Below are 130762 nucleotides of genomic sequence, written 5' to 3' on the forward strand. Positions count from 1 at the left end.
CGTACATCGCAGAGGTTCAAAGGCAAAAAAAAATCCTCCAAATTTACTCACGCTTAGGCTCTTATTTGCATAGAATTGCTTCCTATCACAACAGGTACCATCCAACATCACCTTAATTATAGCAATCAAACCTAATCGTACACAGGGAGTGTTAGCAGACAAATCCTCCGATGCGCCAAGTAACTGTATCCACAGCGTTCTTCTACAGCAACAAAAAGGCTGATGCAGATACCGCAGCAAAAGTTTGATTATATTAATTATAGAGTAGCACAGCAAAAAAAAAAAAAGTCGGATGAAAACAGGAGAGTGGCTGGTAGTAACAGCGCATGGTGCGTTCTGCTGATTTAAGGTTGTGAGAACCCACAGACATGGAGCAAATCCTGTTTTCCCTCCACCAGGACCGTGATGTTTGTCTGCCAGCCCATTGCACCGGTCGCGGGAATTTGGGGTGGTTACGGAAACCCGCTGCAGCTATGGCTGGTGCTCGGCTTCGGGCCGTGCCGCACCGCCCTCCCTGGGCGCAGCACCCTCCGGCACGGCATGGGTGATGCTGGCACTTGGCACTCCCCAAAATTGCATCCCTGGAAACCTGATCCTGCAGGATTTGACACCAGCTTTAAAAGTTAGAAGCGCGCTCTGAAGCCGATGGGAGCTGAGAGCATCGAGCTGTTAGCATCGGATGTTCGCTAGCTTTTAGCTGGCAAACCAACACCCTGCCAAACACACTCCTTTATCAAGGGGAGGCATTAACTGCATTAAATGCGTAAAGCGCTCCGATGACCCATGTGGACTTTGTTAGGATGGTACCAATAACTCAGCGCATCCATGGAAAGAAAGGCAGTGGGAGAACGCGTGGCACGCATCGCCCCTGTCCTACTTTCCCGGTAGTGTGACAGTGCAGAAGACAGTGCATTTGCAACGTGTTTTTTAACAACTGAAGTCTTTGTCTTGAGGATTTGACTCTAGACAGGTTTCTGCGGAAGATACTAGAATTTTTCAAAAACATCTCTGTTTCCAGGGGCGGCTGAGAACCGGCTGACACCAGCCCTCGGTGGATCACAGAAGCTGTTAATTAGATGAGAATTAACACCCGGGGAATCACTTGGTTCCTAACAAGGGCACCATCTCTGTTTCACCAGCATTACCACCAGCTGGGCTTCTCAAGCTGAATAGCATCCTCGGGTGCAGATATCGGCTTTTCCCCCCACCTGCTTCTCCTAGGGCTTTGGCATTGACAGGGCTGAGGGCTTTACTAGTGCTTGCAAACCTCCTATTTCCTTTTTGTAGAGGAGTTGAGGCTTTTAAGGGGAAATCTGGTGGAGAAAACCTTAGCTTAAGGATATAGTTGCAACCAATGATCCTGTATAAGCTATTTAAGGTTATTGGTGTTCCTACAGCTATGGGCTCAGCCTGGGCAGTGGGGTGGGAGGAGACCAGGAGAAGACTGAAGAACAGTGTCTGGGAGACTGTAAGATTTTCTCGGTGAGTATTGCCTTTCCTAGGTCTTTACTGTGCAGAACAAGAAAATGACAGTATTTTAAAACCTGCTGGCAAAAAATGGCAGATGATGGCTGGGCTTAGGAAGGAGCCTTATGGGGAGCCCAGGAACCCTCAGGAGGGTTTAGGCCCTCCGCTCTGCTATGCTGGGTGGGTCTGCCAGGCTGCTCTGAGCCCCCTTTGGGCTCCCTTCTCCCTCTTGCAGGAGGCAGGTTTACTTTGCAGCAGGAGGAATTTTTACTAGAATCACCAAAATGGTTTTCCTCCAGCAAAATACTCCCCCACCGGTGATAGCTCTGTTCTGTCTTTGCTTCTCATTAGATTTATATGTTAAATTTCTCTGACATTTGGGGTCCCAGCAGCAGCCAAAGGTAGTAATCATCTCTCTTCCCGCTCCAAACCACTTAGGCGAGGCTCAGTGCCTGATGCCGGGAACTACGGTGATGCCAAACCCAGCTGCTCGGGGCCGCGCGGCCTCTCGAGAGCACGCAGCAGCTTTGCAAAGCAGGCGAGGGTGCAGCGGGGGCCGAGCCCCACGGGCCGCGTGCGGGGCCAGCGCTGCGTCCGAGCCGAGCGCTTCCCTTCCTGCAAAAATGCCACCGGACGCTGCAGCAGAAGAAAATCCCAGATTGCTCCAAGGTCATTTTTTTTTCTTGCCTGGTATCACTCTTGGGCAAAGCGCTGACAGCGCGCTAGCAAACGGAGCAGCCTACTTCACTTTGCAATTAAATATTCACTTCTGCTGCAACAGCCTGCCTCTAGGATGCACGGAAAAGCAATCAAGCACTTAACGGGAGTGGGCTTTAACGGTGAGTTGGTACCAGCTCCATTTTAGAGCATCGCTTGGACGAAGTTTGGACGCATGCTGGGCTCTGCGTGTCGGTTATGACCGCTCGCCCCGCGAGCTCCCCACGAGCAGTAACCCAGTTCTGGGGAAGCAGAGATGACCCAGAACTTCGACATTTTCCCTAACAGACCATCAGTTACGCAGAGTCCATGAAATTTTAACTAAGCGCCGTGGTTCGCCAAGGCTCGTTCCTTTTAAGCAGCAAAGAGGAGGGCAGGATGGATGGGCAACTGATGAGACAAATGAGGGAGCAGATTTAGGTTGACATGTAATAGGAGGCTGAGATGAGCTAATTATTTCACTAACAAATGCTCTTAGAGGAACAAGGGTCCTGTATTTTGTTTTATTGTATTTTATTTTTGCTCTTTGGTAGTTCCCCCCCATACACAGACTCTCTTCCCTCAAAGACGTCACTGCGAGCAAGTACATGTGTTAGCTCCAATGATTTATTCAGAAGCCACATCAGCTCTGCCTTCCACTCTGACGGTCTCCGGATCTCAATATTTTATATGGAAATCTCTCGCTATCTGCCCCTGTTTCTGCTTGCAGCTGCTTGGCTGGTGCCCTGCTCTCCGGAGTGCCGAGATGGAGTAGGTGCATCGCATCTCTGCAGCAGCTTCTGCGCTGCTGCGGGGCCTCGCCAGGGAGAGGAGGTTTCTCCAAGTTTCTGGATGCTTTTGAACCTCTCTCGCCAGTCTGGCAGGTGCGTGATGAATGCAAGGTGGCACAGTGTCCCTTGCCGGTGCCACCATCTCCCCTCCATGCTGCAACTCAGCCACGAGCCCCTGCTCCAGGAGAGGACAGTGGTGCGGCAGCAACCACGCTGATTTCAGTTTGTGGCCAGCACTAATTGTGTTTTACTTTGCAGCAAGTGCCCTTGCGCTTCAGCCTGGGCTTTGGTGCAGGAAAAGCCCTTATTTTCCAGGAGATGAACAAATGTCCCTTTATGGGGTGGGTGAACACAGGAGCAAGCAGGCTCTGGCCAAGCCCAGCAGCTCGTATCCAGCCTCTGGAGGACGCGGGGGCCCGGCTGGCGGGCTCGGCCGAGGCTCTGGCACCTGGCCCAGCAGATCCTCTAGCAAAGACCTCATTCAACCCATGCAAAGTCCTCATCTGACCCGTGCAAAAATGCGTGGGAGCTGGTGCTTGGCCTCAAATTAGCTCCCTTGCCTGTTCCTCTCACCAGCTCTGCCACATAAAGGCTTTAATCATTGCATTAATCTGCCAGGAGCCCAGTCACCGCCGTCTCCCGCTCCGGAGCCCCTTTCCTCCGTGACTGCCTCTTGCTCGGGGGAGTGTGAGCACCTGTGACGATAGATCCAGTTGTCCGTGTCTGGCTGAGAGCAAAACGCGTGCGGCAGCGTTACGGCCCCGGACGGCCGTGCACAGCTCTGCACGCCGCGGGCTGATTTATGGTGCACGGCGACAACGCACGCGACCCATCTCCCTTGCTGACCGTGCCGGGCTCAACTTCAGCGCTGCACCGTTAGGCCTTTAGCCTGGATTTATGTCTGATGCATGATACTTAAATTATTGCGTTGCTGGGAAATTCGAAGCAGCATCTTGCACGGGCTTGAAAAAGGGAACCGCAGAGCAAGGGGTGGGGGCAATGGGCTGGAAGGAGGGGAGGGCACCGGGAGGTGATGCCCGTTACCAGTTCAGGGCACGTCTGCAGAGGCAGCGACCGAGCAGCTAAGAGCGGACACATCCATCGTGCAGTTAATTTGCTGGCTCAATCTCTGCAGGCAGACGGCAGTACCACAGTCGCACCCATCGTTAGCGTTAATCAGTGCTCCCCTTGGCTGCTTCAGCAGCAGATCTGCATAGGTCCCTTCTGCTTTAATGCTCCGGGGTTTTCCGATCTGTTTTGTGGCAGCTTCCCGGAGAACAGGGCCAGGGGATGGTCCCAGGCAGCGCCAGGAGGTGATGGGATCCCGCAGGGGCTAAAAAGAGCCACCCCCTCTTCCTCGCCCGCCAAGACGGCACCCGGCAAGCCGACCTTCCCCTGGGATTGAGACCTGCTGGGATGACCAAGACACAGAAGCGTGTACAGCCTAATTTCTCAGAGCGAGAGGGTAGCAGTGCTCATTTATATTATTCTCCATGAATGGTTTTAATCGGGCCGTGCAGCATCGCTTTGGCAGCGGTGCTCAGGATCGCGCTGCCAGCAGCGAGCGGGGGGAACTTGGCTAAAACTCCTCAGAGGAGGGGCGAGACGGGTATTTTAATGAAGTCTGGTGTGATGGGCTGCTTTTTCCAGCTGAAAAATGGCACCGAAGTCCTGTCCCAAAGTAAAACACAAATCCCCAGGGAGGGCAGCGACCGACGGCTGCCGCGCTGGGGGGATCCTCGGAGCTGACCCTTCCCAGGGCGCTGCTCCTCCCGGGGCAGACCTGCTCCGAGGTCTGGCTGCGAGACTGTTGGGGGGGTTGCTGGGGGGTTTTTTTCTTTTCTTTAAAGGCTGCATTTGTCAAAAAAACAAGAAAAACACACACGTTGCAAATGCAATCACAAAGCCATCGTCGGAGCCCTGGGAAGGACCCCGGGGGCAGATTGCAGCCAGCCCTCTGCTTTCGGCTCCCGGCGCTGCCCTGTACTTGCTGCAATTGAGTTTGGGCTGTTCCCAGAATAGCTGGGGTGCAAACGGGTTCCCCATCACCTGATTAAAAACCAGTGGGAAAACGCTATCCCGGGGATGATCTGGGCTGGCAGGGGGGACGCGGGCACGTGTCGGGTGCCATCAGGGAGCAGCCGCTGCCCGGGGCAAGCGGCTTCATTCTGCTCCGTGTTTGCGTGCCGCTGCATCCCGCGGCATCCATATGGAGCAGGCCAGCCGCCCGGGGAGGCAGCGGCAGCCGGGAAGTTACGGTTCAATTGGACAGAAAAAAGGAAACAACCGAGATAAATCAATTTCAAGAGGGGGAAAAAATTCATATCTTTTTACTGCTCTCCCAACAAAAACATAAAACACAAACAAATCAAAGGGCTGCGAGTGCTTCCAGCGCGGGACATGACCTGACTGAGCAAGCGGCTTTAATGTGGAGAGAGCTCCCACGAGGATTAAACCACTGATAATAAATTATTTAGAAATATTAGGCAGAGAATAGGCCTGACGCCAGATTGATTCACAGCAACGTTCACAGAGAACGAATGCAAAAACGCAGCAGCCCGGGAAGGAGAGCGAAGCAGCGGCCAGAGCATCAGCTTTGAGGCAAGAAAACAGGGCGCCCTGGGTTCGCCCTGGCTCAGGCCGAGAAATGGGTAAAAACACGGTTCCCGGGCAGCCGCCGGCGGAGAGGCGACCCTGCCGGGACACTTGCTTTCCCACACCATGCAGGGAGCAGAAGAGAGGAATTTAATTTCTTTTTTTTTTTGTTAATGCTATTAATCACCATAGGCACACGTCGGGCGCCTTATGCATATTTAAACCGGGCCAGGAGCCAGCAGTTTCTCGTGCGCAATTTCCTAATGTTAATAACGTTTCCATTAGCCATATTCAGGAAATCTGCCATTTTTGGTCCCCTTCTGGCCTATACTTTTTACTTTTAATTACGACCCCGTGTCAGCCATTGAATAGGTTGACGCATTTGAAGCATCTGCAGAGATTTCTTTTTAATAATGCAATTTCTCGGCTGTAATAGGCCTGTAACGTGAGTAATTAATGAACCGGGCAGCAGCGTGCTTCCAGACGCTGCCGCTCATCCGCAGCGGGAAGAGGCGCCGGGAGCTGCGGCAGCGGCGTCATCGGAGCTCCGCGGCCCCGGCACCAGGCAGGCAGCGATGGGGCCGCTTCCCCGGCCAGCGCAGCTGCATAACATTTGGGCTTGCAATAAATAAATGCATAAATAGCCACCCCGAGCAGGTGGGGGCTGTGAAGGCATCCTCCGTGCTGTGGGGCTTTTCAGCCCATTGCTGTCGGCTGAGGTTTTGCAGCACCCCCGGGAGCGAGGGTGCCCGAGGAGCCGGCGCGGGTCTGGTTTGCAATCGGCCCGGTTAGCGCAGCCGTCGCTTCCCGCCGGCGGTGCCTCTGCAGCCCCATGGTGGGGAAGCAGGAGGATTCGCGTCCCACCAGGGACCGGGGTTTCGGCAGTTCCTCCCTGCCCGGAGGCAGAGGGAGCCCGGGCAGGCGGCAGCGCTCGGGCAGGGTGTCAGAGCAGCGCTCGGCCCTGCAGCCCGGTGAAGGCAAATGTCAGCATTTGCATCCCCCTGCTCTGCCCTGCTGCGCTTCCCCTGCGGTCACCTTTGCCGTGGCCCCAAATGGCCCGTTTTGGGCTCCAGGTTCGCTGTGCAAGGCGCTGCACAAACCCAGCACGTGCTGCGTTGGGTTGAAGGATCTTCCACCAGCATCTGCTGAGACTGAGGTGGGATTCGATGATCACGGCAGTCCCCCCGCTGTTACGTGCCGTGGTCTGGGGCTTCAGGGAACTATCCCCCAGGAGCTGCCGGCAGTGTTTAATCCATGCACCCATCCCAGCTGCCTGATTGCGTTGCTTTGCATTACAGTGATGCTTCTGTCCTTGCTGAGATTTTGGGGGGGATTCAGGTTTTGGCAGCCCGGGAGCCTCCAAGCGCGGCCGCCCGCGGTGCAGCTCCCTCCCGTGCAGGGTTGCGTCGCCCCGACCGGCGCATGAGAGGAACAGAGCAAAGAAAAACCCGCTGCTGAACATATTGATCCGTACTTTTCTTTGCATCCAAACAGGCAGCTGCTGGCCGCATCCGCCATGCCGTGGGCTGCCAGTGAGGAGGAGGAGGAGGAAGAGGAGAAGAGCGGCTCCGGCAGAAACAGCAGCGGGCGAGGGAGACTGGGAGGCTGCGACACGGTGCCGCGAGCTGCGCCCAGCTGCGGGGCAGCCACTGAGACGCGATGGGGAGGCAGAAGCGGGGCTGCGGTTTCCTCCGCGTGCCCCTGCTCGGGAGCAATCCCCTCCAACAGCTGAAATCTTACATCCCCTATCGTAGATGCATTCCTTGAAAAACTACTGTAGAGAATTAGCCCCGCTCCTGTTTGGTCTTTTCTTCCCCTTTCGGCTAAGCCAGCCAGTTTCTGTCCCTCTGCCCCGGTGCCCGGCGGCCTCGTCTTTGCCTCCCATCCGTTGTGTCCCAAAAAGCGCCGCTGCGGGATCCGGCACGCGGGACAGCATGCAACGCGGCTCTGCCGCTGAGAGCTGGCAGCGAGCAGGGGCTTTGCAGCGACGAGCTGAGCCGGGAATCACTGCCCTGCTCGGGGCTATTTGCGTGGCACCTGCGGAGGAGAGGATCGGAGTAGTGATAAAAGGCGATGCACGCCGCGTCCTTCGTCCAGGAGAAGGGAACCAGCCTGAAAAGCTGCGGCTGGGGAAAGGGGCCACATCCCGGCTCCGTGCCGGCTCCCGCACAACGCGGCACCGCTTATTAGATGAGTGCGTTGGGGCAGCAGCAAAGCGACGGCGTGCTTAAGGCGCTGCCGACTCTAATAACCTGATTAATTCCAATTTCTCCAGCAGACGACTCCTCGCCCTTCTGGGAGCACCGCTCTGCCCTGGGTTTGTGCTTTTTACCTCCTGCCGCGCTGCTTCACTTCGCTTTGCGCTGGGTCTCCTCCTCCTCCTCCTCCTCCTCCTCCTCCTCCTCCTCCTCCTCCTCCTCCTCCTCCTCCTCCTCGGGCCACGCCGTGGCGGCAGCACCGGGCACGTGGGACCACGCTCGAAGCACCGCTGCCCCCGGCCCCGGTGGGGACCGGCAGCATCCGCACGGATCGGACAGGTTTCCCAGCCAGGCGGGATGGAGGGGTCGCTCCGGGCCGGCGCGGGTCCGTGTGTCCCACAGTGCGTGCCGGGGAGGAGGCTCACTTGCCTAATTTTTTTTTTTAGGTAAGGTGCTCTGCTCTGTTTAGGGAAATGCTTTGGGAAAAACGCTTTCTGGAAACACAGAAACAACCTCATCCTCTCCCGGCGTCCGGGAAGCGCCAGGCAGCATTTGAGAAGCTGCGCCGCAGGAGGGGAAAATCCCGGCTCGGCAGAGCATCTGGCTCTGCTTATCCCCGGTATTGAAGAGGCATCGAGCAGGGAAAGGGAGGGAGCCCCGCAAAGCCCCGAAGGTAATTAAGGTAAAACTCATTAATGTTTCAAGCTGGTGCCGTGCCTATCAGAGCAAAAGGCCGGCGGAGGAGACGACGAAGCGCTCATCGTCCCGTACGGTGCGAGACCAGAGCGAGGAAACGCAGAAAGCTGCCGAAAGCCCGGCAGGACCGGGGGGCCGGCGCCTCTGCAAAACCTCGCAGAGCCCAAGATAAAGCAGCTGCCAGCTCCTGTGAGATGTGAATAATCAGGGAGAAAAATCCCCCCGATAATCACGGGGCGCCCCGCGACGCGGCGTTTGCTTTCGCTGGGCCCTTCTCCGGCAAGGCGAGCGCTGGGGGAGAGCGTGGGGCCGCTCCAGAAGCGGCCGTATATCTTTTTTTAATTTGAAGAGTGAACAGTTTCCAGGAACTGCTCCGAAGTTAGAAACAATATGAGTCTGCTAGTGAATAAGTCATGAGGGCTGGAGCCTGAATCTACATATTGATGTGCATGCTCCCTCCTCCACGGCATGATTTATATAATTTATACCAGGGAGAATATTTAGATTCCAGCCCACAGCCGTTGACGCTGCTCCGGAGCCCCCGGAGCGTCCCGCAGCCCGGCTCTGCCCCATGCAAACCGAGTCCATGCCTGGGGAGGGCAGGGACCCCGGCTCGTCCCCGCCGCGATGATCGTTCTCACGTGCTTGCATAACAACGATGATTATTTTTTCCCCACTTCTCCCTTTTTTTAGTTATTGAAAGTTTGTGCTTCAAGAAGCTCTTCCATTCTCAGTGAAAAAACTGAAAAGAGCCTTTTGCTAGTCTCTGCTGTTTAACGCGTGGCAGACCCGTGCGGTTATCCTCGGGAAAGCTGCCGTCGAGCACGCTGCCGTATTTTTACACTCCCTTGTATTTTTAGCCACAGCAGAAAGCCCCTCGCCTTCGGGGTTTGCCTGCCACGCGCCCCAGTATGAAAGAAAACAAACCTAATTAAATCGCAGAATTGCAGCTGGCGCTTTTCCTTTGTTTTTTTTCCCTCTTTCTACTTAGCACTTGACTATGCCATTAATTACCACCCTCAAGTATTTGTCATTTCAAGGCTCACGGGCTGCTTTGGAAAAACTCTTTTGCTTCAGCCAAGGGGGAGATGGAGAAGGGCAGGAGAGGGCAGGGAAAGGGGCTCTGCCCGGTGCCTGAGCCTGGCCCGGCCACTGGCTCCAGGCACCCAGGGCCCATGCTGGAGCCCCGCGGGGTGCTGAGCCCCGAGCCGAGTGCAGCAGGATCCCAGAGGCCGGCGGTTCCCGGCACGGAGATGCGTGGGAAAATCCGGGGCTTGAGCACCGGGAGCAGCTGGCGCCAGCTCCCCTAATGCAGCTGCTCTCTGCAAACGGGGCTGACGCCGTCGGTGCCCTGGGGAAGCATCTGCACCGGGTATCGGTGGCTGCTTCTCCCCCGAAACCTGTCCGTGCTGCCGCTACCCCGCTGCTGCAGCCCTGCAGGCGGGCAGCTGGCAGCTGCTCAGCGCCGGTGCATGCGATTCCTGTGAAATACGGGGAATTAAAAGGGGAAAAAAGGCCGTGCGAGGAGAGGAGAGGAGGGTTGGGTGCATTTATGCTGCTCCTGGTAATAAATCACTCGCATCAAGTGGAAAGGGAACGATGAAGGATTAGCGCAGGCATGGAAATTAAGAGTCAGAAGTAATTAAAAGAGCCTGGATGTCTGCTTAGCCCCAGAGGAACCCCGATAACGGTGTGGGTGCTCATTAAAGCGACGTAATTAGGAATCTGAAACCGCCGATGAGCCGCTCTAAATCCCCAGCACCGCGTTGCCGGCGCAGGCAACGCGGCTCCGCCGTCGCTTCCCGGGAGGCCCGGAGCAGCCACGGCGCCCGGCGCAGCAGCCACGGCGCGGGCGAGCCACCGCGGCCGGACACCCGAGCAGCCCCGTCGCAGGCCATGGGGACCCCAGAGCATCACGGGCCACCTCCTCCCTGCGCCTCTAACAGCAGCCGGCCCGGGGGGAGCCACCGGCCCACGCATTACCCACGTGCGTGTTTTGTTTTTTGCAATGATTTCCCTTTTTTTTGCAATAAAGTGCAAATGCAAGTGCGCACACAAGGGCCTCGCTTTGCTTTGCCTGGCCGTAGCTAGTGGGAGAGCAGTGATTCATGAATTGCTCCTCGGTGTGCGTTTTTTGCTGGGGACCTCGTGCAGGAGGAGGGTAAGGGAGAGGCCCTAGGGCTCCTGTCCCCCACGTTTTACGCGTTCGGCTTTGAGATGCTCTGATGAGGCTCTCATCAGAGCTGACCCTGGGGGCCGGCACGAGCCCGCCAGGGCCGGCAACACGTGCCGGGAGTAATTGAGCAGGCCCCCGCTCGCAGCCCAGCTGGACGTGACCCTTCGGCTGCCGAAAACTGAAAATGCAAAGATGCAGCGAGTTGTTTGAACGCATGATGAAAACCCTTGCGTGAGCTTGAACTCAATGGGGTGTTGTGAGGCTTAATTAATTTATGTCCAAAAGCACTTTGAGGGCAGCAGAGGGAAGAGGTTATTACAGAAGTGCAAAGAGAGCCTTTATTCCCCAAGATGGAAGCAGAAACAGCCCTGGCCACACTCCCTCTTCAAAGAGCACAGGCTATTAGCACAAAGCGCCGCGATGAATAGGGGGTATTTTTTTATGTTATGGAAATGATCCTGCAGTTTCTGGTGATGACACATAATCCTGGCACAAGAGGCCATGGAGGGGGAGAAGCTCCCGGTGAAAAACAGAGCGCTAATTATTTCCTCGCAAAACCCGGCGCCGAGCAAATGCCAGCGTTTGCACCGAAATGCCCCTCGCCCGCCGTGCCGCTTCCCGGGGCTTTCGGCCCTTGGGGGAGCAGGGGGCTCTCTGGCTGGCGGGGCAGGATCAGGCCCTCGCGCATCCTACTTTGGTGGCCACAGCTCACGGGAATGGCACCGCACAGGGCAGGCTTCTGCCCAGCCACCCTCTGAAACCCCCCGGGAATTAAAAAACACCGGATGCCGCGGCTGGAGTCCAGGCTTGGCCCATCCATCCCGGCGTGGGGCCGCCAGCGGCGGGAGCGGCGCAGGTCTGTGTTACGCCGCTGTTCCCACGGGGACACGTTTAATTGCAGCTTCACGGAGCAGATAATTTGCAGGTATGGATGTCGTCCCGGTGGGCGTCCGTTTGAGTTGGCCGTTTCTCTGAACGGGACGAGCTTCCTTGCCCGCGATCCGGAGGTTGTCACCTCCTGGCCGCCGAGACGCAGCCGCGAAGGCACGGGGCGAGCTGGGAACGGCTCTTCCCGGGAGATGCTGCATCCTTGCCCGCCCGCTGCCAGCCCGGAGGAGACCCCGTGGTGGGGATCAGCCCCAGCTTCTCCGGTCCCTGCTGGGAGAGCCGCTCTCCATCGCGGCACCAGCAGCTCCCTCCCGCAGGACTGGGAAGCCCTCGCTGCTGACCCCGGTGGCGTGGGCTGTCTCCGCTCCGTTATTTCCAAGCTAGCAAGATTTCCGAGCGGGATCTGCAGGGAACCTTATGCATCTGTTGTGTCGGTGGGAAAAGTCCTCAGGAGGGCAGGTCTGTCTAATGCACCAGCTGAGACGTCCATATGTGAGGGACAGGCACGTCAGCGCGGGGGAGATCCTCCGCATGAACGTGCGGAGCCCTCGGCCGCTCCTGCCTCATCCTCACCCCTGCAGAGCACGTGGCTGTCGATGGAGCGTCCACAGGGACGCAGTTGCCATGGAAGAAAAAGAAAAACCCTCACCAAGATTCAGCCGAAGGTAGTGAAATAATTAACAAGTAACGAAAACAAAAGAGGAGGTTTGTTGTGGTGCTTCTGCTCCCTTGCCCTGTTTCCAGAGAGGGCAAATTGTGCAGAGGAACTGAGCACAAAAGCAAAGCAACGACCAACGCAGGGAAGTACATCTGGCCTAAGTCTGACCCAGATCATGTTCTTGTCGGTAGCAGAAATGATAACGCCAGGAGAAACCGTCTCCACGCAGTACAGGAAAACGGCAGTGCAGCCCTCTTCTGACCCAGGCTTGTAGTGCAGACGGTGGAGAAGCTGGGCTGGAGACCTGGGAAGTTCTCACTTCCCCGGCAGCATGGACAGACCCATGGTCCAGAGGCTCCACGTGGCTCCGTGGACCTTCCCAGCCCTGAGACTCTTCCCGGAGCATCGCAGGGCACCTGGCGTGTTCGGTGCAGCGGGAGTCCGGAGAGGAGGGGACACCGGGAAGACACCTCAGCTATGTTCGAGGAGACTGGGCAGCGTCCAGAAAGGACCGATTTTTAGAAGCGATGAACATCCTGAATGCAAAAGCCATCAATCAGGATGCAAGTGCTCAGGGCCTCTGCTGACTCAGGCCCGGTTTTAAGGCGGACGCTGGCAGGATACACCCTGTTCTCCATCAGCCGAAGCCGCCTTTCCTCCCTGCTAGGAAACACAGCATCGGCTCTCTCTCTGCACCAATTTACGCAGCGTTGCAATGTGCTCCTTCATCTACTCTAGACACCATTTGGCAGATCTGTGCTGTGAATGTCACGGCAGTCTTTCCTAAGAACTTCTCCCACTAGCCCGTCGGGTGCGGCGCGGCCTGCGTACCATCTGCCGGAAGCCTTTGCTCCATGGGCAGAGCTGCATCCCGCCCTCGCCAGAAACCCCCAAACCCTTTCTGGGGCCCACTCGGTCCGCCTCGGCGGGGGCAGCCCCCGCTTCTCTAGGCTTTGCACTGCTCCGGAGGTGACCAGGTCTGGGGCACGCACTGCAAAACCCTCAGCATCAAGCAAAGTCTCTTCTTCAGCACTCAGCCCTGACATCGTCTCGCAGGGCAAACCGTCAGCGGGATCTCCTCCGCCTGCAAGCCTCCTTCCCGCAAACAAGGAGGCAGCAGCGCTTCAAGCCGTCACAGATAAAAAACGCTGTAATCTGATTTTCGCAGGCAGGAGCGTGTCATTTGCGAGGGGAGAAAGATCTGCCCAGCTCTGCTGAGCCGGGTGCTCTGCTCCAGAGCACAGACTGAGCAACCTGCAAGAAGGGACGTTAAAACCTGGGGCTGCCCCGCGCGCGGCGTTCGGCTCCCGACCGCTGGCCAGGGCTCGCCGGGCCGGCAGCAGCACGGACATCGAGGAGCCGAGGAGATTGCACCTGCGGGTCAGGCGCCCGGGGACCGAAGCCGAAACAGCCGTGGGCAGAGCTGCTCGAGCACCCGGCCGCACCGTGGAGATGCCTGGCCTGTCCCTGGGCCACCTCCCCGATGGATGTGACGTCCCAAGCACGGGACAAGGGGGGACGCTGCAGGCAGACCCGCCGAGCCGAGCCGAGCAGCACAGCAGCCCTCCGGGCCCCCCCAGCCCAGAGCACACGGCTCAAGTGAACCCCAGCAGGCATCGTTTCTCGAGGCACGCAAGACAGATCTGCAAGAGCGCCCGGTCCATAATGCGAATTACGGCCCGAGGCCCCCCCCAGCCCTCGGCTCTTCCATCCCGTATTGCTCATTTGAGCCCTTTTAATGGCAGCACAATTAATTTCTTCCTCACTTAGCCCAAGATAGCTTCACCGTGAAGGATTTAACAGAAGCTATGGGCAAACCATGAACGCTGCAGACGTCAAGCTTAGCTGTCAGCTGCAAAACGCTTAAGCACCAGCCTGATCCTGCTGCCATTTTTGTCCCCCCAGAAAGAGAAGATAAGGGAAAAGGGTTGAACTTGCAGCTGCTCGGATTTTATTCCAGCTTTGGAAGACAGTTTGCACGGAGAGCAGCGAGCAGAGCAGCCGCAGCCGCAAGACGCGTTCCTCGCAGAAAGCACCTGGACGAAGCCGCGGCTCGTCCCAGCAGCAGGGGAAATCGCCGGGGCGGCCTCGTTCCCTTTGGTCTGTAAAGAGTGACGACGACAAGGTGATTTGTAGTTGTATTCTCACCGGCTGGAGGTGGGAAGAATCCGAGCTGGAAAGGCAATTAATGCAGGAGAGAAAAACCTCAGGGCAGTTTAACACGATTTTGTTGTTGATGTTGTTGCATTCGCTGCGCGCTGGGAAAGGCAAACATGGTCCTCGCCACTGAGGAACTCACCATTTCAGCAGTGTGGATAATGAGAAAAGGTGTTTTCTGAGGGAAAATAAGTGAAATGCTTTTTCTTGTGAAGGACTCACTTCCTTTAAAGTGTTTGCAACATTTTTCAGAATTAAAGTACGTCTATAACACCATCCAATGCTTTCTGATACTTTCTCTCTCTAAAAGCATGATTTGGATCAATGAAAATGTCCTAGAAGCTTACGGTAACAATCCTGCTCAGCACTTTTTCACTTGAAAGAAGCCCAAGGGAAAGAAAGATTCACGTTTTTGCGAGAATTACTTTCCAAAGGGGCTATTTTCCACCCCGGAACAAAATGGCCCCAGGAAAACCTGCACCAGCCTTGCTTTTGGGGACGAGGGGGTGAGCAGGGCTAGAGCAGGGCTGGCAAGGCGCGCGGGGCAGCTCGGCTGGGCAGGACAGGCCACGGCGGTGGCTCCAGCGAGGGCTGGGCACGTCCATGGCCAGGAAGGACCCGACGGGTGGAAACGTCCGGCTGGTTCAGTTCTCCACCACGATGCTGGGCATCTGCCAGGGTTGGAAGCGAGCAGTTAGGGCCGTGCAAGCCAAGTTCCCTACCCGGACCCGAAAGCCCAGACCCCTTCTTTAAGCATAGGGCAGGCACCACCTGAGGGGTGAGGAGCACCCTCGTGCCCTCTGCCACGCGCCCCGGCTGCCTGGTGGGAAGGGGAAATAGGGAGAAAAACTCGAGTGTGGGCTTTGCTGCTTAGCCTGCTCTAAATGCTGTACCACAGAGACATAAATGCATATATGTATATCTATCTCCCTAAGTCAGAAGCTTCAAATCGGGAGGTGTGACTCCTTCCACCGCATGACAAGTCGTGAGCAGGGGAGTGATGGGAACATCCGTGCCCGGCGGCGCCGGGGGCTCCAGGTGCCGGCAAGCCGGATTGGGGCTGCCCCATCGCGAGGATGAGGGAGGTGGTGGGTTACGAGCGTCCTCCCCCCGCGGGAGCCTGGGACCTGGGTGAGCCAGCGGCTCCCGGCACTGGCACAGTGCTAGGAGCAGTGGTGATAGCTGTTAGGCTCGATTCTGCCTTGAAAACATGCTTTAATCAAACCTTATCGGATTATCATTGAAACCTGAGCATTGCGGGAACAGAAAGCTGCCGCTTCTCCGCCGTGAAATCTTCCCCGGCTTTTCTGTTCGGTCTGTTTTAAATATTCCTCCCACCCAGCAGCAACTGTGCTCAGAACTGAATAATTCGGCAAAGGGGCTTCAGTGCCAAAGCAAAAAAAAAAAAAAAAAAAAACACCCAAACCTGCGAAGATTTAGCCTCGGACTCCAGTGCACTTGGCAACACCGTTATTTTTTTTTTTTCCCTCTCAACAAAATGTCAAAAATGTACTTAATGAGAAGTTCTCCTCTTACAAATGAAGCAGTAATCTGTCAGAAGGGAAAATCTGCTGTAAACTTAGGCAGCGCTCATCCCTTGACTCCTCGCCAGCATGCATTAAAGTTCATTAGCCCGCTCCTCCGCGCGGGCTCTCGGCGGGCTCTTGCACGGTGCCGCCGGCGAGGCTCGAGTGCCATCTGCAGCGGTGGGGACGAACCGGGAGACGCTGGGGCTGCTCCGCGCTCTCCTCCCGCAGCGAGCGAGGTGCCTCCCTGCCCTTTCCGCCGGGGCCGGCGCGCGCTGGAGGCAGGTTCACCGGCCTCGCCGATGGAGGGTAAGGGCTGGCTGGTCTAGGTTTTTTTTTTTTTTTTCTTGGAAAAGGTAAGTGGGTTGCAAAAATAAGCCATTTTGCAAGCTCCAGGAATTATTGCAGGGATGTGCAGGTCCCTAATGCCACCGCTAAGGAGGTGCATGTCAACCAGCTGCCCACCAAAAATGTCCTGGCCTTTAATAAGGGTTCGCTTTGCAGCCTGCACTAACCCACACTCTCACCGGAGACTTCGGCACTGGTGGAAAACGAGCCAGCGTCCCGGCTGCGGGGCAGGGACAGTCTCACGTGTGGCTTCGTCCGTGTGGGACGAGGCAGGGCGTGGGGCTGCGCTCCGCATTCGGCACGGCAAAATACCCGGGGGAGCTGAAGGTGGGGGAGCAGGAAACCCAGCCCGGAGTCACGCTATAGCATTTACCAGAAAGATCTGCATGCGAACATATGGCGTGTTTAAAAATGTACCCATAACATTTATTTAAAATACAGGCGCTAAAGCTTGCCAGCAAAGCTTAATCAGAGGAAACCTTCCCTTACGCTGGAACGTCTCCTATTCTTCCACCCAAATCATTAGGCTTGTATTTATTTGTTTTTAGCCTAAACAAATAGGGAGTGTTGCAGTGAGAAATTTGCCTGGGATCCTTCTCCAAGGTCCCCAATCCAATCTGATCGGCTCACAGACGACTTTCCTCAGCTGCTCCTCCTGCCAGGGGCTGACAAACCCAGCTGCGCTCACTCCGCCTGATGCCCCGGCTATAAATCCCCTGCTAAAAGGTTTTGCTCGTTGCTGGGTGCCAGCCCTGGTGCAGCAGTGTGCCTGTGCTGGCAGCTCCTGCCTGTATGAGTGACGACGCGGGGATGAGGAGCCTGGCTGCCTTTGGGTGAGTAGCTGGTGTTTTATGGCAGTTGCACCATCTAGAGGCGCGATGGAGAGGAGAAGTGGCCCCTGCTCTGGGACCAGTGCGCAGGTGTGGGCAGGGGGGACAGCAGAGCAGCCTGGCTATGGGCAAGGTTAAGCCCTTCAGCGGGTGTGAACACGTTCAGGGCCTCGTAGATGGGTCCAGATGGCCTGTTTCTGTGGTGTGAGCACATGGGGAACGGGACCCAAGGGGGCTGCACTGACTGCCCCATGCGGGTGACTGTAATCTCTGCTGGCTGCAAGGAAGGGGGCAAGGGAAAGCAGCTGAAATGCTGCTGCATGGAAAAATAACTTAAAAAAAAAAAAAACAGGCTGCAGTCAAGCTGGCCACACACCCCTGAGCCTGGAGCTGGCAGCCCTGACAGCAATGTTATTGCTCAGCTGCACTTGCACTATGGCTGTCTCCGAACAGATGTGCCAGGGACACTCACGTGCATTACCATAGTGGAGATGTGAGTAATTAAAAGGACCCCTCCTCCTGCTCTGGCAGCAGCATCGCTCCTCTCTTTGCCCCCAGCCCCTCTTTCTGCAGGGGACAAGGCTGCTGCCAAGCAGATGAGCTTGCATGGGAAAATGGGTGTGGGACTTCTCCTTCCCTCCTGCACCATAAGGGGATGTAGGAGCTCCATTCCCACTGACTGCATACAGACCAGGCCCCTGCAGATTGTGTAAGTCACAAGGAAATATTGGTCATATCCCAAAAACAGCCGCTAACATGTCTCAGCTCTCAATCTGCCTCATTTGCTGACACCCAGTTTTTTTCCTCCCACTCCCTGAGCTCCTCGCAGCCGGCTCCTTCCTCCCGGTCCACGGTGCGTATGTCTGCAAGCTGTTCAGGCTCTCCCATCCCACGCACGTCTGGGTGCAGCGCTGACCTGTGAGGCCCCTCAGGGCCGGTCCCTCTCCGCGGGATGCCGAGCACAAGCAAGCTGCGCCAAGGATGTCTTGGCCGAATGTCCCCTCCTCTGGCACGGTGGAGGATGAGGAGAGAAGTGAGCCAGCCAGCAAAATGCAAAGTGCCTCAGGTAAAGGCAAGGGACAGCTTCATCTTTGGTTCTCCCAGGCCAGCTGGGGCAGTGCTGGGTTGGGTATCGCTGCAGCACTGGACCCTCTGTGGGAACTGAATTTTGGGTGAAGGATTGCAGCCCTGCACTGCTGTCTCAGCTCAGCAGTTGCCCCAGCTTCTTGGCGCTGCAAAGCTGCCCACCCTAGAGGGGTGTCAAATGGGCTAGAGAAGGTTTTGGTCATTTTTCAGAGGGTTCAGACCATGGTCAAAGGATTCAACATCAGAACATGAACATTTAAACGGGCTGGCCACTACTGCTGCGAGCACTACCCCCATCCAGGAGAAAGGATGCTAACGGCTCCGACTGCTCCGGCCCCTCTGCCTCCTAGCCGGTACTGAACGTCGGGAAGAGACTTTGGCCCATGCTGGTGAGAGCAGAATGAGGCCTGGGGAAAAATAAATGGGTGAATAACTACAAGCGTGTTTGCTGCCAGCCCGAACATGCTCCTGTGGGATTCCTTCTGCCTGCGGAGCGGCAGAGACCCTCTCAGCCTGGCTGCTCTGCTGAGGGTGACTTGCTCGGTGCTAGTTTGCTGGAGGAGAAGCAACTCAGAGCCCTTCCTTGTCTCCCTCTGGCCCAGCATTATTTTTTGTTTGAAAATTCAGGGTAGTGACTTTTTTTTTGCTCGATCCAGAACTCATTAAAAGTGCTTTGACCGCTGAGCCAAACAGCAGTTGTTTGCAAATCCTGAACGAAAGCCTGCTCACAAGAAGTGCACTTGGTACTTGCAAAGCCACCTGTAAATGAGACCCGCTGGGCACCAAAGCGCTGGCCTCCGCCTCCCCGATGAGCATCCCGCCGCAGCCCGGAAGGCAGGATCCACCGCGGTGCCTGGCTGCCGACTCAGCCCTGCTGCGCGGAGACCTCGGGAGAGCTCGCTTTGTGCTGCGCTTCAATCGGGAACACAGAAGACCTGCCAGTTTCCCTGGTGTGAATTCACCGCGGAGAGGTTTCACTTGTTTGCAGTCAAGAGAGTCCACAAATGCTAAAAATAGAGTATTCCTTGAAGGTGATCTGAAAAGCTTCCCTACATGTAAAGGCTCCTTTTAAAATTACTAGCTTAGAGAGCTAATGGGGGACCAGACTCTGCTCTGCTGGGATTTGGAGTTACTCCATGGAAAGCAGAGGATTTGCCTTAGTGTGTGATTGATGGGAGCCTCATTCAGCTCCCACTCCTAAAGCCAGTTTTGGGCACTCTTGGTGCCAGTGGCCAGGAAAGCCCCGAATGCAGCAGCAGTAAAGACACACGAAGGCTTCAAAGGGGACCAGTCTCTGGCTCCCAGCAGCTCCATGCCCATGGAGCTCCAGTGCATCAGTGCCTGATGTTTTAGCTGCATGCTTGCCATAAAAACAGGCCCTGCTCTGCAGAGCCAAAGCCCAGACCACTGAGGGATTTAAGCAATTGCTGCCCATTGGATTCAAGGTGATGGACAGCTACAGGCTCTGCCTGTCTTTATTTTTTGTGGCCAGCTCTGCCCTTTTCCCGTGGGAGCTGACTGTACCCCAAGCAAGGGAGCAGGGAGGGAAGGGAGAAAAATTGCTCCTTGGGAAGCCACTGGCTGTGCCTCCATGCATGGAGGAGGGAGATGCACAGGACTTGGATGCAGACGCAGCCAGGGAGCAGAGGAGATGTGTTTCCAAAGGCTTTTTTGGAAGGGTGTTCATGTACCACTCGGCATCAAACCTGGGCAATGCGATCTCAAGCATCGCGTGGACACCGCTCTGCCTTGTGATGGCCCTGACCCAGAGCCCCAAGACCCCATAGCTCACACGCGTGGGGCTGTGAGTTTGGGGAAGCGTCGGAGGGAGCCCTCAATGTGTCATCCCTTCCTCCCCCCGGCTCCCTGGAAAAGCTCTCAGCAATTGTAGCACAAAGTCAAAGCAGAGCCACTTCCTTTTGAAATGTACGGCAACCACAGCATCTTGGTTTTGTTACAGCTTTTCTTTCTGTAGGGGTTGAGGTATCTATCCCACTGTGCGTCTTTGATCTTTACCTTTAAATAGGCCATTTTGGAGCACCCGGCCCCCTTTTTGTCACCTTCCGCTCTGGCTTGGTGGCACCTAATGCCTGTGTTTATATCCTGGCTTGTGGCCGAAATCAAAGTGCTGCTGTGGGAAACTCTCCAACGAGAGACAAATGGTTCGTTAAAAAAAGAAAGGGGGGAGGGAAGGGATTGACTTCCAGTCCCCGAGTGAATCCCTGGGCGTTCTTCAGTGCTTGGTGGCCTGGGGACAGCTGAGCTGCTGGCCACCACTCTTGGCTTTAAGCGCTCATCCCCAGCGGGATGGTGGAAGAGGCCCCTCGGGCAAGAGGAGACCCCACAAGGCACAGCAGGCTCAAGAGCAGGAGGAAGGTGCTATTGCAAGCGTGCAGATCTGACCTGAGGACTGCAATTATTAAGGATCTAACATATAAGCTGCAGCACGGCCCCCCATGCGGGGAGCTTGTCACATCCGCTGCCGGTCTCCGGCGTCCCAGAAAGCGGAGGCAGCCCGTGCCGGTCACAGCGTGACACCTAACGGGCGCAAGCAGAACTGTGACAAGAGCTGAAGCAGGCCAGAAATGTCCTTACGGAAGAGAAACATAGATAGCATTGCCCCAGAGTAAAGCCCACAGAGCTGGACAAAAATGGAAGAGGTTTTTTAAAAAAAAAAAAAACAAAAAAAAAAAACAAAAACACTCTTAAAGAGCACACAGCACATTTCTTTGTTTTTTAAGCATTCTATAAAATGAATAGCAGGAAAAGATGGTAATTTAACCTAGATAACAATGGGAATGAGTCCTATGAAAACTACTAAAAGGTTCTGGTTACAGAATGTGATAGAGAGGAATCATCATCTCCTTTGAAATTTTACAGGTCTATGCAGTATGAGAGCAAGAAAAGGGTTGCAATCAAATCCCTTGGCATTAAACTGTGTTTCTTAGGTTGTACTGTTATGCCAGATATGCAGGGAGATCCTACTGGAAAGGGACTGCTGCAAAACCAGGAGGCTGTGTCCCATGAAGATCTTCAGCTGTGTTTTGTGTAATGGACAGTAATGGGAAGTTTGCCTGTTGGACTCAAAAAGGTGAGATGTGATCATGTTTCTGGGCTACACTTTCCTTCGCGTGTGTTTAATATAGCCGGGGGGTGTGTGGTTGTGGGTTTTTTTCTGAAACTTGGCATCCGAGGACAATGTACCACAGCGGAGCCCTCTGATGCAAGACACGGTGGAGCTTCCCAGGAGCGAACGTGTCCCTGGGCAGCTATGCTGCTCCCACCAGCCAAGAGCTGGCCGGTGGCCCTTTTCCTCCCCTAGATGCGTGGGGTTTTTCTTTTCCCCCCCCTGGCTGGCATACAGCCCTGCTGATAAGGAAGCTCACACCATTTCTGCTCCTTTCAGAGGGTAAATAGAAATGTTCAATATCCAGAGCTGTTTGCTGGCAGCTTTCACAGATGTGTCTTTTTTTTTTTTCTAAATTAGATCTTTCTATTATAACTTCAAGTCCTCATGAATCTCCCTGGCATTTATTAAATAACAAGTAAACTCTTCAATTTGCCATGTTGCTACATGATCCAGTCGTCCTCCATCTAGCGCGCTGCCTGCAATGAGTCTGAAGGAACTGAACAACGCAGACGGTGCGGGAGGACGCGGGAGCCAGGGTCCAGCTCTGACCCACCAAACCATCGCTCCTGGCAGCTCTGCAGGAGTCGTGGAGCTCTGCCGTCAGCCAGGATGTGTTACGTGCTCGCTGCAGCTCGTAGCACAAGGAAATTCATGCAAGAGGGAAGCAAGTGCCCAAGCCTGAGCCCTGTTTCCAACCAAAGGTAAGCAGCCTGCTCCGTTTGCTTAAAGCCAATACTAGCACCAGTTTTGCTGGAAAAGTTTTGAGCCACGTGGAGTTTGGTAGAGCCACACAACATTCGGACCCCAAATACTGACGGAGCTCGAGGTTCAGACTGGACTCCATCCCGGTCTTTTTCCCTGCCTTGCTTCCACCAAAAACTCAATGGCTGCAGCTGGATTTGATGTTTGTGGTTTGCTTTCTCCCCAGAACTCAAAGATGTGTTTGGGGAATGCAAAACTGCCACCAGCAGAAGAAAAAGGGTTGCAAACCCTGAAACTATTGGTTTCCCCAGCGTCCTAGACACGGCTGGACCCCTGTGTTGGATAGGACCCCGGTTCTCAGTGAAACAGCAGCACAGCAGAAACGCCTGGTGTTTTAACACAGCTCAGTGTGAGAACTGCAAGTGGCCATGGAGACGCAGGTTATCTGACACCAGGAGAATCTGCAAGGTAAGTCCTTTAATTCTTATTGTTTCTAGTTGTGTCCTTTTTCTTGCCAAAGAGAAAACAAACATCTGAGCTCCATATGCAACCAACAGCAGCTTTTGCTTCTAATTTGTCTAGACCCCCCCATGACGAGAGCCTGCTCCTACCCCCTGCAACACGCTGCAAAGGGGATGAGCAGCTCCTGAGGCTGGGGAGGGTGTAACAGCAGAGCCTTCAGCCAAGAGCCAACCCCGTCCCTTCCAAGCAATAGCATGTGCGCAAGAACATTTATCAGGCTTCTGGCCACAGCTTTGACTTTAATTTTATTTTTAAAGTGCATTCACATGCAAATTGAGTTGGCCTGGGAGGAAACATGAATACAAGGGCCCTTTCTTTCCTCTGGAGTAGCATGAGGAGGAACATCATGAAACGAGCAGTTTCCTCACCTCTGTGCTGCTATTTGGCAGTTAGGGAAAAGCAAGTTTGTTGTTTCTTTCTGCAGGCAGGCCGGCTGTGCTGTTTTCAGCAATCTTGTTCAAGCAAGCCATTTCAGCGTGTTAAAGGACACTATGTATCTTGGGGAAAAGAACATAGAGGAATGTCTTATCAGCTCTGTTTGCTTTATTGTAAAAGCAGGAGATAAATTAAAGCAAGCGACTATAGCCATATGTGACAGTTGGAAAGAGTCTGGTCTCACATCCCCAAATAAGCAGGGTCAGACCTCATTTGGTAGGTAGGGGACTCCTGGAAAAAATAAAAATAAAAAGTGAGGTTGGAGTCCTGGAAATGGCATGTTTCCCTCTGCACCAGTGCTGAAATATGCCTGCTCCCAAAACTAGCATCCCTGGGGTGAAATCGGAGCTGGAAATCTGTTCCACAGCATTCAGCTTACATGAGCCCTGCACCTTGTGAAAACCCATGCATTGCTGCAGGGTGAGGGGAAGAAGTCAGAAAAGATGCGCAGCTTTGAGTGATAGGATCCTGCAACCACCCTGCATGGATAGCAGGGACAAAGCGGAGTCGATTGGCATTCCCAGTCCAGCAGCACCTTCTCCTTCCATGAGGGCAGAATGGATCTGTTTCTGAGCCTAAATGCTTGCTGGTTTATAGTACTGCCTCGGGAAACCTCTCCCTAATCCAAGTTAGGGAATACCAGCGGGTGCTGGTTTCATCACCTGCCTCTGCAGCATGGCAGATGTTCAAGCATCCTTAAGAAACACACTGGCAAAGCAAACACAGGCAGCCCTTGGGTTAAGGCACTAGTTTTTCATCTGCCAAAAAGTAAGAGTGGAAATGCTTGTGAAGGTTGAGTCCTGACCAATTGTGTGTCCTCTCTGACCAAGGAGCGGGTGGAGCGGGCAGCCCACGAGGAAGGATGCTGGAGCTCTGCCACCTGCAACCCCGGACACGCGTACGTGGCTTCGCAGCACGCGAGCAGGTCAGGACGGGCCCGATTCCTGCGCTCCTCAGCAAAGTGCTGCGTCTGGGAGGTACGTGGCCAGCAGCGAGGCCTGAGTGTGCTTAAAAAGCATTTAACCCTCCATTTTCCCCGTCCCAACCTGGGTCTAGACCAGTGATCAGAAACTAAAATTTTGCGGTGCCACTCGTGGCTTGGAGCACGAACAGGGAAGGTCATAGTGGCACCTACTACCACCCTGTCCCACCCAGTCCAGTTCAGTGCACCCCTCGGGGAGGCACGGCACAAAACGGTGCCGGTTGCTGAAAAAGGGGCCTAGGCCGTTAACCGCTAATCCCGACCTTCGCACCGGAGCGATGCGCGTCGCCGGTGCCGGGCGCTCTGCAGCTCCAGGGAAGGGCGAGCTGCTCCCGCCCGGCGCGGGGCCCCTCTTGGCCCTCTCCGGAGAGGGCTGGGGAGCGCGGGCACGCCAGGCCCCGGCTCTGAGAATTTCGGGCTGTGTGGATGCTCCCCCTTCTCCCCCAGCAAAATTCCCGTCATAAATTACAAAAAAAGAGTATTTGTAAAGATGGTTTTTTTCCCGCGAGGCGGGTGACGGGGCTCCCCTCGGGGGCGGCCCGGCCCGGCCCCCTCGGCGGGCCGCGGCTGCCCGGGGCCGGGCCGCCGCCCCCGCCTCCCTGCGGCGCATGCCTCCCGCGCCCGGCGGCAGCGAAGGCGGCGCCGCCCGCCCCTGCACCAGCGCGGCGGGCGGGCAGCGGCCGGAGCGGCGCGGAGCGGCCGGGCGAGCCCGCGGGGCCGGGCGCCGCCGCCACCACCGCCACCTTCCTCCTCGTCCTCCTCCTCCTGCTTCCCCTCGTCTCGGCCTCCCCCGCGGCGGCGGCAGGTGAGCGCCGCGGCCCCCCGGGCGCTGCTGGGGGGCGGGCGGAGCGCGGCGCGGCCCGGCGGTGCCCGGCGGCGGCGCCCAGGCCGCGGCGCGGCCGGCGGCGGCGGAAGGCGGGAAGCGGGAGCCATGGCGGCGGCCGGGCCTGCCGCGGCGGCGGGCGGGGCGTGGGGGGACGGGGCGCCCGGCGGCGGGGGGGGCCCTGGAGGGGTCCGGGAGGGTGGGGGGCCCCTCACAGAGGGCCTGGGGGTGCCCCGGGGGGGTTGGTGTCCCCTGGTGCACAGCCCGGGTGTCCCTGGAGCTGGGTGTCCCCTCGCGGTGGCCCTGGGGGTGTCCCCGGTGGTGGGTGTCCCCTCAGCCGGCCCTGAGGGTGTCCCTAGGGCTGGGTGTCCCCTCACAGCCAGCCCTGGGGGTTGATGACACCCTCAGGGACATCTGAGGGGACCCCAGGGTTGGGTGTCCCCTGACAGCTAGTCCTGGGGATCCATGTCCCCTCAGCCATCCCTGAGGGTGTCCCTGGAGCTGGGTGTCCCCTCACAGCATCCCTGAGGGTGCCCCAGGGGTAGGTGGCTCCATGGGTGTCCCATCACGTTTTTGTGGCTCCCACCCAGTATGTGTGACCCCCCCATCAGGACTGCGGTGCGGGTGCCATCCTCCGACATGCGCATCCCCCTGTCCCCCTCGGGGGGTCCCGTCCCTTCCCCTCCGCGTCGGGCGGTGGGGCGCAGGCATCTCCCACCCCAAACGACCCCCGCTAGCAAACGTCTCGCCCCTTCGTTGCTTTGTGAGCCGCGGAGGGGACACCTGGCCTGCCCCCCTCCCCCCCCCCCCGCAGAAGGGGGACACTGAGGCTCGCAGCGGGGTGGCTGCCCCAGCCCAGCTGACCCAAAAGCGGGTTTTCTCCCCGTCGGAGCAGCCGGGTTGTCTCCCCTCAGCCCTCACCCGCTGGGGTGCTGCCGTCCTTGCGTTCAGCACCAAGACGCGTTACCTGCTACCTTAGCAGCCGCTGTGTCTCTTTTCCCCAAACGCGTTTGTATTTCAGCAGCCAGTGAAGTACCAGCTGTGTGCATCAGCAATAAAATCTTCCGGGATCCTTCAGCAGTAAAGATGCTAAATAAATACAAGTGCTGTTATTACCTGTCGCCTGTCGCTTCGATTTACTAGCGCGCAGTTAAGTTTCAGCAACTCTCGTTAGGGAGTTGAGCATGGCCGCTGGAGTTAGGAAGGAGTAGCGCGACATGGAAGTTAATCCCAATCCCTTGTAATTTTTTACTGTGACAGCAATCATGGTGTTGGATAACGAAGACATCTGCCCCTTTTCTGGGAACTATGGAAATAGGTTAATAGGAAACAAGTATTTTTTTTAATGAAGCTAGGAGCTTAAGTGTATTAATTGCATTTCTTCGGGATAATTAGGTATTCTAATTTCTGTCTTTCTGATCCTTAGCTGCTTATTACAAGTAAGACCATTTTTAATTTACCATTGCCCCAGTGAATGTGTTGGAAACTATTTTAGAAATTGTGTATTCATTCACGTTTTTGGTAACAGTGTAGGTTCTGACCTGTATCATAGTAAGCTTCTAAGCTGTTTCTGTGAGACAGCTCCCAAATTAGTTTGTGGCTTAAAACATGAAAGGTGTAGAGTGCTTGTGTTTTATTGGCATGTATAGAGGAGAAATAAATCTGAACCATCTTCAGTCAACTAAAAGGTTGAAATTATAACAGCATGTGTCAGATTGCTCCAAGTATCAACCAACAAGGAAGGATGTTCTCGATCAATACACTTAAAATTTTAGCTCTACAAGAATTATGTTTTAAAATTAATTTCCACTGAGGAAGAGAAAATCAGAAATAGATTTCCGGAGGCAAAGGCTTAGTTTAAGATGTTATGCTAAGGTGCTCTGCAATAGAGAACCAGAGAATGAAACGGCAAAAGTATCTTCAATTGTTTCTTCGGAGTTAAGAGCTCTGTGGAAATCATGTAAGGCATGTCCAGGGTGACTGCCTGGGTGACTCAAGAATAGTCTGATCTTCTAATAAGATGGCAATAAAACTGATCCCTGAGCATAGGTTCCAGAATACTTTTGACAGAAATATTTATCATGTTACACTACATTCTTTGCTGGAGCACCATGCTCTTTCTAGAAGTGGTAAAGCATTGTTATCCCTGGTTTTCTATTATCTCTTCCTCAGTAGCAAAAAAATACACTTTTAAGGTTTTTTTTAAATTTAGAATCATAGTAATTCCTTAACAAAAGCTTATAGGATAGTAATTCTTTAAACTACTGCTAAATATTATTTAATTATTTAAACTCTGTAAGGTGTCTGTTGCCACTGATTAATTTGATGCCAAACTGGAGAATAATTGACGAGAGCAAGGTTGGAAAGAACTTAAAGGTAAAAGGGTGTCAGGTTTGTAGTGTACAGTGCCATGCTGTGATTGAGACTTGCTGCGTTTGTGTGAGACAACATCTCGGAAGTGTAGAAATGGCCCTCCCGCGGTGGTCTTTGGGTGGTGTGTGCCTTGAGACAGCCAGGTGATGTTTTGATTTTGCCAGATGATGCTGCAGGCGAAACCTTCTGCCCTTGTGGAAGTTGCGAGCTCTTTGGCGTATCGTCAGTCTTCTCTGGATGGTTTTTTTTCATTACCCCACACAACAGGGCTTCGTTCTGTGCGGGGCTTGTGCTGTCACATGAAGAATAATTCATCATCTTCTTACTGCTTTTGCAAACTCTTGAAGGTTTGCATTTACCAAAAGCTTTGATCCTGCAGTTAGGTCAAAATGGTTGTTGTCTCGGGGTTATTGCTGGATGGTATGTTTCAGAAAGAAACAAGTTCCCTTTCCTCTTTTTTGAGCTTCCCCCAAATCCCTTTATGTGTGTGTTTAATGCCAAGCTAGAACTAGCAGAAACTGTCTTGGGATAGTGTGTGATTTCAGGCTTGGCATCATGCTAATGCAATCACTCTGCCCTTTGAATAAGAGCTGATTTGTGTTCCACCATCCCAGATCACGGGCAGCCTTGATTCACATCCGCCCATTATATACCATGTGGACATAGCCAACATTGTTTTTGTTGTCAGGCTAAACAGCTGAGCTATGCATGGCGGGATTTATTTAAAACAGGCACTTATGCCAAAGGAAACATAGGGAGGAGAATATTTTGCAGGAGTCTTCTCTCCCACCAGTTCCACTTCATTATGAAAGCTTCCCTTAAAATTGCTCTTTCTCTTTTGCCACAAAGCTCATTGCAGAAGTATTAAAATCATGTTAGTGCAGAAGGGGGTCTTACCCACCTGTATGTTGAAATATAGTCAAAGTGAATCTGTGTGTGTCTTGATGGTATGTGGTTTCTTAGGCACATACTCAAAAGAGAGTGCTATCCTCAGTGAAAAGTGCAGGAAGAATTTAAGAAGTGAAGGTAATTACCTGAATCAATTATAGCTGTACCAGAAAATACTGAAAACCACAAATGAGTGTTTTATCTTGTCCCTAATGGCAGTAGTCGCTGATTTACTGATTAAAAAGATGTTGAGGGGTAACTTCTGTGATTATCCGGCACAGTAAGTCTGAGCAGTAATAATTTACAGTTTGTCTACCGAGTATTATTGCATGGAGCTTTCAAAAGTCAGATACATTATGAAAAGTATTTTTCGCTCTTTTATTGTAGGATGGAAAAGGGACCAGTCTGAAAATCTGTTTGCTGTTGCCTGCTAGAATGTTCCTTATGAATGCTTCTCCTTTGGTAGCTCTACAAACAAAATGGGAGCCCTTTGGACCGTCGAGGAGTTGTAGATACCCGGTTTGCTTCTCTGGATCTGAAGGGGACGTCACTAGAACTTCTGTAAGTGCAAAAGTTCAGATGATCATAAACAACCTGCAAAGTCAAGAGTCTCCCCTGGGTATGAACAATGAGTATGACTGTTTTACACAGAAGAAACAAAAGGGAGAAAAGAGCACTAGCAACAGAGTTGCATCGAGCACGGTGCTGCTGCGGAAACACCCAAAATATAACAGGCAGAGTTGCCCTGCTGATTCCGACGGCACTGAAGTGGAAGAGAATGTGGAGTTTGGGCCTCTGCTGCTGGATTCTGACAGTGACGATTCTGTTGACCGAGATATAGAGGAGGCCATTCAAGAGTACTTGAAAGCAAAAAGCAAGAGTGACCAGTCACTGCAAAGGGACGCAGAGTGTTCTGAAAACATAGGCAGAGACAAAAGGTTTAAAAGAGAATTCTCCGAGAACAAAATGGCTAATAATCTTCTCCCTGTGAAATTTAAAGCTGAGATGCTCTCTGAAGACTATCTTTCTGACCACTTGGGAATTGGTAAAAGGCTACAGCCTGCTTCTCCTCAGAGCATCAGTAGCGATGACTCTTTTGAACAGAGCATACAAGCTGAAATAGTGCAGTTCTTGAATGAGAAGAAGCAGCAAGAAATTAGTAAGTGTGTAATTGGGGAGGATAAAAAAGATTCACATGTGAGATCTGTTCTAAAATGTAACAGAGAAACTACTAACAAAACAAATTGTGGTGCTATAAAGCAAGGGTGTGAAGCGCTTCTCTTAAGACATCATCCCAAGCTGAGGAAAACCAGCACACAGTCCAAGTGTTTGAAGTCTAAAGTCCGAGAAGAGCCTAGCGATTTCAGCCAAGTGAGCCAAGCATATCTGGAAGTGGCCACTGCCAGCCGACCCTGGTTAGTGGAGCAAAATGAAGAAAGTGGAGCTAATTTCTGGGAAACAAGGGGAGAACTTATCAATGAGAGCATGCACGTATCTGACTCGAGCAGTGATGATGGCATTGAAGAAGCCATTCAGCTTTATCAGCTGGAGAAGGTCAGGCAAGAGGCAGGTCCTTCAACAGACTATGCCCCTTTGCAAAACGAACAATTTGAAACAAAAGGTATAGCAGACATTTCTGCAAGCCTGACAATTAGCTCAGCAAGAAGTGCCTCACCAGAAGTCCATAAAAGCCCTACAGGCCACAAGAGAAAAGAAATCACTTCAAAGTCAACAGAATTAGAAAGCACAAGCAATGAGTTTAACAAGCTGTTCAAGCCACTGAAAAAAGCTGGACATTTTGCACCTCCAGAAAACAAGATTTCTGCTTGTGAGCTGACATTGCAGGCCTCTTGCAGAGCAGACACATCTGCAGAACTCATGTGTGCAGAAGCTATTCTTGATATTTCCAAAACAATCATGCCATCCCAAATGGGAAGTGACAACAAATCACTTACTGCAGACTCTTTCTTTTCTCCCCAGCTTCTCTCATCATCTCATTGTGAAAGTGACAGCAGCCTTGTGGACAGTGACGACAGTATAGAGCAAGAAATCAGGGCTTTTCTGGCTCTCAAAGCACAGTCGGAAAGCCCTGTAACGAAGCCTCCCAGTCTGTCACACTCGATCCAGGTGCCTTTGCCTTCTGGTCAGAACAACCTCACTGGTACCTTTGAGCCTTCTCTTCCCAAAACACTGAAGCTATCACTGAGCCGTAAAAGGAGACTCAAAGGGGAAGGTAGAACAGTGAAACAAGGTGCATCAAAAACACCTGAACAGTTTGAGACCCGATTTTTCCAGCCAGATTACTGTTCAAAATTGCCTGTGCTCCAAGAGGGCTGCGCTCTGAGCGGCCCTAGAGAACTCTGTGATGCTCAAGGGCTCAGTAGCAAAGAGGCTCGGCAGCAGCAGCCGATGTCTTCCGAACTGTCTGGATCTGTCGGCAAGTGTGTGGCCTTGGACTCTGCAAACCCTTTTATGCAGGTTCAGAGTAGCACAAGAAAGCTTATTAAAAATACAGTCCCAACTCGAGAGAGGGATGGTTCAGATGATGAGAGCAGTTCTCTGGATAGTGATGAGGATCTTGATAGTGCTATCAAGGACCTTTTACGATCTAAAAGAAAACTAAAGAAGAAGTCTAAAGACCAGAAAACTCAGTGCAAGAAGAGAGTCAGATTCAGCGAGACAGAAACTCAGCTACTAGATGAATTTAGTAACCTCGAGGAAAATGAGTGGAAATGTAAAAGTCCTGTGCTACTGAAAAGCTGCCTCTCAAAATCTGGGAAAGCTATGAAAGAGAATGCGGTCAGAAATTCTTCAGACAACATAAATGTCAAGCTTCCAAATGAAAGACCAGAAACCATGAAGAGCTTAGAGTTTAATTTACAGTTTAAAAAAGGATGTAAACGTAAACCAGTCTCAAACCAGAATAACCTGCAGACAGCTAAAAATAAAAAATGTCCTTTCACAGCTGCATCAGCCACTGATGATAGCAGTTCAGTGGACAGTGATGACAGCATTGAACAAGAAATTCGGAAATTTTTGGCAGAAAAGGCCAAAGACTCTTCAAGCAATTCAGAGATGCAAAAAGATGATGCAACTCTTGACTTATGGAGAGTGGCCAAACAAAGTGCTAATAAAGGAAAAGCAAAGCAGCAGCCAGTTGAAAATGAGATTGACCTCTTGCTGGCTCAGAGTAAAAAGACTAAGGTATCTCAGCAAACTGATGAGTTGAAGAGCTCTCAGAGAACAGAAGGGAAAAGTGCAATGTTACATGGCAGTGAAAAAATTGCTTCCTGTGCAGAGAATGTATGTCTTCATACTACTGGTCAGTCAAAAGCTAAACAAGGAACGGTAGGGGTTAAAGGTATTGCTGCTGGTGAGTTACCTGCAAAAGGAAATGTGACATGTAAAAAGGATATCTCTAGTATAGAGCCTGTGCAGAAAATGCTTCCACCTAAAACCAGCAAAAATGATGGTCGTAAAGTACAAAAACTTTTTAAAGCAAAGCCTAGATCTAAAAGAAAGAATACCTTTCACCTAAAAATTTCAAGTAAATTTATAGCAGGTCTAAAATACGCTCGGGACAGGAAGAAATCCATGCTTTTGAACAAAAGGCAGAAAGCAGAAGGGTTGCTTACCCAGGGCAGTGCGTTAGGAGCAGAGGTTGCTTCCCAGGATACAGACACACTTAAACAGGGAAAAGAAGCCCTCTTGCCAGAAGGCGAATTTAGTGGAGAGAATAAGACAGCAATAAAAGAATCCAATTTTTCTCAAAAGCTCACTGTGCAAGTGTCAAGTCCCCATGTAACAGAGACCTGTGAAAGACTGGAGGCTGCTCCTTTGTATATCAAAGAGGAAGCAGAGGTTTATAAAAAGGATAATGCTTTGGGAGACCAGGCAGATTCAAGTTCGAGTCTCCCCTTGCAGGAACAGAGTGTGGCGGCAGTAGAAGTAGGTAAGATTAGCAGAGGAACATCTGAATCTGAGGACATTCAGAAGTGCATTGAGGAAGGAGGTGCTCACAGAGACAGGTGGGCAGATTCAAATTCAGGTCCCCGACTGCCAGAACCCAGTATGGCAGTGGTAAAAGCGGATAAAGTTAGTGGAGAGGCATCTCAGCAGAGTATACACGTGTGCAGTGAGGGAGAGCCTAACCAACAGTACAGAAGGCCAGATCCGAGTTTAGGTTGCCCACTGCAAGGACTAAATGTGACGGCAGTAATGCTGCGTAAAACGAGGGGAGGAACATGCATGGATAGGAGTATACACGTGTGCGTTGAGAAAGAAGATAGAGCTGTCCACCAGGACAGTGACAGGCAGGAAGAAATTCAGGTATGCAGCTCCAGTTCGGAAGGAGAAATACCTGTCCTCCAAGATAGGGAAACCGATTGTGAAGTGGACCAAGGGCAGGAAGCTTTAGACAAAAATTGTGCAAAATTTACTGATGTACCTGCAGATTCCCTCTTGAAAAGAAAGGTATCAAATATGTAAGTACACTTTTTTTTACAGTAACAGTCTTTTTAGAAAATAACTATCACTGTAATTATCTTGACAAGGCAAAAGGAGAGAAAGTGGGAGATACTGATAAATGTATACACACTAATGTGAAAAATGCTTCTATTTAACAGCATACATAGTTTTTGTAGAATTTTGTAAATTATTTAAAGTGCTCTCTAAGGAAATATTTTTTATAATGATTTTTAGGTCTTGCATTACTACAGGATGCTGTAGTTATGGTAGATAAGAAGCTACCACAGCTAATTGTGCTTTAAATTATGAGGCCTCTAATCATATATTAGAAGGAAACCTGTTTTTGTGCCTAATATATTTGGCAATCTGTTAAGAGATCCTGGAAAAACGCAGCGTTTGACAGCAACGCTATGCTTTTGAGGCAAAGCGTCTGACAGTTGTTGGCATTGGAGCTGCCTTAGGACAATTCTATGTAGTCGTTTTATTCTTGGGTCTCGGTTCTCCAATTCGGAGAAGTGTTGGATGGGTTCGCCAGGCAGAACGCCCGGGAAGGTGTGGAGATCCATCCTTGTAGAGCCAAATGCAAATTCAAGTAAGTAAAGTGGGTCAGCCTGTCGTAGACTCGCGTCCTGTGTAAAGTGATCTCAGCGGCTGCTGAAGGTACCTTTTGAATACCGAAAACCTGTTTGCAGATGATTCAAAGCACAATTGCAGTTCGAGTCAAGAGAATGGGCATGTAGAAGGAGCGTGTCCATTCAAACAATGTTATGTCTGTGGATTTCACTGGATTTACATGCTTTTGGGCCTGCAAGGCTGAAACAATTTTTGTTATTCTCAAATCTGATAGTGATGCCCTGCAGTTGCCCAGTGGTGGCATTTGTTTTTTTGAATGGACTTCCTTGCATTGAGTGCCCTCTCTTTCCTTTTTCAGAAGTGGTTTCTAAAATTTTACATTTCTGTGAACTTTTATCTTCATTTACTATATTTGTGCAATAGAGCGAAGCTAGGTTTGCTGTAGGAGGTCCCTAAAGTAAATGCCAAGGATACTCAGCTCTCTTCATTTTTACTGATAGAGCTTTCTCTGCCTCTGTTTCCAGTAGCCAGAATAAAACAGTTTTTCACTACTACGTTTTAATCTGTGCTAATTTTAAATGACATTGAAGTCGTGCATTCATATCAGAGTAAGTGTCCCCACACAGATTTCACTGGAAAATCCAAAAGGTGTGAATTTAAGGTGTTGACTAGTTATTTCATTTTCATTTGTGTGTAGTGAAATCCTTGGATTAGCTTGTTCTTACCTCTTGTCCCTGTGAATTGATTTAGTATTTGCTGTATCTGGTCCTTTTTACAGAACTTATCTCAGCCAAACTACCATTTAGTATCACTCTGTTTCTTAATCACTTCAGCAGTCTTCCTAGACGCTGGCCTTAATTTTGCAAAACAGAGCAAAAGCAGTCAAAAATGGATCCAGTATTGCATAGTATCTCCTGATATGATGCATTTGCAGCATATTGGCAAACTACAGCGTAGAGTAGAACAAGTAACTGTGGCATGTAGAGAAATCAGTAACATCCTTTGTGTGTTTATACTGTTGTGCAGTTACATTTTAAACATTTTAATCGTGGTCACTTGATATATCTTACTGTCTGGCCACATTTTTATAGTCCTTGGGTTGGTTTGTTTGTTTAAGAGATCAGTATGTTAGATCCTTTCGTTTTAGTGGTAGAATACCTGGGAAAAGTGTTTTTTACTTAGCCCACATGCCTGCAGTCAGTCTACACGGGCATATATTTTTGTCTGCCTTGATTCGGTTGCAGGATTTGGGCCTTTTTGGCATTGGTAAATAGACTGGTATTTTAAAATAGAAGTTTTCAGAGTACCTTGCTTTAAAAGGATTAAACTATAATTAATTTTAATAGAGATGATGGAAGCAGTATGTACTGTTTGTATAAAATAAGCTGAATGTTTTGTCCTCCAAATTTTCAGTAAATCAACATGAAGAGTTAAAAGGTGTCTTGTGCCCTGTCAATGTGTCTGTGTTCTCAGTACTCCTCTTGAACTGATTCACTTTCAGTTAAGATGCAATTCTGATTACCTTGTGCTTTAAATAAAATCTAATTTCAAACAGCACTTTTTTTAATTGATAAACTTGATTTGTATATAGGAAATGGTGTACATTGATAAGTTTATAATGTTTAATAAATTGGGTTCTCACCATGAACCATGAAACCAGAGAGTGCTCCTATGGTTTGTGTCATCATCTTCAGTGAATAGTCCTTTTTGGTATCTGGGTTTTTTTTTCCCTCATGAATGTAGTCCAAAGATGTCATTAGCTGGTGCCAGTAACATTTGTGAGTGAGGGATGTTGCTCTCTAAGATGGTCCCAAAACTTCCATTAGCCTGACTGGGAACAGGATCACAAGTCACCTGCTGCTCTTGCTTCTTGCTGCTTCTTCCCTTTGGCCACCAGCTACCTGCGACCCGACTCCTCTGCTTGACAGCGGATCGTGACTCCATGGCACGAAGAAGCAGAATCCAGATCTTAAAAGATCCGCCTGTTAAACATGTTCTGAATAACACAAAGTGGAGGAGAAGAACCTACCAAGCACACAGGTTTACAAGCTATGAGGGTACTCGGGGAGGTGAGAATGGTGTTTGTAACTCTAGCAAACCCATAACAGCAGTTTTCCCCTGAGTTTGTGGGCAAGAAATGGAGCCTTCCCTTGTGCTTGCCCCTCTCCTCTAGCAGCATCCCAGGAGCACTTCCCGAGTGTTTTCAGGGTTTCCTCCCGTTGGAGCAGAGTTTGGCAGGTGAGCATTCAGGTTCAGCTGGAGAGCACTTGCTCTGGCTCCACGTGGCAGCCTTCGCAGCTCGGCTCCTGCAGCCTCCAAACTGGCACGTGGTCCTTTCTGCCCTGCAGCTGAAAACTGGAGGTTTCAAGTCCCAGAGGCCAAGGGGGTGGGGGGATTGGATGAACGTGCTTTCTGGTGCACAGCGGGGAGATTGCAACACCCAGCGCTGAGTTCTCCTCAAAAGCAAGGAGACTCTGTGGCGTTGACGTCGCAGCCATATGGGGAGTGGTGCAGCGTGATTGTTCTGGGCACCGTTCTCATCAGTCATTCAGAAAAGAGGCATCTGGTGTGTTTGAACAGTAAGAAGTCACTGTTACACATTACAGGTTAAGGGTCGAGCAACTGAGTTGTAGAAAAATTATACTGGGTGAGTGAATATAAATTTAGGAGCAAGAGTCGCATCCAGCGCCGAGTTGGGTGCAGTACAAATCACTGGAGTCTTGATAGCTGCCGTACCAAAATGGACCCGCTTTCATTTTCCTCCTGCTGATGCTGGTCATAACAGCCTGCCAGCAGTGGACTAGATACCCCTCTTGACCCTATTTTTGGTAACTCCAGTGATAGCAGAAGAGGCACTGGTTGAGTGCCCAGAACAAAGTTCCTCTTTCCATGATTTCAGACCTCCCTAGGCATTAATTCGATCCTGTATCTATTGCAATAGAAATACGGGACCATGAACTTGGATCTACTCAAGTAAGTAAAGAAGTAAATTATTTTTTTAAATGGCTGCTGGTCTATATTTAAAAAACTATCTTTTTTCATTGTGGGCACAAATCTTGCTAATTTGGGTGTTAAGTTATTAAACTACTCGGTATATTTTATTATGGCTACTGGTAAGTTACAGCATCCTGCCTGCAGTGTCGGAGTTTTCAGATTAAGCTGGGCTTGCTAAAGACTGGAAACTTGCACAGGTGCTTCACCTGCACAGTGGAAGATTGCATGGAGTTACTAGTATCAACAAAGTTCTCAGCAGTGGGCATTTCTTGTATGTATTTGACTGTGATATATATGCCATTTTTGTATCATAGTCCTCTGTATCATATTGTGTTTATAGACCATGTAACTTAGAGAGTATCAGGATAATGAAGACTTTTTCTCTGAAGTTGCTGTCTTAAATCCAGCTCAGCCAAGCTTTGAATTTATCTGTAATTGTTGACTAACTAGTGACCAGTGTGAGCTGCCCACTTTTCAAGTACTTGGAAGCCCTCGTTATTAATGGCATTAGTTCCTGGCTGAATCCAGAGATGTTTTTGATGAAACTAGGGAGATCATCAGGTCTCTGCTGCCCCTGTACATGGGGCACGAAGTGCTGTGTGTGAGCACCAACACTCCATACAGCTAAAATTGCAGCAGTTAAATACTGGCTATATTTCAAGCTCCTATTTAACAATGATTGGCTTGCTAAAATTAAGATTTGTAATTAATAATGCTTTCTCATAACAAGGAAGATAGAGTTGTCTTACAACATTTAGAGAACATTTCTATTCTTCTCTTATTTTATTGCTAAAAGTCCTGTATAGTTTTATATTATTACCTTTTGGTTTAATCACACTGAGAAATGTTTAGCACCCAAAACCAGCTGCTTAAGGTTGATGTTTTGGATTTGGATAGGTATCTCTTTAAAAAAAAAAAAATGCAGAAAAACATGCAGAAAAGATGAAAAGGAAGTGCAAATTTTTGTAGCCTTGAGCAAATCAACGTGCGAAGGCAAATCTGTCATGGCTGATTCTGCGGCTGAAGCTTGCATGTTGCTCCTGTCTGAGCAGACCTCAGTGAAAACAAACTGGGTACCCGTCCTCCAACATACGTCAGGATTCAGTCTGTATTAGAGTGGTGTGAGGTGCACTGTCATGCAAAACTGTTCAGAGAAACTGGTTTCAAATAAAAAAAATAAATAATGGTAAAGAAGAAGGGACATGGGTGTTTTCCAATGAAGCATGCAAAGAGGTGGAAAATACATAATAAAGGCCACTAAATTGATATTTTTCAGAGGCAGTCTCATCCCTAAATTCATCCCATCAACAAAAAAAATCTGTGGATAAAACAGAAGATGTGTAAAGTTGTCACAACTGTTTTGTATTTATTTTGTGCTTTATGTTGCCTTTCATTTCAGGAGAAGAAAGGGAAGTGATGAGAAACTCAAGGTATTACCTGGAGTCTAATGGAAGAGAAGCAGTGAATGATGGAGGGTTGCTTGTTTATTTTCATGAGTTAAATATTTAAAAAGTTAACTCTTCAGGACGATGTCTGTGCTTAGTATGTTTACTTGTTCAAATGTATTGATGTGTTTTCAGCAAAGGTGAATTTAACCAGTTTGGATATTTGAGATAACCAGCTGCATTGCAGAGCAAAACGGGAATCCTCTGATGGGCATAATTTGAATCTTACTGGTAGGTCTGGGAACATTTAGCTATACTGCGTTTTGAATGTTTAGTAAAAGCACAACTACAGGCTTGAACTGTTCAGTTTTGGACTTCGGATTTTTACCTAGTGATTTTATTAACAGAATACCTTTACCTCGCAAGTATGTTTATACATACTAGAACATACTATTACACGGTTGGGTTTTTTTAGCTAACAGCTGGAATAATAGTATTACACTTATTTTTAATATACATTATCACTGTGTTATGCCTGTAAAGTAGGATTATTTCTCACCTATAAATAGGCTGAGTTCTTCAAGACTAATTTTTAGGAAAAATGTGATATGGTGTTCCTTTCAGTGAAGTTATTGTATAAATGATGCAGTTTCCTTGGTTGTGTAACTACAGTTGTTTAAATAAAATGTGAGAAAATATTTTTTCCTTTGGATTAGTTGCCTTTATTTGAATAATTTTTAAGACATCGTAGTTCTGAGAGGTGTATTTAAAATGCTACCCCCTCCCAGGTTAACTTTCTGGCCGTAACTAGTTAGGAGTCCTGTTTTTTAAAAAAAAAAAGTTGGGGGGGTCATTGTTGTGTTTCTTGTTGTCTTTTTTTAATGAATATACTGTTACTTTTAATTGGTTAATTTTGCAGCTATTTCATCACATTGTTACAGGAACTGTCACATCACCAAGCTGGATGATTTTTTTTCCTGCGTTCAGGAGAAAAATTCATATTAAACCTTGATTTACACTGTTAATGTTGTGAACTGTTTGTTAATCTGTTGCTGACTACTGTGCTATATGAATTGTTTTCCTGACAGTCTGCCTGTACAGTTTTACTCTGCTCAGCGATATCAAGCAAAATTTTCAGTATTGCTTAAGTACTATAGATTTCTTGTGGCAGATACAATGCTGATGCCACAGAAGCCGTTGTTGCAGCTAGTACTAATTGGCCTTTCCCAGCGCATCTTAATAGAGAATCAGTATTGCGTGAGCAATAAAACCACACTGGCTCATCCAAAAATAATAGTTGCATGTTGTTCCTTGAGCATTCACAGAGCAGCATGGCACGGGCTGCCTGCGAGCTGTCCATTTTCGCTTTAGCAGTCACAGTATTCCTGTGTACTTAAAGGCCTTTTGAAAGAATCCATTATTTCCCTGGATGTGTTTCTTTATTAAGACAAGAGCTCCGAAACAATATTTCAAGTTTAGGCCTCCCACCAATACGGTTTTCATACCACCTCGCTTACCCACTCAATTCTCAGCTCGCTCGTGACATCCCACGGCTGCTCTCAGAAGACATGGGCTTAGCAGCAGATGCAGGATAAGGTTAGTGCTGGTGCTTGTTTGCCTGGGGTTGGGGTTGGTTTTGCTCGCTTGCTTTTTGTTTTACCTAGGGAACCAAGGGTAAACTGAAGGGGCTTCACACACCCTGGGCACTGCCGCGCATCTCCTAGCAGTGCGACGGCCCGCTGGGGTTGTAACTGGGGTGGAAGTCGAGGCGGTCGGAGGAGGTGATGAAGTTGTCGGGGCCGGTGACGTGGCTCTTCTCGAGGGAGGTGTTGAGCCCGTTATCCTGGTACATGCCGCACGGTCCCAGGGTGTCTGAGAAAGCGTGTGAGGTGACACGGTAGCAGGTCTGTGCAAAGGAGAAAAAGGGAGAAAGGAGATGTTTTAAATGCACCTGCAATTTACAGAAGTTAGGATAAAATGGTAAGGGTACTTTGTCTTCAGGCACTTTGAGGAATTCATTGTCACAGGATGTTGCCGAGGCCAGAAACGGGCTCAGGATGGTTCAGAACCGCTGTATTAGGGCTGAGCTATGCTCTGAAAGGGGAAGAGGAGTTTTGTCTTCCTCTGCCTTGACCACTGCCTTCGAATGAAAGCAAAACCCTCAGACCCACCAGGCTTTAGAGTCCAAAACTGTTCTCCCAATTGCTTTTCCTCTGCAGAATAAATGTGGAGGAATTTACCTATAAATACTTTGTACTTTCAGTAATAGCATTCAGCAGCAACAGTCACACAAGGAACAGTTCTCTGGGTTTTTATGTGGAAGAAAAGACATTTTTGTCCTGTTAAACGTAATCCCTTTACTTCATCGCATGCCAGGATGAGACCTAGGTGATAGAAACTGTACTGATAGCCGATTTTTTCTCATCTGTCTTACCTCATGTGAAACCTGCTTAGAGACACTGGAGCATCTGCTAAGCCCATACCTTTTTCCTCCAGCATGCTTATGCCAAAAGCAAGAAATAACTTTGCACAGAAGGGTAACTGCATACCCTGCATGTATACATAGAATTTGCAACTCTTACAGCAAATGGAGATTTAGTGTTACCGGGATGGTGAAAGAGGAGCAATCATTGCTGAAAATTTTTAGAACGCTCAAACTGCAGCAGCAACTAAAATGTCAAAGAAAAGGCCGAAAGATGCTGTTATTAGTCCCGGGTGCGTATGTACCGGCATCTCGTGCACCGTCGGCGCTTTGCTCCCGTAGGCCTGGTTGCTGGTCCTGTACAGGGGGTGAGGCTCCTTCTTCCTAGGGGAGAGAACATGAAGCTGCTCCGCGGGAACATTTCCAGGCAGAGCATGTGCCGGTGAAGGGGATGCAGGAGCCCCGGCGTGGGGATCGGCCCCTCCTCACCGGTAGCCCTGGAAGCACGTCGGGTGGTTGAACCTGGCCGGCAGCTGGTCGCTAACGCGGTAGAAGTCGCTGGTGCGGGGGTCCCGGGGGGGCTGGGGCGCTGGGGCCGGCCCCTCGGGGCTGCCCGCGGGCAGGCAGGGCTGGGACATGTGGCAGGGGCCGAGGCTGGGATCTGGGCTGCGGGTCGGGGTCCCAGTGGGGGGGTCCTGGGCTGAGGGCCAGGTACAGTCTGGGTTTGGAGCCGGGATCTGAGTCAGGCCCGGGGTTGGGGTTTGCGTTTGGGGTCTGGGTCTGGATTGGGGTTTGGGAGCAGGGTTGGGGTCCAGGTTGGGACTGGGATTTGAGTCAGGGGTCAGGGTCTGAGTCTGGATTGGGGTTTGGGTGTGGAGTCAGGCTCTGGATCGGGACTGGGATTCAAGTCTGGGGTCAGGGTCTGGGTCGGGACTGGGATTTGGGTGTGGAGTTGGGGTCCAGGTTGGAACTAGGTTTTGGGCACTGGGTCCAGGGTCTGGGTCAGGACTGGGAATCAAATCTGAGGTCAGAGTCTGGGTCTGGACTGGGGTTCAAGTCTGGGGTTGGGGTCACGGTCTGGATTAGGGTTTAGGTCTGGGGTCAGGGTCCAGGTCGGGACTAGGTTTTGGGCGCTGCGTCCAAGTCTGGACTGGGGTTTGGGTGCAGGATCCGGGTCCAGGTCTGGCCTGGGGTTCAGGTCCAGGTCGGGGTGCGGGTCGGGGCTGGAGTCCAGGCTTTGAGCCGGGGCTCGGCGCTGCCGTCCGGGTCGGGGTCCGGCTCCGAGCTGGCTCCGAGCAGCGGCGCGTCCCGTCCCGTCGCCCGGCGACCGCTCTTCCCTGCGCCGTGCGGGCGGCCCGGGCCGCTCGGTGCTGCTGCAGCGCCGGGCACCGGCGGGGGGGGGCAGCAGCCCGCCCGGCCCCGCTGCGGCCGGAGGCGGTGGAGCCGCGCAGGAAGCGGAAGGCGCCGCCTGACCTTCCTCCTCCTCCTCCTCCTCCTCCTCCTCCTGCTCGCCCCGCGCCGCCGGGCACGGAGCATGGCGGTGCCCAGGCTCCTGCGGGCCGGTGAGCGGGCCGGGCCGGGCGGTACCGGGCGGTACCGAGCCGGCCCGGCCCGTGTGACCCGCTGTGCTTCCCCCCCGCAGCAGCCCCGCGCCTCTACAGCACCGTGGTGGCCCCGGCGCCGGCCCGGCAGCCCGGCGGTGAGTGCCCGGGGGGGCTGCACCGGGAGGGGGGGCCCCGGGCCGGAGCCAGGGCCCTGCCTGGCACCCAGCAGCATTGCACGGCTGCCACCCTGCACCCCGTGGCATCGCCTGGCTGCACCCCATGGCATCGCCCAGCTGCCACCTTGCACCCGCTGGCATTGCCTGGCTGCCGCGCTGCAGCCCACGGCTTTGCCCCGTTGCCACCCTGCACCCCGTGGTGTCACCGGCACGCACCCCACGGCGTTGCTCAGCTGCCACCCTACGCTGCGTGGCACTGCCTGGCTGCTGCCCAGCACCCCGTGGCATCGCCCGGCTGCACCCCACAGCGTTGCCACCCTGCACCCCCTGGCATTGCCCGCCTGCAGCCCCCACCCTGCGGCATTGCCTGGCTGCACGCCGTGGCCAGGAGACGAGCAGCGTCGTTGCTGGCATCGCCGGGCCCTGGCGAGCCGGCCCTCGTTGCACGCACCCGGCCATGGGTGCACCGGGGACTGGGGTGTGCGTGCTCACGGGGTGCCACGGGTGGCAAAGGGCCCCTTCTCCGGTCCCCTGCAGACACCGGGAGGGAGCAGTCATTTTTTCCCCTCCTCCCCGCAGGTGCGGACGACAGGCTGCTCACGGAGCCTCTGGGCCACCCCGACTTCTTCAACGTGCAGGAGCTCTTCTCCCTGAAAGATCTCTTCGACGCCCGGGTGCACCTGGGGCACAAAAAGGGCTGCCGGCATAGGTGAGCGACCCCGTTTCGGGACCCGGCACTTGTTGAAATCAGGAGCGTTTCCCTAGACCTCTTTGGAGGCCGCCCTGGATCGCGCCGGGGCCGGCGCTGTCTGGATAGACCCGCGTTCTCGCCTGGGCCCAGTTACTGCCCCACAAAAACGCCGGTTCCCCGGTGCGGCGCAGGCGTTGCAAGACCTGCAGCCCCTCTGCGACAGTCAGGGCAGGCACCGTGTACCGAGGGCTCCGGCCTCTGTCAGAGTGTTTCCCCGTGCTGGTTGGAGAGGTGGGAAGGTCTCCGGGGTCTCTAATGCTGCTCGAAGCCTGTAGCCCCCCGTCCCCGCGTCCCCTTCTGTCGCTGCCCCCGCAGGTTCATGGAGCCCTACATCTTCGGCTGCCGCCTGGGGCAGGACATCATCGACTTGGATCAGACCATGCAGCACCTCCAGCTGGCTCTCAACTTCACGGCGCACGTCGCCTACCGCAAAGGCATCATCCTCTTCGTCAGCCGCAACCGCCAGTTCGGCCACCTGGTAGAGAGCACGGCGCGGGAGTGCGGCGAGTACGCCCACACCCGCTACTGGCAGGGCGGCCTGCTCACCAACGCCCACATCCAGTTCGGGCCCGGCGTCCGCCTGCCCGACCTCCTCGTCTTCATCAACAGCCTCAACAACGTCTTCGAGCCCCACGTGGCCATCCGGGATGCTGCCAAAATGAACATCCCCACGGTGGGTGTGGTGGACACGAACTGCAACCCCTGCCTGATCACCTACCCCGTCCCCGGGAACGACGACAGCCCCGCCGCCGTGGAGCTCTACTGCAAGCTCTTCAAGATGACCATCATCCGTGCCAAGGACAAGAGGAAGCAGAAGGAGGTCTTCTACGAGCTGCAGAGCAAAGCGAAGGGCGCTTAGAGCCGCTTTGCGCTCACGCTGGCCTAGGGACAGAAGCGACCGTGCCCAGCAGCTTGACACGTCCTCCGTGCTGACGAGGGGCATGAGGAGATGGGCGTCCCACAATCCTGCACTCCGAGTGTTGCCGCTGGCTTTTGGCAGAGCTGGGCTGGTTGCCAGAAGGGACCCCGCAGCTCTGTCGCTGTGCAGAGATCCCGCAGCAGAGACCGCTGCAGAGGAGGGGACTGAAGGGACGTGAAGGGACTTCCCTGCTCCGCTCTCCGCCCTGGATAAAAGCTGGCCAGAGCCACCCCAGGGAGACGGAGCAGGGCCCGTCCCTGTTCCTCTCCTTGCGTTTGTCCCTGGTGCAAGGAGACGCTTCTGTCCTGTGGCCTTCCTATTTCTGAGCTTATGATCTTGTATGGAACCACATTTCTTCTTGACGTGGCAAATAAAGTGGTCTTTCATCCTCTTTCTTTCTTCCTTTGGGGAAGGATGGGAAATCTCGCAAACACGATGTTGGATGGGTCGAGGTGGAGGGTGCTTGCAGCTGGGAACCCCTCAGAGCGTGGCAGGCCCAGGGCTGGCGGCTGCGAAGGGCTGGTGTGTCGCACCCCGGGCTGGGGACCCTCTTGCGTCCTGGGGTGTGTCGAGGGTCTGCTGGGGCGGGGGCTTGGGGTCCCCAAGGTGGAGCCAGGGAAAAGGACATTCAGCCCCTAACGTGCCTCGTATCTACGGCAGGGCTTGGCCAGTCCTGCCACATTGGGGGTCGGGCCCAGCATGGGGAAGAGCTCCTGACCATGGGTCCCTGCCCACCCGGCCTAGTTCCCTTTCCGTGTTCCCTGTCCCCTTCCCATGGCTGGGTCCCCATTTCTGGCTGCTTCCCGCGGCTGCGTCCCCATCGCCATCTGCTTCCCCTGGCCATGTCTCTGTTTCTGGCTCCTTCCCATGGCCATATCTCCTTCCCCGGTGTCTCCCCGTGGCCGCGTCCCCATCCCTGTCCCCTTTCCCTGGCCGCGTCCCCATCCCTGTCCCCGTTCCCTGGCCGTGTCCCGGCCCCACTGTCTAGGCTGCTCCCTGCTCTCCACCCTCCCGCCCAGCAGGGAGCGCTCGCGGAAAGCGAAGGCGCAGCGCGAATTGTCCCCTCCGCCCTCCCGTCCAGCCGCACTATATAAGCGGAAGGCGGGAGCGGCGCTGCCCTTTCGGCGGGACGCGCGGCGGGAGAGGGGCGGCCGCGGCGGGCAGGACCGCGCTGTGGCGGTGGGGGGCGGTCCTGGCGGCGGCTGCTGCTGCTGCTGCTGCCGCCGCCGCCGCCGCCCCCGGCGGGCAGGTCTGTTCCTCGTTCCCGCTTCGCCTCGACGGGGTGAAGGGAGGGTCTCCCGCGCCCTCGGGCGAGGAGGCCGCAGGTGGCCCGGGGGGTTGGGGGGTCTCGGCCCCTCAGAGGGAGAGGCCTGGGGGGGGGGTCTTGGTCCCTTGGCGGGGGTTGAAGGGGGTCTCGGCCCCTCAGAGGGAGAGGCCGAGGAGGAGAGGGTCTCAGCCCCTTGAAGGGGGGGGAAGGGGGTCTCGGCCCCTCGGAGAGGCTGGGGGGGGGGTCTCGGTCCCTCAGGGAGGGAGGAGGCGTGTATCGGCCACGCAGGGGGTCTGCTGTGCCCTCAGGCAGGTTTATGCCTCACCGCCTGCCCCGTGTCCTTCGCTCAGGTGCCCCTTCCTGCGTCATGTCGCTGCGAGGTTCCTGCTGCAAGACGGGCTCTGGCCGCTGGCAGCCCCTGTTGCTTCTCTGGGGCGTGAGGACGTGGCTGCAGCCAAGGCATGACCCCTGTGCATGGAGAGGAAAAGGAGGAAGGCCTGAGCGGAGCTGCAGGTGTGCCCTGTGCCCACACAGGTGGGTTGGCCACGTGTGGAGGGGATGGGTGGCCTTACAGGGTTGCTCAGGGTGACTCCTAGCAAAGTCAGACTCTCAATCCCTTACTTTCCCCACTTACCATGATGTTGGGGACTTGGCCTGGAAGCAGTGTGTCCTGTCCAGCCACGTGGCTGGAGACAGCTAGAAGGAGAACAGTAGATCCCCTGGTCCCTCTGCAGTGCTCCCTTTGCTCCAGGCACTGGGATGTTCAGTGTAGAGCAGAAAGAATGATGCTAAAGTGTGTAGGGTCAGTGAAGAGTGATAAGGTGAGGAAGGTGCTGGGAGAATGGCAGTTGTGTGGCAACAGTTTGGGTAGCTTTGTTGGTATTGTTTCAGTAAACCAGATCATTTTCTGAGGCAACTTTTAAAGCTATTTAGGTAGATAGATAAAGCTGCTGAAAAGAAGAGTTTACTTTCAAGAATCTTCTTAACTTCCTTTCTTAAAGTTTTCTGGCTGTTGCACCTTTCCTTTCGTATTCTTTTTTTCTGATTAATAGGCTGTGTAAGTTCAGCATATGCATTGCCCTACAGGAAAACTTTAGGGGAAGGATTCTGCCCCTCTCCCCCAGTCAGGCATATTAGAAACTGATGTGTAAGAAGGCATTAGGATTGATGTGAATAAGGCAAGGAATATGCTTCTAGTGAAGAAGCATAGAAAATTCCAGGCTGCCATCATTTTGGATTTTAAGGAAAATATTTTTAAAGATTTGAGTGATTAAACTGAATCTGTTTATGAACTTTTTTAAATGACTTTTCTTAATGCTTTAGTCTTCTAGTTCTCTGAGATGGTGTTAAGTGATATAGTTCAAAAAGATGATCAAGTAGATTAAGCATTCGTTCATTAGCAAATGCATTCTTTCTGCTTTTTATGTTTCTGCCTAACAGAAGAGACAGAAGTTGAAGGTGAAAAAGATTTTCCCTCTTGACAAATCAAGGGTAAGTGGATTTGAGCTTAACACAAAGGTTATCAAAGTCTGATGCTTTAAAAAAAATCACTAGTGATTCAGGAAAGTAAGTACAGGGATCTCATCAACTCTAAGTGGTGCATTACATTTTCTGTCTACAGATAGACCAAATACATTTGTGATACTACTTTACTGAATAGGTGACATAATCTTGATCTTAGAGGCACCTGTAAACATGATGCTTTTCAGTCTTAGTGGTTTTTCTACACAGCGGAATGACTTAAAGTACTTCAGTAGGCCTAAGAGGAGTGCTTGACTTGCTTAAGAATCAGGTTTTATAAGTACATGCGAGTATGGTGTTGAGCTTGCTGAGTGAAATAGTTCAAACTGGGCTGCTTGGTATATCAGATTCATTAATGGCTAATGGGAGCTAATGACCTATCTGGCCTTAATCTTGCACTCCATAACCAGTTTTGGAAGTGTTCACTGAGGATAAGCAGCAGAAATGTCTTGCACATAGTGTAAGAGATTATTTTAAGTTCACTCTTTTTTGTTTTAAACTGGTGTAAATGCAATGAAATGCTTTTTGTTTGTTGATGCATTGTAATCCTCAGTGTAATTTTTCATATAACTTCCACTTTATAGATAATACATGGATACTATATGGATTATATTGAACTGGTTCCTGCCCCTACAGGCGTTGCAAAGGTGGCTGCTGTGACATCTTTGTGTCATTAGGTGGCAGAGAGAAACAGGCTATGTTCTACGCTCGTTTGTTCTGAAACCTGTGAGCATTCAGAGTGATTGATAGCCTGACAGTGTTCATAAATAGGCTGGGTTTTTTAGGAGGCTCTTGAAAAACTAAAACTTTCCTTCTTTTTTCTTTCTCTTTTTTTATTGTTCTGGTTTAAATGTGAGGTCTGTATGCAGCAGAAATGAGTGCTATCCTATATGTACTGTAGCAGATGTGTAGCAGAAAGGCTGTAGGGCTTTCTTAATATTTAATCTTGAAAACTGTAGGCACGATTGGCATGTAGATTTGTACTTGTATTACAGATGGAAGAATGCGAGTTGAAGTGATCTAAAGCCACGTGGCAAGTTGGCGACATCACTGGGAGCAGATGCTGGGAGTTGTATGCCTGCAGCCCTGGCTCCCTTCCTCTTCTGAAGGTAAAAATATGCCTTCTCTGTGTGCTTACATTTCTTTAGCTTGCCTTTTGGATTGGCCTTCTGAAACTTGTCAGCAGTGAAACAGTAGCCATGTTACCAGGCTTTGAGGTGTGTCTAAATAGATACTGTAAGTGCTTTATATGCCTATCTTTTTTTTTTTCTTTCTCAGAGAAAGGCATGTGAACGTGGCAGACCCAGGAGGTTTTCTCCAAGACCTGAGGTGAGCAGTAGTTCATGCAAGTTTATGTTGATTAGCTCCATGCCCCAGCTCGTGTTGCAAATGTGGCTGTTGTGTCACGTTTGTGTCATTAGGTGGCAGAGAGGAAAAGGCTGTGTCTTTGCTAGTGCTCCAAAATCTGTGAGTGCTCAGAGATGCTCCACAGCCTGACAATTGCTTCTTGCTTTACCTTTTTTCTTAAATATTAAATCATGAAAGATGGAGGATTCACAGCTGTGGAGGGGTAGGGTACAGAAATTAGCCTTGTCTTTTGGTGTGAAGGACATTCATTCCTTTAATGAAGGACAGGAGATACAACTGAGTTTTCTGCCATCAAACATCAGTAGTCTTGTGCACTCAGTATGCTGAGCAGCACACTTGAAAATTGTTGATGTAACTTTTCTGATGTCTTCCTCTACTCAGGAGTCTTCTATGGGAATACAGGACTGCACAGTGTTTTTTACCTTGTGGTTTTGCAGTCCGTGCTCTTCCCTGCTTCATCCTCTCAGAAAAGAAAAGAATATGCAGCTGAGGCTGAATTTGAAATCAGCTACTGCTTCCTTAAATCTCTGAAAAATCCTTCTAAATTGTGGCTCACATCTATTTTTCTTGCTCTTAATTCATTTTGATATCTGTGTTTTTTAGATAGAAGACACTGGAGGCAGATGTCCAAGACAACGTTTTCACAGAATAAAGGTGAGGGTTTTTTTGAACCTATATGATACAAGGCATGGGAGTTGTGGCTTTGTCTGGAGTTGGTGTTGAAACTTTTGTGCTTTGCTAGCATCTTAATAGTTTCTTCATAAAGCTGCTTGTTAAACTTGTGTTGAACTCAGTCTCGCCCTATGCTTACCTCCTAACTCTTGCTTTCAAATGCCAGTCTAGGTGTAACATAGATGTAGCCTAAAACAATTTTGCAGGTATAAATTTCAAAATTCTCACACATGCACGCTTGTTGCAAACTGCAGAGGAAGAGGAGGGAAGCCATAAGAACTTGTCTCAAACTCACTTGTTAGGTATGCATCTGATACCATTATGGAGGAATGGCTAACTTCAGTATTCTTTATGGTAATAGTCCCGAGTCCTCAGAATTTTTGCTGTTGTGGCCTGTTAATGTCATTAAGGGGGCGGAGATGAAGGGGCTTCCTGTGCCTGAAACTTGCAATGCTCAGACATTAGTAGCTTAACGTGATTTCCATGCACACCTCTCTCTCCAGAGAATCAGCGGAAGATGGAGCAAATTTCCTTTAAAGGCAGTTAAAAGGATGCCAGTTTTAAATGCATCAGGAGATGGTCCTTTCCTTTTTTGCAAGGACAAATAGAAGTGATGGTTCTATTCTTGAGCTCTTTAATCCTATTTTTGCTGTCCTTTGTGGCCTGCAAGACATCCCTGTTTGCTGCCTGTTCTGTCTGTGGAATGGGGATAACATGCCTCTTGAATTTTGCAGGGATTAACATTACGTAGATAACAAGAATTACACCTGGGTGTGGATGAGGCAAGGGAAACAGACGCCTAAATTTGTTGTTTTGAAGGTACTGGAGTGAGGTAGAAGCAGTTGGGTGTGGATTTAGCATATGAAGAAAATAGTACCCTGCTTCTAAGATTTATGCAACTACTCTGTCAACAACATCTTGACTCTCAAAAGTGCTAAGTAAGTTTGACCAGAAGGTGCAATCAACAATTCAATCACTTTATGAATACATTGTGTTAAATCAGAGTGAATCTTATGAAGTATGTCTTAAAAATCGTGCTTGCTTTTGGAAGAAAAAAAGATCTTTTTCCTACTTACAGTTACACTTGACAATAGGAATGAGTTCTTCTGGAACTTGCTTCAAGTGTTGAAGGTAGGCATTATGTCATTTCTTGGAAACCTACCCAAAGCCTAATGTGTTACCAAAATAGAGTTAGGGGACAAGTCCTTGGGCTGACACACCTTGTCCCTCTGACTACTTAAGAGACTTGGACAAATTAAATACTTGCTGCTGGTGACATCTTAAATGCGTAACTGAAAACAACTTAAAATTCAATATTCTGTCATCTTTTTGCTCACAAATGTCTACTTTAGGAGGAATGTTTTCAGGTTCATCCATTCAGATACTGCAGCAATTTTTAGTTTATTTTCAAAAAACACTATGATCTTTAAAATATTTGTAAGCAGTCTTAAACACTTTTCTGATGAATTTCTTCATGCCTCATTTGTGAAGTGCATTTTATTTCTCAGCTCCCAAAGCGCATCCTTTTAAGGGCAACTGTTAGTGAGTCAGAACTCCTGTATTCTGACAGATAAGTAACGAAGACTGGATTTTGTTTTGTAAATTGTAGTTTTGTATAAAGGATAAAAGCTTGTGCAAATGGACTTGGAACATCATCAGTTCCACGTTCTGAGAATGAGAGCAGCTGTCTTGGCAAGCCATTGAGCAAGCTGCATGTTAGTGCTTCCTGCAACTTTTGGGCCAGACACTTGATCACTCAGTTAAGTTCAGCTGCTGTTTTAGCTCTGTTGCCCAAGCCAGGCAGTGATGAGACTTATCTGTTAATTGTTGCCCTGTTGAGACATAAATATAACAGCAGTGTTGTATTTATGTCAGGGTGATGCAGAAAGGATGCGTAGGCTACTTTGTAGTTAATGTTCTTAAAGAATGGATGTAAATGCATTTATAGCAGCTAAACAAAACAGCAAAAGTGTATGAGAGCTAGTTGGAAGGGAAAGAAGTATTTTTATTTTAGGAACTCTTAGATGTTACAGGTTACAAACCAAAAGTTAATTAAAAGAAAATCACTCAAGTCATTGGCACATGGAAGAACTAGTCCATTTCAAATTAAATTGATGTTAACAAATGATACAACAGGCCTGATGCTAAGTTACTGAAGCATAGCATTTCTCTCAGTTGTCTCCACAGTGAAATCCTGTTTTAATCAAGTACACACCTTTGCTGAGAGCCTACACTTTTACGTGATGTAAAGTGCCTGAGCTGTTTATCAGAAGAGGTCTCATATTACCACAGTGTGACACAGAATGCTACTGAAAGTGTGTGTTCTGTCACAAATTCAGAATATAATGAGAGATGGTGTCTTAGGCATACTGAAGAAAGAAACAAGGGAAAAGATTGATATCAGTAATCCAAGCAAAAAAAGATATGCAAAAACCTGTAGTCTTTTTAAAACAGTAGAGTTAACCTTCAGTAAATGCAAAAGTGGAATGCTTACAGCTCTTCTTGAGAAACAGGGCAATCTTCCTGATGGATCCAAATTCTAGCTGGTAACACAGCAGACAAAGCAAAAATAGAATCTGGCACAGTGTTGTTTCTTTAATTGATTTCTGCTATGTTGATGTGCTAGCATGCTGGCAAGGAAACTTGACCTCCAAGGCAGTGAGCCATTAGGGAGCAAAGGTATCAATGTGTTGTAGTAATTCTGTGTGTCACTCTCCTTTTTTGGGTAGTGTGGTACACGTGGGCCTCTGCTAGGCTGGCGTTACTGAAACAAGTGATGAGAGAGGAAAGCTATGGCTTCACGAGCCTTCTGAAACTCTGGAAGGCTTTGCACTGAGTACTAGCCTGACAAAATCTGGCAGTGCTAAATGGTGGAAAATGTCCTCATTAAATGGGCATTATGAAGGCTAAAGGTGCCATTAACCAAGCTGGTAGTTGCTGGCTGCAAAATGAGCCATTTAATTGGGAAAAGCCACTGCCTAACAGCAGTGGTTTTAGAAAAGAATGCTAATAAGGTTGTTGGGGATATGGTTATGCAAAGAGGCATGCATTAAGATGCAACTGTTCCATTTAAATTTCTTAGCTTCTTTTAACCCTGAAATATATATTCGATTTTTTCATCAGCCTTTTCTCAAATCAAAGGTCCTGTAGGGGCAGTGAGTGCCTAATGAGGCTCTTTAAAACTTTGGTATGTTAGGCATAGCATATTTATTAAAATCTTCCAATTAGCCTTTGCTGCTAACCATCTTCCCAAGACCGAGCAACAATCCCAGGCTATAAATATTACTTCACTGAAAGAATTACCTGGCTTTCAGCTGTAGAAAAGATGAATTTCTTGAAGTAGAAGTGGTCTTCAGAGAAAGAAGGAAAAAAAAATCTTTGTGCACATTAACTCAACCCTCTACAGTTTAGAACTGTTTTGTTATAGCTTCGAACAATGAAATAAACAGTTTTTCTTCCCTTGTACTTGATTTGCCAACACAAAAATGTACCTTGAAAAGCACTAGTTCAAAACTCCTGTGGTGAGATTTTACTTTGAGAAGTTTTTTCCTGTAAGTGAAAGCATTGTGTGGAGCAGTATTTTGCAGCAGACTCTAAAGTGGTTTATTACCCAGTAAGTCAAACAAAACAGTTACAGAAATGCAAAGAATAAATATCTACGTTCAGTCTCAAGATACAAAGGAAAACTTAAATGGTTGTTTTGGGTAACACTGACATTAAAATAGTGGCCTGATTCTTTTTAACTAATGGGTAAGGAGAAATTCAAAGGTGTGAAGCTACACGTTGAAGCTACAAAACCCTCGTTGTTGAGATTTAGTGTCCTAGGGCTTGAGCATAATGAAATAAGTTCAAGATGAGCAAAATATGATGAGCTCTTCTAGTGGCCGGCAGTCTACAAAATGCTGTCGTCCCTATGGCTTGCACAAAAGTCTTATGTAACCTTTCCATTACTTGATGAGACCTCTTTTGGTATGGAATTTACAGGGATGGAATAAGATGCTGCAGGAAGGTGCAGATTGAGGCTCTGATAGGTGTTGACATATATCTGCAAATTTCATATTAATTTAGTATCCATTTCAGATTGTGCATTGGGGATTTTTTTTTAGGGATAAGGCCATAAAAGCCTTTACCTCTTTGTTTCTTATTAGAGTTCTTTAGAAGCTGTTATATCACTGCTTATTTTAAGCTGTGGATTCCAAGAAAGTCTCCTGTACATGAAAACAGGAGTACAATGAAAGATTTGGAGTGCACCCTAGAAATAAGTGTTGCAAAGACTCATCTATAACACAGCTTAGGAAATTTAAATGCTTTGGAATTGGAGAAGATTGCTGGCTATTGAAGTTATTTTCTAACATCCTGGGGCTTTTTTTATTTGCAGATCATGCCACGAGTTTTAGAATTTCTAGCAAACCTGGCTACAGCGAAAGAGATGGTTAGCAGTGTCTGCATTTGAAGATTCCTAAAGCTTCATCTTTTCTCATACCTGAGTTCAGATAAACTCCAACACTACAGTCAGTGAAAGTGCATGTGATGCTGCTTGTGATTCAGAGTATTTGCTGCAACCTGTGTAGTCAAATGTCAGTTTAAAAAAATTATAGCCGTTCTGCTCCAAGTGTCCTTTCTACTTTTGCTGTGCTCCTGCTGAATACACCTTAAAAGTTGTAATCTTCCCTTCTCCCAGGAATCTCAGCTCATATGCTGTTTTCACAGCCAGATTCTAGAGTACTTTTGTGTCATTTGGTGTTTTCTCCACATGGCTAAGGAGGGGTTTTAAAAAACAGAAATGAAATAAAGATGCCAACTACAAGTTTGAAATGATTGTGCTTGTATTTTTATAGCACCCTGAGTAATACTCATTTTTAACCTTTCTAGGATTTAGGACTTTTCTTTGTGTGTATGAGAACTGTTTGTGTTTTTGCCTTAAACACTGGAAGGCAGAAGTTCTGCTTCTTACCTTGTCCCTTTTTAATGCTCCTGAAATGTGTTAAACTATTAAAGCAACAGCTACTCTGAAAATGAGCTTGGCAGTCCTGGTGTTCTGACTCTTCCTCTTTTTTCCCCCTCTAATGTGGGAAGTCTGGAGAAGGCATGAGTATAAAATAGCTTTACCTTTAGTCATTTTTCTCCTGTATTGTAGGGTAGCTTGTAAATCATAAATATGTGTTCAGAAACACTTGTGCTTTTTATTAGTGAGGGACAAAACTCAGTTTTGTTTTCCAAACGCGAAGCCAAGATGTGTGAGTCACTAGTCTGATTCCTGAGAGTGTCAGTCCAATGCTGCTATTAGGGTGTTCAGATTAATGACATGGAGGGAAATGTGACAAGCTTTTGTCAAAAGTGTCTTTATTTGAATAAAGCTGTCTTAACTAGGTCTGTTTAGTACATTGTCTCTCTCCTTGAACTTCATGTTTTTATCCTAGATGCTTAAAGAGATCCTGGTGTTTAGGATTATGTGGATAAGCAAGGAACATGTTCGTTTTTCCTCCATCTTTCTGGCTGCTTACCTGCTGCTTGATTTAATCATATTGCTTTTGGGGTGGGGAAGTACTGGAGGAAATTAAATGTAGAGGGAGTGCCCTTTATCTGGGAAAGTCCACAATAAGATTTCAAACATAGAGATTGGAGGACTGAAAATAACTTTCTGGAAAACTGGAACGGAGGGTATGGACTGCTTAAGTTCTGTTTTCTAATAGCAGAAGAAAATTAATTTGCCAGTAGAGCTAGTTGCCATGGGAATAGAGGACAATAGAATAAAAGCGAGGGTAGCTACATGTATCATTAAAAATCCCAGTGTTCACCCTCCCCCTTCACCCAGCAGTCCCTTTGCCAACTGGCAGATGACCTGATAGCTGCATGTATCAGTCCAGCACCCGCAGGTGGAGTCTGCACTGACTCTCTCTGCAGTGTTAATATCGAATTAAAGGTGAGTCAGATGGTGTTGCCATCCTTCAAAACAAACCCTAAAGATGCTCAACCTTGCTGTAGAGGAATTATGTTGGAAAGCTGACTGCTCGGTGGCAAGCAAGCTGCAATGGTTCTGTGTTAGATTTAGAGCACTGTTGACACTAAAACATTTCCTCCATAAATAACCGTGAGAGGTCATGATGATCCTATAGAACTAATAGGAGGGAATACTGATATCTCTCCTCCGAAGGGCTCATAAGTTTGCAGCCGTGACATTAAAGATTGCCTTCAGAGGCTATATTTCTTGTCAGACATAATTTTTTTTTTCCCCTCAGTGGTTGTATGTCAGATAGGTGCTCCACTTCAGTAAGCAATTGGCAAGAGCACCGGCATATGGTCCATCAGCAGGGATACAATTGTGCTGGGAACAGACAGCAAGCTCGTGGTTTACATAAACTCTTCCTCTCTACCCATTGTTTTAAAAGATTGAAGAATTGAACATTTAGAGGAAACAGACTGTAGTTAGAGACCTGCTAGTATTTATACAGGCAAAGGAGGAAATGTCTTGGAATCTGTTGAAAGGTTGCCTGGAAACTTGTTTTAATAATGGGAGAAGCAATGGATTGTTCTGGTATTAATCTTTAACCTCTGCAGTGAAAGCCTAGCTTAATTTTAAGAGAATTAAATTAAGAGGTTGACTTATCCCTGAATGGCCGACTTAGTATCGTGCGAAGTAACATGGAGCATATATGGTAACCTGTCAGAATTGTTTCTGTTGTAGACCTTAGCTTTCCTGTAGCTGTTCTTGCCTTAGATGCTTTCAAAACTGCCATGTGAAATGGAATGGCTTATACTGTCTGGCAGACAATTTCATGCTACAAGCAGAAGCAGCTGGGTGGGGAGCCTCCTTTAAACCATCGCATCACTGCCATGGGGTCAGGCACTTAGGGAATGAAACAATTGCCAGGATTCTCTGTGTGGAAAAGTCAGCTTATTTGCTTCCGAAGTTACAGCTGGATCTTATGGTGAATGACTCAGACACTTTTAAGTAGATACTTTGGGGTAGGGTAATCTACCTTGAAAGCTGGTATTTAAAAGGCTGCTGTTTTGCTATTGATGTACTGGTGTGATTGACGAAAAAGCTGTTTATTTACATCGGAGATGTTCATCAAAATAAGATGTGACAAGTACAGCATGAATGATTCATTCTCATCTTTCTGCACTGCTTTCCTGTTAATCAAGAAACAGTTAGATGCATCCATCTGGGCTCTGGTTCCTTATCTCTTCCTGTGTCATCTTCTTCCCCCAAGCCTATTCAGCCAGGCTCTTGATACTCCTGCTCTGCAGCACGCTCTTGCAGACCAAAAATGCTGTTTCAATGATTCTGCTGGGTGGTAAAAGTCATGATGTTTTGCTTTTCATGAAGGAGAAGAGGCTGCAACTATGCTGAACTCCCTGTGTAGGGTGTTTTCCTGTGGGGGAGAGGATGGAGAAGTACGCCTTGACCCTTGGCTGGACTTTACCCGAGGACTTTAGATTCTAAACTCCAGGATTGTGCTTCTCCCATTAGGAATATTTGGTGTTTGAAATCTTCTTCCAAAGCAAGGTCTTGAGGTTGTTCAACACGAGGGAGTGATGCACTTCCATCTGGCTAGCCAAGCCACTGAGGGTCATACAAGTTCGGAGCTGCTTCTGCAGCTCTTCTTTCAAATCCGGTGGTGCTCCGTACAGCAAGTAGTCCTGCAGCAGCCCACAGACTTTAGCCAGGTTGGGCTGCACCATGTCGCTTTTGCACTGCTTCATGAGTTTGTCGCAAGTCGCCATACAGTCCTTCCCATAGGTGCAGTCCACGTTCTGCTCACAGTGGCGTCCCTTGAGGAAACCTCTGATTGTCATCTCTGTTGCCACCTTCCTCAGATTGACCATTTTGAAGTCGTATTTGTCATTGTAGCCCACGTTCTTAAAGCTGGTTTCACAGATGTAGAAGTTCCCGTATGTCCCGTGGAATATCTCCTCCACGAACTCCAGAAGGCCAATGGCGATTTTTGCCCGCCTGGGCCACGCTGGTGCAAACCACTGGTGGATGAGTTGCTGGATGACTGAAGGCAGTAGTGACTGGAGGAAGCGGGGGACATCTGCGCCGTAGAGGGAGTTGTGGGGGATCTTCTCTGTGATGTAGAGGTCCCCGCAGTGCCCGAGGAGTTTGGAAGTGTGTTCTTTCTCGTGCAAGGAGAGCATGAGAAGAAATTCATTGAGCTGAAGTAGTGCCCAGATGGATTTAGCCTCTGCTAAAGACACTTTCCCATCTCTATTCACATCTGCCATGGTGATGATCTGGCTCACCAAGGCTGCCAGAGAAGTCTGATCTCCTAGGTTGGACTGCAAACAATAAGAAATGGCATCAGACCCTTTAAAGCTTTCTGTGTTAAGGCTGAATATTGTGAAAATGAATTGGGGAGGCAAAGAAGTGAGTGCTTGGCTTGGAAGAAGACAGAATAGCCACAGTGGTAAAGCAAATTTCGTGTTGTCACAGCTGGATGGGTGTTGCTCCAGCATAATTGTAGCAGCCTAGGGGCTGCTCTAAACTCGGATGGGAAAAAACCTTGTAGAGCACGTGCTGGCCAGGACATACCCTGGCAGGTACAGCTGGCACGAGACGGGGCTGAATTTGGCTCTGCACAAACTCTGAAGCGTGAGACCACTGTTTGCAGGGACGCAGCACCGGCCGGCCGTGCTGTCGGCCGCGAGAGCCTGGGCTCCTGGCACCGCTCGTGGTCTGGCCTCTTCAGAGATCACTCACTTTTCTTACAATGGAGGGTTTGTCTTGCTCTCAGCCCTGTCGAGGGGGAGAAACCTTATTTTTGCCACCCTCTTGTTCCTTGTGTCACCTGCGTTATAACGTGTCACTGTGGCCTTTGGAGCTCTGAACGTGTTTTGTACAAGGAGTAACCTGCCATTGCTCTTGAACAGGACTGTCTCTGCCAGGGCCCCCGTGGTTTTGGCACTAAACTGCTGTGCACGGACGTCACTCACGGCCACAGGACAGCAGCTTCCAGGGCTGCTGACGACAGAAACCTTGCAGATCAGCGTTCCTGTGCAAGAACAAAGTTTCTTCACACCTAATCAGGTACTTGCTCTGCAATATGTGTCTTAAGGAGCCATATCCTGCATCAGCCCAGTGCTGATCAGAGACCTCTGGCCTTAAGAGCTCTTAAATAAATGGAAGGCAAGACAGGTTTAGCTTAGGCTCTTTACTACTAGTAAGTATCATTCCAGGCCTTTAAGGCTCCTGGAGGGATTTGCCACACTGACCTTCAGGAAGTTCAGGAGCATTTCTTTGAACTCATCCATCGATGTCCCCCGTGTCGGTTTGTCGAAGAGAACCACATCCCTCCTGGGCGCAGACTCCGGGTTGCTCTCTGCCTTTAGGGCCTCTTCAATTCCGCATTTGATGATCACCTCTCTCTCCTTCCAGAGCCCACTGTAAACCTACGGCAAAGGGGAGGGAAACGGTAAAGACGGGGAAAAACAACAGCAAATGCTGCGAGCGTTTCTCCCATCTGATACACAGAAGCAGGGCAAAGAAAGGTGCTGCAGCCCAGGAGGGCTTTGGGAAGAGCCCGCTCCAGCTTTTCCAGGCAAAACACCTGGGTGATACGGGATGAGGAACAGAAGTGGGAGTAGGCAGAACTTGGCAGGCACCGTTCTTTTGGCGATGGCACCCTTCTCCGGTTGCTCTCCCGAGAGACGGAGAGACGGATCTACCGCGGGCCGGCGGGGTGACCCACCTGCTGCGTGGGAGAGGAGGAGAGGCAGCGCTGGAAGCGGAGGGTGTGCTCCTCACACAGGTCTTTGCACGTCGAGCCAGAGATGATGCCTTTCTTGTACTGGTCGCACTGGGGAGAGGAAGGCAGAGAGAGGAATTCACGGTGGTGCAAGATGAAAGGGGGCGATCCAAGATGCACAGCCTCCGTCCCACAGTTTTGAGCTTTCTCACCGCTTAAAGAAGTTCTGTTGTGCCGCGGAGCTGCGCTAAATGAGTAAACGCAGCAGCTTTTCTTAGCACACAAGCTGCCCAAACCCTGGAAAGTGGTGCAGGCCTTGGGACAGCTCATGAGGGAATAAACACCAACTAGTTCTAGGTGCACTTAAAAACCATCTTGCAGGCTGCTCCAGGGAGACGGGTGACTTCTGGAAGTACATTTGCCTGAATTACTTATTACCAGTGTCAGAAATTAACAGTTAAGATGGCAATCAGTGGGCGGTTACACAAACTGACACATTTCCCTTGTTGTTCCTCAATTTACTTTATATATTTGACAGCATTTTTTTCCTCCTCAGTGTCACTGCATCCCTGGTGAGCCTGTTTCCTTTGGTTTCGTGCAAGGCTTCCATACAGGAGACAAACACCTTTTAAAACAGGCGCATCCGATTGCAAAGCCACAGAGGCTGTTTGGAGGCAAGAGCAATATCTGCAACTGCCAAAAAGTTACTTTGTTCTGGGGATTTTGAGGCTCTCTAGGACAGGGAGGCTGCACGTGGCACCACCGCAACTTCACTCCTTTTCTGCTAGGGGTTTTTGGGGGGAGAGACCTTCTGCGGATGCCTTGAGCAAGCAGAGTCTCCTTTCTATAGGCCAATGTGATACTGCTGCTACGGAGCGCAGGGAAGGCACCGCATCCCGCGCTGCTGGAGGGATGGGGAGGGCTTCGCTCCCGCCCGCAGGTGCTGCAACCCGGCGGGTGCCAGCGGAGCTGCCCGGCGGCAGAGCAGGGCTGGGGCCGGCTGTGCGGGGGGACCCTCTGCCTCCCCACTCGCAGTGGGTCAGTGCTGTTGTCCCGCGCGTGCATCCCGCCGTTGTTGCCTGCACATTGCAACTTCACGCGTGAAGGAGCCGAGCGAAGCCCGCGGCGCTGCGCGGTCACTCACGATGATGGCGCGGCAGACGTGGCCGCGGCAGAGCTCGGAGTAGGACGCGTAGTGCATGTAGGCCACCCAGCTGCCCACGAAGATGCCCAGCCACGCCAGCAGCAGGTACTTCACCTTGATGCCGGGCAGGCGGCCCTGCAAGGGAAGGGACACGCGCGTGAGGGCCGGGGCTCTGCGCGAGGCGACCGCCGCCGAGGCCACCGTGTCCCCGGTCCCCACCGAGCCGAGCGCTGGGGGAAGCGCGAGTCCCCACGATGATTCCAACCCCCCCAAAACCAATTTGAGCACTGGTGGAAATTGCAACATATATATATACTTATTCACCAGTCTCTTATGCAACTCCTGCTGCAAGTAGGTCACTTAAAATTCCCTAAAAGCCCGGGAGATGACGGTGCCGGGTTCAGAGTTGGGTGCAGGGAGGAAAAGCACCATCCTCCCTGTGCCCCCCCTGCGGCCCCAGCGCGGTTCAAGGTGCTCGTAGCACTGCAGCCTGGGTGCTTTGCAGCGGCCCCGGGCCGGCCCGTCCGTCCGTCCGCCCGCCCCGAGCGGCCCAGCGCAGCCAGGACAAACGGATTTCCCCGCTAATCGGCAGCCGCATGCGAAAGCGTTTCGGTTCGAGTTGTGATCGCGACACCTTGCACGTTAATTGGAAACGCCGCAGCGCGACTCGGCCCTCGATGCCCGGCGTTAGCCTGCCGTGTTGCCCGGTCAAGCAAACGCGCCGCTAATTAATTCCTGCCCAAAGAGAGACTAATTGCAGTGAGGACTTGTCGAATGCCAAAGACGCGTGGCCGAACCTCTACGGCCGCGTTGCACCGAGGAGCTAACAGAGCTGCCCGAGCCAGCAAAGCCGGCACAGGTCACCGCGCGCGCGGTCCTCGCTGTGCCGTGCCGTCCGGCATGAGACCCCTGCCGTCGCTGCGGGAGCCGCTGCCCTGCGGTGCCCCGTGGGCATGGACACCTCGGCTGGCAGCTCACCGAAGCCCGCGATCCCGGGTAAGGGGCCCGTTCGGTGGCAGAGACGCGTCCTGCGGGTGGTAAAATCCCGGCAGGGCTGAAATGGCCCGTTTTTTGCTTGTTCAAGCCAGGAATCCATCCCGGAGGGGCTCGGGAACACGACCAGAGCACGGCACGGGCTGCACTGCTTCTTTCTCAGGTAAACGGTGGCAACCAAACCCGGAGGCCGGGCAGCGCGGCAGCACCGGGGATGGTGGCAGCGGCTCGGCTCTGCAGCGGTCGCTGCGGTTTGCCCCGGGGAAGGAGCGCAGCCCGGCTCCTCCAGCGCAGGCAACGGCCCGGGGCTGTTCCTGCCCACCGCCGGCAGCAGGGCACGCGCCAGGACGGCTCCTCGCTTCCTTGTTTGACTTGACATGTTTAGCTTTAGGGCTAATCCAGGAGAAGCAAAAGCGACTTCACGGTGCTCAAACGCTGCTTTTCTTCTGCCTGCTGTTTTCTCTCCCCCCATAGCTGCTGCAGCCGGCGTCGGGGCCCCAGCGCATGCAGCGCCCCGAGTTCTCCCCACCCCGGGCGATGGGGATCCAGCTCCTCGGCCCCGCTCGTGCCAACGTGCAGCGGCTTCCCCAGCCCCTCCGGGCCAGGCCCTGCTCCCCATCCCGCCGGGCCCTGCCGCTGTGGGATGGCCCGTTGCAGCGGGGCTCTCCCGGGAGACCCCCTGGCCCGGGACCTTGGCCGGAGCCGGGATTTCTCATCCCCTCGCTGCAGAGGAAACACCCAGGCCGGCAACCCCCGGCCAGCGCTCGCAGCATCCCAGCAGCCTTCCACCCCCCGCAGCCCCCCGCTCCGCACGGCCCCGCCGCCAGCGCCAGGGAAAGGAGGGGGAAAGGAAGAAGCCAAGCGGGAGAGCGAGGGGATCGCTGCGGCTGCTGCACTGCTGCAGGGGCGGCTGCATCCACCCGCGCAGGGCCGACGCCGGACCCGCCGCTTCCCTCCCGCACCGCGGCCGCCCGCGGCTTATGCAACCGCGCATCCGCGCTGGGGCCCCCCCGGCCCCCCCCGGCCCCCCCCGGCCCCCCCCGTACCTGCAGGCCCGGGGAGAGGGGGCAGAACAGCACCAGGTGCAGCAGCCGCCGCAGCCTCCGCATGCTGCGAGCGCCCCGCCGCCGCCGCCGGCCTCAGGCGCCGCCACGCATGGCCGCGGCCCCCGCCTCGCCCCCGCCGCCCGGTGCTGCTCGGCCCGGTGCAGCTCGGCCCGGTGCAGCTCGGCTCGGTGCAGCTCGGCTCGGCGCACGCAGCACAGCCGCAGTCGGGGGGGGGAGGCGGCAGCGGCGCTGCCGGCGGCGGCAGCGCGGCTCGGAGGGCAGCGGGGGGGCCCGGCCGCTCCCCGCCCGCCCCCGGCCCCGCTCCCGCCCCGGCCCCGCCCGCGGCTCCCTCCCCCGCCGCCCGCCCGGGGATCCCGCCCGCACCCCGCCTCGCCTCTGCATCCCGGCTGGGCTCCCGCCCCCCCCCGCCGCCTCCCCCCCCGCGGTGGGGGTGATCCCACCCGGGGTCCCGCCGACCGGGATCCTACCGCTCTCGGAGGCTCCCACCCGGGATCCTCCATCCCCCGGGGATGCCCAGCGGGATCCCACCCCGGCCGCACTGCTCCCCGCCACCCCGGGGTCCTGCCGGGGTCCAGCGCAGGGGACCTGCCGTGGCCTCGGCCGGGCCGCGGGGGGCCTGCAGGGAAGGGGGGGCCGCGGGGGCGCAGGTGCCGCGGGCGCAAGGAGCTCAGAGAGCTGCGGGTTTGCTCAGAGCCGCTTCGGGGTGCAGCCTGCGAGAGCCCAGCCGCGCACAGCCGCCGGGTCGGCGGCCTCCAGCCGAGATCCGTCGTCTCCCTTTCTTTCCTTCTCCCTTCTGGATCTTAAAGCCGAGCAGCAGCAGCGATTTCTGCCCTCGCTGTTTGCCTTGCGCTTGGGCGAGGAAACGTGGAGGCGAGACAGGCACCGCTTTGTGCTCGGCACCGAGCGAGCGGCCGCGGCGACGGCCTCCGGGCCACGGGGCTACGGTCGACATAGGCGAGACGGAGCAAGGGGAAGACGGGACATGGCCCGGGAAGGTCACTCGTAAGGCTGTTATTAAGATAATTCCCTGTTTGGCTGTTATTAGCACTTCAGATGATCTATTTACTCCTTGTCCATGGTTCACATTGCTCGCTCCCGTTTGGATTTGGCGGTTGGCTGAGCTCTCTGCAGCTCCCTTCGTGCAGGGTTTTGTTCTGCTGGTGATCCTCCGGCGTTCGCACGTCTTATTTTTAGTTTTAATGAGCCCAGTAAAAGAGAGAGCCCCAGTGATTTGTTTTTATGGTGTTTTGGTTGGTTCGGGAAGGCAGCGGGGACAAGCAGGCGCATCGCGGGGCGCCTGGGTGGAAATGCCGAGCGCAGGTGGGAGAGGGGGGACGCGGCTGCGGCGTGCTGCTTTCCATCGCCCCGGGGGCGAAATAGCCCCGTTTTCCTTTTTTCCCTCCACGTTTCCTTTGCGCTATCGCAGCCCTCGGCCGGGATCTGCCGCCCACCAAACTCAGGGCCGTCTCTGGAGGCCCCGCACCGCCGTGCCGACCCCGCCGGCCCCTCCGGCAGCTCGGGGAGGGATGCGAAACGGCACGTGCAGCAAAAGCTCGGAGAGGCTCGAAACGCCGCGGTCTGCGCGACGCCACGGGGCTCTGCAACGTTCAGGGGCGGATTGGCCGGAGAATCTAATTAGGAACGAGCAGACCTTCCCGAGCTGTAATGCGCCAAGTAATTAAGTGATTAGTATTGATTGTTGGAATGCCTAATGAGCAGTTATCACGGAATGATTAATTAAACCAATCAAAAGAGTAATAAAAATTCTGCAGGTGTGATTATATCTTATATTCCGTGAGCTGGGGCAGCGGGTTCCCTCCCCACGGTGCCTGTCACCCGTCTCTCCGTGCGCGTGGTGGACCTGGCGCCGAGGGCGGCCGGAGACGTGTGCTTTGCTGCTCTTGCCCTTCCCGAAAATCCCCGTGGCGCTGCCTCCGGAGCGGCTCGGTGCGGCACGGAGGGGAGGGAAGGCCATCGCCCGCGGCCCGGCAGCATCCTTGCTGCCAATAGCTCTTTATGTCCTCTGCGGTGGGAATCTTTGCTGGCACCCTTGATTAACAGGTTTAAGTTTCTCCTGGGTCTCTTAGCCCACAAAAAGCCCAGATAATCTCTGATAAATCGGCTCCCCGGAGCACGCCGGCCCGTGCTCGCTCCCCCGCCGCGCGGAGCCTTGCCGCGCTGCTCCCTGGAAGCGGTTTCGCAGGACTCGGCACTCGCGGGGGGTCGGCAGACGCTCACCCGCCCAGACGTCACCCCAGATGGGCGCCCCGGGTGCGTGCGGGGCGGCACGGAGGGCTTGGGGAGCGCCTGGAGTCCAAAGACCTTCTGCAACCATGCTGAGATAGCGGTCTCTAGCTTGCCCATCGTATTGACTCCAGTATATTATAATGTTATTTGCTATTGAATGAATTATCCTGCAAGGCTGCGCTAACAACCGAGCACAGAGCAGCCCTCTCTCAAGGACGAGGACCTCCACCCATCCCTCCACCCATCCCTCCATCCTGTGCCACGCGGACCATCTTTGCCCTGTGCCTTCCTCTAGGTGAGGACGTCAGCAGCGCCCGACAGCCCGGCCGGCGGCTCCCCGGGAGATGCCACGGCAGACGGTGGCCCCGAGCGGCAGCTTCGGAGGGAGGTGGGTGAGCCCGTGCCCATCCCGGCGTGGAGGTGGCGCAGCGGGGGTCACGGAGCCGGGGCTGGCCCAGGGCTGGGAGCCATCCAGGCCTGGCTGTGCGGAAGGTTCAGTTGCAATATTGGTTGGCGAGATGCTCACAGACCCTGAGAGCGGCAGTTTAAGGCTAACTAGTTTACTGTGACGTTACAGAATAATAATAAAGGAGCAAATATTAGCAGGACTCCAGTCAAAACAGCAGGAAACCCAGGTATCCAGTAATACTGAGCTAGGGTTAATATCTAGGCATGCAATTAATACAAAACCACAGATACCAGGCAAGCTTGCAGCAACCAGAGCATGGTTGCTTTGGGTGAGCGACTTGGACCAGCCGATGGGTTCGGGGAATCCAAATTCCCTGGTTGGATCAGTCCCTTTCATTCGCTGGGTTGGAGAAGCACTGCCTGGGCTCATCAGCCCGTGACCACCTTGCTACATCCTTTTGGGGCATTTTCCCCTTTCCAGCCTTTTGCAGCTCTTTGCGCATATGGTGCTTTGTCACATTTGGGTTATCCGGAGTGTGCGCATCTGGTTTTTTGCAGGTGCTGGACATGTGGTTACAGCATGAGGCAACATGAGCCTAGAGCTGCTTTACACTGGCCTATGCAGGGGACCAGATCAGCGCCCAGGACTCTCTCGTTGAAGCCTTCCCGGTCCTGCTGGGACCCTGCCGAGGGGCGGCGGACCCGTCCCGTCGCCACCTGCGAGCGGGAGGGCTGAGGCCCCCCTCCACGGAGCACGCGGGGGGCAGAGCCGCCCGGCAGGGATCTCCCGGCTCTCGCCGCACTTTGCTAGACCGGCTGCCAGGCCTGCCGGACAAATGCTTTGCGCTGATCCTGTACAAACACCTCGGGTTTGCTTGCGGCCAGCGCGGCCACGGGACAGGCTCCGAGCGGGAGGACCGTGCGGGGAGTAAGCATCCCCGGAGAACGTGATCCCCAGCACCAGACCCCGGCCCAGCTCCCAGACCGGACTGATTTCTGCCCCTGGGTGCTGCGATCCCCCCCGCCAGGGGCTCAGCCTTCCCAGGGCCCTGGCACAGAGCGGGAGATGACAGATCCGGGCTCTAATGCCCTTTTCTGTGCAGCCTGTAAGGATTTGAGGCCGATCATCCGCGCTTCCGGCATCGCATGCACAGCTGGCGCTGCACAATGCCATCAGCTGCCGCTGCCTGCTTGACGGCCCTGGGGCTGAGCGCAGCAGTTATAATTAGAAATGCTAATCAGCGCTTGTGTTGCTGGCTTGACAGCCCTGCCACCCCCAGCACAAGCTCCCCTCCGATCCGTCCCGCGCTCGCCCCCTCCGCTTCCTCCCCAACCGCCTGCACAGTGCCGCTGAGCGCTGCGCAACGAGGGGGTTGCTAAAGGCTGAGTGCTGGGGGGTGTTTAGAGCAGGCAAATAAAGCTGCCCCCACCCCGTGGCCCTGGACTGAGCAGGTTATCCTGCGGGAACGCCAGGCCGGCGATATGGGGCCTCCGACCAGCGTGCACGACCTCGTCCGCTCCCGCGGCCGTGCCGAGTCCCCGTCCCGGGGCGAAGCCTCCGAGGGGCTGAGGCCGGTGCGGTTTCCCTCTCTGGTTTCCAGCGTTTCTGCCCCTCGCGTTCCCGCGGAGATCCCCGGCACCCGAAACATGGCGGGAGGAAGAGCAGCATCCCACGGGCTCCGCTGCGGGCGGCAGCAGGGCTGCAGGCAGAGGGTGGCCGCGGCGGGTGCTGCGGGCGGCTCTGCCGGCCTGGCGCTCCGGAGGGGAGCTGCCTCCATTGGGATTTCTGTCACGCGCCAAGCACGGGCTCTTCCCAGCCGAGGAGAAAAGCGAGCTTGCAAAGCAGCGTGGAGCAGGGGGCCGAGCAAGCAGCTCCCCAAATGGGCTTGTTAGGGAGCTATTCATCGTCACGGCTCGCGGCAGCATCGCTACGGCGAAGCTGCACCGACAGGAGCAGGCAGGGAATTTCATACCGAGTCCCAGCTCTGAGCCCGCCTAAGCCGTGAAATACCGCGGCACCTCTGAGCGGTGCTATGCCAGGAGGAAAAGCACACGGCTCTCAGGTTTGTGACAGTCAGTCTTCACCTTCCAAGTGCTCTTTGTTTATTAACTTAGCACATCTGCAGGGGAGAGGCTCCGGTTTGGAGGCTTGCTGTGCAAAAGGGCAAGGGTTTTCAAGCAGGCAGTGGCTGCCAGGGTAAAGGAGACCTCCTTCAGCTCCTCTGCCCATGGCCAGCCTGACGGTCTCAGAGGAGAGCACGAACATCTCTCCACCGTGCCAGCACCAGGCTCTGGACATCTGCCTCTGCCAGCCACCCTCCACCCTTGCAGTCACTCACAGGCACTGGGGAAGGAGCAGAGGGCTTCCTCCCTCCTCCCCGCACAGGGGGTCCAAGCACCACAATCTCTAGAGAAAGAGAAACAGGAGAAACAAGGAGGTGTCACAAAAATGGTGCTTGAAGGACCACATGGCACAGGCCATGGCTGGCAAGTCTCGAGCGTCTCTGACACATGGGCTGAGCTGCAGTGTCTGCAGCACGGAAAGCTCACGGCCCAAGGCTGGGGCAAACTCCTCGGGGACATGGAGTATCTCCCGGCTTTCTGAACGCCCCCAGGCCTGCGGACCCGAGCGGGATCTCAGGCCACCTTGAGCCTGGACTGGGGATGCCCGTCCCCATCGCTGTCTGCACCACAGCAATTCGCCCTCCAGCCTCTCGGATCCCGGCTTTAGCCCCATCCCAGCAGCTCCTCCATGTCCCAGCTCCTCGGGTGGCTCAGAGCCGAGCTCCTGTCAACCAAAGCAGTCTCAGCTGCAAACAGCCCTCCTTCAGCCCTGCAGCTGGACTTGATTCCCAGCGTTACAGGGGGTAATGGACTGGTGACAGCAGTGAAAAGGCCTCGGCAGTGCAGGCAGCCGACTGGGAAACCTCTGGGGACAAGTCAGTTTGGATTTGTTGTAAGTAATTGAATCTCTCTGGTGTGGTGGCACAGGTTTCACGTGCTGTGTGAGCGGGGTCCCAAGCACCCAGGAGTTAATGAGGGGCTGACCCTGCCTGTGCAGCCGCTGGAGTTTTTCCAATGCAGTCAGCTGGCTTAAGAGGCCCCTTTATTCTTTACATATCACATCAATCGGGATAGTTATAATCTAGTCCTTGTGAAAGCTTGGAGCAAGCTTTGCTGCCTGGCTAGTGCAAGCAAGCAAGAGCGAGAGGTCATGATGAACTATTGATTGAGCAGATGGTGGTGCTGCTCCCAGAGACGGCTTTTGCAGAGGACTCGCCTGGGACAGTTTGCCTCTATATCTCTTGCTAATGCAGCTCCATTGATCTTCCCTGACAGGCAGCAACGGCAAGATTTTTCTTAGCTGGAATCATTAAAAGGAATTAATCAATAACAGGGGAAACAGAGAGAAAGAAACTGTTTGTTTCATGGAGACATATTCCCCATGTGGGTTTTCAGCACACGTGTTTCATTGCCAACAGCCAGGGAGGCCTGCCAGGAAAAGAATTCACCTTGTCCTGGACTCCGGCACTTGGAGAAGGTCCTAAGCCCATTGCACCACCCTGGCAGCTCCAACCAGGTGGTGCAATGAGAGGGATCAAGCGTGGGGGGGTTGTGGAGCCTGATCTCAGGTAGCCCAGCCTCCTACCAAGTACCCCAGGTCTCCCAGACCTTCTTTTCCCACACGGGTACCTAAAGAAGAGCTGCCATTTCCAAGGTCCTTCAGCAGCAACTGGCTTTGTTACAACTTCTCCGGCCATATTTTTAGACTGGGCTCAATTTTCTAGCTGTGGACTGAGAATGCTCACCATGTCTTTGGCTGATTACCAGGAGCTGAGCTTCTCTGACACCTCCAAAGTGCTGGGTACTAATTTCATATCATGCTCCTGCTAAATCCAGTTCCTCCCTGGCTGTGTGCAATGCAGCCTGGCAGCCGGCCCGGCGAGCCACCCCTGTGGTTGAGCTCAAACCCTGCCCCGTGGCTCAGCTCAGGGTGCTCCTGGTCTGGGATCATTCGTGTGGCAAGACAGGAGTTATGTGCAAGAGAAACAGTCTTTGTGCTCCAAGTGCCTCCGCGCGTGCTGGTTCCTGCCTCACCTCCGCCCCTCCCTGCCGCGCGGTGTCTGTACATTTCCATCGCTCTGCCGTCGAAACAACCGTTCTTCTAAGCAGCTCCTGCGTCCAGCCCAGCAACGTCTGTGCAGGTGCTGGTGCCCACTTTCCCTCGGAGACCTAGATAAGGGGGCTAGAGAAATGCAGCCGGAGCCACCCAGGAGCAGGAGGAGGCCAGGACGGCCTTCGAAGGTGACCGCAAAGAGCGGCCGTGGTACCAGCCGCCTTGTGCTCTCCCGGCCAGGAGCAGGAGCAGCCGCAGGGCGTCTGATGCCCCCGTCTCACCGGGCTGTCCGGGGAGCTGCCCGGAGCAGACACCCTCCTGGGGCGGCTGCAAGGCCTGGTGAGAGCTGGATGAAACCAGGGGGGCGGCTGCAGGCCCGGGAGATGCTGGAGGGCTGCAAGAGGTGCGCGACGTCAGAGCGGAGCAGCCACAGACCCCAGGGCAAGCTCAGGCTGTAGATGGTGCCCCAGGCTCTCACACGGGTTGGGTTCAGCCTGTGGAACAACCCCCTCGACTCGGAAGCTGAGCAGATGTTTAAACAACTTGCGGATCGGGACAAAGGTCCTTTAGTATCTTGCAGAATCAAGTCTAAACAAGGAGCAAGTGACTCAGTAGGTAAAAGGTGGGGAAGGGACTGTGACCCCATCTCATGTCGCTGGGGAGGGCTAAGCCTCCCCTCGGAGCCAGCACACGCCGGGGCACCGCGCCAGCAGGGCTGGGAGCCCGGGACTGCCACGCACGGCATGGCACTGGCTGCCTAAAGACCAGCAGCGGAGAGAGCCGTGCTGCTAACCGGGCCTGCGCTAAGCAGGTACAAAGTTGTGCCTCGGAGTAAGGGAAAAGCCCTTTTGGAGGAGGGGATGGAGATCCCGATGGAGATCAGCCTTTTCTCTCTGGTGCACATCTCACTTCAGCTCCCACAGCCCCAGTCACCCCCTGCTCCAGCGCCCGCAGCCCACTGCGCAACGGTAACGATTGCAGCTGTCTTGGGCAACCAGGCCTTCATCCTCGCTGTAATTCCAGTTACCTGTCCTCAGCGAAGGGATCAGAGGGAGCAGGAGAAGAGGGACTGACACGGCTGCAGCCTCCGAAGCAGAGCACACAGCATACGCGCCCAGAGGCACACGCTAACTGTAAGCACACAACGAGGTCCCAAACGCACAGCTTCATCCCCTCCGGACAGGGTAATCCCAGCCGCTCTGATGAGCCGTGGCTGGGCAGAAAGGCAGGGCCGCTGCCAGGTTTGTATAGGAACCAGGCAGTTCCTTTCCCTTGTTTCCCTTTTCCATTCCCATCATTTTGGGAGAACTGCCTGGAGGCTCGTTCAGCTCCATCATCTGAACCTGGCCCAGACGGGTGGCAAGTCCTACTGCTGCTGTCTGGTGGCTCCTGTGGTTGTCTGACGTGAGAGACACAGCAAACCCCTCACTCCCCGTTGCCACCAGGAAAAGCCTTTGCTAATGGCTTTGCTTTTCTTGATTAGTCCCTCAGTCTCCAGGTCAACCACCCAGTCCCTTCTACCTGCACAAAATCCATTAGAAATGGTCGATTTGATTTCCTATATTTACACATGACATTTGGGAAAAAGCCAAATCCTATTGCAGCTGGGGGGAAAAAAAGTAATATCCAGTTTTACAGCCTCGGGCCAGGAGAAGCTCGAGCGCTGCAGCCAGATGAGATTCTGTGTCCAAGACTGCCTTGTGCCTGGTGTGTTCTCATTTTACGCCGAACCTCGTCTGGTGTGGATGGTGTGATGTCTTCCAGAACATCAAGCCCAGGGAGATTTCCAGTCTTGGTAGGCAAATGCAACAGAAAGATCTTGTAGCTTCACATTATTGCTGGCTCCTGTTCCTGGTATAGTTTACCGGGAGAAAAAACTGAAAAAGTGTTGGGGGAAAGGGTGGAGCGTAAGTCCCAGCAGTAATCCTTGACTAACGGTGCATTGATCCTGCACTGATCTCCAGACTTACTGACTGTCATGTGAGCAGAGCCATGGAGCTTAATCAGACCGCTTGTGTGGCGTTAATCACATGCATAAGCATCTCCCCAAATCAGCCTTGCACCTAATGTGGATTTAAATAATTTGGCTGACTTTTTCAAGGCAGAGGTAAGACAAGCTCAGAGAAACCAGCATGCAGAACCAGAGCTTTAGAAAGAATGACTGAAAAATGTTTTTAGGTTTCCAAGGACTAGATGGGACACTGTGATCAGCAGGAAAATGCTGATGACTGCTGGGATAGCAGATGACAGAGGCAGCAGGGTGGGACAGGCAGGTACAGGCAGAACGTAATGCTGCAGGGACATTTTCTGCGGAGCTGCCAGAGGCCGCGGTGGAGCATGTTGCATGAACTGTGCAAAGTGCTTGGGTTCCCTAGTGAAAGGGACTAAAAAAACACAGCTGGCTGTAGTTAGCATCCTAGCAGATAAAGGATTTACTTTCCTAACAGTTATCTGTAGGTGGGTAAAGGTTACAGGAAAGGAAGGCTCTGAGTTACACGATACACTTTTGCAATATTTTTCTCTCTTAATTGCTTGTTCCCAGAGCCAGACTCCCTCAGGCTCTTTCTAGGGAGCACTAAAGGCTGCACATCCAAAACTCCAATGCCAGAGCAGTTTAGCAATCTTGGGCTCCTAGTTTTTTGTGCAGCCTGGTTGCTGTGTGGTTCTGCGGGTAACTGCAGCGCTCACAGTTGAACCGCACTGAGTCAGTGCCCCAACTGCTCCTCAAGTGTTTGTTCTGTTGTCATGAGAGCGCTGACATGTTATTATTTAAATGCACAACAAATAACGTGACTTCTGGGCACCGGGAGCCAATGCAGCTGCTGGGGATCAGTCTGAAGCTCGGCCCTGCTGGCTGGGAGAGCCAGGCCCGGTGGCAGTGCCGGTGCGGGATCAACGGAGGGGCCATCCGGGGAAGCGCCACGTCACAGCACCCACGTGAGGAGGGGCAGGAGGGACACGCCACCGAGGCAGTGTTGCTCTTTAAGCTGAAACAAGTGAGGAGGAAACAGGATAAACCCACATCCTTCGTTTGACAGGAAACAAAGCGTTCTTCTTTGCCTTGCAGAGCAGCAGGCTGAGATGCCCTGAGATGGCCCAGGTTACCAGTCAAAACCCATGCGTACATGGGAGTAAGCTATAGAGTACAACTACATCCGCATCACGATGCTGTGCTGTTTCATGTACCCCATCTGCTCTTGCAGAGGTAAGACCAAAGAAACACCGGGCTCTGAGACTTCTCTCACAGTCAAGTGCTGAGAGAGGAAGTAAAAGAAGTAACTGCATCAACAGACTGACAGGGGTCTGGAAGAAGTTAGATCACAGGCATGGGTCATCTTACCCTTCCCACATCTCTGACAGCTGAGGCTGCTTTGCATCACTCAGCAGTAGGGGATTGCTGTCTAGGCTGGAGCCTAGGCTTGAGCTCAGGGGATTGCTAGCCAGCGCCGCGCTGCCCGCGCTATCAGCCCTTCCTGTGAGTGCTGGACGGCCAAGGTCACCAGCGCACACGGGTGCCCTGACACAGCGGAGAGAGGAGCTTGGCTGGTCACTTCCTGCTCCTCCTGCTTTTAATATCACCAAAGGCAGCTGCTGCTTTCAACACAGTTCCCTTGGCAGGAGGTAGAGAAAAACAGGCCGCGGGGCCAGAGTTGCCAAAGACACTGTGGGAAGTCAAGGGCAGAGGCTTGGTGAACCAGCGTGGAGCATGACGCTGGGCTGGAAATAGCAGCAGCCCTGCTTCCACGAGCCACAGCCTCAGCGGGCTCCTTGCCGAATCCCTGGCCCTCCGTGGCAGGAGCCCCCGGCTGCTCTCTGGCTAGCTCAGCGCTACAGGGTTAGGCCACGTGAGAGACAGGTTTCTCCTTTCTTTCTACCCACTAAGTGCTTTTCCTCTCTTCCCTTCTCCACTCATCTTCTCCCTGTATATGTGGGAGATGTTCTCTCTTGTTGGATCTCTTTCTTCTCCACGCAGGAGCTAGTCATTAAAAGTGTGGTCGCATCTTGCATTTTCCTTGCATGTCATTTCCATAGGAAGCAAAAAAATTAGCGCAATAAAAGATGAAGGACACAGCCAGGCTACTACCAGAGATCAGACAACCAGGGCCAAAAGCAATGGGAATTACCTTGGTTTTATGGCTTTTCACATGCCCAGCCGCAGAAATCCCAACATCAGTAATGTTGCATGGACCCTTCTGCTCACAGAGCTGGAACCTGTGTGCCAGGACCGCGCTTTGCTGCTGTTACTCCTTCTATCTGAGGCAGCTTTTAGAGGCCTCTGTCAAGCCTGCTCTAAGGCACAGGGCACCGCGCACATGACAGAATAAGGCAGTGCCTGTCACTGCCAATTTAGTCTGTTCAGTGCTGGCTGAATATTGGTTTCTGCCAGTGTTTCTGGACTCTGCTCAGCTAGACTACCTGCAGGGTATACTTGCAGTGCATCTAAACAATTCAGCCAGTGGTTTAACTATGCAAAACACGCAGTGCAATCTAGTAAGTTTTAATTTTTTAAGAATTTGGAACTGCTTAGTTCTGGCTGCCGAATCTTGCTCAAAAGGAGAGGGCAGGGCACTGCTTTCGCCTCTGACTTGCGCCTCTCCCTAGAAGTGGCCGCCTTTCAGGGAGGATGGCGTGGTCACTGCTGCATTATGCAGTGTGCTCTGAAACTCACGGGTTGTGTTCCGTGAGACACTTTGCTGTGATAATATTAATACACAAGCTGCCAGCATCTGGCAGCAACTGCAGAGCCATTTTCCTTAAGAAATCACTCAACATGACAGCTCCGCTTCCTAACATGCAGGCCCATGTCTGACTTCTTATCTGGCATAGAAATTACTCCCCTCCCTTGAGCTACAGACTAATATTAAATGTTTCGTTTGCATCATTCCAGGTAATGTATTAGAGAGCTTGGGGCGAAGGGCATTACAGCCAAAACTCCTCTAGCAGCACATAGGTGAAACAAATGAGTAACTAATATCCCCTCCACGCTGTGTTTGCTAATAGCATTTGCTGTCGGCACCGCATCCATGCTGGAATTCGCATTTAAGTTTTCTAACGTTAACCAGCATATGTGAATGAGGCTGATTGCCTTGTACGAGCCCCAAGTGATAGACTGCTAGTGACTTTCATCTCAAGTCAACAAAAGCGAAAGTCACGAGGATAACGCAAAAATGCTCTAGGCCAGCCTATGTTCAGCTGAGGAGGACTCGCAGCCCTCCCAAGCGTATGCTGAACGGCACAGTGCTGGAGCAAGGCTAACTGAGCAGCCTCTACGACGCAGGCCGCAGGGATTAATCTAATACTGTGTCTAGATGCTAATACAATAATGGTTCTTTGTGGCATTAGCAGGAATCATGAGACCAGCTCTGAGATGTCATTGCCTGGCAGTTGTAGGGAGGGCTGGCCTTGATCTCTTGAATAAAGAGAAATAACTTGTCTCTCGGTTTAAGCATTGAAGCTGCTGAAGGACAGTGAAAGTACAGCAAACCGGACCCTTGTTTTGGTGAGAGCTCATCCGGGAACAGTCTGTCACCTCCGTTGTTGAGTCTAGGGAGTTATCTGGAAAAGGATAATCGTTTTTCCTCTAGTTTTCCAGGAGTTGTACAGTGTGATGCCCCAGTGCCAACAGGAGATAGGACACTCAGGTCTACAACACCAAGGCTGTAAATCCACATTTCCAGGGCCACAGCTTACCCTGGTGAAGTCCCCATCATCAGTGGGACTGGGATTTTACTATAGTCACTGCAAGATCTGCTGAAGCCAGTGAAATGATTCATATTGGTTTCAGCAGACTTGTTTTCCTCTCCCTTGCCAGGTTGACACCCACAAAGCTGTTGCGCCTGATCCTGACCTAACCCCAGTGCCAGAGGGGGAAACTCCCTTTCACTCAGCACATCTGTGCCCGTAAAAAACAACATCAGGCAAAAGCGGAGCCAAGCGGAGCAAGTTTACCCCCAGGAATCAGCACTTTGCCAGCTTACTAGCGCCTGTGGGTTGGGGTCCCAGGTGAATTAGTTGTAGCAAGGGTTTTGTCTGCTGTTCCTGCAGATAGGACACCCTAACAGGGCGAGGCAGGACTCTCCCCCTACAAGCAGTCTGGAGATGCCAGGTGTCCTCTCCACGACTCCAACGCTTGGGATGGTCTTGGGTGAGGACCACGACCCGTCCTGCCTTCTCCCCACGCCCGGGCTGTGCACCGCACTGGCACCGCACGCCCCAGGGCCCTCTGCTGCTCTGCATCCCTCCCCGGCCCCGGGTACCACCGGAGGACAACGTGGGCATGACAAGGAGAAGGGGAGGGAGACATGGAGAGCGGGCATGACAAGGAGAAGGGGAGGGAGACGTGGAGAGCGGCTCTCTGCCAGGGCCCGAGGTGCACCCCCACCCCCCCCGGCATGGTGGCTCAAGAGACCTCACCGGAGCGGGCTGCGAGGCAGTGCCAGGCCGGGGCCCATGTGGCATCAGGAGGGGACCCACGGGCACTGCGCCACGTGGAGATCCCAACCCCCTCCTCACTGCGCCATGAGGGGACACAAAGCGCCGCACGCCGCACCATGAGGACACACCAAAGCCACTGACACTGTGCTACAAGGGGACCCCAGAGGTCCCCCACACCACACCACGAGGGGACCCCAGAGGCCCCCAAGTGACCCAAGGGCCCCCACACCGTGCCATGAGGGGACCCAAAGACCGAGGGGACCCCAGGGATCCCCCACATCATGCCACGAGGGGACCCAAAGACCGAGGGGACCCCAGAGATCCCCCACACCACACCATGAGGGGACCCAAAGACCAAAGGGACCCCAGAGATGCCCCACGCCATGACATGAGGGGACACACGAGGGGATGCCACACCAAGAGGGGACCCAAAGACCGAGGGGACCCCAGAGATCCCCCACACCACACCACGAGGGGACCCCAGAGGCCCCCAAGTGACCCAGGGGCCCCCACACCGCGCCACGAAGGGACACACGAGGGGACCCCACACCATGAGGGGACCCAAAGACCGAGGGCGCCCCGGGGCCCCCCCGCACCGCGCCGTGACGGCTCCCGGCCGCCTCCCCTGTCCCCCCCCTCCCCGAGGCGGCGGCGGGGAGGGCCGGAGGAGGCCGCGCCGGGCCGGGCCGCGCCGCCCACATAAGGCGGGGGCAGCGCACGCCGCTCCCGCGCGGCGGCGGCGGCGGCGGCTCGGGCGGCGGCGGCAGGGCCCGGGCTGCGCGGGCGGCGGCGGCGGCGGGGGGGGCCGCAGCAGCATGGCGCTGGGCTGGCTGCTGTGGGGCGCGGCGCTGCTGCTGGGGCTCCACGTCCTCATGGAGCTCAGCCCCGCCGTCAACTTCGTGGTGCGCGTCGGCTTCTACTACCTGCTCTGCATCGTGGGCTCGGTGCTCACGGCGCCCGTCTGCGTCCTCGTCAACGGCGGCCGCACCGTGAAGAACATGAGGCGAGTGCCGGAGCCCTCCGCGGGGAGGTCCCGCTCCCCCTTCCCCAGCCCCGCACCGGCGGGGAGGCCCCCCGGAGCCGGCGGCGGGGTTGGGAGCGGCCTGGGGGGAGCCAGGGTGGCCCCTGCCCTGCGGGGAGCCGTGTCCCCCCTCCGTCCGTGGGGCGAGAGGAGCCTTAATGGTGGGGTGTTGCTGTGCTGGGGTGGTGGGTGGCCGGGCGGAGGGACCGGGCCCCGCTGGAGGGCTGGAGCAGGAGGAGCTGTGCCCACCGCTGTCCCCAGGTCCCACCAGCGATGCTGGTCCCTCCACCAAGGGACGTCCCTCATGGAGGTGCCTCGGCCTCCAGCAGCCCCGCTGTGCTGGGCCGAGGCGTTTTGGAGGCACACGGCTTCTCCAGAAGCTCCTAATTTCCCTGGTAGGAGAAGGAAAGAAATCTCACTGCGCGGGGTTTGACCTCCCGTCGCTGGAGCATCTGGCGGTGCTCGCGGGGAGACCTGGGCAGCGCCTCTCCTGGCCTGTGGCACCGGGAAGCTTCCGAACCCGAAACGGATACGAGGGGGGAAGTAATGAAAGATTCAGTGCCTGAGGCGAGCGAAACACAGACTCGGTAGATCGGTTTTCCTGGCCTCTGCGTGGCCATCACGGGTGTACCGGATGCCGGGAGGCCTCCTGCCTGGAGAGGTGGCCAAGAGCCTCCTTATCCTTGTGTCGGGAATGGCAGGGCCTCGGGTGGCCGTCGCCGTGGCTGCCGCGTTGCCCCTCGGACAGGAGGTATGCAGTGGGGATCGTCTCCAGCCACTGCTGTGTCCTCCGGGCTTAAGGAGCCCCAGGTAAAGGTGAAGCCCCTTTGGAGCAAGAGGGACGTAAAAGGTGCCTGGCGATGCTGGGCCACAAGTGCAGCGCAGATTTGGGAGAAGCTACGTGGTTGTGTGTTTTCTCTAGAAGCAGAGGTTGTGCCAGGAGAGCTGCCTGGTGACGGGCCGTGTTTACCACGCGTGCCTGGGTGTGGAGTGGCTGCGTCTACCTGGAGACTTGAGGGCTCTTGTAGGCAACACCCGGCAGCCAAGGAGCTGCCTGGGCCCTGCCGATCGCTGTGCAGGCTTGCTGCCTGGCACCCTTGGAAGGCTGAGAGGCCTCCAGGCTGGTGGCTGAGAGGCACTTGGAGAAGAGCAGCTCCTGTATTGCGTGAAGGCAAAGGAGTGTGTTTAGAGTAGGTCTAGCACTTCTGCTGCAGGTGGCTTTGGAGGACTTGGGCTCCCGGTGGCTACAGGCCCCGCTGTCAGCCTTGCTTGATTGTTTTTTACCTACTGTAAGAGTTTATGACCAAACTAAATTATGTTAGGAGGAATCTCCTAGGGAAAAGAGGGAGCCTTAGTACATCCTTTTAATCCAAAGATTGGGCTGAGGCTCACCAGTGGAGCTAGACTTTGATCGTTTCAGCAGTATGACGCAGCTTTGGCATATGGGTTCCTGGGTGGAGCAAGTGCTGTGCTGGAGAGGAAGTGCGGTGCAGAGCACAGACCGTGCATCTGCGTGGGTTTCTGTCCTGTCCTCAGGAGCCGATGGTCTGAGGTCTGCTCTGGTAGTGTGTCTGCAGGCACTAGAAGTAGTGGTTTGCTCTGGCATCCCTCATCTAGCTCTGCCTTGATCCCCTTGAGCTGCTCAGGAGCAGCTTTCCAATACAAGTGCTCCTCCCAGAAGTCCACAACCAGCTTTGCAACCAAGAAAGTCTGCGGTGTCAGTTATGCAGGCACTCTTTTTTTTCTTCCCCAGACTTTCCAAGTCTTCTGTAAACTTAGAAATGAATGCTTTGGGAACAAGAGCTCCTTGCAGTGAATAATTCTCATGTTGAAACTCGGAGCTGAATTTTGGCCAGAACCACCATTTTCCTGTAACTTAAACACATCGTTTCCATGTGCTGGCAGTAGCTGACGATCACTGTCATGTATCCCAGCTCCTGGGAGGTCTGTGACTGAGGTGCTCTAATGAGCTCCTTTTTCCTACCACATCCCAGCCTGTTTGTCCGGGCTCAGGGAAGGGGCTGGAGCAGAGCACGCGCTGGTGGACAGACAGCGGTAACAGCTTCGCTGACCAGTCCAGAACACCCTGTCCTTGCTGTGTTCGTGACTGCCAAGCTGGTGTGACTCGGAAGAGGTTGCCCTCAGTGTCTGACAGATCTGTTTATCGAGTGGCAAAACCTCTTGTGAGAGTTGCCAATCGGGTAAGCAGCCCGCATTAACCCTTAAATCAGAGTAACCTGAAGGCTTCTGTCACAGCCTGGAGCAGAGCGTATGAAACGGGCTGCTGGATTGCAGATTAGTTATTACAGATGCACTGAAAAGGCACCTTCCCTCTGCTCTCCACTCGCTCCTCGTGTCTGGTGATAAGGTCATCAGATTTAAAGCTCTCTATGGCTGTGAGTCAGGATCGCTCCTATTAGCAGTGAAGCTGCTTGGCAGCTGGAGGAGTAGAGTCCAACTGCTTAACCCTGTGGACAGATAACGTGGCCAGCTCCCGTAGCGAGCTAGTAACCCTGTCCCTCCCTTGCCCTCCTGGACAGCCCTGGAGAGCACGTCTCGTGATGCAGGAGCAGCCTTTGCTGGCTCGGGCACCTGGCAAGGCCTTGCTGGGACAGAGGCACCAGAGGAGGCTGAGAACGGCCAGCCTGGACATCACCTCCGTGTCCTTGCGCTGGAGCGGGAGTCCAGCAGCTGCCGTATAGGACCTTTTTTCCAGGACTAGTTCATCCCTCTTCCCACCTTCGTGGCTGCCCAGCTTCTTCAGAAACCTCTTCTCTGGGATTCTGCCATGTATATAGGCTTTGAAAAGTTCTCTACTACTTAGTTTATACTGTTGTTGCATAGTGACTGTATGCTGGCTGCATAGTTGGTTGTAGTATTTTTACTGCCTAGCTACAGCATACGGGCTGTCTCGTTCCGGTGTAGTTAGCTCAGCAGGCTGCCGGTTGCTCAGTTCTTGCTCACTTGTGAGCTCTGCCCCTTTGCCTGTCAGCTGCTCAGACCACATCTTGTGCAAGGAAACGCTCACTCCTTACTGGCAGGGGGAAGTTGGATGTTTTGCTCTTGAGTAATGTGTAACCAGCCTCTCCCAGCAGCTTCAGAGCAGCGCAGCTTCCAGAGCAGTGACCTCTTTTTTGGTTGGCAGTCAGAAGGGAGGAGAAGTGGGATTTAGGTCGGTCTGGCATGGCATCCACCGTGACCTCACCAATTCATGTCATCATGGCTTTTTTTAACCTCTGTCCCCTCACTTCTCTACCTGGTTGGACTCCCGTAGCCCCTGCTCCAGCCTGCAGTGCTGGGGAGCGCGGCAGCGTGTGCACGTCCCCGTGTCCTTTCCCCGGGCGTGGCTGCAGGCTTTGCAGCAGCTCTCAGTGCCGAGGGGCTGATAGCAGCGGTGTCGCTCAGCTGTGTTATCTGCGGGCGCTGGCCTGGCCTGAACTCCGGTGTCAAAGCCAGAGCCCAGGCGGTCTGGGCGGAGGGGACAGCACCCAGTGAAGTGAACCTCGCTGTGGGTAGGAGTGAGCCGGGGCAAGTCGCCTTGGCAGAAGTGGTTGAGGAACTGCTGGCAGGGACGGGGATACTTGGCACAGGTCCCCAGAAAGGGGTGTCTACCAAGCAGGCCAGCAAAGAGCGTTCCCCAGAAACCCCTCAGGTGTGTAGCTGTGTCCCTGGTTCTGGCAGGCACAGACCCCTGGGACACAGCCCCTTCTCTGCTTCTCTCAGCTCCCTTGGAGCAGTAAGCACGGGGGTCAAAAGCCTGCTCTGACGTTGCTGAGTCTCCTGCCTTCCCTTCCTCCCCTTGCAGCAGGGAGGAGAGCTGCCCCCAGGGATGCTGCAGGGCAGATTGCCCCACGGATGTTTCTGGGCCTGAGGGGGAACAGGTCCTGGGAGCTGCTGCTCCTCTGCCCAGCTGGGATGAGAAGCATAGCAAGGCAGACACTTTCCTTAATCAGCTCTTGCCTCCTACCCCAGGTCACAGCATCATGGACCCAGAAAGCATCTGTGTAGCCCTCCAGCAGGACACTGATGGGGGAGAAGCTGAAACAGTGCCCTTGTGTGCCAGCAAAGCTCTGTCCTCTCTCTGGCAGGGAGAAGATGGGCCCTGAGGCAGTGCATCAGGTGCTTGCTGAAGGGCAGATCACCTCCCAGGAGCTGTCATCCTGCTTTAGGGGAGGACAGAGCTTCTCTCTGCTCCTGGGAGGCTTTGTTCATGTGCAAATTTCTCTGCCCCCTGTCCTGGCAAGTGGTGCTCCCCTGCCCAAAATAGCCCTTGTGTGCTGCCAGCTTCTGGCTTGTCCTTTGGCCCAGTTGGAGGGTCCCCAGGTTCCTCCTGTCCGGGGCTGGCATAGGTGGACCCTGCTTCTCAGGCTGGTGGGTCTCTGGGACAAGCCTGGGCTGGGGGTGCTCGGCAAGGGCACTGGAGCCTGCTAGATGCATCGGCTGGTCTGTGTGGAGCTGCTGTTGTCTCCTGCCAGCTGCCCCCCTCCCACCCCCAGGTGCGTGGGGGAAGAACCTGGGAGCGTTGTGGACAGACCTGCTGTTCCACTGATGGGCCAAAGTCCTTGGCTTGGAGATGAATTTGCCCAGGGCACCTCGCCCCCTCTGCCAAGCTGTGCAGGGAGCATCCCCCGATTGCTGCGTGCATCCCTTCTTTGTACAGGGAAGTGGTTCTCATCTCTGCTCCTTTCATTCTCTTCTCTTGGACTCCCCTGGGATAACAACACTGTTTCTTAGCAGTGTTAAGTGGCATCTTCTGGCACTGCAAGGAGCAGAATTAATGTAGCTTTCCTTGGATGAAGGATGCGTAGCCTAATAAGCACGTGCTGGAGAGTAGCAGCTGATGGAAGAGCTGTTTGAACAGCATGTGAGGCTCTTCTGATTGCAGCAGGGAGACTTTGTTAGCACTGGACTAGGCTACAGCCACAGCACACAGGGAAACAAACAGCACCAGACTAAATGGGTAGGACTGGTAGCAGGAGGGATGATCCCTGATCCAGCAGTGTCTCCCTCCAGGGCTTTGGAGGGCTTTCAGTCTGCCCTCTGTTCACAGGGCTTTTGCAGCTGGACTAGGCTAGACTTGCATCTTTGGAAGAGCCCGTGGTGGAGAACACCACTTTCACTGGAATAGCAACAGTAGCTGACCTGCTTGGCACTGTGGTCGGGATAGGTTTGTCTCAGTGAGCTGGGCAGTGTTGTTGCTGCAGCCAGGTCATGGGGTGATGCTGTCAGCCTGTAGGAAGTGTGGACCATCCAATCTGGCTGTACTGGCCTCAAAGTTAAAATTGACTTTCCCCAGGATTCCAGTAAAAGTCCCATACTGGGACAGGATAGGGCTTAGCACACAGCTAAAGCACCCTGAGCACATGGGACCAGCCATCACTAGATGTGGACACCTGAGTGGACCACAGGGCAGATAAGATTGAGGGATCCTTTGTGGCAGAGTTTTTCTTTGTGATGGGTTTGTGGGGGGTGTTTTTTCTTTTTTTCCTTTTTCGTCCTCCTTCCGCCCGCCTGGTGCTATATACTGTGTCCAGCCCCATCCTGTTCCTGTCTGCTGCTGTCTAATTGCTCTTCTTTTCTGCAGAATCATCAAAGCTGTGGTCAAGACCTTCAAGTATTTCTTTGGCCTGCGGTTTGAGGTGAAAGGCCTGGAGAACTTCGAGGTGGAGGGCCCTGCTATCATCGTGTCCAACCATCAGAGCACCCTTGATATGATGGGTGAGGAGCAGGCTCGAGGGAGGGGAGAAGTTCTCCTGTTTGTGATGTGTGCAGGGTTTCCCTGGTGGGACTCCTGGCCAAGCTGCCCCCCTTCCCTGACCAGACTGTAGTGCAGATCCAGCCTGTCCAGCTTTCCCTGTTGACACTAGTTAGCAGGAAGGGTTTCCTTACACCTGGAGCTCTCACCCACATCTTGCACTGCAGGTGCTGCTCAGCTTCTAGTGCTTCTCAGCACCCCTTCACAGCCTTGACTTCCTGGCAGCTCGGGTGGCCTAGCCCCGTTTTGGTGTGCTGGGTGGCCAGGCCTGAGCGGTGGCCCAGCAGGGCCCCCCAGGGCTAAGGAGTGAGCTGGCTTCCAGTGTGCATGGCCTGTCCTCACAGCCATGCTCAGCCTTTCCAGAGCCGGGACCCTAGTGTGGCTAATGGGTGTTAAGGGTGGTGCTGCATTGCCTCCTGAGGGGTCCTGCTGTGACCCTCAGCCATCCTTCCCGTGGTTCTTCTCGAGACCAGCCAGTTGCCTTGCCAGCTGTGACAAAGGCCCATTACTGCTGGTATGTGCTGAACCTCCTTCTGCTCCATGCTGACAAGAGCAGAAGTCAGCAGAGAAATGAGGCATTGGCCTCCCCCGGTACTGCTCTCCCCACCCGGGAACGTGTCTGCTGCCCCTCTGAGTGCAGGCGGTCACAGTTGGTGGGTGGCTGCTGGGTCTCACCCTCTGCCCTCATGCTAGGGCTGATGGAGGTCCTGCCCGATGACTGTGTCCAGGTGGCCAAGAAGGAGCTGATGTACACCGGCACTGTGGGGCTCGTCATCTACCTAGGCGGTGTCATCTTCATCAACAGGAAGAGCACCAGCAGCGCCAAGATGGTGATGGCTGAGGTGGCCAAGACCATGGTAACTGACAACGTGAGTACAGTCGGGGCCCTTGGCAGGGTGGCCCGTGTCTGGGTGGGGTCTCCCGGGGTGCTGCAGGGGCGTGCGGCACTCCTGGTGCTGCCTTGCCTGGAGCTGTGGCCACCCGTGGCTCTCGGCAAGGCTGGCCAGTGATTCAGCCAGCAGGAAGGGAGCCCCGCAAGTGGATTGCTGGAGCAGAGCTTTATCTCCCTGTGCACAGGTGAAGGTGTGGGTGTACCCGGAGGGCACGAGGAACTGCACCGGCGACTTGCTGCCTTTCAAGAAAGGAGCATTTCACATTGCTGTACAGGCACAGGTAATGGGGCTTTGCACCTGCCCAGGGCTGTAGATCCCGAAAGGATTTTGCCGTGGTGTTGCAGACTGGTCATGCAGAGGCATGTTCTGTTTGCTTTCACGTGTGCTGTATTTCCAGCACGCAACCTCCACTCCTTGGCTTAGGTGTCACAAGTGCTGCCCGCAGAAGCACAGAGCCTCTTCCAGCCCCTGCAGCTCCAGAGCCAGGTCCTCTGCGTTGGCTTTGCACGCAGCTGTTCAGCCTGTTAACGTGGCAGTGCTGTGTCTTGTACCCAGTTCCCGGGAGTGCGGCTGCAACGCAGAGCTTGCTTCTAGCAGGTGGCCTGGCGAGCACTGCGCTTCCCAGGCTTGCCCCAGGGGTTCCCAGGAGCTGTTTCATATCCCAGTCTCCCAGGTTACAATAGCAAAGTGTTGATTTGGGATTGTTAATGCTAGTGCTGTAGTGCAACATCTGGGCTTGTGCTCTGTGGAATTAGCTGCTCCTCCCCAGACAGTCATGTGGCACTGCTGTGTATTGTCTTAAATGCCTTCTCTCTCCAAAGTGACAACATCAGTGGGCAGTTAATGGAAGAAACAGCTCCTTGGCCTCCCTACAGGCCATGCTGGAGCTGCCAGCACTCCTAAAGGAGCAGCGGTGCTTGACGGGGCAGAGCTCCAGGCTTGTGCTGCCGTGGGGTCCTGAATGCCTGCCCATGCCTCTGGGGATGGGGATGGCTGCTGAGCTGGGACTAGGTGCCAGCCTGGGGGTGTGAGTGGGCCTGGCAGCAAGCAGCTAGGCGGAAAGCTTACAGAGCTGACCCCAGACTCGGGGAGAGGGGCTGAGCAAATCTGCCCAGGGTCTCCCAGTGGCAGGTCAGAGGAGACTGCTCTGGAGCATCTGCCATGGGGCACGCTGCTGTCCCACCCGGTAAAGCCAGCTGACGATGGGGGACATGACTGTGGCTGCCTGAGCTAGCTGCTCTGTGGGAGGAGAGCCCTGGCCGGACAGGCTGGAAGGGCCCGCCGGGGGCACGGGTGCCTTGCCTTCCTGTGCCCCCATTCTCTGCAGGCCTGAGAGGAAACTGGTCTCCCTAAAAGAGGCCCTGTTAGAAGGGATCGTGGAAAAGGGAATACAGGCCAGATCTCTTGCTGGGCTTGGCTGGCCAAGCCCAGGATGTAGCCTGTGCTCTGTCATCCCTGTTCCCGCTAGAGGTGACACAACCAAAGCTGCTAGAAGGAAAGAACAACAGTGGAAACAGTACCCACCTCTACATACACTGCCAGTGAGTCACTGACTGTAGGTCAGGTCTTTGTTATCAGCTCTGAAATAACACAGCTGTGTGTGTGCCCTCCTGGTCATGTCTCTGCCTGTTTGAGGCTTTTCTGGGAACAATTGCCTGCAATTGGTGACCTTTCATAGAAGTTGAAGCAATACCAGCAGGCCTGGCTTGTATGTGTGCTCGTAAAACACAGTAAGGCTTGTTAAGACAAGGATCCTCCAACGGGTGCAGCCTGGAAACTACCGGGGCTTTGCAGGCTGGCCTGGGAGGAAGAGCCCTGAGGTCAAAGCATGACTTGGCCTTAGTGCCTTGAGTTGCTGGGGAGTGGTTTACCTTCCCCTTGACTCTGGCCTGCTGCAGCCTTAGGAAGTGGGCCACACTGAGTCTTGTGGGGCTGTGCATGCAGCTGAGCTGAGTCAGGCCAGCTCTGCTGCCTGGAGCTTGCTGTGGGTCTCTGGCCTGCCCGGGGTTTCCCTCTGCAGGGCTGAGATGCTGCAGAGGTGCTGCAGTACAAGTAACTCTTCTTTTTCCTCTTTCTTCCTGAGGTCCCAGTGATCCCTGTGGTGTATTCCTCCTTCACCACCTTCTATAACCCGAAGAAGAGTCTCTTCACATCAGGTACCAAAAACTGAGTCTTTATGGGCACTTGGAGGCAGGGTTGATGCCATATCTGTGTGGGGAGCCAGAAGGGAGGCAGTTTATCCCAGTTCCTGGGGTAAACAGGAGGAGTCTCTCTGGAAGATGTGAAGCACTTGTGTCAAAACACTTGGTACCAGAGCACGGGCTGGGCTAACTCAGGAAAGAGTGTAATTAAGTATGCCAAGGGATGCTTTTGTTTAAAATTGGGCACCACCTGTCCTGCACATAACTGTCACAGCCCAAGTCCTTAGCAAGAGACCTCTTGCTGCTTTGAGTGCTTGGGAGGCCAGCAGGGCTGGTGCGGGTGTGATGAGACCCAGCTGGTGCAGGGAGTCCTGACCAAAGGTGAGCAGTAGCGGGTACCACTTGGTGCAGCGCTTGGATCTGATTACATGTGCCTCAGCGTCTTGGCTAAAAGCCCAGTGCTGCAGAGCAGGGCCACCTGTGAGAGCAGCCACTCCTGCAGCAGCTGGGGTGAGCCCTGCTATGTGACCTTATGCTCTGGTGACATTGGTGTGCTCATGGGGCTGAGCTCCTCTAGAGTAGGAAAGCCTCACCTGACCCAAAGGGAAATAGTCTCCAAACCAGCAGCAAAAGAAGGGCAGCCTCTTCTCCTGCCCTGCCCTGCAGGCTGGTGCACAGGGGAAATGCTCTTCTGCCTGGTGTCAGGCTGCAGTTGGTGTGTCCCTGCAGAGCTGTCCTAGCTGCCTGAGAGCATCTGCTCTCAATGTCAGTCTCTGCTAGGAGAGACTAGCACTCAGCCAGGAGGATTCCCTCTGTTCTGGAGGGAGACGTCTCCCTTCAAAGGATTAGATGTGATACAGGGCCAAAGGGCTTTCCCAGCACATGTTGCTTTAGAGCAAGTCCCTTTGAAGAGCCCCGCTGCTGCCCTGCCTAGACTGTGGGATGTGGGGAGTCTCAGCTTGGTAGGGCAGGCACACAGGGGACAAGAATTACCCAGCAACCAGCTCTGGCTTCAGGGAACCCTCTGAGGGGAAACAGCTCTGGGAAGGCCAGGTATCTGCCACGTGCTGGCATACATAGGCCTACTTTTGAGGTGGAAGCAAGCAATCTTTCTCATCTGAGACCAGTGCAGCCTCCATCTGGTCTCCAGGGATGGATGTCTGAAGCCTAGTGCCATGAAGGCTGTGCTGGTGCTGTCTGGGGCGGGAGGAGCAGGTGTCCTGGCTGCGGGAGGGCAGGGAACAGCTCCTGTGGTGTGTGGATTTCTCACGGGCCTTTTTTTTGTTTGTTTGTTTGTTTTTTCCCCCAGGCAAAATCAAGGTTGAGGTTCTGCCACCAATAGAGACCAAAGGTCTGACATCAGATGATGTCGCGGACCTCACGGACAGATGCTTTCATATCATGAGGGAGACCCTTTTCAGGCTGTCAGGCCGCCCAGGCGAAGTGAAGGACTCTTCCTAGATGCTTCTCCAGTGGTGTCACCATGTGGTGGCTGAAGGGACCTGTCTGTTGCCAAATACCAAAGGGACTTCTCTTCCTGGGCAGTGACTTCTAACTCTGGGGGCAGCACTGTCTGGCATGCATGGGGTGTCAAGCTAGTGCTGAGGTTCCCCACTGAGTGGATTTCTCTTGTGGGTTCATTATCTTGCAATGAAATGTCTCCTTTTCCGAGTTTCTCAGGCATCAAACTTGTGCTACCAAAGGGCTCAATGACCAGAGAGGTGAGTTCCCCCAGCTCAGGTAGCTGGGGTGGGCCAGTGACAAAATCCTAGCTGACAGCTAGGCTTTGCCTCACGTGAGCATGTCCCCAGGCCCATGTTCTTGCAGGCTCGGTTAGGTGGTGGCCTGGCCCTCTAATACGCCTAGATGAAAAACTGCAGGGCAGCAGTTCTGATCTGCCCAGCCCTGACACTGCTCGCACAGGGCTGAGAATTGACTGGAAAGCCAAACTCTGCGCCTCTGACAGTGCTGTTCTCAACTGACATGCCAGCAAGGTCGTGGCACTCAGGCCAGGCCTGAGCTGTGGTTCTGCCAGTTTAACGCTTCTGTACGCTCTGAGTGTGGTGTCTTCCCCTGGGTGGATTCAGAGCATGGCAGAGCTCAAGGGCCATCTCTGGGGAAGGGCCCAGTGACCTTCCCTCCTTGAGAAGCTCCCTTGGGTTACGGCAGTGTCTCGTGCTGGAGTTGTGCACTGTGCAGGCACTCTTGAGCAAAGTCTTTGCCTTTGGAAGAAAGAACCTAGGGCTGATACCTTCCTTAGGTTCAGCTGGGCTGGGAGGGGGAATGTGTGGGGCCAATTAGCCTTATAGTGTCTCTTAGGGCTTGATTTCCTTGTCTGTACAAGTGCCCTGCCTATCTGAGGGGTGCAGTAACAGCGAGGGAAGCAGCAGCCTGACCAAACCAGCACATGTAGTTTTGGAAGAACTTAGCCAAATGTTGTCCAGTCTTGCCAGAAACTGTCTCCTGAATAAAATATCACATTTGCATTTCTGGCATTCAGAGCTACCAGCTTGGTAAGACCAACACAGATCTGCAAGTGAGCTGGTCTGTGGTGGGGTCCTGGGTGAACCTGTCTTCATCACACGACTGGTTCACAGTGTGGCTCTGGGCACTGTGGGGTAGCGCGTGCGTCTGGCTCGGTGCTTCCTTGGTGCTGGGAAATCGTGCTGTGTACTTGCTGCTGGTGTGTGTTTGACCTCATCGGAGCAGGTGCCTTGGTGCCTATGGTACCTGTTGCTTGTGCTGCAAAGGGCTCTGGTGCGCATCTCACCGCTTGTTATGGTCAGCGTTGGCCGAAAGATGGTGCCTCTCACATGTGTTTCTGTGCTGATGTCAGGGGAGCTCTGGGTCTGCAAATTTTAAAATTCCTGAGGAGCCGCAGGGACTCTGAGCTGCACGGTTTCCCGCTTGTGGGAAATGGGCTCCTTCCTCAGTGAAGGAGCTCGGATAACAGTTCTCCTTGACTCAGTCCCCTGTGCTCTGCAGGGGTCCTGGGTGCCTCACTGGGAGCTGCAGAAGTGCTGGTGCCCTCTGCAAAGGAGCAGGGGTGGCTCAAGCCCATGCTCCCAGGCTGTAATCTCTACCTCTAACTGGGGTGCCTCCCCCTAGTCAGGGAGGCCTCAGCACCCTTGTAGGGAGTGCTGCCTGGAGACAGGCTTCTTCAGGCCACTTGGGTAACCAAGGCCGTTGCCTTTTGCAGCCTGTCTCTGGTTGGCATTTTGGGGGGAATCTGTCCTTGGCTGGAAAAGGTGTTTGGTGCCCGGCAGCTCTTGCAGAACCAGAAAGCCCCAAGGGAGGGAGCACTCAGGCCGAGCAGGGCTTCAGCTCAGAGCTGTGTAGTCTCAGGGTTCAAACCTGGCAGGGGACAGGTGTGGGGGGAAATGACCGAAACCAAACCAGCACTTTGAAAAGTAGCAGACAAATGACTGTGTCAGGGAGGCAAAAACCCATGAAGGGTCAGAGAGCACTCCTTGCCTCCTGGCTCTGGGGGGAGCAACCGACTGGGGGAAGCTGGGCGTTGTGGCCACCGATAAGTGTCCCCTGTGCAACTCCTGTAGCATCTGTCCCCAGAAGGAGGGAACGGTGCCCCTGGGTGCAGTTGTCTGCTGTTCACTGTTAATTGGGTTGATAATAATGTATTTGCTTTTTAAAAGTACACCTTTGGTTATTTAAATAAAGGAGACTCCTGGTCTTGTTGTGGGGTGTGGGAGCTGGGGGAGAAGAGCTGTTGTGGGAATAAAAAGGGTGCTGACCCTTCACATCCTGCAGGGGTGGGCTTGGTAATCCAGAAGGAAAGGCATGTCCTCGTCCCTGCCTTGCCTCCCACAGCTGGAAGGGTTGTGCTTTCACACTCCATCCTCACCCTGTCCTATGGGAGGAAGGCAAAGGCCTACAAGGGCCTATCCCAGGGGAGACCAGGCAGGTGTTGCCCTTGGTGGAGAGGAGCCTGTGTCAAAGCAGGGCCCTGCTGTGAGCTTTACGCCAGCCAGTAAGGAGCCTACAGCCTAGATGTGCATGGCAGGAGGCTTTATTTCCGTACAGCCCCTGCAGCAGCATGTTGCCCAAGTGATGCGCTGCTCCTCCTGCACTTCGGGAAAGTGTTGCACCAGGCCGGCCACGTCTGCTCTGCTGCACCCAAGTCCTCGGGCTTGGGCAAGCAGCGCTGGGGGAGAGGCAAGCACGTGCTGGAGAGACCAGCTCATCTGCCCGGACAGCCTGTGCTCGTGCCACAGTCAGCAAGTGAGCCTGCTGGGCCGGGTCCCTATCCAGGGGGGCGGGAGAGCCGGCCCTGTGCAGCGGAGGGCTGCCCGTACCCTCGCTCTATCAGCATTGCCGAGTGGTGCAGGTTTGCCTATGCCACTCTGTGCTGAGGACGCGAGTGTTGCAGGGAAAGGTTTTCTATTAAAGCAAATAAAACGAGACTCTCTGCCCCTTCAGGCCCTCTAAGGTGTAAAAGCATCGTGCTGGTTACTGCTCCATAGCCCTGAGGGCTGGTGCAAAGGAGCGCGAGTGTGAGCTCAATTTCTGAGCAAGCGGCTGCAACTGCCCTGCTAAGAAACTGCAAGGTGCCAGCCCACCTCCAGCCCTCGCTGCGAGCAGCTCCCCTGCAGGGAGGCTTGTCGAGAGCAGACCAGAGGCTGCAGAGCTGGGCACCCAGTTCCCTGTGCCCAGCCAGTGCAATACCTGTGCAGGGACCAGTTGCACCCATCCCTCCCTGCAGCGCTGCTCACTCTGGCACGGGTCCTTTTTGGCTGTAGCCCTCTGCATGTCGGATAAAGTACCTGCCCAAAACACCTGGTTTGGGCAGAAGTCTCCGAGCAGGTAGGAGGACTGTGGAGAAGCCACTGTCCTGCCGCGGCCGTGTCTGTGCAGCACTGGGATGAGCAGTGCTGGGCAGGCGGCACAGCCACTCCAACCGCCCCCTTTGCCTTGCAGCCCTGCCCCGCGGGAGACGATGTCCCGGGGCAACACTAGAAGCCGGGCAAAACTAAGCACCACGTGGCTTTGCTTAGAGCCGCGCTCTGGCACAGCCGGACAGGCACAGCTAACGGCATGAGGTAAGGCATTTATTCTCTGCTGCTCCAGCAGAAGTGGGGTGAGATGCTGAGGGTTAGAAGTCCAGTTTGGAAGTAGCTGCATGACCTTCAATAAGGTGAGTTTGAAGAGGAAAAGACGGAGATGCTGATGGGAAACCAGCCTTCTCCTGCTACCCTGCGTCTTCCTGTAGATTATGTGACTTCTCTGCCAGCCTGGGGCTGGCAGGTGAGATAAGAGGTACGGATGCGCTCTGCTTGCTCCAGTTCTTTGGACATTTGGTTAGAGTTCATTCTTGCAGGAACCTGGAAAGGTTAGGGAAAAAAAAAAGAAAAACACAGCAAAGTTGTTAGCCTGGGTTCGGTGTGGTAAGAGCCACTGGCTTTGTAACCAATGCGAGGCTCTTGCCCCACGGCTTGGAAGGAGGGGTGGGTGGTGCTGGGGGACGGGGAGGGTTGGCAAGGGCCGGCCTGCCACAACCGCAGGACGCGGCCGGGCTGCGCTACAGGGCCGTAATTGGACACAGGCCCTGCTGGTGTCTGAAGCCAGCAGAGCCTCGTCTGGAGCCCAGGGCAGTTTATGGGCTCTGCAAGGCCCCGCGCTGAGCCTGCTTCTGCCGAGCAGCCAAATGCAGTCACAAGTCTGGCTTTCTGCTAACTGGATGCAAGCGTTACAGCCCAGCAGCGACACAGTCTGTGCTGAATGGGGGTAATTCAGACTTAGAAGGGCTAAAATTGTTATGGTTTAAAGAGATTAGACCCTGCACTTTTGCTGGCAGGTTAAGGAAAATGAAGTGCTTTTTCCAGTCCTCACACACATCCCCGTTGAGCAGGTAATTGCAGGGCGGAGTTGCGCCTCAGCGTTCAGCTGTGAAGCGCTCTGCAGGGCACAGAGCAGGGACAGCTCTGCGACTGTCCTCCCTTCGGTGCCTGGCTTGAGAGCAGCCTCCTGGCAGTTGTGTTTTGTGGCTGTGATCAAAAACCCATCGGAGCAACTGGCTTTTCTGCTGGGGACCACGACGGGAGAGAAAGCCCAAGGGGCTGCGCCAGGCCCCTGCTTTGCCTGGAAGCGGAGAGGCCTGGGGGACGTGTGAGCGGAGCAGGGGAGCTCAGCTGCTCCTCCATGCACATCTCCACGGGATGCCCTGCAAAGCCTAATGCGAGCTGGAGTACGAAATGCCAGTCTCATGTCCTCCAGGGACGTTCAAGAACATGAGAGGGACAAAAGCAAGTTTTACTTGCTGGACTAGGCTTGGCAGAAGCTAATTTCAGGCCTTGGGAGTCATCCCTTGGAATAAACCCATGTTACTGTGCGATGCTGCTCACATTCCTCAGTGCTGTCACTAATAATAGGTATAGAGCAATGCTAGGAAACTTGCTCTGCTGGGATGCTTAGTGGTTTTGATAATTACCCTTTTCTGAGACTTTTTTAAGTGTCAGTTTGCAGCCACTTAGTCATCGCAGGAGATCTTGAAGGTTCCCCTTACACATAAGCCATTGCCACAAGCAGCATGAGCTGGGCCTGCATGTGCCCTGACTCACGGCCCCCCCGCAGCCTTCTGCGATTAGTGCCAGCTGTTGCTGCACAGCAGCTCCCGAGCCAGCCAAGCCATGGCGAGTTGCTGGGCTTGTTCGACTGGACTCAGTTAATGGGAAAACTAGATTTTTGGCAGCAAAGCTGCGTATCAAAGCGCTCATCTGGTTTATGCCCTGCTATGAGTCAAATAGCCGTGCTTCAGCAAGAGCTTTGCACAACCCTCCTCCCGGACCTGGGTGAATTTAAAACATGCTACGTGGCCAGGCTGCGTTTTCGGCACTGCAGCAGCCTCCCCTGCGCTGCTGTGCTGCGGGGAACCCGCCGGGCAGACTACCACCACGGTCAACCCTTCCACACGCGACAGCTCCCACCAGGCGCTCGTGTTCAAAGCTGCTCAGAGAGTCTGCTACTTGGAAAAAACCCTCTCCATCAGGCTTCATGGCAAAGGCCTAGTCTGTAGACTTCAAAAAGAAATGTGCCTAAAAACTTCCCAGGCTCGTAAATCTGCCAGCTTGGGCACGCTCCCTAAACTTCTCTGATTGACTTTCTTGGCCTGTTAATTTCCCATGAGTTACAGCCTCTTTTCCCATTTCATCCCGGACGGAGTTATAACGCTCCAGCAAGGGAGCACAGCCGGCGCGGGTGTGCGCGGCAGAGGGTGCCGGCTGCGAGCCGTGACCTGCCGCAGAGGCTCACGCTGGGCTCCCTCTGCCTCTGCCCCAGAGCCACGTTCCCATGTGCCTAGCTTTTGGCCGCTACAAGGGCAATCAGATGGTGCAGCCATAGAAACGGCTCTGAAATGAAGCTAATGGGCGGTTTGTGTTCATCTTTTATTAATTACAGGCTGCTGAGTTTGAAGGGAGATATAGATTAATAGTGGCACATGTGTTACCGATCTAGCTGCCCTGCATCTGCTCGCCGTGGCCAGCCTTCCCCGCTCTGCCCCACGAGGCCAAGGGTTAGACAAACGCTGCGTTAGACCAACGGGCCACGAGTGGCCGGAGGAGCAAAGCAACGCCGCCGAGGCCTGCGGTGGGTTGGCGGTGCTGGGCTCTGCCAGGCTGCGTGGGGAGAAGCGTGGTGCTAAAACCCGCCCTTTCCCGGCCACTTACACGTCTCCAGCCGCTCCTCGAGGAAGGAGATCTGCTCGCTCAGGGAGTCGATTCTGTCCAGCTGCTGGAGGGAGTGGGACAGCCGGCTGATGGGGTCTGCGCCCACGTCTTCCGGCGCCGATGGCATGAGGTTATGGAAGGGGGCCAGCACCAACTGGAGCTTCTGCAGGAGGCAAGAGGAGCCGTGAGCACGTCCTCCCTGGCCCACCTGGAAGCCTGTCCGGGGCAGCGTGCTCGCAGGCCGGCCCGCTCGCGGGTGCTCGAGTGCATTCACCGGGCCGCTGGGCTGGGCGAGCTGCTCCCCGGGCTCTGCTGGGATCACTGCTAGCGCGAGGCCAGAGTGCTGCTACACACAGAGCAGGGGCGGAGGGAAACCCGTGGCTGCGCGTGGCCCTGGTTGTAGCCTGGAGAACGGCAGTGGGAGGAAAGGCAGCGATGTTTGCTGATGGCTCACCTGCTCCAGCGCTTCCACCCTGTTCTTCAAGTCTTTCATTTCTTCCTTCATTTCACTGGACGGACCTGAAAAAAGGAGCAAGAGCAGGCCGGTTAGTAAAAACCCATTGCCCAAAGCGAAGCGGAAGGTGCTGGGGGTGACCCAGCTCCCCTAGCAGGGATCCCTGCAGCCCTGAGCAGGGCAGAGAGGACACGTCCCACTCCAGGAGCCCCTGCAGCACGACTTGGAGCCCCCGCCGGCTGCAAGCACTGGCAGCAGAGCCGCGGCTCGTGCCGCGAGCCTCTCCTCTTGCTGGGGTACCTGCAACAAAGCGCGGGAGCGTCTCCGGTGGTGGGGGGCAACGCGGGATGCTGCCGGCAGCACATGCCTCCAGCAAAGCCCGGCCTTTTGCACCCGCGCCGTCAGGGGCTTCGCTAGCAGCAGGTCTGCCCCGTCGCGCACGCACTTGTCCCGTGGTGAGCACAAAGGCGAAAGGCAGGTGGTCCGTGGGGCGCGGGCGGGCGGGTGCCCGGTCCTCCCAGGCGCTTCCCTCGCGATGCCGGTGCTGGCCACAGCGCATTATTACTCACGGTACGAGTTTGAAGTGTCACAGCGCGTACCAAAAGTAATAATGGGCCGTCACCAGCGGCGCCCGCCGCTCCTCGTGCTCCGGACGTGCCCTGCAGGAACGACGATGCCGGCGAGGACCGCAACGGGGCCAGGCCCTGCCACCCTCGCGGAGGGAGCGTGGCTGGATTTGAGCGCGGGGAGGTTGCTTGGAGGGCCAGAGAGACCCCCGGGGTCACTGGGAACAAAGCCGAGGGGCTCTGGCTGCTGCTGGCTCCTCACCTGGCTCTTGCTGGTGCTGCTGCAGCACCCCAGCCCTCACCCAAGGCCCCGAGCAGGCCGGGCTGCGCGGCCACGGACAGGTTACCTCCGGGGCTGGCGCCGCGTGGCTCCGGTTCGGGGGCCGGTGCTGCGGGCTGGCACGCTCTGGCGTCGGCGGCGAGGCTGAAGCCGGGGCGGCAGGCGCAGCGGTAGCTCCCGGCCGTGTTGAGGCAGAGCTGGCTGCAGCCATGACTCCGGCGGGCGCACTCGTCCACGTCTGAAAGCACAGGCACGAGCTCAGGGAGGGCAGGGAGGCACCGCGGCGCTTACACGGGGCAGCGGGTGCAGAGGCATCGGCCACGCAAGCAGAAAGCCTCTGTCCCCTGCCAGAGCCACCCTGACAGCGGCGCGGTGACGGCGGGGAGCACGGCGAGAGCCCAGGCCACGGGCCTCCGCCCTAGCGAGCACCGGTGCAGCGCTGGGAGCTCAGCGATGCTGCACCGCAGGCAGGGCGCAAGCACCAGCCCCCGCAGCCCTTGGCACAGCCTCTGCTCTAGCATCTGCTCAGCGCGGGAGCCACGCGCCCCACGCGCCCCACGGCGGGGGGGACCTGGGGTAACTGGCATGGCTCTCAGGCCTCCTTCCCTCCACCCTCTCCCCCCCCCCACATCAGAAGAGTCAGAAGCAAAATTTGTGGTCAGAAATGTCCAAATTCTGGCCAGGGCAGCCAGCGTCCCCGGAGCGGCTGTTCCCAGGCAGCTCCGAGCGCTTGGCTCTCATCCTGGATTTACGGCCGGGGTTTTGGTTCCAGCCCAGCCGAGGCGAGGAGCTATCTAGCCTTTCAAGTGTGTATAAAACCCAGTAACCTCTCCTCACACGGGGGAGTCATTAAAGCTGTTCCCACAAAGCAAAATGAGCAGAACCGCTTCCCACGCCTGGGAGAAGCTGTTCCAGGCAGTGGGAAAATCCTTTCCCCTCCCCGTGCCGGAGCCGGCGCTGTCAGCAACGGGCTCAGCCCCGCGCGGTTCAATGCCACGCGCTCGCGGCATACGTCTCCGCGGTTGATGGGCCTCAGTCTGCAGCGAGAGGTCGCAGAGCCTGGCACTTGGGACACTGCAACACTAACTGAGCATCCCGCCCCTCCGCCGCTGGACCACGAGGCATCACCGCCGGGTGCGAGGGGCCGCACCGGGTCCCCTCCGCAGCCTGCACGCGCCAGGCGAGCGCTGCCCGCCGTGCCGGGTCCCGTCCCGGGGAAGGCGGCGGGGCAGCGTGGGACAGACCAGGGTGGGGGAAGCGCAGCCGGTACCTGTCTCGCAGGCCGGTCCCGTCCAGCCCGGCGGGCAGGCGCATCTGTTGGGGAAGGCGCAGCTCCCCCCGTTGCGGCACGGCGCCCGGCAGAGAGCTGTGGAGCAGAGACACGAGCACGGCGTCACCGAGGCGGGCACGTACACAGGGACAAAACCACGCGCTGGCACCAGCCCCCGGCCCCGGCTGCTCCGTGCCACCCCGGGAGCCGGCGTGCTCGAGCTGAGGCTCCGGCAGCCCTGGGGGCACAGGCTCACTGGTGGGGACACACGAGCTGGGTTTGCAGCACGGCAAGAGGACGCGGTGGCCGCGGCCAGCCCGGGGCGGCAGCGGGGCAAGCGGCTCTGCACCCCGGCCGGCTCCCGGTCGCCACGCGCTCTGGGAAGCAGTCGATGCCACGCTCCAAGCTCAGCTGGAGAGGGATTAGCTGCTGATGTGTTCTGCATTTATTTTGTGTTGTGCATCACAATTTTCTTCTAAAAGCATCTTTCTTCCATTACTGCTGATTTATACGGGAAGAACTTACTCATTTGATTTATTCTCTGGTAACTCTAAAGTTAATAAGCTATCCCAAAGGAGGGAGGCATGCAGGGCTGCAGAGACAGGCGAGCAATTAATCAGAAATTGAACTACATTTGCTTGCACTATTGAGTGCTGAAAATGTAAATGCTTTCCTACAGGGAGATTCAGCCTGCCAGGCGGAGCACGGATAAACAAGAGCGCTGGCTGCCGGGGCACCATCCGGGGCGGTGCTGGTCCCCTGCTAAAGCCCGCGTGGCAGCAGGCACTAGCTGGGGTCTTACAGGCTCCCTGGGGACCGATGTTTAAAAAATCCCAAATAAATAGGGTGTGTGTTTCTCAGGGAAACCCAGATGCAACTCAGTGATGGAGGGGCCGGGGCAGGGCAGGGCCGAGCGCCGCGGCTGCCCGCCGGCCGCGTTACCTTGGTCGCAGCCGAGCGCGTGGCTGCTCGCGCGGGTCCAGCCGGGACAGCACGGGGCGGCGGGCCGGGGCACCTGCCTGTACGCCTGCCGGTAGGCGACCTTGTAGATGGTCCTGCAAGGCAAAGACGGGGCTGAGGCCGGTGCCCGGGGCTCCGGGAGGGTCCCCAGCGCCCCCGCGCCGGGCTCCGGGCTCACCTGTAGGTGCTGCAGAGCCGCTGCCCCTGGCACGTGGTGAGGTAGGGCTGGTAGACGGGCTGCACGTGGGACTCGGCGACGGCGGCCGGCCGGCTCCGCGGCTCCGCACTGCACACGCGGCGCCTGGGCGGGGGGGAGCGGGTCAGGCCCGGGAAACCCCCCGGCCGCTTCTCCCGCGACGCCGGAGGGGCTGCGCCCGCCGAGGATGAGCCCTGGCAAGCCCTGGTTACACGGGGCTCTTTAACCGCAGCGGCTAATTGCCCGAGCGACCCAGGAGGCTGCTTTGAGCCGTTACGGGGCAGCGACGCGCGCTGCCGGCCCTGGTAGCCGCACGGCCTTTCCGTCCCGAGCTCTGCGCGAAGGCACGGGCAACGCCTCCTCGAACACTCACCCGGCTCCTCCGGCACAGAGCAACACCAGGGCCCAGTTTAGGGGCTTGTACTCAGAGCAGCTCTCCCTCCATTCCCCCCCTCCTCCCCCTGAAAGCATCCACCTTTTAGGTAGGTTTTTCCCTTCTGAGACTTCTGCATCCCCGAACCTGATGTCCCTGTGGCCACCGGCAGATTCACGCGTCCGCGGGAAGGGGCAGGCCCACAGCACCGAGGCCGAGCCCGGAGCAGAGCTGCCCTCTGTTTTCCCGGAGATAACCGAGATCCCATCAGAAACTTTCCCAGGGTTCCCAGCCAAAGCGATCTCGGTTAAGGATTCATTTTTCAACATTTTCCAGCCCAAGCCGCTCAGTCCCACTTAGGACCTCGCCTGTTTGTCTCAGCCTCCCAGCGCAATTAGGAACTAGACTAAAAAGGCTGGGAATTAACATGGACATCAGATGGCTTCCATTAACTCCGGAGAGCTCCCCTCAGCCTCACTGATTAATGGTGTGGAAGACGCGATTTATAAATGGCAATTGTTTGCTTTGCGAATTCCATAATAAAGTTATAACTGCGGAGGACGTACTCGAGAGAGGAAGCCGGCCTGCCAGCTTAGCCAGGAGCAGGACGCAATAGGTTTAGGGCCAGAGGAGAGCGTTTTGCTGTGAAAACAGACTAGGTAGAGAACGGGAGCTGAGTGGCAGGGCAGGAGGTCTGGGACGAGACCCCGTGCCGCGGACAGGAGGGAGGCTTACCCTGCCTGGGCAAAACCGCCCGCGCCGGCCGTGCCGAGGATGAGGATGAGCCCTGCGAGGAGGCAGCCGCTTCGGTGCATCTCCCGGCCTCTCCGAGCCGCTCTCCCTGCCGCGCTGGGCCGTGCAGCATCGAGGAGCATCGCTCTCCGATGGGAAGCGCCGGCTCCTACCGCATGTCTCGCTGGTCAGCGGGGGACCCTGGACCAAAAGAACAACAGCGTGAGCACGCGGTGTCCATCCCCGGCCGACGCCAGCCGACGGAGCCGCGGGCACACGAGATGGACCACAAGGGACACGGCCATCGCCAGGCCCTCCGCCTGGCCCAGCCGGCTCTGCTCCCCTCGGAGCAGCAGCGCCGTGCGCACGAGGGCGATCACCGGCACGGGGCCGCGGGGCCGGCGTCCCTCGCCGCGCGGGAGCAACCCGCATCGGTAGGAAACGTGCGGCCAGCGCCAGGCTGCAAGGCCGGAACAACGGCCTGTGATTTCCTAATCCATACGGCATTGTAGAGCTGCATGTTCCCACCACGCACCACACTGAAATCTGATCTTCTGGTCTTTAAAACACAAGGGTTCTTGCCAGAAAAAAGTGCTTTAAAGGCCATAGGCACAGTCTGTAGAGCAAGTACTGAGTCGGAAATAAAGAGGCTTTGATTTTCTGACAGAGGACAAATACGAAACAAGGCTGAAGAAGGTCAATAACAATATCTAATTTAAACAGCATCTAATTTACACAGAACAGTTGGCCTCCGGATGGCAGCAGTTAAAGGAGGAAGAAATAAAGAAACCCACCTTAAATATATGACAATCAAAAAAAGAATCAGTCTTTCTGATTAAGCCTTGAGAAAGGCGCTGCTTTACTGGGATGCACACAAGAAGAAACTGGAAGCACTATGAGCTATCCAAAAGTAAAAAAAACCAAAAATCATAGAACAAAATAAACAGGGGCTTTGGGCTGGAGCGGTGGCTGGTCCAGCAGCAGCGGCGTACCACACGAGCGCTCCCGGACCCTGCGAGGCTAACGCCTATCCTGCCCTTCGACAGCAAACATCTCGACTACTCCCCTGTGCGTGTTTGCGTGCAGTGATATTGCAGGGAAAATTTTTCATCTTCTCGTGATTAATAGGTGGTATTTCCACCATGGGGAAATCAAATCTTGGTTGATGTGCAGGAAGGTTTTAAAAAAAATAATGAAGAAGTCTTCTCTCCCGCAGTGCTTCTGGAGACACCGCAGGGATGCCAGCAGACAGCCAGGGATGCCCCAGCTCCCTACGGCTCGGTCCGCTCTCCCCGGGGCTATGCTAGGACACACATTTTCCCTACACTCCCAGCTCTCCATGCTGGTGGGACTTCTTCAGAAGTCTGTAGGTCAAACCCTGCCAACCCTCCCAGTCCTCCCACAAACCTCCTGCAACTGCCATAGGAGCTCTCCCTGCAGGGAAGGCAAGAAATGCAGGGCATAAGCCTAAAAAATAGATCTTTTGTTTTGTTCTCTTTGAAATTGAGCAGCATTGGTCAGAGTATCCCTCTGGATCTGCAAATTATGATTAATACCAGAAAAAGTTTCAAAAGTGAAAAAAAAAAGATAGACTATCCTTGTGTTTTTAATGAGTTTATGAAAATCATCATCTTCAAAGCTGCATGAGATCCAACCTGTTGCCACTGCCTCTTGAATATTCTTTTCTAAAGCACCTAATTTAAGAAAAATCTTTCCATGCTTTAAAAAAGAAAAAGCATGTTTTGCACGGTCTCTAGTTTCTCGAACAACGAGGTGAAGCCCGGTGGCCTGGCGATGTGAAGCTACGTAGGTGCATCTAAGCTGCTGCTGTTTCAGAGGGCAGCAAAGTCCCCTCAGCCGGCCACGTGTGCCTGCGATTGCCAGCTGGTGCCTCTCCCTGCCGCCCGAAACGCTCCCGCAGGGCTTCGGAGGCTGTGCTCGCCCAACCTGCAGCGGGGAGCAGCGGGAAAACGCGAGCAGCGCTACGGGCAAGCAGCGCTTTTTCCAGCTCTGCCCACAAAAGTGAGGCTGAGACTCCAGGCGATGCCGGTGGTGGGAACCGGGGTGCGTTTCTGAAGCGGTGCAGCAGGTCCAGCCCCTCCAGAGGATGCAAGAGCCCTCTCGCTGAGGTGACAGCGCTTCTTCGCGCTTGGCCTGGTTCTGCACGTGAAGCCGCTGCTCTGGACCTGTCCTGGACCTGTTTCCGTGCCCTCAGTGCCAGACCCTCCGGGGAGGGTCCGCCAGCACCAGCGGAGGCACAGGGATTTTCCTCCTCCTGTTCTCCGCACCGGCTGGGATATGCACGGCAGGGCACCGGCGCAGGGACACGGACGCCGTGGGGCACTGGGACGCGGGCGCTGAGGAGCACCACGCTGCATGGGCAGAGGTGCCGGCGCTGTGGGGCAGGGACGCAGCACCGCAGAGCAGGGCACAGGGCTGCGGGCACATGGAGGGGGGCACAGGCACCATGGAGCTGTGGCCGCCACAGAGCAGGACACGGGGACGCGGGCACCATGGAGCAGGGCGCAGGGCTGCAGGTACCGCGGAGCAGGGCTTTGGGCACCGCAGACCCAGGCACAGGGACGCGGGGAGCCCGGAGCAGGGCGCAGAGCTGCAGGCACTAGGGCAAAGGCACGCAGGCACTGCCGACCAGGGAGCAGGGCACCGCGAAGCAGGGCACAGGGACACGGGCACCGCAGAACGGGGTGCAGGGACACGGGCACCACGGAGCGGGGCGCAGGGATGCGGGCACGGTGGAGCGGGCTGCAGGGCACTGCAGATCAGGATGCAGGAACACGGGCACAGCAGGGCAGGGACATGGGCACTGCAGATGAGGGCACAGGGATGGGGGCACCGTGGAGCAGGGCACAGGGACACGGGCACAGCAGAGTGGGGCACAGGGCACTGCAGATCAGGGTGAAGGGACGGGGGCACAGTGGAGCAGAGCGCAGGGACACGGGCACGGCAGAGCGGGGCACAGGGACAGGGGCACAGTGGAGCAGGGCGCAGAGACGTGGGCACGGCGGAGCAGGGTGCAGGGTGCTGCAGATCAGGGTGCAGGGACATGGGCACGGCAGATCAGGGCACAGGGACAGGGGCACAGCAGATCAGGGCGCAGGGACGCGGGCACGGCGGAGCAGGGCGCAGGGCGCTGCAGACCCCGGCGGCGCGGGGCGCGGGGATGCTGAGCCCGGGGCGCAGCAGGCCGGAGCTCGGCTCCCCGCGGCTCCGCTCCCACCTGCGGCAGCGGCAGCTCCGGGGCGCCGCGGGGCTCCGGGGCCGCCGCCCGCCCGTGCGCGCCGGGACCCCCCGCCCGCCCGCCCGCCCGCCCCCCCCGCGCCCCGGCGGCGCCGCTACTCACCGGAGCCCGTGGCGGAGCCGCCGAGCCGCCGCGCCGCGGCCCCCGCGCGTTTCCTGCCCCGGCCCGGGCCGGTCCCTCCGCCCCGGCGCAACGCGCTGCCGGCGGCCGCAGAGCGGAGCCTCCCGGCCGGGGGCGCCGCCGCCTCCCCGCCCTGCCGGCACCCCGGGCGCCTCCCGGGGCGACGCGGGGACGCGGGTCCGCCTGGCCGGGGGGGACACGGGGACAGGGCTGAGCCTGGCCGGGGGGGACATGTGGGGACAGGGCTGAGCCTGGCCGGGGGGGACACGGGGGTCCGCCTGGCCGGGGGGGACACGGGGACAGGGCAGAGCCTGGAGGAACCTGGCCCTGGGGGGGACATTCAGGGACAGGGCAGAGCCTGGCTCTGGGGGGGGGACACGGGGAACAAGGCAGAGCCTGGCCCGGGGGGGTACATGGGGGACAACATGCAAGGACAGGGCGGAGCCTGGCCCTGGGGGAGACAGGGCAGGTCCCCCCGGAGGAGCCTGGCCCTTGGGGGGGGGGACATGCAAGGACAGGGCAGGTCCCCCCGGAGGAGCCTGGCCCTGGGGGGGACATGCAGGGACAGGGCAGGTTCCCCTCTGCACAGTCTGGCCCTGCTGGGGGGGGGAAACATGTGACATACCGCTGTTGTGCCCCATGTGTTGTCACCCCCCCCCCCGCCGAGTCCGGGGGGACCCCAACTCCAGGGCTCCCCGGCGCGACTGCTTTCGTGCTTATGTCGAGCCTTATCTGCAGGCTCGTCACGCGGGGCCGAGACCCCCCAGCGCCGCCAGCCCCTGCCCCTGCATGCGCCACGCCGGCGGGACACGAGGTCCCCAACCCCCCCGGCCATCCCAGCTGGGTGGCAGGAGAGGAAGACCCTAGTGCAGCCCCTCGCCCAACCAGCGCAGGGCTGGGGCAAATTGATTTCTCTCTGCTAAAAACCCCTGTAGCTGGTCCTGCACGCTCTCAAACGGGAGAGAAACCCAGATGCAGGGTGCAAACCCACGGAGCACGGCTCAGCCGGCTCGGCACCCCCGGCCCCAGGACGGGGCGGGCAGGGCGATCCCCCGCTGCCGGCGGGCTGCTCGTGTTCAGTGCCCAAATACTTATCGAAGAAAATCGTGCGGTTCGATATGTGCCAAACTGCCACTTGTTTTGTCTACATTTTTCCTGGGACATTAGAGCACAGAGGCCTATTGTTTTCAAATTACTTCGGCGCCTGCCATGCACGGAACCGGCCTTAAAGATAGCAGGGGTCTGATGCATAAATGGATGGCGGGATCCACCCCCACGGGAATATTTTTCCCATTAAGCTTTGCAGTTTTTTGAAAGCATGTAGTCATTTAAGGGAAATATTTACCAGTTAAACAAAAATGGCCCCGAAAAAGCGATGGAGATCGCTGGCCTGTGCCCTGCGTTTCCTCGCGGATGTGCTGGGGCTGCTGGCTGCACGGGAGCCGTCTCCGGCCGTGCCGGCCCTCGGGAAGCGGGTGCCCGCTAGCTCTACTGCAGTGGGTGCCTTCAGGCGGACCCACGCAAAAGGAGCACAAACTCCCTTAGTCAAACCCTCCCCGGGGAAGGGAGCAGAGCAGAGGGGAACCAGCTCCAGGACGTGCTGGTGAGGATGGAGCTTCATCGCCAGGGCGAGAGGGAGCGGGCGGAGGAAGGAGCCCTCCCGCAGCGGCAGAGGGGCTTGTTGATGCTGGTGGAAGCGTGGCTCCTCATTGCACAGCATCTTACATCACCCGAGCAGGAAACAGAATGGTTTGCTCATTCTGTCTGGATCCAGGCAACCCCTGGGGAATGATTTCAGCTCACTTAATCTCATAAGCCCAAAGCACAGGCGACTTTTCCCAAGAGCCTTGAAGGGGCAGTAATTATTTTGTTATGCAGAGAGTGTTATCGTTTTTTCTGGTGTATGGGGGAGATGAACAGAGCCTGATACTCAGCTTCGCTAATAGTTGCAAATGTGCTTGCCAGTGGAAAGCTTCCCCATCTGACCATACTGAAAGCACGGGATCTAATTTCGCGGCCGAGACACTCACCTTATCCGCGGTGCTCCGTCATTTGTCCTGAGCAGGGATTCCTTCCTTAAACGGCATCTTGGTTTCTTACTGCCGGAAGAAAAAAAACCCTGCTGTTACACTCTCTTTCTCCTCCGGGCAGATGTTTGCGATCCAGCCCTTGCCCATGACGGACCTGATGTGGGATTCCCTGGATGCTCCCTGCGGAGAGGGGTGGGACGGGCGGACGCAGGACCTGGGCCACGCAGGGCTCCTGTGCCCGGCACCGGTGCCGAGCCGGCCCCGCGAGGGCATGCAGGCAGGCCGCGGCGGCACGGGCACAGCGGTACCAGCCGCAGGGCACGGGCCCGTTTCTTCTCTCCTGTGCAGAGCAGATGTTTTAGGAGCATCCCGTGGTCCCAATCCTCCCCTCGCTCGCACGGGCTTGCAGCGCTGTACCATCTGCTGCACCCCAACAAATACACATCACTGTCTTCACTAGTTACACACACTCATTTAAGGATAAAGATCACCAGCTCCCCAGGCAATTCTTGCACTAGTCCCCAGGTTCCCCATCGGAAACGCGACGGTGAGAAAGGGGACGGATTCATTCACACCCGGTTTTCCGCTCAGCTTTCGGCTTCTCGCTAGACAGCAAGGCACTGTGCAGGACTAAACACACCGTTGTTCAAGGTCTCCCCTAGAGCCTTCGCAGCCATTCCACAATTATTCCATAAGTGCACGGCAGCATTTTAAAATTCTGCAATTATTTTAATTGCAAAATGTTTGCTCTTCAGCTCCATTTACTGGGTCAAATCTTTGCTCAAGAAAGTATCCATGTTATCTGCTTAAGAACTGCATATAGCCCATTAAAAGAGCATTTAATCCTCCACTTGTAGGGAGGGTTCAGTGTTTTATATGCTAATACTAATTTTGATAGGAGGAAATCCCCTAGGACATAGCCTGGCAAAGTTCCCTTGAAGTCAGTGGAGCTATGCCAGCCCAGAGCGGGGGGGATCAGTTTTGTTGGCTCTGTTAATATAGGTGTGACAACTTTCTGACAACGGCACTAAGGGACTTTGGCTCCTGATTTCAAGCCTATCTGGATTTGAAGTCCTCCCTGGACTGATGTTTTACATGTTTCCTCCAAAGTTTTCTCCCTTGCTAACTTGCCTGCTCCCTTTCTCCTTAGAAGTTTGCTCTCATGACATTTAATATTAATGCTTGTCTCGAGGCCAAGAAAGAACTGCTTCTGCCCAGCCTCCCTCTCAGATTTAACGATGTTTAAACCTCCTCGCCGCGGAGAGGCTGTTTTACCACCAGTGTGAATTATGAGCTGCACCGCGCGCCTGCCCTGACCACGTCCGAGACCCAACGCCAGGCGGGCTGCGGGGGTGACGCTTTCGCCCACCCACCCTTTCCTCGACGCGTCCTGCAGCCCTCCTAAGCGCACGGCACCGGATCCTCTTTGCCCTGAAGCTATCCGTGGTGGACCGAGGACCGAAGGGGCCGGCAGCCCCCGGCAGATTCCCGGTGCGGTAGGTGGGCTCGGCGCGTGTTTGGGGCTGGTGGGGGGTAACCCGACTTTGTTCCTTATTCAGGAGAGAGCTCTGGCTCTGCAACTGTGAAAAAGAAATGATTAACAGAGAAGACTCGACAGGAGGGCAGCGCTAAGGTCCCACACCGGGAAACGAGGGCTCGCATCCCATTTTCGGGATGCGCCCACGTACGCGAGTGCTTCCCCCAGCTGGGGCCAGACACGCTGCAGTGACAGATGGATGGACGGGGAGACAGAGAGAGGAGAGTGACACACACAGAGATGCAAAACTTTCCAGCTGCTACAAAACATGCCTGGCCCCGTACCTGCTGTGCACAACGGTCTCTCGCTGGCCTCCGCGGGGGTCTCGCATAGAACTGGAAGTACTCGCTAAAGCAACAGGGGTTTTTGGTGCTTTTGAAAATAGGGAGCATCGGCTTTTCCTGCTTTAAGACAAACTCTTCTGCTCGGACTTTTCATAAGGCTGTTTGTAAACTCTGCGCTGAAGTTTAGACTTCAGAGCAGCCCCTGGTCTGCAGGGCTCTGTAAGGGAAAAGACCTCCCACTATTCTATTCTGTCCCATATTGTTCCCCATTGCGTCAGCTGCAGACCAGTTATCTCAGTGAAAATCTAGAGGAGTCCATTGATGTCAGTGGGATCAAAGCAGGTCAAAGCAGGAAAAGTACTTGGCCCATAGTGTTCAGTCTGTCGTCACCAGTTGCGCCCAGTGCTATGCATATTATGACCCAGATCTGATTCCCGCAAAGCAAATTTTTTGCCTGAGTAAGGACTTCACAAGCATTAAAGATCTCGGGACTGGTATGTTATAACTCCAGGCGATGATAAAGACACGCAGCAGCCTAGCTTTAGCCATGCAAAAACAATGCATGAACAGGGCAACATCCTGTACTGTTAGCCAGGTTCATTTTCTCTTATTACTGCTGCTCACAGATGAGTTCTTATTTACATTTAGAGGATGCAGTAATTGCTCCTGTGTGAAAACTGGGAAATGACTCATCTCATCCAGGAATACACTGAATTTCACTGTTTTCTGTGAAATTTCTCTGGCAAAAGGTGGCATTAGTCAGTGGAGAATGATCCCCCACCCTGCTTTTCCCAGTGAATCACTCCCCAAGGAGCACATGGGAAGTGTGGTGGGAATAAATGCAAGCTGCACACATAGCTCTATCATTCCCCTAATCGTGCCTATACGAGCGAGCAGCCGCTTTCAGAAGAGAGCACTTAACAAGATCATTTTGCTCCGACTATGCTTCTGTACCAGGAGAAAGTCTCCAGCTCCAGAATTCAGAGCTCCTCTCTGCAGCCACCTCCTAGGGAGCAGCCAGGGATCCAAGCATTTGCTTTGGGAGAAGGGACGGAGAATTAAATCACATTTTTGACCATCCTCTTCTGTCTGCAGAGACCTGTTTTTCAACCTCCCTTTCCTTGTCCTTCTCTGCCTGCCTCGAAAGCTTGAGTTAAATCTCCCCCCACCATGCCCTTCGGCTGCCAGTGGGGCTGAGCCAGGTTCATTTACTCTAATTTGCTGCCGTTGGTAAATCTGTCTCCCTAGAGCCAGCCCCAGCTGCAGCCGTGGACAGTGGGAAACGGCTCAAAAAAGCGCACTTCCCAAACTCCGTTCTTCTTTCTTATCTGTAGGCAAACTTGTGCAGAGGTGCTAGTTTAGCATTATAGATGGGAACTAATTCAATCCCCGGCATTAAATGTTGGATCACAGCGAATAACATTTAGGAGCTGAACAAGCCCATGTCAGGGCAGATTCGGTGTTTTCTGTGCCCACCCCAGCCCCGCTTTTATCCAGAGAAGGGATGGGGTTATCGAGGACGCTCTGGCTCCAGCTACTCTATCTGGGTTTCTGTCTGCCACAGCTTCCCAGACAGCGGCAGACGCTTCCCAGTCCACTTCTAAATTAGTTTTATCACCTACAAAGCCTTGTTATTTCTTCTTATGTTTGATTCTTTGCACAGTGAATCAATTCTGTGAATGTTAGACCTTAGGAAAAAATCATGCCCGATCATCTCTGTCAAGAGCTATTTGCTGGCCCGGTCCCACTCTGCATTCCCTGCAGCAAGGACAGCTGATGCCTGCGTGACCCCGCAGCTCCTACCCGCAGCCGAGTGCCCCAGGCTGAGTCTCTGCAAGCTGCCTGCCTGCCTTGTGTAATGCAGCACGTCAGGACAGCAGGACCCCCGGCTGAAAATGAAAAGTTTGCAAATTACCTAGCTCTGCACTCATAAATTTGAGAGGCTTTGCTGAGCTCCTGGCATGCAAACATCGGCAGTAACCAGGGCGAGCCTCCAGCCTGCCTCGCGGGAGGATCGGGCCCTGCCCCAGCATCGCTCCGCTCCGCATCTCGCCCGTTTTCAGCGGGGGGTCGAGCTCTGCCAGCAGCAGGGCGTCACCGCTCGGGGTCCTGCGGCACGGAGAGGAACGAGCAGAAGAGTGACGGACGACCTGCCACCGTGTTAGGGGTGATGGAGAGGGAGAAACAGATGAAAGAAGAGAGCGAATTATGGAAATGCAGGAGATCTGTTAGGTATTTGCAGCTATGCATAGGCATCTGTGCGTGCGCACGCGTGCCGCGGCCGCCTTCTGCACGCACGGGAGATGAGAGGCACCTCTGTCCGCCCGCCGGCACTCTGCCGTCCGGGGAAACAGCGTGGTGCCGCGGGGCGAGCCCGAAACAGGGGTGCTGCGGGCTGGGCTGGCCCCGCTCGGCCCCGGAGACGTCGCTGCCGGCCGAGAGCAGAGCCGGCCTCGCGCGGGCGGACACGCCACGCGCCGCCGGCACCACCTCGCACCCCCTGCGACGGATAACTCGCTATCGGGGTTGTTTATCAGACCAGCTCCGACGGCTCCTGGTTTCTGCTCCCCGGGCGCCGCCGGGTTTCGGCCCCGTGAGGACGGACCGCAGCCACCCCCGGCTCCCGGCTGGGCGCCGCTGCCCACCCCGAGCCCACCCCGGTGCCGGCCGCGGCTCCCGCCATACCTGCAGCGCCCCGGCCGCCGCTCACGGGGCCGGGGGCAGCCCGCCGCCGCCTCTCTGCCCGCACGGCTCCTCGCCGCCATCGCCGCCCGCCCCGCCGCCACCATCGCTGCCGGCATCGCACGGCCGGCCGGCGGGCCGCGCGCAGGCGGGAGGTCGGTCCCCGCCGAGGTGGAAGGGCGGCTTTTTATGCTTTTCTTCCTGTATAAATCAGGACGGGGATGGACAATCCCAGACAGGACTTCCTGTGTGTGCGGCGCGCTGATAACGGCCGCCGCGGGCAGAACAAACACCGCGGCCCGCTCGCCCCGCGCAGGGGGAGAGGGGCCGCCGCGGGGCGGCCAACGCCTCCCCCCTCCCTGCCCCAACCACCCCCCCGGTGTGACCCCCCCCCCGGGGGCAAGGAGGCAGCCGCACACCCCGCGGGGGCCGTGGAGGGGGAGAGGCGCTGACCGCCCTGCCCCGCGCCTCGCGCCGGGCCCAACATGGCCGCTCTGCCCCGCCGTCCCGCCTCGGCCCCGCTCGCAGGCCCCGGGGCGGCTTTCGGCACCCCAACCCCTGCGTGGGGGCATGGCTGCCCCGTGGGGTGGCGGCGGGGGGCAGTTTGGAGCTCCCCCCCCACCCGCAGCGAGGCACCGGCCTGGCGGGGCCTCCCCCGCAGTGCGCCGGCGGCCATTTCCTCATGCGGGGGACGCAGCCCCGTCCCGGGGGTTTGGCCACCCCGACGCCTCGAGGCTCGGCGGGGAGAGGCGACAGGTTATCCCCAAATGCCGGCCGGCTCGGGCCACCCCCTCGACCCACAGCACGGAGGGGGACGGGCCCATCCAAGGGGGCTCCGCTCTTGCAGGAAAGCTCCCGGCAACATGGCCGCTCCGGAGGCGGAGAGCAGAGAAGGGCGCAGAGAAAAAACATCGCCCCAATTCCCTCATTCCTGAGGGCACCGCGGCTCCGAGCTGGTGCCGGCCGCGCGTTAAACACATGCCGAGAACGTGACCGTGGCTGGAGGCGGCCGAAGGAGGGAGAGCCACCGGAGAGCCAGCCGGCCGGGCGCCTCGGCGGCGCAGGGCGCCTGTGCGCACGCTTGCTGCGAGCGCAGGATCACTCCCACCCTTATCCAGCAGAATATCAGCCCGGGCAAGCCCGCTGGGACCTGCAAAATATCCCTGTGTTTGTTTATGTAAATGCACGGCTAAAGAAGGACCCCGCTTGTTTTCCTTGGCAGAAGGGTGTTTAAAGGCTGCTTTCTGCTGCCCACCGTGCTTTTCAAGAATAAGTGGTTTTATGCTGCAGGCCCTTTGCCATTAGCATTAGCAGCTGAGGGGCTACGGGAAATACATGTGTGCAAAGGAGTCATTTCTGGGCACACATGTGGATGCAATTGCAGTTGTGCATGTTACACTATGTGTGTGTGTGTATGCAATTCTGCTTGTTACACTGTGTGTGTGTGTTGCTCAATTCTGCACAGTGCAGAGTCTCCGCAAAGGCTCCCAGGACCCTTGGACTCCTCTCCATCTCCTCCAAACCGAAGCCCACCTGAACTTTGGGGGAAAACTCTAGCCCCAAATTTATCCGTCCCAGCAATCACCATTTGGCCTCATGCCACCCTTCCCGTGTCCTCTGCCCCGGCACGGACACAGGTCACAGCGCATCGCTGCGATGCACCGGCCGCCCGCGCCGAGCCAAGCGGGGAGCAGGTCTGCTCCAGCCTCGGCGGCAGAGTCGGCAGGAGCGAAACGGGATGCGTGGAAAACGCTTCCTGTTTACCCAACGGCTCTTCTTTAGTAGTAGCCGGCGGGGCGGGAAACGGTCACCAGAGGCCACCAGAATGGGTATTTTTAAATTTGAAATCGTGACACTTTGTCGTGCAGCGTGCCGCCGTCCTCCTGTGGAAGTCGGCGCTGGGGAAAGCCTGGGCGCCCGCCAAGGCTCCGCTGCGGCGCGTGGGGAAGGGGGGGCATCCGCGCCGCTCGCCCGTGGTGCACAGCCCTCCTCTGCACGCACGCCTCCGCCAGCCCCAAGTCCCCGCGGCACATGCAGAGCAGCAGCCGCTCTTGCAGTCTCTAAATTCCCTGGAAAACGTGACTTTTTTGGTAGCCCACAGCGGCTAGGACCCACCAAAGACGAAGCATGCAGACACACGGACAGACAAAAGCCGAGGTGCTTTTCCAAGGCTGCAGAGTCCACGCTGCGGCTGCGCCCTGGCTCGGAGGCATTCAGGGTCTCTCAGGCATGAACCGAGCAGGGGGATGGAGGGGATTTTAGGGTCCTCATTAGCACTAGTCAATTAGTGCAGGACGTCGCTCTCCCGGCAGCCGATGGGGCTGCAGTTACATAGCCCCTGCCCACGCTAATCCCTTTGAGACCACGTTTGTGTTAAGATCGGTTTTCCTCCAGTGTTTCGCTGCAGGAAACTTTTCTCCCAAGTGTGCCCTTTCCCTCAGAGTCTCAGCCATTCCCAAGAAGGTAAAATTCACCTGGGTGAGTTTAGTGGCCCTTTGGGGCTGCTGACAGCTGGCTGCCGGCACGCTCCTCTCTGCCGGGATGTTGCAGCCACTTAGCATTTAATCAGCATATGAACAAACCTCGGGGAGAATGCTGTCCCACAGCAAGGTGTGACAATTTCAATAATAAAGCAAAATAAGATGGCAAAAACTACAGCTTCAGCCGACATGCCTTTTCCCATGCAGTAAGCCCAAGAGAGCCCAGCCTTGCCTGGCAGAGCAGCCCCGGCTGCTTGCACAGGGATGGGATCAGAGAAAGCTCTGCTGCATCCGCCAGCGAGCTGGCTCATGACCTGGGATAGATTTAGGAACAGAATGTCAAATTTTTCCAGGCTTGGGCCACTGCAAATCCTTGAGAGTGACAACTGCTTCTTGGGGAGCACAGCACATCTGGGAATGGTTGTCAGACCGGGGCATGGGATTCAGGATGCCTGGGTCCTGTTCCCACCAACTTCTTCCATCCACCATGGAAAAACTATGTGGGCCACCTCTTGCCTGTTTTCTCATTGGGGGATAATAAAAGCACCAGTCCCATCACAGAGGTGTTGTGCTCCTTCCCCAACTAATACCTGTGAACAGCTTTCAAATTCCTGCGTGAAATCTGCTACATAAACTTAACTCCTGATTTCAGGTGCGGTGAACATTCACGAGGTTTAGTTCTTGTCGCAACAGAAGAGCAGATGCTCACTCGAGCCTGAAAGTGTAAGATAAGATGGTATTTAAAGCCTCAATCTCTTTGGAGGACCCAGCGCGAGGTCCTGACACTGCTCCCCAGCATGCCCATGCCATTGCTCGGGCACTCGTAGCCACCATGCCCGGTAAGGCCCCAGAGCCCTACACAGCCGGGTTTCTTCAATCAGGGCCTTTCTTGCGCACCGTGCTTGCTCCATCGACCCTTGCATCAGCCAACTCTTTCCTTTGCTGCAGCAGAGGACATTTCCTTCAAGGCACCAGGTGGGCTGGGACAAAAGCCACTTGCACGGGCGAGACCTCCCGAGTTCCCGGGGGAGAGCGGCACATCCGCGCCCTGCTCCGCCGTCCCGGGACGGTCCTCGTGACGAGGATGCTGGTCAAAACTAAACAAAACGGCGCTGCCGGGAGAATCCATCCCGGATTTTACGGCGCGCCTGCCGTGCGCTGGGGCAGGACTGGAGGAGTTTTGAGGTGCCGTGGGAATACCCGCGCGCTGCAGACGCAATTAATCAAATTCAGAGGTCGTATTCTTCGTTACTGCGCCTCGCTGTGCAGGGAGCACCGCGGGAGTCTCGCGGACAACCGCAGCCTCGCTGTGGAACAGATTTGCTTTTTCCTGGTGAAAATCATGTATGAGAAGAGCTTTTATCTGCATTTTTTGTTTTAGAAAGTGCCATCTCTGAGAAGCCTGAATTCAAAAAAAGTTCCTCCAAAACTTTCAAAATCATTCAGTTAAAAATTGAGTTTTGAAGCTTGCAGCCCAGAGGTTAGAAAGATTAACTGACATTGTGCTTTTCCCACAGAAATGTCCATACTGGTTAAAAAAACCGGCATTGTTAGAAGAGGGGAGGCCGTGAGCAGGAGCACACGATGGCCGGTGCGAGATGGGGCCGAGCAGCGTGCTCCAGCATTCCCGCGTGGATGAGACGGAGCAGGCGGACAGGCCCATGCTTTCCGAGCGGTTTTGGGGTCTCCATCATCACGAGCTGTCCAGCCCTGTGATGGGGGAAGGTTCTTTTGACAGAGCTGATTGGGGAATATTTGGTCCTTTAGCAATTTGATTATTAGTCTTTCATTTAAAAGAATGATCAGAAAGAGCAAGAAAACCCAAAAAACTTTGTGCAAAACCCAGTTCTCCTCTTGGTCCCGCACCCAGCACAATGTGTTCTCATTTCTCATGGAAGTGTCCACTTTGGGAATACAGCCATAGTTCTGGCTGTCCTGCCACCCATAAGGCATCCGTGAGCTCAGATTGGGCCCGTTAGTGCAAATAGCTGCTCATTAACACCAAAGGCTAATTGCGACTGATTTGTTAATCAGATGTTCAACATGATGTTGCACAATTAGGGCTGTGATGACAAAACGCTGCCAGTCTCGCTGCTCGCTCTGGCATCTCTGCCCTGGAGTTCAAGGGAAAACCGATAAGAAAGAGAGAAAGCGAGAGAGAGCAGAGACTGAGCCCTGTGCAAGCTGGTGTCTTTGCAGAGGCCGTGCCCTGCTGCTATTGTTGCAACAGAGACAGGAAAAACCCCGGAGCCTCTCTTCTGCTAAGCCAGCATGGTGAAGGGCTCCTTTATCTTCCCTCGGGTGCGAGATAAGGTTTCAGTGTTGTCCTGCCAGAGCAGCTTTATATCTCACGCAGATACCTCCCCTCGTTGGAGCAAGCTTTCACGCGCTCAGAAAATATTTGAGCAAGACCATATCTCCGAAACGCGGGCGCAGCGGAAAGACGCACAGAGTGCAACACGCCCACGCCGTGGGTTCTGGAGCGCCTCGCTGCCCGGGCAAGCACCAAACCGACATCCTCAGCTTGCGGGTCTGGACCGCGAGGGCCTCTCTCGTCCGAAGCCCCTGTGCAGGGCGGTTTCCCCAGACCGAATCAGGGCCCCAGCGCTGGGCTCCGTACAGCCTGGGGAACCTGTGCATTTCCACTGATATCTTCGGCGAGCGGAGGTGCAAACCCTGCCCTGCACTGGTGCCTGCTCGGCAGCAAGCATGCACCGAGCCCAGCCGGCTGCCAGCACAGTCGGACGGGAAAACTGCTGCCGGAGCACCCCGAAACGAAGCCCTTGGTCTCACTCTGTGAATTCCAGCTGTCCCTAACCCCCCCAGGAGCATCTACACAGATAGCTGGAGAGACTTTCCTAGTCTTCTCCAATTAGTCTCTCTTCAGGGAATACATCTCCAGGGGTGGATCTGTCATTCTCTAATCGGAGCAGATGTGTGAAGATGTGACAGTAGATCAGAGCTTAATAACTACTGTCCTCTAGAAGCAGTCCTGACTGTCATTTACAATCCTTCTTTTACTATCCTTTGCCAGAAAAGTCCAACCCCTAAATGTAGAACTTTTCTTTCAGGGGAGACACAAAATATGCATTTTGAATACTCACCGTAAAGTAACACCAAATGATAAGAAGAGTAAAGACCGCCCTAGATCTGCCTGCCTTTTGGGGATGTAGCAAGAAAATGTCCCTTCCCTGTTTCAAAGCTTAACGAGTTGCTTTGGTGATGCATGAACGTTTTCAGAACTAATCAAACTTAGCAAATGTTTTAATGAGTCAGTGAGAACTGTATCTCCTTGCAACAAGCCGCTTACTTCAGTGCCTCTCACATATATGTGTATTTGAAAAGCATGAGCTGGATTTCTCCAGGGTGACTTATCACCATCTGGGAGTTCGGCTCTTCTCTTTGATTGTGCCCTGCCGTCCCCTACAAAGGACCCGATTACACAGGTTTTGGAAGCTCTTCAGTGACAATTTCTATGAAATCCTCACGCAACATCATGAGGAATGTCTGGGAGGAAAAGGCATATCATCAAAAAAAGAGGATAAAGAGTAAAAGCCATCCCTTTGCAGAGGCTGACGAGAGAGCTGTGCGCCACAGGGGATCAAAGCTCTCGGAGCAGGCGGTGGAGTGCCGGCAATTCGGTGGTATGGAGACGTACTTCTCCACGGGGCAAAAGCGGGAGACCTGGGCAGCACCTTTGTGCTGGCTGACACAACACTGGCTTCTGGGTGAAGCCCCTGAGAGGGGAAATATTTCCCTCTCACCAAAGCAAAGCTGTATGCATGGCACAAAATGCTGTTAAATCCTGGGGAGGTGACTTCTGGGCTGCCCCATCCATCACCGTAGTCCTGAGAGCTGCAGAGCCCTCCTCCTCCCTGCTTGCAGCTGACACTCCCTTTCCCAGCAACTTTTACTACTCAGTAAACAGACAAGAATAATTGCAATTTAAAACCTGCCCAGATGCAGAGCACTTGCAAATGATTAAAAGTTTTCATTGTCAAAAATACTCGGTGTATTGAAAAATACACTCAAAGGGCCGGTTCTGACCTTATTTGCGTGGGACTCAATCCAGAAGAGGTCTCCATGGAGAAGCCCAGGAGAATGGAAGGGATGTTAAACTAATGGTGGTCTAAAGAAATTAGCTAGTGCTTATGGATATTAAGCCAAATAACACACAGCTGAATAGAGCTTGATGTCTTTTTTATAAAATGAATAAGGCGTGTAATAGATAAATGTCTGCCCATTAGTGGATCTTACACCTTGGCTGAAAAGTCCTACCAAGGAAACTTTTCATGTCTTTTCTGCTGACTTCACTGGATTTCAGCTACATAATAGAGAAGTGGAATTCAGCCTAAGTCAAACAGCGAATGCAGAAGTCGGGACTTAGGAAAAAGATACAAAAAAAGAACTGTTGATCTGTGTCCTCTCCGACACAGTGCAGCGTATCAAACTGGCCATGGCCATTATTTTGTTTAACCGCTTATCTCCACCGAGGGAAGAGGAAATTCCCAAGAACGCGGATCGTTAAAAATATTAACCAGGGCCTGGCGATTATTTTTGGTAGCTAAAAACTTCCTGATGGAACCGTTCGGGTTTGCATTGGACTTCAGCGAATGTTTTAGAGTGACTCTCACAAATACCCGTTCTGCTCCCAGCCCCGCGCAGTTCACGGAGCAGCGGGGAAGGGCGGGTGTGCGTTGCTCTTTCTTTTGTTTCGCAGTGCAGCGCGGTGAAGTGCACAGCACTACCCTGAATGAGCATTTAGCTATTTTCTTGTATCCTTAAATAAAGGACTGGTTCACAGAGGCAGAAATCTCTGTTTCCTTTCGGGCAGGAAACAGGAAGTGAATGCGAGGGGCAGATTTCGAGTTCGCTTGCGAGAACAATTAAACTCCCATCCAGAGGGGAAGGGGATCTGCGTCAAGAGGAATTCACCTTTTTTTTTCTTTCTTTCTTTTTTTTCTTTCTTTTTTTTTTTTTTTTTTTTTTTTTGCTGGAAGGGAAAAGAAAATGACCTTTGGTTTAAAAGTCTGGAAGAATAAAGGTCTAAGCATTTAGGGCTGCCTGCACAAATATAGTCATAAAGGCCTTTTCCTGACCAAAGCTTGCGGCGGCCGCCAGCGCCGTCGTTGCGATGCCGGGGCCTCTCTGCAGACGCTGCACCGCTCGGTCCCCATCAGCCCTCCGAGGTGAAGGGCGTCACCCAAAACTGTCAGCGGTTCCTGCTCAGGAGGGGCAGTCCCGGGGCTTTTTTTTGCAAAATATTTACCATTTACCCTATTTACCATTACTGCTCTGTGTCCCTCCCCGACACTTTGCCAGTCCAGCAGGTCAGACGAGATTCAGTAGATCCCCTTGCCTTCCTCCCCAAAAGACCTATTTATAGGGCATCAGCTCAACCTCGCACTCTCACTGCCACTTTTTGTCCCTTTTCACTCAACGACAAAACCTTCTCCGGGCTTTCCTGGGAAGAGGATCTGACTCGAGGCCTCAGGGCCTTGACTAAGTGTCAAAATATGATCGGCGTGGTCTCCCCGTGAGCCCCAGCCGTGGCCCAAGTCTCCGTTCCAGCGGGTCTGGATATCCCCGGAGCAGGAAGACAGTCCGACCAAGCACAAACCATTTCTTTGTATTTATTCCTCCCCTCATGCAGACCAGATTCCCAAAGCAGCTCCGGAGATGGCGGATACCGGAGCTGAGACCTTGAGAGGTGCTTAAGCATCGCATCCCCATGGGCACCAAGCGCTTCGGCCCCAGAGCCGGCCGCGGGAACGAGCAGGGGCCCTGGGAGAGCGACGGGGCCGCGGCCCCACCGCGGTTCCCACACGCTCCCGCGAGCTCCTCGGAGCAGCTTTCCTCCCACCCAAGGAAAATATTTGTTCAGAAGGTGAAGCCGCGGCTGGGCAATGTCAGCAGCAAATGTCAGCAAGTGTCGGGAGGAGAGAAACTAATTAGACAAAATGGGCCAAATTTCTCCCGGGGGGAGCTCCTCTGCGACCGCTGCAGGCAGGATGAATTTGGCCAAATGGTTAAACAGATTATTTTGTGCTCCCTTGTTGCTCCATCCTGGTTTATGGAGCCTCACCGGCTTCAGCAGAGCCGCTAGCTCCCGTGGCGTATCGCTGCGTGGAGGAGCCCGGGAGCAGAGCCCCTCTGACAGTGCGTCACGGACACCCAGCAGCTGAGCTTGGATGAAGTCACCTCGTGATACTAAAGCTGCCATTCTCCAAATATATCTTGGCAGGCTTCCACTTTTCTTCTCCCAAGCCGCCCGGATTCAATGCATGCAGCTGCAGGGATGCTCCGGCCAGTGCTTGGAGGGATAAAACTGGGGCTGATAAAGAGCCAGAGCAAAAAGTCCGGTGACCTCTGAGCGGTCAAGCAGCATCTCCGCGACAGTCGCAGGGCTGAAGGCTGGCGCTGGGCAGGGGCAACACGGTGCACGCGGGAGGGCTCCGGCTGTCTGGTCCCTCCTCCCTGCCAGGGACTAGCCAGCAGCTCCACCAGGCATTTTGGCCTTTTACTACCAAAAATTTCAACCTAAGCCCACCCAGCTGAAGCCTGAGGGAGACTCAGGTCTATAAGTCTTGTTGACAGCAAGGGAACCACGCTGAGTCCATCACCACGTTAAGCCCAGGGCGTTGGTAGAAGAACAGCGTGCAAACAGGTGTATGGAGCAGGCAAAAATTGCCATGCTGCACCTCGATAGGGATTTGCCTCTTCCTATCCTGTTCCTATTTCTGTTCCCCTTGAGCTCCCAGCCTCGGTGCATAGAGGTAATTCATTAACCTGCAAGAACGAGGAGGCCTAAACTTTCCCCTGGTCGCTGCAACGGCAGCTCGCGGCAAGACCGGTGTCTGCCGGCGGGACGGGCTGGCGGGAGCGCTGCCAGCAACGCGGGGACATGTAAATAGCCGCAGGAATGTCCCTGTGGAGCAGGGCCAGGGATGCGGGGCCGTGGGGAGCCCAGCCCGGCAGGTCCCGGGAAAGGCAGACTCCCTGCCCAGGCTCGTGCCGGGTGACTTTCTCCAGCGGGGCTAATCCCCTTGACCGGGAGAAAGCGTTGTGTGATGGTCAAGCTGTTGTGCAACGCTCAAGCTGATAAAACAGAGGCACCGTTGGCTGGTGGCGTGAAAGGCAGCAGTGGGTTATTTGAGGAGTAGGGAGTTGGTGTTGGATGAGCTGGACATATGGGGCTGCGTACCAGGAGCTGTTTCATCCCCCCCAGAGGAAGGGTGGGCTTAGGGGAGCCACAGCACCCGTTGCCCATGAGACCGGGTGGTCGTCCCCGGCACTGAAGCCCAGCTCACCACCTCTCCAGTCCTCACCCGGGCCAGTGGACACCAGTGCAAGCTCGTCCCTAGCCAGGAGGTACTGGGTTTTCTAACCAGTCTGGGGGTGCAAGCCCTCCGCTGTGCCCACCACGCGCAAACCCCGCTGTGGGAGCCCGGAGCACTTTTTGCTGTGTTTTGATTTTGATTTATTTTTCTGCTATCGTAGCAAGCAGTTCTGAGACTGGTAGTAACATACCCGGGGCTAATTCAGTGCAAAGCCCCTTTCCAAAAGGAAACAGTCACCCTCTTGCTCCCAGCTTTGGTCTGCCCATCCCTGCTCGCTTGCCAGAGCGCACTCCGAGATGTTAACAGGGAAGTTTCTTTGCACGGAGCCAACCGACTATTGAGTCCAAGCGACCCTGCTCAAGGAATAAAAAGCCCATTCCCTTTGTGCTGGAGGAGATGCCATTTGCCTGGTTGGTGCGTTTGGGAGCTCGGCAGGGGATACAGCAGAGGAACAACATTCCTGCGAGGAGCTGTTTTCAAAAGAAAAGAACAGAACCAAGAATTTGGGAGAGATAAGAAAATGAATGTCTGCAGAATCTGGGAAAGCCTTGAGCGGAGGGACGGAGACAAAGTACGAGAATGCACTTTATTTGTGAGCAGCTTTCCATCCTGCGCAGCCAAACAGGACATCCTGCCTCAGTTCTCCTTCCTCTCCTTAATTAGAGCTGCGTTCGGGACACGGCCATTAATGTCGTCTCAGCATTTCCATGACAAAGCCCTGTTTTTGCAGGACTTTAGGAACTTGGCCCTAGAAAATCTGTTATTAGAGTAAAACGGCTCAGCCCAGGGATCGTCCCAGGTTTACTCGCTCGTGGCCAGCCGGAGGCCTTGGGCCACTGCCGGCACAGCCGCCGGCTCCGAGCGCGCTGGCTCCAGCAGGAAGGCACCTCGGTGCGGTGGCATTGGCGCACGGGTCCCCGCTCCGGAGCCGAGCGGTGGCACACCTCCGCGGTCCCCAACAGCACTGCCACCACGGTGCCTGCCTTTCCGAACCTATAAATCATCCTGGAAACCTCTGTTTTCGGGGGACCTGGCTTGAGGAGCCTGGAAAAGGAGCCCAATTCTCCAGCGAGAGCGCTGCTCGCCACCTGAGAACAAGGCTCGCCTCCAGCCCCTCTGCTCGGCCTTTCCCACAGGGCAGAGACTCCTAAAACGTCACTGCCACCCGTGCTGCTGCTGGTCCCTCGGCTCGGGAGCCGTCCCCGCTGCTTCCCAGTGCTCCCGCGCATTGCAGGAGCTGCTGCAAACGGCGCCGTGAAAAAGCCGCTGTTTGCAAAGCAAACACCAAAAGGGCTGTAAAAATAATCAGTTCCCGGGCCCGAAGTCACCCGCGGGCCACGTGGGTCTAGCGGCAGCGCCGGCGAAGACCCTGGCTGCCATGAGAGCTGCGGGAAGGGCTTTGGGGAGATACGGAAACGCAGTTTGAGCACGTGGCGAGGCCAGGCGCTGCCAGGACGGCCCCAGCGCACCTTCGGGCGAGCCTGCAAGAGCCTGCAAAGCCGGCTCACACGCACACAGGGTTAAGCCAAACATCCTCTCGCTGCCGCTCTTTCACTTCCCATTTCGAGGGAGACGACACCGTGGTCCCGTGCCCGGCGCTGCGCCGGGGGGCCCTGGCCCTGCGCAGCCGTCCCGCGCATCTCCGCGGGGCCGGGGCTGCGTTTTGAGGGCTCGGCAGGGCCGTGCACACCGTGCCCTGTCATCCCCCCATGGGTCTGCCGTGCCAGTGCCTCAGGCGAGGGTAAAAGCCGCTTGTTGCCCATCGCCAGCCCAGCAGCCGCCCGCCCCGGGGCTTGGATGCTCGAGCCCGGGAGACTCGGGCGCTCGGTCCCCCGCGGCACGGCCGGGCTCCCCGCGCTGCACCGTGCCCCCCGCCGCCACGGGGAGAGGGGGCCGGCTGCGCCCCCTCCGCGCCGAACCGCAGCGGGTCCGGCGGGTCCGGAAGAGCGCGGCGGAGACGAGTGTTTCCTGCCGCGCGGGAGCGCAGCGCCGTCACGCCGTGGCGGCCCCCGCGGGTGCGGCGGCGAGATAACTCCGGGCGCAGCCGCCATCACTTCCCCCTTTTGTCCCTGGCTTTTTTCAGGCCTTCCTGAACAGAAACGTCCCATCTCCGAAGGAATGTCGCTTCCACCGGCCGCCCACCCGCGAGAGCGCCGAGCGGCCCCGGCGCCCGCCCGGGGCACACTGCCTGCGGCACCCGCTGCACGGGGTCCCGGCAGCGAGGCTGGCACGCAAGCCGCCCGCTTTGCACCGTCCTCCGGAGCACCACACAGTCACCCATCACAGAAACACGCTTTTCACCCAGGGATTCATTGCTAGCGCTCGTTTCCTGGAAGCGGCGCGGGCTGGCAGTGCCGGCAGCAGCGTGCGGGGACCGCCAGCTGCGTGCGTGTCCGTGCACACCGCCGCCAGCACCCTGCGCCCGGAAACCCCGGCTGACGGGTCTCGCTCAGAGCAAAACCTTTTTTGCAACTGTTCGAAACATTTATTATAACGCAGCGGCCAGAGTGCGGTGCAGACGGGCCCTGAGACCCAGCAGTGGCAAAGCAGCCCACCGTCCCCACCGTGCCACCTTCCTCCCCAGCGTTTACCCTTCAGCCATAAATATTTGCTCCTGGCTGCAGTTTTCCTGGGGGAGATTTGAGCCCAAGAGCGATTGCTTGGTGGAAGGAGTTTTTCTCTGCCTGTTTACTTTTGACATTCCCCGTAGTTAAGAGCAGCTTTTTTCCTAAAACAACGGGAATGGTAATACCTACTATCGACAATTATTGTAATAAACGGGTAACAGATCCTAGGGGAAGCAAACACGGAGCAACAGCACTGTAGCTGGGGCCGTGGAGCAGAGCCCTGCCCTCGGTGCGCCGGGGCATCCGTCCGCGTCCCGGGTTTGGGGGCTCGGGGGGGCGAAGCAGAGCCCGGGTGTCCCCCAGCGCTGCAGAAGCAGCCCGCGCCCTTCGGTTTTGCCCGGCTCTGGTGCCCCGGGGAGCCGCGGCCGTTTGCAGGCTGCGAGGGGAGAGGGCCCGGAGGGTTATCCAATCTCCCCGAGCAGACGTTTCCGCCGGCACGCCCCAGCCGCGCAGCCGCTCGCTCCGTCCATAAATCACTGATCCCGCCCGCCACGGCCGCCCCGGGGGGGAAACGGGAGCCGGCACGAGCGGGGCTGGAGCAGGGCACGGGAGCGCGCGTGTGCCCACCAAGCACGGTGCTGCCCAGCCGCCACCGTGCCCTCCGCTCCGTCCAGGGCATCGGCAGGCCAGGGGGGAGATGCTCCCCAAGCCCGTGCCCTGGGGACAGGCGCGGGCCTGGCGCCCCAGAGCGACGCCGGGGCTTTGGGACGGGCAGAGTTTCCCGGGCACGAGCCCAACACAACAGTATTTTCATTCCCTTTTCAGATTTGGGATTACAAGAAATCTCATGCTGGTTTGGTTTTGTTTTCCATCTATTTTGGGAGTGTCAAAAGTCAGAAATCCCCTTGCAAAAGATTCCAACCCGGGTCTCCCCCAGCCGACGTGAGGACACCAGGTCACCCCGCACACACTTGCAGCCAACACAAGCAGGGGAGCAAGGTGCACAAGCGCTGCGGCCGGAGGGAGATGCACGTGGGCTCCAGCTCCCGCACTGCTCTGGTGACAGCGGCTTCGGCTGGGAGCTGCCACCGCCGCTTCGCAGCCACTTCCAGGGCTTGGAAGTCATTTTCCTGCTGCACTGAACAGACCAAATGCTTTTTGAGCATTTTTGCCGAGGGGGGCTGTGACAAACGCGCCTTTGGGGCTCTGCAAGCGCAGGTTTCCCTCCAGCCAACAGCGCTTCGCCAGACCCCCCAGCAGCACCAAACCTTTCCGCAGCGGCCCCGCAGAAGGGCTCAGCTCCCACCAAGCCCACACAAGGCCTCCCACAGCACCAGCACTCCAGCCAGCCCTGCTGCGGCCGCGCATCCCTGTGCTTTGCAAACCTGGGTCGGCAGAGCTCACCCCTGCTCCCGCTTTGCAATCAGAGCAAGATAACGGCCTCCACCTCCCAGAGAGCCGGGCGCACCGGCTCCAGTTACACCACACTTAATCCTTGAGCCGCTCTGACACCGCAGCTTCGGCCTGATTACATGTCCCAGTTATGAGATGGCTGGGCCCCAGTGAACTCAGAAACGTTAAATACACTGTAATTGGACCCCCAGTGCCTCCGCTTTTCCTTCGATGACGAGGCCCTGCTAATTTCCCGGCATGTTCCCATGCCGGTGTTGCAACCCCGGCGCACAGCCGTTCCTCGAGTCTCCCCGGGCAGAGGTGCCGAGCGCGGGGAAGTCCTCAGCATCCCTCCGGCACGTGCGGAGAGGCAGGACCGGGCCGGCACAGCGCCCCGTGCCCCGGCTCTGCACCACGGGCAGCCTCGAGGGAAGCCCCCTGCGGAAGCCTTCGAGGCTCTTCCCCACCCCACCGTGGCCTGGAGCCCGCCGTATCGATTGCAAAGCGAAGGAAACCAAAGCTGCCTGTTCCTGGTTTATCCCAGAAGGAAGCAGGAGCGGGGATAGATAAGGAGCAAACTCCCTGGGGAAGGGAGGGGAGAGCTTTTCGCTTCCTCTTCCTACTTTTGCTTTTTACTTTTCTGTACCTTGAATATCAGCTCTGCAAAACACTCCCAATACGGCCTGCGCCCGTCCCTCGATGCCCGCGCACCCCGGCCTCTGCATGGGCTGCTGCGGAGCTGGCGGGACCCGGGGGACGAGTGCAACCTGCCCTTGCCCTCAAAGCAACGCCGTGTCGCAGCCCCGTGAGCCCCCCCGGTTAACCGTCTCAGCCGCGATGCAGTTTTGAGTGACCTGCCAATGCACAGCAACTGGCTGATGCCGAACATCACGGCTAAGCGGCCTCTTGCGCGTCCCAGGGGCAGCAAGCAGGTAACATCGGCTCTGGGGTCGGCCACGATGTGCAAGAGGCATCGGCCCCGGTGCCAGCTCCCGGGGCTGATGCGCTGGGCGCGGCAGGGACCGGAGCATCCCACCATTTCCAGCGCCGTGCGCTCGCTGCCGGCTGCTCGCTGAGCCGCTATCCTTGCTGTTTGCACACAAAACACCCAGGGAAAAACAGTATTGACCCATGCGAGCTGCAAACCAGTGAGGACCGCTGACGCGATGGGAGCCAGGAGGAGCTGTGCAGAAGGAAGAGCTGGGTTTGGGCTGTAGCCTCGGGATCTCGGTTTCCCTCTGCTCCTGGAGCTCGTGCTACGGTCACAGCGAGAGAGCAGGAGGCCCTGCCCGGCTGGACGGCTCTGCCTCACCGGGGTGCCACTGTCCCCTCTGCCCGGGAAGGCGGCAGGCTCCGTGGGGCAGGGCTGGCTCCATGGGGCAGGGCTGCCTTCCCGGCCTGCTTGCACGGTGCTCCCAGGTGTTATTTTGATATAACGAATAGCACTTCCCCCCCAGCCCTGAACCCCTCTGCTCTTTGCCAAGGAGGGTTGCTGTTCCTCTCGCAGCTGCAGCCCTCTCCGGACGGGCTGTGAAGGCCATCATAACAAAACTGGGGCAAGCAGGCTCGGAAAGATATATAGGCAGAGGAAACAGATGCAAAGGGAGACCTATAACAGCCTTATTTTGCTACCAACGCTCCAAAACATTGCGAGGACAAACCCGGCGGGAGCGCGACACGTCTCCGCAGCCCCCGGCGAATGGGGATTTCAAAACACCCGCTTTGTTCTCCCCGAGTTTCCAGAGCTGCGTGTCACAGCCAGCGGGTCGAGCTCGCAGGAGAAAGTGAGTCAGAAGCTGCGTGCCGGCCCGAGCTGCGGCTTGCTTGCGTCCGCAGGGCACAAAGGAGCCGTTTGACCTCGGGAGCAGCGGGCTGGCCACCAGCCCCGTCTGCTGACCTCGGATCAAGAGCGACCGGCTTTCCCGGAGCGGAGCTGGGCCGGGGCAGCCGCGCTCCGCGTGGCTCGTGCTGCCTCCTCGGCAGGCTGGGGCGTTTCCCATGCCTGCCTTTTCGAGGTGCATTTGGTGCCCGGGGGGGCTCAGTGTCCCCAGCCCAGCTCCAGCATTGCCCAGCCCCCTCTGCTGCCCCGCGGTCCCCGCACATCCCTCCTCCAGCCCCGCCAGCCAGCAGACTACACGTGCATGCGGTGCATCCCATCACCTCTGTCTCCAGCACATGGAGAAGGAATGAGATTGCAAAGCAGGCGGGAGAGGCTTTCCCGACACGCTCTGCACCAGGACGGGTGGCCGAGCGGGGCCCGAGCTGGCCCTGCGCCGAAGGAGAGCACGTGGCCCCGGAGCGGCTGTTCTCCTTTGGCTGCAGGAGGGTAGGAAGCGTCCCAGGCCCGGGATCGGCACAGACAGGCTGCCTTGACGTATTGCTCCGAAGCACTTCAGACAGGGAGATGCTCACGTCGTCGTTTGCCTTCCTTTGAAGTGCAAGCCCTTGAAAGGGGAGGAAAGCCGGAGCCTTCTCCAAGCACACTTAATTAATTCAGCTTGTCACATTAACGACGTCAAAACAGGGCAACTGCAGAGCCTGGGCCGCATCTCGTGCACGCAGGGCCGAGAGGGCCCCGCAGCGCTGCCCTGGATCGGGGCTCGCTGCCGTCGCTGCAGAGGCCTGGGTGGGATGCAGAGGACTCGGTCACGCTGGTACAGCGCCGTGCACAGCGGGGCTGCCCCGCCGGGGATGCTGGCTGCTCGCTAGTCCGAGCCCCCGCGCCCGGCGGGCACTGCCGCCCGGCGCCCCGGTTCCTCCCAGCCGCTCAGCGCCTCGCTCCCGGCGCCTGCCCCAGCTGATAACCTTGGAAAGCTGCGACTGGGAAAGAGGTTGACTTTTAACCCCTACTGCGTTTCATCCTCCTCCTAAACGTGCTGAACTCCCCGCCACTGACTCCCCTGCGTGTGGGCAGGGAGGGCGGCAGGGCTGTGAGGAAGAGGGGACCTGCTCCGGCCCACGTCCTGGGGGCTCTCGGGGCCGGCCAGGAAGCCCAGGCTCTTATGCGTGATGCTGGAGAACAGCTTAGGAGAAGCAATCGCTCATGGAGCACTTGGCTTTACAGCCCCCAGGAGGCATTTCCATCACCAGCTTCATTAGGACAGGAAAGGGGTTTAATTTACTTGCTGGTTTCCTCGCCGGGGCTGCCGGAGCGAGGTCGGTGGAGGCGGGGAGCAGCGCGGGGGGGTCCCCTCTCGCCCTGGCTCGCCGCTGCAGGCAAAGGTTCGCCCCAGCAGTGGTCCCCGGCCGGACGCCTGGAGAGACTCGGTCCCTGCAAAGGGAGTTGGGGAGCAGAGCTGTGCAAGAGGGCTGCAGGCAGTGCTGCCCGGGGGCCAAGTCGCCCCAGGGCAAGTGAGACCAGAATCCGGCCCTTTCCCCACTCAGCCTGTCCAAAGGGAGCGGGCCAGCAGCCCTGCGTGCCCAGCCAGGCCCCCAGAGATAAACGCTGGCGCTTTGATGTGGAGGGGAAAGTGAGCCGTTGCCTGCAACCCCTTATCTCCCTTTTCTCCTGTCCCTGGTGTGAATGAGTGATGTGGGAAAACGCACTTTCCAAGAGGCCTCCTGGGAAACAAGAGGCTGGGCAGCGGGCCGGGTGCCCCAAACGCCGTGGGGCAGCGAGGCAGTGGCTACCACTCCAATCATCTGCGTTTGGGAAGGCCGCTGCCTCCCCCACCTTCTTCTGCCCTCCTGCCATGGCCACAGCAGGTTTTCCTTGGGTCACGCATCGGCTGAGCCAGCTAAAGTAGAGGCAGACCCTTAACGAAGCCCCTAGCGTGGCAGGAACAATTATCTTCTGCTCCAGGAGCTGCCCGCGTTACTTGTCCTGTTGGAAGGGGTGTTCCCAGCCCGGAGTTCCAGCTGCAGCCCGGATCCTGCAGGCACTCCGCGGGAGCTGTGCAGCAGGGCTTGCAGTGGCTGGGACTAAATATAGGCTCTGATGCGAGTCTGCGAAGGAGGAACCAAGAGCAGCCCTCGGGAAGCGGAGCCGCACGTGCAGTCCCCGGGCGGGGGGCTGTCGGTCCGTGCCCGCGCGGTCGGTCGGCCCAGCGCGGCCCCAGGCGCTGTTAGGAAGGCGAAGCACACCCCGCTGTGGCGGCTCGGGAACTGGTCTGGAAAAGCTCTCGCTGGAACCTGCCAAGGGGAAACAGGGACTTTCCAGAGGGAAAATCCCCGTGTGAGCGAGCGTAAGGGCTGGGAGCTGCCCTTTGCGTGCTGCCCCACCTCCGAGGGGGCCGGGGTGGCCCCCCTGCCACCACTGCACGGGCAGGTCACCACCTTGGCCAGCACCCGCCAGGGCAAACTCCACCGTGCCTGGGCTGCAAAGGGCAACAAGGAGAGTGCCTGAGCTTCAGGGACTTCTCTAAACTCTGTTTTAAGCCTCAGAAACACTCCTGTCCTAATCATGTTCCCGGGAACCTGAGAGAAGAAAACACATAAATCGAGGAGGGAGCATCATCTCCGGGCGACAGCAAGGTGGAGTGGGAGAGCCGTGCTAGCCGGAGACGGATGCCTGAGAACTGAGGTTTCCTTGGTTTCACAGATAGGAAACATTTACCAGAGTTGGAAAATGACTGAAACTATCTGCTTACGTGGGTCGAACTGAGGCAGTGGTTTCACAGGGAAAGGGAAAGGAGTTTGGATGTAATAAAAGCACTGAAACACCTCACACCAAGGCTTTCCAATAAACAAGTTTCATTTTGGAGCTGCCAAGCATTGGGTTTCATCATTTTCAGAATGAAATGCACTTTTATGGAAGAGATAGTTCCCCTGAAAACTTGGTCTCAGTGTAAAAAGAAAAAAAAAAGGCTTTAAAGGACATTAAATGATCTGAAGAAAGGAAGGAGGAAGGAGCAGCCCGGCAGCACTCGGTGGAGCTGCGCTGGGGGGTGACGGATCCACTTTGGACGCTGCCGGGTGAGAGCCTGCCCCAAACGCCGGCTGCCGGCCTCAAGCCGCGGCCGCGGAGGAGTTTATCGCTCCCCCGGCTCTGCCGCCTGCTGCTGTTCCATCGCTCCGCGCGCCGGCGGATCCCCAGACATCATTCTTGCATATAAGCTGCAAATTTGAGCTCGATGGGGCGGGCTGGAGCCTGTTGGCTGTGTGCGAAATACTGAGTGTGATGGGGGTGTCCACAGGTTTGGAAAAGCAAAGGGAGAGACCTTCGTCGCTGGTCTCCCCGCGGCTCTCGCAGACCCAGGCCGCTCCCTTCCCCGCTCCCTGGACCCCCCCCGGGGCAGCCGTGCCCATGTGTCCACCTCACACATAGCTGCAGCTCCGGTGGGAGCCTGGGAACATCTGGCCGCTCTCCCAAGGAGATTTTCCTCCACGAAACCTCATTATCCCGCAAATGCCCTTTTGGGGAGGAAGGGGGTAGACCTGCTGGCCAGCACCCCCTTCTGCCTTTTGTTCAGTGTCTTCTGCAGTGGAGGCAGAAACACCGCGCTGGGGACAGGGGGGTTAAAGCTATCCTCATACCCACGGGGCAGATCTGGTCTCTGGGGGAGGAGGGTCTCCCTGGGGGCAGTTTTTGGGGGGGTCCGGGGTGCCCATGGCGGGCCGCGGCACTAGATGGCGGCGCCGCCTCAGAAATGGCCGCCAGGGCCAGGCCTTGGCGGCGCCCGGGCCTCGTGCGGGGGCCACCCTGGTCCCTGATGTCCCCGGTGCCGCTCTCCCCGGCCATGGTGGCATAAAAAACTGGAAGGCAGCCACGGTAAAAACCCTCGGGGGCGGCAGGGTCCTTCCCCGGGGCACCCGGCCTGCTCCCCGGCCGCCTTGGCGGCTGCCGCCTTCCCTGGGCCGGCGCAGGAGGCGAACAAGGCCGCGGGGCTCCTCCGGGGCGAGGGCGACGGCCGGGCTGGGCGACCGCGGCCGGTCCTTTGGCCAAACCAGAGTTGTCTTTCACTGGAAAAATGCTGGGGAGGGGAGGCCGGCCTGGCTGGTCCTCCCCGGAGGGGCCGGGCACCGGCACGGCTGCGTTATGGGGCTGCCAGGGAGAGCAGATGGCACGCAGGGGCAGGCGGCGGGCAGCCCGTGTCGCAGTCGTGCGTGAGTAAATAACAACACGATAGGTCTCGCTTACTTAAGCTACTTTTCCTTTCCTGCTCGCCGCAGCTTCGCCCTGCCAGGACATCCCTGGCGCTCACAAGCTCAGCAACCGTTTCACCTCCCGGACGGCTCCTGCCCGCTCCTGGCGTGCACACGCCTCCCCGGCGCCTGCCGCGAGCTTGGCTTTGCTCTTTTCTACCCTCTAAACAGTTTATTGCCGCCTGCAAGGCTGCTTTTGCTCGGTGAGTGAGAGAAAGCACAGGGAAGCGTCTCCCATTTGAGCACCAAAGCAACAGAGTTGTCCAGCCCCGGCGATCAGGACAGGCCACGCTCAGCCGAGAGGCCCTTGAGCTGCCCGTGGCGGGTATTAAAGTTGTCAGCAAAATACTCTCATTCAGAGAGAGAAAGACAGGCTTTGAGCTGGAAGACACAAGACGGATTTTTCTGTGAGAGCCCTAAGGCGGAGAGCAAATATCTGCTGGTCAGGAGCGGGCTCACGTGGAAGGGGAAAGCACCTCCCTCCCCTTGCCAGGCTGATGTGTTTTGCAATTCACTACATCTTAAACAAGCAAAATGTTGTGCGAAATGAAGCTGATCTGCCTCAAAAGGGCAGGAGATAGGTGACGTAACCACTGTGAGTGGTACAGGCTTGTCCCACAGCTGCCAAACTGATCCCACACCAGTCAGGGCTAAATCTGTCTCACCCTCAAGGTCTCTGAAGTTTTGTTTGTCACAGCCTTCCCCATTTCAGCAGCTGTTGAGCTAATTCCTGTCCTCAGGCTTTCACACTCTTTTGAACAGGTCACTTTGGCACGTTTCTGACCTCTGCGGCTCCGGGTTCACAGGTCGAGACGTGCCCTCCTGCACTGACTCTCGACGAGAGCAGGCTCTGCATGGTTGCACCCGGGTCTTCTCGTCCAGGCCCCATGCGTCTGCCTCTGCTGCTCCCACGTCTTCCCTAAGCCTCGGGCAGCTGCAGAGTCCGACGCAGCAACGGCACCGAGACGGATCTCCCACTCCCGGGAGCCGTGTGAGCACCGAGGGCCTCCAGCAGGTCACTCGGCACATGCCTCTTGGCCTCAAGCTGCTCAGAAACACCTCCAGCTTTCAACCCGAGCAGCTCCTTTCCGCACCCCTGCCCATGAGCTGCCATGCAGCTGGGCATGACCATGGCTGATCAGCGGAGAGGAGGTCACAGAACTGCACACCTCCCCTTCTCCCCCCTCCAAGGAAATCCAGGTGAAGTGGAAAATTCCTCATTTCATGCCTGGATCACCCCGGATTGAAGGGTGTGAACCTCCCATGGTGGTCTAAAGCACCCTGCAGCACCGCAGAGGAGAGCCCTTCATTTTAATGAGCCCCCTCCCAAGCCTGGCTGGCTGTAGGCAAGGCGTTTGAATGCGTATCCCACCTGGACAGGGTCACGGGTCCCGATCCCTGCAAAAACAGCAGTATTTCCCTGGGAGGCATGTAAGCCGTGAAAAAGGAAAGCAGGAGCCGTTCTCAGCTGCACAGGTCCGCAGCAACAGCCTTGCCCCTGTCGACCCGCTGTGCTTCCTCCTGGGGCGGTCAAAGGGACCCGCCGCAGCCCTCCGCGTCCTCAAATTCTCCCCCGACATCGGCATGGTTTGTTCGCTGCGGTGTTTAGCCGATGCGGGTGAGGCTGGTGGGAGCTGCCCCAAAGGCAGCTTTCAGCGCAAGGACAGTGCGGTGGCGAGGGCCTCTGCCAACGCCACGTGAAAACCGAGCAGCCCTCCCCAAAAGGACCTTCCTTCTGTTTTGCAGCCTGTGCCCCTTACCACAAATATCTCTTTGGGCAGGCCCGTGCCTGCAGCGCTCCTGCTCCCAGTACAGCCAGTCCCATCAAGGACTGGGAGCCCAGGAGCGGACGGGGATCTGCAGCTTTAAGGCACAACCAGGCCATGCAGCAGGTTGCTCTTCCCAGCCTCCGGTGACCTGCCAGAGTCAACTTAGCTGAGAGTAATTAGTGTGGTTATCAAGGGAAGAGGTGGATTAATGTGGGAAAGTCATTGATGAAGGCAGAGAAGGGCAGATGCTTTCCCGGCGTCCCCAATCAATACAGACCTCGGGGGATGAATGAGGGCTTCAAAGAGAAGCATCGGTGAACAATTGAACGCCTTGAACGCCGTTAGCTCCCGGATGGCCGCGGCGCCTGGAGCGATGAGCGAAGCACGGCACCGGGCACCCGCACTCGCTAGCAATTATCCCTCCCCGGTGTCCCTGAAGGCGCCTCTGCCCACCGGGCACCCACGCGAGGGAGGAGGGTGCTGGCGGCACGGGAGGAAGACTATTGCCGGTGACGTGGAGGTTGTTGCAGATTTGTGAGTTGAGGGACGGAGGGGCTGAGAGCTCCCGGCCCCTCTCCTGCGCCCTCCAGACTGAGGTCCCCTTGGGCACGTGGCACACGCTGGCTCTGCACCCGCACCGTCCCTCCCAAGGGGGGTGATGGACACAGGCACCCTCAGCCTTGCACGTGACCCCCATAGGGCAGTGGGCAAGAGCAAAGCCACCGGCGGGCTGTGCTGCTGGCCACCGCACAACGTGCCGCCGGCACGGCCAGACCTGCCAGCATCCCTCCCCCTGCTCCTTTTTGCTTTGCTCTAGCTGTGCAAGGTAGAAAGTGGGTCAGGAAGAGCTGGGGAGGAGCCGCTCCGAGAGGAGCAAGGGAGCTGCAAGGTCCCCTGCGAGGGACACGCTCCCCCAGCCCACAGTGACCCTGAGCTGGCAGCCAGCACGGCTCCCGCACACCGGTTCTCCTGCCAGCAGCACTGGGCTTTCATGTGCAGTGGACATGGGAGACACACGGACACGTCCCACGAGCAGAGCTGACCCCTCCCAGAGCAAAGCCGTGCGGTAGGTCTCCGAGACACAGCGAGCTTTTGCAGTTCATTGCGCTGAAGGAGAAACTGAGGCACAGAGCGGGGAAGTGGCTTGCCCGAAGTCACCAGCTGTGGCAGGAGGAGGACATGCCACCACTGCCGTAGCCGCCAGCACGGCACGTGGCTTGTCGGCCACGGCCACCAGACAGCGCGGTGCGGCCGGCAGTCGGGGCCGCTGGTGGCCCGTGTTGGGTCGGTGGAGGCGGGTTACCAGCCGTGGTCCCCTGGGCACCAGATGCCAGCAGCTGCCCGGGGAGGCCTGGGAGCGCGGCGAGGGCGGGGAGCGGGGAGGCCGAGGCGCCCCAGAGCCGGGCTGGCAGGTCACCGCTTGCCGCAGGGGGACCGCGCGCCCGCGGAGCGAGGGAAGCCGGGGCTTGCCGCGTCCCTGCTCCCGGCCACGCCACCCACCTGCAGCGCCGAGCGCCTTTACTCGAAAGCCAAGCGGAGTGTGAAGGCTCTGCAGCAAGGGGAAAAAACAAAGCAAATCAGAGCACGTCTCGCGCCCTCCCGTCCCGGCTCCCAGCCCCTCCTGTCATCCCCGCTGGAATGTGCCTCCGAATTCCTCGCTGGCTCGCTGCATGCTGCTGCCGGCTTCGCGCTGATTGTTTGCAGTGATTGCGCTTTTCCCACACTCCAGATCATGGCTAGGAATCACCGTGGCTCCGTGCCGGCTTTGCATCACCCCCAGCAAAATGTGCGAGCACGAACTCAGGCAGAGCAGCACATGCGGAGAGCTGGCGGGATGCAGTGGGCGCTGCGTGGCTTGCCCCTGAGTCACGCCGTGCCAGCTCAGCCTCCCCGCTGGTCCCGGTTCAGCACCTGCGCCGAGCGCGAGTCGGGCAGGCTGCTCCCTGCGACGCGCTCCATCCCCGCGCCGGGCACCGCTGCGGCTCCCGGGCCAACGCGGGCCTGACTGAGCCGGGTCTGGGCCAAAACCAACGCTGAGACGAGCTGTGGTCACACAGGTCTCTGTGTCCTTCCTGACTCTACGAGCCTCGATACCTCCAAGCCTGGATCCACCTACCCTCCCTGTTGCACCAGCCGAGCACCTGGCAGCAATTTCTCCTTCCTGCACCCCAAAATGAGGCAGTGCCCTTGCCTGCATGCAAAATGGGGAGGAAGGCCCGGAGGGAGGTGCACAGCTCCTGCGGACACGATGGGAGGTTGGGAATGACCTGGGAGCGAGTGGCCTGCACAGATTTATGTGGCGAGCCAAGGTCTGAACCCAGGTTTCCCAAAGCCAAGGCAACCTTCATTTATCTCCCATTAATGGACTTCATTTCACACAGTGGCTCCATAAAGTAGTTAAACCTTATCTGTAATTTATAAAAGGATAAACCGCACGTGATTAATACCCTCCTGCTCAAGGCAGCGGGCTCCACCAAACCAGCATCCCATCCTTGCAGCCCTCCACTCGGCTCCCCCGCAGGGACCGCGACCCCACGGTCCAGGTCCCCCAGCCGCGAGGACCGGGCGGCAGGGACCTGCCGAGGTCACCCGCAGCCCCCGCACCCCCCAGCCTCCCGTCTCCCACCCCAGCTCTAATCTCGGGCTCAGGGCTCCCAACAGGAATAAACTCACCTGTTGTTTGCAAGCAATTCACCCACAAGTACTCGACAAACAAAGACACTCAATTAAGCAAATAGCGCAGCCCTCTCCCCCGTTATAAAGTGCTGT

At 55.3% G+C, this 130762-nt stretch overlaps 6 protein-coding genes, 2 long non-coding RNA genes and 2 other non-coding genes across 14 annotated transcripts; 7 read left to right on the forward strand and 3 right to left on the reverse strand.

Annotated features, from left to right (window-relative positions):
* The first annotated feature begins 24461 nt into the window (after positions 1 to 24461).
* On the forward strand, positions 24462 to 38084 carry PPP1R26 (protein phosphatase 1 regulatory subunit 26). Its single transcript, XM_064523855.1, has 3 exons — positions 24462 to 24688; positions 28355 to 32451; positions 37401 to 38084. Exons 2-3 carry the CDS (start codon positions 28403 to 28405, stop codon positions 37447 to 37449), a joined length of 4098 nt encoding a protein of 1365 aa, XP_064379925.1. The 5' UTR covers positions 24462 to 24688; positions 28355 to 28402; the 3' UTR covers positions 37450 to 38084.
* On the reverse strand, positions 37468 to 41289 carry PIERCE1 (piercer of microtubule wall 1). The gene is made up of 3 exons (XM_026094437.2): positions 40298 to 41289; positions 40114 to 40192; positions 37468 to 39292 (listed from the first exon to the last, which is right to left on the reverse strand). Exons 1-3 carry the CDS (start codon positions 40444 to 40446, stop codon positions 39107 to 39109), a joined length of 414 nt encoding a protein of 137 aa, XP_025950222.2. The 5' UTR covers positions 40447 to 41289; the 3' UTR covers positions 37468 to 39106.
* MRPS2 (mitochondrial ribosomal protein S2) lies at positions 41229 to 43589 on the forward strand. Its single transcript, XM_026094438.2, has 4 exons — positions 41229 to 41370; positions 41451 to 41507; positions 42108 to 42237; positions 42595 to 43589. Exons 1-4 carry the CDS (start codon positions 41343 to 41345, stop codon positions 43136 to 43138), a joined length of 759 nt encoding a protein of 252 aa, XP_025950223.2. The 5' UTR covers positions 41229 to 41342; the 3' UTR covers positions 43139 to 43589.
* A 730-nt stretch (positions 43590 to 44319) lies between these two features.
* Positions 44320 to 53397, forward strand: LOC135330388 (uncharacterized). Of its 2 annotated transcripts, XR_010392398.1 has the most exons (8): positions 44320 to 44447; positions 44816 to 44999; positions 45906 to 45956; positions 46982 to 47095; positions 47265 to 47315; positions 47958 to 48008; positions 49105 to 49157; positions 52405 to 53397. It is a non-coding gene; the product is annotated as an uncharacterized LOC135330388 (long non-coding RNA). The 2 variants fall into 2 exon arrangements; XR_010392399.1 differs by lacking the exon at positions 49105 to 49157.
* On the forward strand, positions 46610 to 46745 carry LOC112979956 (small nucleolar RNA SNORA17). Its single transcript, XR_003258305.1, has one exon. It is a non-coding gene; the product is annotated as a small nucleolar RNA SNORA17 (small nucleolar RNA).
* LOC112979951 (small nucleolar RNA SNORA17) lies at positions 47354 to 47487 on the forward strand. The gene has a single exon (XR_003258299.2). It is a non-coding gene; the product is annotated as a small nucleolar RNA SNORA17 (small nucleolar RNA).
* A 1660-nt stretch (positions 53398 to 55057) lies between the features above and the next one.
* On the reverse strand, positions 55058 to 61227 carry DIPK1B (divergent protein kinase domain 1B). The gene is made up of 5 exons (XM_064523856.1): positions 60899 to 61227; positions 58860 to 58994; positions 57719 to 57826; positions 57243 to 57419; positions 55058 to 56309 (listed from the first exon to the last, which is right to left on the reverse strand). The coding sequence occupies exons 1-5, from the start codon at positions 60959 to 60961 to the stop codon at positions 55497 to 55499; spliced, it is 1296 nt and encodes a 431-aa protein (XP_064379926.1). The 5' UTR covers positions 60962 to 61227; the 3' UTR covers positions 55058 to 55496.
* A 13583-nt stretch (positions 61228 to 74810) lies between these two features.
* Positions 74811 to 87613, forward strand: AGPAT2 (1-acylglycerol-3-phosphate O-acyltransferase 2). Its single transcript, XM_026094489.2, has 6 exons — positions 74811 to 75129; positions 80732 to 80865; positions 81596 to 81771; positions 81980 to 82075; positions 83879 to 83951; positions 85246 to 87613. Exons 1-6 carry the CDS (start codon positions 74942 to 74944, stop codon positions 85395 to 85397), a joined length of 819 nt encoding a protein of 272 aa, XP_025950274.2. The 5' UTR covers positions 74811 to 74941; the 3' UTR covers positions 85398 to 87613.
* A 1368-nt stretch (positions 87614 to 88981) lies between these two features.
* Positions 88982 to 106508, reverse strand: EGFL7 (EGF like domain multiple 7). Of its 4 annotated transcripts, none has more exons than XM_064523857.1 (10): positions 106365 to 106508; positions 101859 to 101927; positions 96453 to 96650; positions 95327 to 95449; positions 95131 to 95243; positions 94189 to 94284; positions 92986 to 93156; positions 92073 to 92137; positions 91619 to 91781; positions 88982 to 89275 (listed from the first exon to the last, which is right to left on the reverse strand). In XM_064523857.1, the coding sequence occupies exons 3-10, from the start codon at positions 96590 to 96592 to the stop codon at positions 89253 to 89255; spliced, it is 894 nt and encodes a 297-aa protein (XP_064379927.1). In that variant the 5' UTR covers positions 96593 to 96650; positions 101859 to 101927; positions 106365 to 106508; the 3' UTR covers positions 88982 to 89252. The 4 variants fall into 4 exon arrangements, with proteins under 4 accessions (XP_064379927.1, XP_025950277.2, XP_025950276.2 ...); XM_026094492.2 differs by lacking the exon at positions 106365 to 106508 and adding an exon at positions 103680 to 103819; XM_026094491.2 differs by lacking the exon at positions 106365 to 106508 and adding an exon at positions 102013 to 102753.
* LOC135330389 (uncharacterized) lies at positions 102762 to 113654 on the forward strand. The gene is made up of 2 exons (XR_010392400.1): positions 102762 to 103354; positions 110359 to 113654. It is a non-coding gene; the product is annotated as an uncharacterized LOC135330389 (long non-coding RNA).
* The last annotated feature ends 17108 nt before the right edge of the window (positions 113655 to 130762 follow it).

The sequence above is a fragment of the Dromaius novaehollandiae genome, chromosome 20 (assembly GCF_036370855.1).
Source record: "Dromaius novaehollandiae isolate bDroNov1 chromosome 20, bDroNov1.hap1, whole genome shotgun sequence".
NCBI classification, from domain to species: Eukaryota; Metazoa; Chordata; class Aves; order Casuariiformes; family Dromaiidae; genus Dromaius; species Dromaius novaehollandiae.

What these genes read in the sequence shown, in the direction of transcription:
- AGPAT2 (XM_026094489.2), top strand. Translation starts at nt 74,942, where the DNA reads ATGGCGCTGGGCTGGCTGCTGTGGGGCGCGGCGCTGCTGCTGGGGCTC. An exon ending in AGACCATGGTAACTGACAAC is followed by an intron (nt 81,772 to 81,979) that starts GTGAGTACAGTC and finishes CCCTGTGCACAG; the next exon opens with GTGAAGGTGTGGGTGTACCC. An exon ending in GAAGAGTCTCTTCACATCAG is followed by an intron (nt 83,952 to 85,245) that starts GTACCAAAAACT and finishes TTTTTCCCCCAG; the next exon opens with GCAAAATCAAGGTTGAGGTT.
- MRPS2 (XM_026094438.2), top strand. Translation starts at nt 41,343, where the DNA reads ATGGCGGTGCCCAGGCTCCTGCGGGCCG. An exon ending in GCCCAGGCTCCTGCGGGCCG is followed by an intron (nt 41,371 to 41,450) that starts GTGAGCGGGCCG and finishes TCCCCCCCGCAG; the next exon opens with CAGCCCCGCGCCTCTACAGC. An exon ending in GCCGGCCCGGCAGCCCGGCG is followed by an intron (nt 41,508 to 42,107) that starts GTGAGTGCCCGG and finishes TCCTCCCCGCAG; the next exon opens with GTGCGGACGACAGGCTGCTC.
- PPP1R26 (XM_064523855.1), top strand. Translation starts at nt 28,403, where the DNA reads ATGTTCCTTATGAATGCTTCTCCTTTGGTAGCTCTACAAACAAAATGG. An exon ending in AAAAGAAAGGTATCAAATAT is followed by an intron (nt 32,452 to 37,400) that starts GTAAGTACACTT and finishes CTTTCATTTCAG; the next exon opens with GAGAAGAAAGGGAAGTGATG.
- EGFL7 (XM_064523857.1), bottom strand. Translation starts at nt 96,592, where the DNA reads ATGCTCCTCGATGCTGCACGGCCCAGCGCGGCAGGGAGAGCGGCTCGG. An exon ending in CGGCTCTGCAGCACCTACAG is followed by an intron (nt 95,244 to 95,326) that starts GTGAGCCCGGAG and finishes TTTGCCTTGCAG; the next exon opens with GACCATCTACAAGGTCGCCT. An exon ending in GGGTGGAAGCGCTGGAGCAG is followed by an intron (nt 91,782 to 92,072) that starts GTGAGCCATCAG and finishes TGCCTCCTGCAG; the next exon opens with AAGCTCCAGTTGGTGCTGGC.
- DIPK1B (XM_064523856.1), bottom strand. Translation starts at nt 60,961, where the DNA reads ATGCGGAGGCTGCGGCGGCTGCTGCACCTGGTGCTGTTCTGCCCCCTC. An exon ending in CCTCCTCTCCCACGCAGCAG is followed by an intron (nt 57,420 to 57,718) that starts GTGGGTCACCCC and finishes CCTTTGCCGTAG; the next exon opens with GTTTACAGTGGGCTCTGGAA. An exon ending in TGCTCCTGAACTTCCTGAAG is followed by an intron (nt 56,310 to 57,242) that starts GTCAGTGTGGCA and finishes TATTGTTTGCAG; the next exon opens with TCCAACCTAGGAGATCAGAC.
- PIERCE1 (XM_026094437.2), bottom strand. Translation starts at nt 40,446, where the DNA reads ATGTCCCAGCCCTGCCTGCCCGCGGGCAGCCCCGAGGGGCCGGCCCCA. An exon ending in ACGTGCTTCCAGGGCTACCG is followed by an intron (nt 40,193 to 40,297) that starts GTGAGGAGGGGC and finishes TCTCTCCCCTAG; the next exon opens with GAAGAAGGAGCCTCACCCCC. An exon ending in CGACGGTGCACGAGATGCCG is followed by an intron (nt 39,293 to 40,113) that starts GTACATACGCAC and finishes TCCTTTGCACAG; the next exon opens with ACCTGCTACCGTGTCACCTC.